Source organism: Borostomias antarcticus, assembly GCF_949987555.1.
Source record: "Borostomias antarcticus genome assembly, chromosome: 15".
In the NCBI taxonomy this organism is placed as follows: Eukaryota; Metazoa; Chordata; class Actinopteri; order Stomiiformes; family Stomiidae; genus Borostomias; species Borostomias antarcticus.
Genome location: NC_140248.1, coordinates 23,045,682 through 23,189,860, shown reverse-complemented (window position 1 = coordinate 23,189,860; position 144,179 = coordinate 23,045,682). Strand labels below are relative to the sequence as shown.

Genomic DNA, 144,179 nt, shown 5'->3' with positions numbered 1-144,179 from the left:
ATTATCTTGGTCTAAACATAACAACATGACCAAGAAGTGCTCTACTTTTATTACTCTTTCTATAATTAAATTAGTTATTCACTCATTGGTTCTATCTCACTTAGAATACTGCCTGGTAATTTGGTCCTCAGCTACAAAATCAGATTTTAAAAAGTTACAGGTTGCTCAAAATAAGGTGGCTCGACTGGCACTAGGCTGTCCATAGAACAAGCATCAGCTATATGCATGAACACCTAGCATGGCTAATGGTTGAACAGAAACTGTCTTTATGTATGCTAATGCTACTGCGGAACATCATTAGCACCAATAATTCGTCTATTTTAGCTAACCAATTACATAGGATTTACGAACATGGTTACAGCACTAGGGGAGCAGCTTCCAGGAACATAGCACTCCCATTGCCAAGAAAGTCTTTCTCAAAAGTACTTTTGTATACTGTAGGTCAGTAGAACTTTGGAATCAATTGCCCAGAAATATCTTATCTACAGTTCATAACAAATCTACTTTCAAAAGGTTAATCAAAAGACATCTTGTTAGTTGTGCATCTGTCTAACTTGCATACCCCTAATCTGATTTTAATGTCAATTTTTTATCTATTAGTCTATTTTGTCTTTTTTCTTAAATATTATAGTGTACTTTAATATGTCTTTTAATTGTATGCTTGTTTTACTTTGTATTGTATTGTATTAACTTCGTGGGACCCCAGGAAGACTAGAGGCTCATTCATGTGGGATCCTTTAATAAAAACATAAAACAATTTGAGGTTCAGTCTTGACCAAGGACACTTCTACATGTGGACAAGAGGAGCCAGGATGCGAACTGCCGACCCTACGATCACTGGACAACCTGCTCCACCTCCTGAGACACAGCCGGCCATTGCCGGTTGCATTTTTCGAAATCTGGAAATCACAAACCGCATACTGCCCTTTAACTGCCCTCATCTCTAGCTGAATATGCCTACCTCCTGTTAAGCACCACATCAGCCGCTAACTACCCCACCTCCAGCTAACTACCCCACCTCCAGATAACTACTCATATCTCGAGCGAACTATCCCTACTCCAGGTAAATGCCACATACTACAGCTAACTACCCCTGCCTCAGCTTAACTATACCCATGATCAGCTAACTACTCCTACCTCCAACTATAACAAAACGTATAATCATTATAACAATATAAACCTATTTAGAATAATTTATAACAGAGTGAACCACCTCCAAAGGCCAGATACTGGCGGCCTCTGCCATCTCCAAACAAACAACAGCTGGACCTTAGTTCTTCACACACACAGACCCCCCCACACAGACACACACACACTCAGGTCACGCACACTCATGTCACACCACCTACAGTATTACTTCCGATTCGCCACCTCTATCTGTACTGCCACTTAGTAAGACAAACACACCTAACCAGGTGGAACAATTAGATTGCCACTTAACATTCTGAACATTACTTTTCCGCTGACAGTGGCAAAGCTGACCACCAGCCCTTTCAGACCCCCCCCCCCCCCCGCCCCTCGAACCCCTAGCCTCCACCCAGGCCCCTGGTCTCAGGGGTATATATGGAAGTGAGATTCTCTGTTCTGCCTCAACCTACCCTGCTCTCAGCATCTCTTCTACATCTACAGAGCGCCTCCGTCTCCTGCACCACCACCACCATCACCACAGGTAAGAGCCCAGACACAGGGTCTGGATGTGGGACACACGGGGTACTAGGGCGGGTTAGGACCTGGAGCTACTTTGACTCAGAGTATGGGAGAATTTAAAATATAGCAGACAGTATTGAACTTTTCTGGACAAAACCATTATCCGTATGTCTCTAGTGGATAAAGTACAATTTGGTACTGTGTTGCAGAGAGCGAGATATTGTTTCCATTGATAACCCAAAGGATTGTTTTAATGCAACATTATTGATTACTCAAAGGATTGTTTTAATGTAACATTATTGCATCTCACTCATGCTTATAAAAGTGTGTTTCTGTGTGTGTGTGTGTGTGTGTGTGTGTGTGTGTGCCCCAGCTCTCTGCTACCATGGCTCTCTGGCTCCAAGCTGCGTCTCTGCTGGTGCTGCTGGCCCTGTCCCCCCCCAGCACGGATGCTGCCACGCCTCCCCAGCACCTGTGTGGATCCCACCTGGTGGACGCCCTCTACCTGGTCTGTGGGGAGAAAGGCTTCTTCTACAACCCCAAAAGAGACGTGGACCCCCTCCTAGGTGACACACTGCCTCTGGGTCCTAATGCTCTAGTCTATACTACCTTTCTACTGTTACCGTCTTCTCCTCTCCTCTACCGCCCTCACCACTCTTATGTTCTCCTTTCTTCTCTTCCCCTTCTCTCCTCCTCTCTTCCTCTCATCTCCTCCTCTCCTCCCCTCTCCTCTCCTCTAACATCGTCCTCTCCTCCTCCTCCTCTAACATCATCCTCCTATCCTCCTCCAACTCAACACCATCCTGTCCTCCTCCTCTAACACTTCCCATCCTCCTCCTCCTCCTCCTCTAACACCGTCCCATCCTCCTCCTCCTCCTCCTCTAACACCGTCCTATCATCCTCCTCCTCCTCTAACACCGTCCCATCCTCCTCCTCCTCCTCCTCCTCTAACACCGTCCTATCCTCCTCCTCCTCCTCCCCTCCTGCAGGGTTCCTGTCCCCCAAGGCTGCGACAGGAGAGAACGAGGTGGCAGAGTTCGCCTTCAAGGACCAGATGGAAATGATGGTGAAGAGAGGCATTGTGGAGCAGTGCTGCCACAAACCCTGCAACATCTTCGACCTGCAGAACTACTGTAACTGAGACCTCCCACAGATGCTTCCCTCAGCCTAGCCTAGCCTTAGCCTGCTCCAGCCCTGCCTCCATACGTCTTCTGAATATCTGTGTCCAGACATGTGCTGGAAACCTGCTTCCAGTGCTCACGGATGTGCTCAGATATGCTGAGAAACATTATATTTTTCCTAGAAAATAAAAATTCTATGAAATTAAATGAGTCTTCTGAAGTGTTGTTCTGGCCAACCTGGGGTTATGCTGAGCAGAGAACATCTGGGAAGTCATTTGGGGGTCATTTGTCTATAGTGTCAAATATTTGGGCTGCACTAACTTTCCTAGTGCAATGAAACCAGTCATTCTAACCAGTCAGTTACTTTGAAGTAATTGATCCAGATCTGCTAACTACATGGATGAGCAGGTGGGGAGGCCTAATCACATTTACTCATTAACCCCGGTGCCCACGACAGAGACTGGTAAAACAGAGCTACTAAAGTGGCCCGTATTGGTATGGAAGTGCATATCAGACTCAGCCTATAGACACACCCAGTCCTGTTTGATTCACACCACGCCCCCACAGGAAAAAGGAACAATGGTTCAACATAGGATGCTCTTTCCACATAAACCTACAAAACAAAAGTTTAATTACAACATTGCAAAAATACATATTTATCCTTATCATGAATATGTTATTAAAAGTTTGAATTAATAAAGAACATGCCATTACCGAATGCTGCTAGGTGGCTACACACACGTCCATTCAACAGCCACACTCTCTGCAACAGCCTGTTGTGCTACTAGTTCCAGCCAGTACAGTACCTCTCATGTATTCAAACACATTCACATCTGGGAGATGACACACCGAGCCCCTTTGTGCTTAGGCAGCCACAATACCTAAAGTGTCAATTAACATGATGCTCAGTAAACTGTAATCCAACATAAAATGGTAAAATAACAAGATACTTTGTGTAATCTGTATGGATGCACCGATGCATCAGCCGAACATTGGCCTCGGCGTTGGATGTGTGGATTTTTTGGAAATAAACAGTTAATTTCCCTTGCACAAAAGGGGGAATACAAATAAAATAAACATCGGCCATCGGCCATCGGCCGGATTGTTATTTTAAACATCGGCATCAGCCCAGAATTTTGCAATCGGTGCATCCCTAGTAATCTGTTTTACCAACGATTGCATGCAACACCAGCACACAAGCAACAGGGATGTCACACAAAGGTTAAGGTAGGCCTACTCTAAAATGCAATAAGCTTACAAAAATATAAAATCCATAATGAGTTTTACCACTGATTGCATTTAACAGCACTCAAGCAAAGACGCCACCAAACCGTTCCTTGCACGCCGACACCGGCAAGGCGTGTGAGGACCAGAGAGAGACGGGTGGTGTTTAATACGTCACTAATAGGTGATGCTCCCTACTCGATGCTCCTGCCTCCCTCTACTGGCTACACAAACACTGAACTATTACCTCACGCCAGTCTACTCTAGAATTATTTTGCCGTTGCTCAGCTTTGCCCAACATAAGTAGGCTATGTTCTATTGTCCACTCAATAGCAGCTAGTAGCTTGCTAGCTAGCTTGCAAACAATAGCCAAACCAAGCTATCATTCAGACAGGACTTGCCAAACACAACATGTCCGCTATGTACTTGGGGGGAGACAGGCATACTGTATACTGGACGAAGAGGCCAATTGGGTTAGGGTTTGCTCCAACGGGTATCAGAACTGGCAGATAAGTTAATTGGATGGGCTAAGCTGGAGTGATAGCTGATGTAGGCTACAGTATTTAGTTGGTGTCCACTCCATAGTGCTTCAACAGGTATCAGAACTAGTTCAGAGTGATTGATCCACTCAATGGCTAAATCTGGCACATTTACCTAATTAAGGTCTATCCCCTTTAAAATAAATACACTTTTAAACTTGTAATTCGTACCATAAGCTAGTGTGAGCAGTAAAGTGCTGGTGAATGATGTCCAGTGCCAGTACTGCCCCAACAATGCCAACCAACACCGATGTTGGATTGGTGTGTGCCATGTTTGTTGGTGACTGTTGGAGTGGGTTGGATGGATTTTACAGCTAAATTTTAAACTTCTAGCATTCTAACAACTGCCAACATTAGCCTAGAATGGTGTGTGTTGGGAGCTGGTTGGTGTTGGTTGGGGTGGTGTTGGGAGCTGGTTGGTGTTGGTTGGGGCAGTGTGCAGGCAGCTTTAACTGCAGTCTGAGGAGAGAACACAGCAAAGCAGGACTCTGTCAGTCTACTCTCAGCATGTGTTTGTGTTGACAGGACCGTCAGTAAGGGGGAGCCATCTCTGGGACCTCTACTTGAGAACTGGGCTCTAGAGAATCTAACCCGCCCTTCCCAGGGAGTACGAAGAGCTGGGCCAGACGCCCGGATAAGAGAGGAAGGAGATGTGGACCTGTCCGCTCTCACACCAGCCGTTCCTTTCTTAGACAGCCCGGCCAGCCTATATAGGCCAATCATCTACTTATTTTATAGATTTTATTTTTTGAATGTATATAGGCCTAGGCTACTGAAGCATTAATTCATGAGAGGGTGTGGTACATGACCAATATACCATGGGGTGTGCTGCGGTCACCCCGTGGTATATTGGCCATATAGGCCTACCATTACCTTTTAACCTTTAATTGCTTTTATACAACGGTTACATCATCGGGAAACATTTTCGGGATACCGATTATTTCAGCGTCTTAATATCGATTTCTCAAAGCGATGAATGAGCCCAACCAAACTAATCTACTCCTGACCAAACTAGCCGTGAAGTGTAGCCTACCTTTGCTGTTCAACAGCGAGTTGCAAAAGTGGTGACGAAACCAGGGTAGGTAGGACGGATAGAACAACTCAAAATGTAGATCTACATTGAATGTTTCCATTTTTCTTGAGGAGAAACCGTAATGTAACAAACAACCCGTTAACTAACGTTTTCACATCACATGCAGTAATAATTGGCGCAGTATTTCACGAACGGTAAAGGGGCTTTGCCAGTGGTATCGTGGCTCTTAGCCAATCAGATGGCGAGGTCGGAACTACTTGTATAATGTTTTCTATATTGCAATGAATATCCTACATTTCAATAATATACTAGCCTACACACACACACCGTATTGACATCAACCCTGACCACCTGTAGAGGTGGGACTGAGGGGGCCGTAGGTGCACAAACAAAAGATAGGGCCTACAACACAACCACATAAAAAAGAAAAAAACAGAATACAGCACCTGTAAAGTTGAATCATCACTTTTCCCTGCATGCTAGCCTCCCGGCAAACCTGTCCATGCCTACAGTTTCCACAAAACGCCCCACCCCTACCCTTCAACACGCCAGGTGAAGTGGATAGGCCCAGAGTTACAAAGGTTGTTTAATAGAGGGGCCGAAGCAAGAAAAGGGGTTTTAAACAGTAGGGCGTCTGAAATTGTATGGGAGTTCAGAAAAGATTGGACACAACCAGACAGGTTGTCCAGCAGAGAGCTCCACTGCCGCCCGGGTGTGCTGTGGATGGGTGTGACCAGCCTTCACCTCGGGCTGGGAGGAGGCTAGGAGGAGGCTGGGCAGGAGGCTGGGAGGAGGCTGAGCAGGTAGCTGCATTGTTGTAGTGCTACTGCGCGCCTCCACCCGTCGAGTTTCCCTAGACGTCTCATCAATCGGTGATCACCGCCGTGCCGTAGACTATCGGCAATTGGCCCTTCATGGATTAATAATTAATATTTCTATCTGATCGTAGCCTCGGCGAGGTTTGGATATTATCCTGCTTGTATTTCCCGTTTATCTGATAGCCTGACTGTGATCGTGATTTGTTGGATAAAAAGTCAACACGATGCAAGATGTTCAATTGTCAGAGGATACACACAGAAACGGTAGGCTAAGTCTGAACAGTCTTCAATTGTTTATTTGTATTTAGGTTACTTTTGGAATGTAGGCTAACTCTATTTAATGTTATCGTTTATTACAGAGGTAATACATGTTATATCCCAGGCCGTGTGCATGCATGGGAATGGGAAGTGATTGATTATGTCGTTTAATCTTGATTTGTTTCAAGATACAATACGGGTAAAAGAATACATTCACACTGCTGGTCTCGGATAGCAGTCCTATCTGTATCTTCATACTAAGTTTCACAGCGCTGTGCTAACAAATGTAGAAATCGAACCTGACGTGACCCAGTCCAGGTCATGTTGTGAGCCACACTCCACTTGTGTAAACAGACTAAACACTTCTGACTGGTCCTTGTGTGTTTGGGGACGCCCTTGTTGACAGTGTCAACATATCTGTTCAACTCTGCTGATCGAAGGAAACAAGGCATTGTCTCTATTCTAATGAATTATGAGAGCCTGAGTCACAACAGACATTGTTTTATTCCATCCAGTAGGATACTGGTCTTCACCTAACAGTCCTCTTTATCACATAGTGATATGGCTTTAGGCTACTAATCTTATTGAGGCACAAAATAGGCTACAATGATACAGTAGCAAACAGAAGAGTCACTGGATCACTTTTATTGGAGGTGCAGAATGATGTTTTGATGTCAATAGCCTACATCTTCATCAGGTCATAATAATACAATCCTTGTTGACAGCAAACAATCTGAAAAGCTCACAACCTGAACCTCATGAAACGCAATGTGATATTTGGTTTGATGTTGCTGGAATTGCAAGCTTTATGAATACATGGGATTTCAGCTTTCAATCTGTCTCCCACTCTGTCTCTCTCTTCCTCTCTCTCTCTCTTTCTCTCTCTCTCTCTTCCTCTCTCTCTCTTTCTCTCTCTCTCTCTCTCCCTCTCTCTCTGAAGGAACCACAAGATCAAACCTCAATGCCACCTTCTCTGACCCTCCCAACGCCACGGAGATCGTCGCTGTGCTGGTCTCCGACGACAAATGGAGCAGCTACAACTTCTGGGTGGGGCTGACCCTGGCTGTGCTGTCGGCCTTTCTGATTGGTGGAAGTGTGTTATTGAAGAAGAAAGCCCTGCTGCGATTGGCTGATACAGGACACACCCGGGCAGGTGAGTCACTCCGCTTGCAAACTGGGTGATTGTTTGGTGATTGTTGTGGTTGCTGTTGTCAGAAATATGTCCTCGCTCCTAGTAGTGCATTGTCATTATGCTGTACACATGTTAGAGAAACCAAAGCTAATACTCTCACACTTTTTAAAAGCACAAACTTCTCATGTGACACTTCAGTAAAGGCTGGGCTGTGACGCCAGCTGAACGTGCTCAACTTACACTCGTTCCGACACCCAGAAAATGCAGGCTGATATTTCAGATGCCCTTGTGATACAGGGAAACAATGGGAAGAGCAGAGCACAGCGTGTTACTCCTGTGTGTGTGTGTGTGTGTGTGTGTGTGTGTGCGTGTGCATGTGTGCATTTGTGTGCATGTGTGTGTCTATCTGTGCCCTCCTGCAGAGAAGTGGAATCAGTGGTGTCATGGCAGATTCAGCACCCCTGTCTGAGACCTGTGTTCTCCCCATATCTTTTCTGCAGGGGATGGAGGCCATGGCTACCTGAAGGACTGGCTTTGGTGGGGCGGACTTCTCACTAGTGAGTTGGTTTTACCATGGTTATGGTATGTCATTTTTGCACACCAGTTTTCCATTGACCTTGTTTGTCCCTCTCAACCTGCCGTAGTGGGCGCTGGCGAGGTGGCCAACTTCGCAGCTTACATGTTTGCCCCCGCCACCGTGGTCACTCCTCTGGGCGCTCTGAGTGTCCTCATCAGGTACCCGTAGCTCTCTGTCCACCTGCATGGATATAAACTCACACTCAACTGAGCGAGGAGTTCACCTCTCCTATTCTCTCCTTTCCTCCTCTCTCCTCTTCTCTTCTCTTCTCTACTATTCTCCTCTTTCCTACTCTCTCCTCTTCTCACTCCTCCTCCTTCTTCCCCTTCTTCTCCTCTCTTCTCTCCTCTACCCCCCTCCTCTACTACTCTCTCCTTTCCTCCTCTCTCCTCTCTTTCTATCTTCCCTCCTCCAGCTCCCTATTGTCTCCTTTCCTCTCCTCTTATCACCTCTCATATTCTCTCCTTTCCTCTTCTCTCCTCTCCTATTCTCTCCTTTCCTCCTCTCTCCTCTCCTCTCCTCTTATCTCCTCTCCTATTCTCTCCTTTCCTCCTCTCTCCTCTCTTTTTTATCTCCCCTCCTCCCCCTCCCTGTTGTCTCCTTTCCTCTCCTCTTATCACCTCTCATATTCTCTCCTTTTCTCTTCTCTTCTCTACTATTCTCCTCTTTCCTACTCTCTCCTCTTCTCACTCCTCCTCCTTCTTCCCCTTCTTCTCCTCTCTTCTCTCCTCTACCCCCCTACTCTACTACTCTCCTCTTTTCTTCTGTCTTCTTTTCTTCTCTCCTATTCTCTCTGCTCCTCTCGTCTTCTCCCCTCTCCTCTCCCCTCCGCTCCTCCTCTCTCCTCTCCTCTTCTCCTTTCCCCTCCTCTCTTCCTCTATCCTCTTCTCCTCTCCTCTCCTCTCCTCTCCTCTCCTCTCCTCTCCTCTCCTCTCCTCTCCTCTCCTCTCCTCTCCTCTCCTCCTCTCCTCTTCTCTCATCTCCTCTCCTCTCCTCTCCTCTCCTCTCCTCTCCTCTCCTCTCCTCTCCTCTCCTCCTCTCTCTCCTTTCCTCTCCTCTCCTCTCCTCTCCTCTCCCCTCCTCTCCTCTTCTCTTCTCTCCTCCTTCTCTTCTCTTCTCTTCTCTTCTCTTCTCTTCTCTCCTCTCCCCTCCTCTCTCCTCTCCTCTCCTCTTCTCTCCCCTCCTCTCCTCTTCTCTTGTCTCCTCTCTTCCTCTCTCCTCTCCTATTGTATCCTTTCAACACTTCATCTTGATCCTTATCCAGATCCAGTAGGAGTTGTTACAGTGCTGGCAATCTGAATGACTGTGAATGTGTGTATGTGTGTGTATGTGTGTGTGTGTATGTGTGTGTGTGTGTGTGCGTGCGTGCATGGGTGTGCGTGTCTTGTATTCACAGTGCAGTTCTGTCCTCCTACCTGCTGGGGGAGACGCTGAACCTGCTGGGGAAGCTGGGCTGCCTGCTGAGCCTCCTGGGCAGCACCCTCATGGTGATCCACGCCCCAGAGGAAGAGGAGGTCTCCACCCTCCAGCAGATGATTGACAAGCTGCTAGACCCAGGTAGGCTGTTAGACAGGTAGGGTTTCAGACAGGTAGGGTTTTAGACAGGTAGGCTGTTAGACAGGTAGGCTGTTAGACAGGTAGGGTGTTAGACAGGTATGTAAGCTGCTAGACAGGTAGGCTGTTAGACAGGTAGGCTGTTAGACAGGTAAGCTGTTAGACAGGTAGGCTGTTAGACAGGTAGGGTGTTAGACAGGTAGGGTGTTAGACAGGTATGTAAGCTGCTAGACAGGTAAGCTGCTAGACAGGTAGGCTGTTAGACAGGTAGGCTGTTAGACAGGTAGGCTGTTAGACAGGTAAGCTGCTAGACCCAGGTAGGCTGTTAGACAGGTAGACTGGTAGACAGGTAGGCTGTTAGACAGGTAGTATTGTTAGACAGGTAAGCTGTTAGACAGGTAAGCTGTTAGACAGGTAGACTGTTAGACAGGTAGTGTTGTTAGACAGGTAGGCTGTTAGACAGGTAAGCTGTTAGACAGGCAGGCTGTTGGACAGGTAAGCTGTTAGACAGGTAGTGTTGTTAGACAGGTAAGCTGTTAGACAGGTAGGCTGTTAGACAGGCAGGCTGTTAGACAGGCAGGCTGTTGGACAGGTAAGCTGTTAGACAGGTAGTGTTGTTAGACAGGTAGGCTGTTAGACAGGTAGGCTGTTAGACAGGTAAGCTGTTGGACAGGTAGACTATTAGACAGGTAGTGTTGTTAGACAGGTAAGCTGTTAGACAGGCAGGCTGTTGGACAGGTAAGCTGTTAGACAGGTAGTGTTGTTAGACAGGTAAGCTGTTAGACAGGTAGGCTGTTAGACAGGTAAGCTGTTGGACAGGTAGACTATTAGACAGGTAGTGTTGTTAGACAGGTAAGCTGTTAGACAGGCAGGCTGTTGGACAGGTAAGCTGTTAGACAGGTAAGCTGTTAGACAGGTAAGCTGCTAGACCCAGGTAGGCTGTTAGACAGGTAGGCTGTTAGACAGGTAGACTGTTAGACAGGTAGGCTGTTAGACAGGTAAGCTGTTAGACAGGTAGGCTGTTAGACAGGTAGACTGTTAGACAGGCAGGCTGTTAGACAGGTAAGCTGTTAGACAGGTAGGCTGTTAGACAGGTAGGGTGTTAGACAGGTAAGCTGTTAGACAGGTAGGCTGTTGGACAGGTAGTTTTCACGGACCGCCCGTCGGGGAGGGAGGGAGGGGGGGGGTGAAGCCTAGCCTTTATGTAGCGATTAGTAAAATGTCTACCACTTTTTCAGAACACTTTAATTTAAGTGGGCCTGTTAGTGTGGGGATAAAGTTTCAGGAGTCTGTATCTCAATTTTACTGCCTTTTATTTTATTTTCAATCAAATGCTCTTGTTCAAACAGAGGCATCATATCATGGCAGTCAACTTCAGAACACTTTTTTTTTTTTTATTATATCGGAACTACACAATCTATTTCATATGCGTTTCCGCTAATTGCGTATCAATCAATCAAGGATGGACAAAAAGAGTGTCGCTCTGGAATGCACTCTTAGACCTATAAGAAAAACAATAGCTCAACATTAGAAACGCATCAAACAATACAATTCCATCAAAACGAAAGGGATATTCAAAACAAACATAACTACAGGTCAGTAGGTTGTAAGTAGGGTGTGCTTCTCAAAAAAGTACAGTATAGTAACATCCTTGACCGAGTGATCTGATTGGTTGACTGTGTATTTCCCAGGTTTCCTAGTGTACGCCAGCGTGCTGCATTAGGGTATATGCAGAAGGCTTCCTTGACCGAGTGATCTGATTGGTTGACTGTGTATTTCCCAGGTTTCCTAGTGTACGCCGGCGTGCTGCTCGCCCTCTGTCTGGTGTTGATCTTCTACCTGTCTCCTCGCTATGGCAACAGCAACATCCTGGTCTACATCAGTATCTGCTCTCTGCTGGGAGCCTTCACCGTGTCGTCCGTCCAAGGCCTGGGCATCGCCATCCGCACAGGTAGAGAGGGAGGGAGGGAGGGGCATAGCCATGCACACAGGTAGGGAGAGAGGGAGGGAGGGGCATAGCCATCCGCACAGGTAGGGAGAGAGGGAGGGAGGGAGGGAGGGGCATAGCCATGCACACAGGTTGTGAGAGAGGGAGGGAGGGAGGGGCATAGCCATGCACACAGGTAGGGAGAGAGGGAGGGAGGGAGGGAGGGAGGGAGGGGCATAGCCATCCGCACAGGTAGGGAGAGAGGGAGGGAGGGGCACAGCCATGCACACAGGTAGGGAGAGAGGGAGGGAGGGGCATAGCCATGCACACAGGTACAGGAGGGAGGGAGAGATGGGTGTAGGTAGGAAGGAGGTAGGGAAAGTAGATGACGTTAGGGAGGAGGGAGGGAGAGATGAATGAAGGTGGGGAAGAAAGATGCCAGGAGCCTAAACCGAGTCCTCTGTCAAAGGCCTGGGGCCTGCCTGGCACCGGCTTGTTCTTAGCCGGTAGACAAACATACTCCTGGAGCTCCATCGCCTTGTTGAGAGGGGTCAGGGAAGAATTTTTTCAGCTCACTTATCTGGCCCCCGGGTGATTACTGTTTTTTTTGCTTCCCTCTGGAATATGTAGGGGTGGGTCGTATGCCCACCTCCCTTGTTCTCTGTAAAGCGCATTGTGTTGCCTCTGGGTATGAAATGCGCTATACAAATAAAGCTTTGATTGATTGATTGATGGGCATACATAGCTCCACATGGGTAGGGAGGAGGCCAGGGCATAGCTATATACGCAGAGGTAGGCTACCACACAGGGAAGGGTGGAGGCAAGGAGATAAGATACAACTTTATTGTCCAAATAAAGTGAGAAATGGTCTTTGGTCTCAAAACATAGTACCATAACCCCCCCTCCACACACACACACACACACACACACACACACACACACACACACATACAGTACACACAAACAGCATACTAACTGACATTTCACAATAAAAGAGGCATGGATGATTGTCATGTCTGTCAAGAGCCTAGGTAGAACCATACACACTGATATGGTATCGATTAAAGATGATCTCCCTGTCTCACTCTTTCTCTCTCTCTCTCCCTCCCTCCCTCTCTCTCCCCCCAGTCTTCTCAGACGTCTCAGTGGCGTCCAACCCGCTGACGTGGATCCTGCTCCTCAGTCTGGTCGTGTCCGTGGTGACGCAGGTCAACTACCTGAACAAGTCCCTGGACACCTTCAGCACGCTGCTGGTCTACCCCGTCTACTACGTGTGCTTCACCTCCGTGGTGCTGGCCACCTCCGTCATCCTCTTCCAGGAGTGGAGCTCCATGACCGGGGTGGATGTGGTGGGCACCCTGGGGGGCTTCCTGGTCATCGTACTGGGCGTGGCCTTGCTGCACCTGTTCAGGGACCTGGGGGTGACCCTGGAAGAGGTGGCGGGGAGGCTGTGTCAGCCCCTGGAGAGAGGGGAGGCGGAGGGGACGAGGAGGGAGGATAAACACACGCTGATAGAGAACATGGTGGTGGAGAGTCTTCCTCCTATGAGAGAGGACAGACCCCGCGTCTTCATCATCAGCTGATCGTTATCATTTATCTTTGTTACGTGTTGTTCATCATCATCATCATCATCCTCATCATCATCAGCTGATCATTATCATTTAGCTTTGTTACGTGTTGTTCATCATCATCATCCTCATCATCATCAGCTGATCGTTATCATTTAGCTTTGTTAGGTGTTGATCATCATCATCATCATCATCATCATCAGCTGATCATTATCATTTAGCTTTGTAGGTGTTCATCATCTTTTTTGTCATCATCATCATCGTCATCATCATCCTAAAGGTGTCAAAACCGGCAAAGTTTGACACCTTGAATATTATATTCCAGTTTAAGATATGTTAGACTTGAGTTAAGGATGTTATAAAACAATGAAATTCCATTTTAAAACTGATTTGAATAGAAGAGAATTCAACTTCATTGTTCAGGTTATGTCACGGTGCATAATGGGTAGAAGTTAGGTGTATTTGTGGGTACAGTTATTATTAATAGACATATTTCACAGGATTGATTAGATAGTTCTGGTTTAGGTAATTTGATAATGTTGGATAGATTTGAGGAGACTAGTGACAGTGTGAAAGCAGGTCATGTATTTGTTCAAGGGTCAGGTTATTTGCATGCCCATGGGTCTGGAGTCTGCACACCTATGGTCCTGTGCTTGGATTTTGCTTAGTCTGACTTACATAACTGACTGTGTCACACGATGAGCATCCTCCAGACATGGTTGTTGTCCTGTGACCGTTAAGTGAGAGGATTTTTCAAATGATCAAAGGCGAATGTATTATTATACATCTAGCTAATCTGTCAGTCACAGGGCAACTGTCAGCCAAGGGCTAGTTTCTCATAGCCAGACCTTTCATCACACATTATTTCTGGCTGCACCCCATTATCATTCTGAGATAGGGGGACAACTCTGTATTTCTTTAAACCAATCACAATAGTTTTGGGCAGCGCTAAGATTGTTTTTTATAGTGTCAGGGGATTGAATCTGATTGGTGCCGCTGTGATTGAGTGGCCCGAATGAGAGGCTTATCTCAAAAACCTCCATCGTGTGAGCCAGACTAGGCCAGGGGCAACATGATCTTGTTGACTTGTTGTCTAGCTAGTTAACTGATTATAATTTAAGGAGCTACAATTTAGATGCAGTTGTGCTTGGCTGTGTTAAGGGATGTGAATAGGAAATGGTTGTGGCCAACGGCAGCTTTGTCAACCCAGCTGCTCATGAACAGTAGCCATCTTGCACCGCGATCATTTCTTGTGCCTCGTTTAACTTTCTAAATGGTTTCAGCTCAGCGACATTAGGGCACCGAACTGCGAAAAAATGTTCACATAACATTGTGTGATTTTTCCTCCATGTTACACTGGCTTCAACACTTCCACACTAGCTTCCACACTTCCACACTAGCTTCCACACTTCCACACTGGCTTCCACACTTCCACACTAGCTTCCACACTTCCACACTAGCTTCCACACTTCCACACTGGCTTCCACACTTCCACACTAGCTTCCACACTTCCACCCTAGCTTCCACACTTCCACACTAGCTTCCACACTGGCTTCCACTGGTGTGTGACAGATAGTGGTGATCATCATTGGTGGAGGACATGTTCACTAAGCACTTTTGATAAAAAGAACGAACGTATGTGAATGCATTTTTAAAACTGCACTACCGTTGCTCTCCAGCAGGAGGATCACGGCTTTGCATCCTGCAGGACCGTTTCCCTCAGCTACTGATGACCCTAACCTAACCCTAACCCTACTGATGACCCTAACCCCAAACCTAACCCCAAACCTGACCCTAACCCCAAACCTAACCCTAACCCCAAACCTGACCCTAACCCCAAACCTGACCCTAACCCCACTGATGACCCTAACCCCAAACCTAACCCTAACCCTACTGATGACCCTAACCCCAAACCTGACCCTAACCCTACTGATGACCCTAACCCCAAACCTGACCCTCACCCTACTGATGACCCTAACCCCAAACCTGACCCTCACCCTACTGATGACCCTAACCCCAAACCTGACCCTCACCCTACTGATGACCCTAACCCTAACCCTACTGATGACCCTAACCCTAACCCTACTGATGACCCTAACCCCAAACCTGACCCTACTGATGACCCTAACCCTACTGATGACCCTAACCCTACTGATGACCCTAACCCTAAACCTAACCCTAACCCTACTGATGACCCTAACCCTAACCCTACTGATGACCCTAACCCTACTGATGACCCTGACCCCAAACCTGACCCTACTGATGACCCTAACCCTACTGATGACCCTAACCCCAAACCTGACCCTAACCCTACTGATGAGCCTAACCTAACCCTAACCCTACTGATGACCAGGGTCTATGAAGCTTTCTCAGGTCTACTGGAGCAGGTCACCTGAGTGTGAGGTATTGAGGGGTCTTTCTCAGGTCTACTGGAGCCGGTCACCAGAGTCTGTGAGGTATTGAGGGGTCTTTCTCAGGTCTACTGGAGCAGGTCACCTGAGTGTGAGGTATTGAGGGGTCTTTCTCAGGTCTGCTGGAGCAGGTCAGAGTCTGTGAGGTATTGAGGGGTCTTTCTCAGGTCTACTGGAGCAGGTCACCAGAGTCTGTGAGGTATTGAGGGGTCTTTCTCAGGTCTACTGGAGCAGGTCAGAGTCTGTGAGGTATTGAGGGGTCTTTCTCAGGTCTACTGGAGCAGGTCAGAGTCTGTGAGGTATTGAGGGGTCCTACAGGGGAACATCGGTCCCTCCTGGCCTTAATGTTCCTGTAGTCCTGTAGGTCTCATCAACATGAGTTAGCCATAGAGAGATTCAAACATGCAGGTTGCGATAGTGACCTATAGTTTTGGTGCTGTGGTTGTACAGTTGATGGTAGAATAGCCTTTTCTATATAAAGTTGTAGATAAACCACAAAGATATAAGGTGTTGGTTTGCTGAAGGCTCGGGTCTATGATGTGGCAGACTGTTCTGTGTAGGCTGCTATTGAAGACTGGGTCTAGCTGTGAGGTACCAATGCTTTTAAAACTGAGCTGTAAAATTGGATGTTGTATATACAGTACTTTATGTAGATATGTAGGGACCTGAAGGAACAAAACATTTCATATTTGCCCATGTCTGTATGTGGGATCATTTCGATTAAAATATTCTGACTTAAGAATGTAAAAAAAACAATCCATGCTACAGTAGGCCTGTTATGAGGGCATGGTGCACTGTATTTCAACTAAGGGCAAGTTTAACAACCTTGTCTGAGGAAGAGCGTTGTCGCTCGAGACGTCACAACATTTTTGTCCATAAAATGATCTAAATGGGAGCTACGGTGTGCAGACTCTTACTTGCTTTAAGTTTAACAACCTGCCATGTGTTGGTGTGTTTCTCTGTGACAGGGAGTGTGTAGGTATCGGTGTGTTCGAGGCATTTGGGCCGTTAGGGACCGGTTCAGCAGGTTCTCCCCTGGGAGTGGAACACTGCTCCAGACAAATCCGGTACCTGTAAGCAAACAGGTGTCGGGTGTCTGAGACTTGTTCCAACTCTCTGGAGATGTGTTGTTCCTCCCTCTCCCTCCCTCCCTCCCTTCCTCTCTCTCTCCCTCCCTTCCTTCCTCTCTCCCTCCCTCCCTCCCTCCCTCCTTCCTCCCTCCCTCCCTCCCTCCCTCCCTCCCTCCCTCCCTCCCTCCCTCCCTCTCTCCCTTCCTCCCTCCCTTCCTCTCTCTCTCCCTCCCTCTCTCTCTCCCTCCCTTCCTCTCTCTCTCCCTTCCTCCCTCCCTTCCTCTCTCTCTCCCTCCCTTCCTCTCCCTTCCTTCCTTCCTCCCTCTCTCCCTTCCTCCCTCTATCTCCCCTCCTCTCTCTCTGTCGCTCCCTCCCTTCCTCTCTCTCCCTCCCTTCCTTCCTCCCTCCCTTCCTCACTCTCTCCCTCCCTCCCTTCCTCTCTCTGTCCCTCCCTTCCTCCGTCCCTCCCTCCCTCCCTCCCTTCCCCTCCATCTCCCCTCCTCTCTCTCTGTCGCCCCTCCCTTCCTCTCTCTCCATCCTCCCTTAGAGAAACACCGATACGACTTAGGAGTCAATTCAGTTGATTCAGGAAGTGAAGGAAAGCTAAAATGTTATAAAATATTGATGCAAAAAAGCTATATGATGCATGGTTTTCCAAGCAGGCGTACTGTAGCCTATAGGTGGGAGGAGTTTGTGTTATCACTGTGGTGAGTACTTCAGAAAGCTTAAACTGCGCCCCTCTGGGTGACCCTGGTGTGGAAAACATGCATACCTACACAATAGAGACTCATTATCCTGACTGGTTATTAACTATTGAGCTGGGGGCACAGAGAGAGGGGGAGGGAGGGAGAGAGGAGGAGGAGGGGGGGAGAGAAGAGGAGGGAGAGGAGGTGAGAAGGAGAGGGGGAGGGGGGAAGGAGGCAAAAAAAAGGAGGAGGAAAGGAGAGATGGACGGAGAGAGAGAGGAAGAGAGGAGGAGGGAGGGAGGGAAGGAGGAGGGGAGAGAGAGGAAGAGACGGCCCCTAGGGAAGGGTTACTGAGCAGCTGAAAGGCAACAGGGAAGGTTAGATGGTAAACACAACCACAACTTCTGCGGCCTCTCAAATCCATCACAGACCCTCTCCTACAGAGCCAACAGGTCAGTGGACGACGCAGTAAAAATGGCCCTCTATATTCTCCAGCACCTGGACTCTGCAGGCACCTACGCCAGGATTATGTTTGCGGACTTCAGCTCTGCTTTCAACACCATCATCCTACAGCGTGGGCATTTGAATGATGTTAATATCATCAGTGTAATAACATCCTCTAATAACCACGCTGGTCAGTGTATTATATATAATACTGTAAAATATTTTGTCTTATGTGAATGTAGATAACATACTTGTACATGTCACCACAATGTCCACTAGATGGCAGTGTCCTCACAATTACTGACAATACATGTATTTCTCTCTCTCGCTCTCTCTCTCTCTCTGTCTGTCTGTTTTCCATCATGGGCATGACATGGTTAAAGATGTGTCTGAGATAGACTGCATCAGGAGTGTGAGGCTGTTGAATTAGAAATGAATCCATGATGAGGCATCTCTGTGAAGACACGGCTGCTCAGCTTGTCAGTAAAATACCATCCTGTAATAACCACTGGTCAGTATAATACCATCCTGTAATAACCACTGGTCAGTATAATACCATCCTGTAATAACCACTGGTCAGTATAACAACATCCTGTAATAGCCACTGGTCAGTATAATACCATCCTGTAATAACCACTGGTCAGTATAATACCATCCTGTAATAACCACTGGTCAGTATAATACCATCCTGTAATAACCACTGGTCAGTAAAATACCATCCTGTAATAACCACTGGTCAGTATAATACCATCCTGTAATAACCACTGGTCAGTATAATACCATCCTGTAATAACCACTGGTCAATATAATACCATCCTGTAATAACCACTGGTCAGTATAATACCATCCTGTAATAACCGCTGGTCAGTATAATACCATCCTGTAATAACCACTGGTCAGTATAATACCATCCTGTAATAACCACTGGTCAGTATAATACCATCCTGTAATAACCACTGGTCAGTATAATACCATCCTCTAATAACCACTGGTCATTATAATACCATCCTCTTATAACCACTGGTCAGTTTATTATTCATATAATACTGTCCTCTTCTTCAGGCTGTTGAGTCATTATACCAGCCTTCTAATCTCTCCCCCGGAGTCTCCCTCGACCGCTTCCTCCCTGCTTCTGATTGGTCATCTGCTTCCCTAATCCCTAATCCTGTCAAGGGGATTGGTTACGCCGCCACTCAATGCCTCACAACATCTTTTCACACCCATTTAGTGTGTTCAGCTACCAAACACACACACACACACACTCAGGCTCAAGCACACACAGACTCACAGAGACTTTGTTACACACACCTCAAGCACAGACACACACAGACACACACGCACACAGAGACACACACTGCTCCAACATTTCTCTCAGTAGGCCATGTTAGAAAGAAGTTATTACTTAAAGTAACCACATTACAGTGAGAGGATGAAATGCAGCCCTCCTACCTGCACCCCCTCCTCCCCTCCATCCATCCACCCATCCTTCTCTCCTCCATAACTCTCTTCCTACTTTTGTACTTGCTTTGTTGAATTATTGTTGTCTTAGTTCCCTGTACTTCTGTGATACCCTACCCGGGCTGCGACTGGTTTTCTCCATTCCTACATGCCAAATGGCACGACATTCCCGTGTTGTGTGTAATGGATTTTAACTGATCTAGTCAAAAAAGGATTTACCAAGATTCGCTCAAATAGGTTAAGTCTGGTTTATTGAGAAAACATACGAGCGCAAGGACTTCCGGACAACGCACATGAGTGGTTCATCCAAAGAAGTGCTGCAGCCTGATCTTGCGCTGCCTTATATTTAAGCAAAACACATGTATGGCGCTTTGAGGATGTGATTGGCTAACCCATTGTACGTCATATTAAATGGAAGGCGTGGTCGAGAATACAGACACGTGACATGAGAAAAGGCGGTAATTTCTTGAAGAGACAAAGGGACAAAGGGTGGTTATTCTGGAGTAGACAGATTTTCAGAGGTGTGTTGACCTCCTGGAGGTCATCCTGTCATGAATTAAGTTAGCACAGCTATGTGAAAGGTTGAGGGAGGTGGTGAATTACAAAAGGAGGTGATGAAACTATAATTTCTATGACGCTTCTTTTCAAACATGCCAATCCTGAGATAGAACACGCAAGGCACAGTCCAGCGACAGACACCCAGATGAACCAAGCCAGTCGAAGAAAAAATGTGTAGGCTAGTATTATACTTACTCTTGTTACTATTTAAGATCAAGACCTTAATAGGCTACATTTTGCAATGTGGAGAAATGCAGAGTGGGAGAAATGCTGAGCGCTTTTGCTATTATCTTATCGGGTACATAAATGTGTTTTTTATTTATTTGGATTATTACCTACTAGGCCCACAATAACGATGATTATGATAAAAATTAAATTTTGTACCTAATGGCAGTGCATGCAATTAAATCATCATTTGGATGGATGGATCGGCCTAAAAGGGGCTTCATTTCCAGGGTAGGCAAACTGGAACCGGCCTAATGGGCCTAGGCCTACATAAAAGTAATAAATTAATATATCCCAATAAAATACTATAACAAATAATTGATGCCAAATAATACAAAGTTTAGTTAAACAATAGCAAAAGTGAGTTACTTTGGAAATAGGCCTTAAGGGAAAAAAAGATGCCCAAAACCTTGAAAAGAATGTTAGTCGACGAACATTTTCTTTGGTTTTAGACAGCCCTAATTATTTCGCTCATGTTAAAATGATCAAAATATAAATTTTCCTTTGGGTGAATTCTGGAACTTCCAGTGGCGCCTGAAATCCCTAGTGTTTTGTATCTTTCGCACAACACTTTCGCCAGACTGACCTACTGGGTAATTTAACGGCTTCTGTTCACACCCTTCCCGACAGATTCGAGGGAATTATACTAGGTCTTGACAGGGGAAATTGGCTGTGCAGATTTCCTGTGAAATCCCATTCATACATGCTCCCTAACAGGTCAATTCCCTAGAATTGAATGGGAACCTTTCTATGTCTGAATGGGGTTTTAATTACAATGATCACTCATCATCCTGGCCCTCTCGCTTATACATCTCTGCCTGTCATCCCTCGCTCTCTCTCTCTTTCTCTCTCAGTCCTCTCTCTCTCTCTCAACCCTCTCTCTCTCTCTCTCTCAACCATCTCTCTCTATCAACCCCCTCTCTCTCTCTCTCAACCCTCTCTCTTTCTCTCTCTCTCTCTCAAACCTCTCTCTTTCTCTCTCTCTCTCTCTCTCTCTCTCTCTCAACCCTCTCTCTCTCCCCAACCTCTCTCTCTCAAACCTCTCTCTCTTTCTCAAACCTCTCTCAGGCAGTGGATACATATTAGTTATGTATTCTCTTAAACAATATAAATAAAATAGAGTGTGTGTGTGTGCGTGAGAGAGAGAGAGAGAGAGAGAGAGAGAGAGTGTGTTTGTAGTTGTGAACGAGAGAGTGTGTGTGTGTGTGTGTGTGTGTGCGTGTGTGTTTGGAAGGGGATAGGGAGAAGATGGAGTGAAATAAGAGAAAAAAATACACATTATACACAATACACACTACACAAGTATATCACAATGACCAAACTCTACTGTATGTGGCGTACATTACATTGTGCATGGTGCATGGTACATGGTACATGGTGCACACATAGCCTACTGTTTTCAAAGTAGTGGAAGATCTGTCATGTAATATTATTGCCTGGTAATGACATCATGACTCCTGAAGAAATATGAAGAGCGTTTAGTTGACTGCAGTGTCTCGCTAGAACTACTGGGCTGGTGGAATCAGCAGGTTGGCATGGCAACGCTTTTGGGATGTGCAAGATGAGTGGAGCGTTTATCGTGAGAAGTGACAAGTTCTGTTAAAGATGCAGTAAGCTTCTTTTTTTTTTATTTTAGTTTCCTTTCGGCGCCCATGTTAACCATGTGACTGTTCACACCAGTGCTGTGCAGCCAGCTCGCGCCCTGTAGCGCCAGAATCAGAGTCTGGTCTATTTTTTTCACAAGCTACAAGTGAACGCGTGTGAAAAGTGGGTTGTAAAGTGCAGAGGAGCAGGGTTGCTTAGTTACCAGAATGGAGAAATTCACTTATGGTGTGAACAGTCAGGCTCCTGCTCGTGTGACTATTAACTCTTCAGGGTGTTCTCTCGCCTCCAGTCTCAACATGGCGTCATTCTTCTGGTGCAGAACAATGAGACCTACAACCCCAAAAACATGTAATACATAGAATGGAGCATGAAAATAGTCTAAACTTGATGGGCCTTTGTGAGCGCAGACCTCTTCCCATGATGCACGTTGTTAGCATGTGCAGTGATATTAGGGTACCGATATTTAGAGGCGACAAATGTCACCCAAAAAATGAAGCCTACTGGTGGTTCATCACCATTGCAGTTTGTGAACAGCTGGGTGACTGGGGCTGGCCAAACAGGTGCTCTTCAGATGTGCTCTCAGCGATATGACTGGAGCGACACGTAGGCCTAATCTAGCTAGCTACGAGCATAACTAGCTAATTCAAAGCAGTTGATCTTTGCCATCATGCCATAATTAAATTATTTTGGTTCTAATACCCATACCCGCAAAAGGGCTAGCTAGCTGAATACATTCTTCCCAGCATGCTATAGATTACGCCGCTTACCTACAGTAGCTAGAAGCTAACAGTATCCTAACCATAGATGCTAATAGTATAACCTAGCCATAGAAGCTAACAGTATATCCTAGATAGCCTTAGATGCTAACAGTATAACCTTGCCATAGAAGCTAACAGTAAATCCTAGCCTTAGATGCTAACAGTATATCCTAGCCATATAAGCTTACAGAAGGCTATATCCTATCCTAACCATAGATGCTAACAGTAGGATATCCTAGCCATACTGTAGATACTAACAGTAGCCTATATCCTAGCAATAGAAGCTAACAGTATATCCTAGCCATAGAAGCTAACAGTATATCCTAGCCATAGATGCTAACAGTATATCCTAGCCATAGATGTATTAAATATCACGGCATGCCCACATATGCCAGTCTGGCAATGTTAATGAAAGTGAAATATAATTTGTGGATCCGCCGCCTGAGGTAAGGTACTGTCAGTCAACAGGAGAGTGTTCCCTATTAGAGTGTTCCCATTTAGACCACAACGCAGGAGGTACAAGCACACACACACACACACACACACACACACACACACACACATAATGTGCGTACCACACGCAGACAACCTGTCATGTCAGCTTATGAAGCTCTGTAAGACCTCCAGAGTCAGCACTCTCTCTCTCTCTCTCTCTCACACACACACACACACACACACACACACACACACACACACACACACACACACACACACACACACACACACACACACACACACACACACACACACACACACACACACACACACACACAGGTGTCTCATACTGATAAGAGTGAATTGAATTTATTTTATTATAAGAGCTTATATAGAGGTTGTAGAGTGGTATTCAGCAACTTACTTTCCTGTCTGAGTGCTCCATTTCCAGTCATTTTAGTCCTGGAGAGGAGAGAGGAGTGAGAGAGTGTGTGTGTGTGTGTGTTTGTGTGTGTGTGTGCTTGTGTGTGCGTGTGTGTGTGCGTGTGCTTGTGTGTGTGTGTTTAGTTGCCAGTATTTCAGAGAAAGGCAAGGTCATTTATATTCACAGCTTGTCAGAAAGAGATACAGAAGTTTTCTTGAGTTCGTTTCCACAAGGAATGAAGTCCTCCAGGTCTGGTGGGAAACAACGGTTTGATTCCTACAGGGTACAGCTGCCACTACTCAGAGCTCTCTCTCTGTGTCCCGACTCATTCACATGGTGGTTTGGTGAATAATACAGTTTGATAAATACTGCAGTTGGTACTGAAGTGACATCCATGCCCTAGTAGGTTTAGGTGTTCGATTTGTTACAGAATCAATGCTACAGACAGCTTACTGTTTCCAGTTGATAGGCATGCAATAACATCTACCCTAACCCCAACCCTAATGACTTACTGGGTTCTGCATTCTTAGGGAATGTGTTTGATAACCTGATTTCCGCATTCGTAGAGGAGGAATGCGTATTTCAGGGGATAACCCTGCAAACCTGGGCCCAACCCTGCTCCGGAGCAGGGCCAGCAAGCCCTAGACTAAAGTCGGAGTTAGCCCACTTTGGAATGTGCCAGGATTGTGCCAGTGTGAAATCGTTCTTAGCTTAGGGCTAACAGCTCCCTGAGCCTGGGCTAACAGCTGCCTTAGACTAGGGCTAACAGCTCCCTTAGACTGGGCTAACAGCTGCCTTAGACTAGGGCTAACAGCTCCCTTAGACTGGGCTAACAGCTCCCTTAGCCTGGGGCTAAGAAGATTCTGAGAATGTGTTTAGCCCTGGGCTAAGTGCAGTGTGAAAAGCCCTATGGTAACACTTTATAATAATTATACTTTATAAGCAAGTTATAAAGCAATCGTGAATGACTGAATGCTCAAACTAATTATGAACGATCAGTAAATTGACTATTTACACAGAACCACTGCACAAGGTTGAATTCAAATGCAGCAATACAGTAGATGAGGTTCAGTTATCAGGCTTGTTTGATTCCTACATTGACCTCATACGGGTTCTATGTGTAAAATTACTAATCATTTACTGACCTTTTCATTTACAACAGTTTACAAACCCATTTCTAAAAGGGTTGGTTCAGAATTTTGGACATAGAGCCTCATCTACAAATTACCCATAATGTGGTTGATTGATGTAGAACATTTTCAGCTTCTTCCATGCTGTGTCTCTTAATGCTAGTGCAATGAAGTAGAAATGGCTAGCATTCAAAGACAATTCATTTAAACTCTCCACAGTGCCCCTAAATCAAATGAGGACAGTCTGTCAGGGGCTCATTTGAGTTTTAATACCATCATTTTTGAAGCCCAACTATCTTTGAACCCATTTGTTTGATCGGACCTATATGGCTCTCTCTGTAAATCACCTGGTATTCTGCAGCTGACAGGACACACTCATGCTCTATCTGCATTAGAGACATGGGTATCTTCAGGGGTAGGCCTGTAACCCTAAGCCTACTGCAGGGGTAGGCCTGTAACCCTAAGCCTACTGCAGGGGTAGGCCTGTAACCCTAAGCCTACTGCAGGGGTAGACCTGTAACCCTAAGCCTACTGCAGGGGTAGGCCTGTAACCCTAAGCCTACTGCAGGGGTAGACCTGTAACCCTAAGCCTACTGCAGGGGTAGGCCTGTAACCCTAAGCCTACTGCAGGGGTAGACCTGTAACCCTAAGCCTACTGCAGGGGTAGGCCTGTAACCCTAAGCCTACTGCAGGGGTAGGCCTGTAACCCTAAGCCTACTGCAGGGGTAGACCTGTAACCCTAAGCCTACTGCAGGGGTAGACCTGTAACCCTAAGCCTACTGCAGGGGTAGACCTGTAACCCTAAGCCTACTGCAGGGGTAGACCTGTAACCCTAAGCCTACTGCAGGGGTAGGCCTGTAACCCTAAGTCTACTCTACTGCAGAGGTAGACTGGACAGATTGTATCCAGATAAAGATGCCATCTGACACCCGCCCAACTCTATACCACGCCCATGCCCAACACCACTCCACACCATGCCCAACACCTCCCCACACCACGCCACACCAACACCACTACACCACGCCCAACGCCACTCTACACCACGACCCAACGCCACTCCACACCATGACCCAACGCCACTCCGCACGACCCAACGCCACGACCCAATGGCACTTCACACTACGACCCAACGCCACTTCACACCACGCCCAACGCCACTCCACATCACAACCCAACACCACTCTACAACACTCCCAACACCACTCTACACCACGCCCAACGCCACACCACACCCAAAACCACTCCACACCATGCCCAACACCACGCCCAAAACCACTCTACACCACGCCCAACACCACTCCACACCACACTCCACACCACTCTACACCACACCCAACACCACTCTACACCATGCCCAACACCACTCTACACCACGCCCAACACCAGTCCCCACCACACCCAACACCAGCTTCATTCTTTGAGACTTTCTCTTATATTTGCAGTAAGGAAATCGCCCCAGATCCCTCGGTCGGTCTCTATTTCCAGGTTGGTCCCTGAGGGCATCAGCTCACTTCTGGACTGCCGTCTTATTCTTTTTAAATGGAAGTCAGTCATAATCTCATGCTTGCTGGGCTAGAGGTGTTATGGGCCAAGCTAGAATATTCCACACGTGGCTCTTCTCCACCCAAGAGGCTTATGAAGTCTGGCAGACATTTCTCCCATTCTCTGAGAAGAACCTCTCCTCTCTGTTGAGAATTTAACCAGGCCTCTCCACACCATGTAGGTGTTTGGTAATATATATTTTTTTTTAAATTGTTGATTATGTCTACTTTTACTTTGCTTTTACATTGTTGTTTATGTCTACTTTAAGGAAATCGTGTAAATATTTCTGCAGATCAATAAAATAGTTCCACAGCTGCATATTGTGTAGAGTTTGCTCATATGTGACCAGATCTAGCGTCAGTTAACTGGTTAACGCTGTGTACTGTACTCTGGCCTCCATTCAAGCTCTCTTCATTCTCTGTATCTACAGTGCTCAGGCTTTTTTGTTAATGTTGTATACTATATCTCTTTCTAGCCCCCGGCCCTTCACATACGAGCTGCTACTGAGAGTCTGAGCCTGGCCTGCACTGCGGATGGCACACCTCTCATCTGTGTGCGTGTGTGTAGAGATTTGCAGTGTGAATGATTTATCAATGTTACAATAATCTGCTTCTCATTGAGAAGAGACACACAACACACAAACACTCTGCACTCCTAATAGATGCACACCACTAGAATACTACTGTTCTCTGTACTCCTAATAGATACATACACAACACTAGAATATTACTGTTCTCTGTACTCCTAATAGATATACACACCACTAGAATACTACTGTTCTCTGTACTCCTAATAGATACATACACAACACTAGAATATTACTGTTCTCTGTACTCCTAATAGATATACACACCACTAGAATACTACTGTTCTCTGTACTCCTGATACATACTGTACACAACACTACAATACTACTCTGTACACCTAATAGAGGATGTGCAAGATGCTCGATACTACCATATACTCTATGAATCTGTTCTAGTTGATCGAGAGATTACTGGTAAGTCTCATGAACTCTGAGCATTAAGACATTAAAACAGAATAAGGAGAATATGCCCTTCAAGATTTCAAAGCCACATATGATGATGAGAATGTATTTTACATCTACAGACATATGGTGTACATGCTGTATATTTAGGCTTTGTGTACCTGGGCAAACAAGGAGTATTTCATTGTTCATGGTACCTGGTGCATATGCTTCTGTCAGGCTGCCTGCCCGTCAGGCTGTTCCTCCATGAGGTCAGAATGTTACTAAGATGGAGGTCAGAGGTTAACAGCGCCATCCCAGCATTCACTCTGCGCCTCGCATCTCTGTGGCACGACAGCAGCTCCCCAGAAAGTTTTAATGAGCTAACTATGGAAGCTAATGAGCCCATACGTCCTAATTACAGGCTTGTCGGCTAATTGCTGCTTCCTTTGTGTGCGTCTGTCTCTCTTGTCCCTGCTGCCGTGGGGGGTAATTGGGTGTCACGCCGTATGATGTCCCCGGTTCACAGTGGCGAGGGAACAGAAGGTCCTAGGCTGTGAAGCGTGGCAATTGTCATTTGTGAAGAGCAGAAAGTTCACTCAGTCACGAACATAGGGAGGGGGAAAGAAAGGGAGGGGAGAAGGAGAGGGAGCGATAAAAGAGTAATAAAGGAAGATGTAAAACAGAGACAGTAAGAGAGAATGATGGAAGAGAGAATGACAGGAGAGAAAAAAGTATGGATACAGAGAGAGAGAGAGACCGCGAGCAACATCTCTAGAGAAACAAACAAGAGATGAAAGAACTTCAAACTGTTTTTATCTGCTATTGTTGAACCCAGAGGGCATGTTGAGTTGAGTTGGCGAGTATGAGTGCCTTTATAGGCACACATGTCTTGGGGGATGTTGAAACATGAAAACATTGAGTGAAAATGCTCTCATCTCCTTAAACATCACACTTTCTCCGCTCTCCTCTCCCTCCCTCGCCCCCTCCCCTCTCTGCCCATCTATAAAGGGTAGGTCTTTAGGGGAGACTGTTGTCAGAACAGACCTAACTAGTGTTCATACTGTGATCAATATGCCTGCTGTAGTGCAGGTCCTTAGGGAGAGATACCATGGATGAGCTCTCTGTCTTTCTCTCTCTCCCTCTATGCTCAAAGGAAACACTAATAACTCCAGCTACCAATAAAGGTTGATCAATGGGTTGAGACAGCTGGGCTGAGCCTCAATATCTAGCTTTAATAATCTGCTACACTAGAGAGATTGTACGTCGTCACGGTTTGTGATAAGAGGTCCTGGGTGCTTGTGTCAGCTCGGACACTTAAAACATTTCATTTTACAGACAGCAATAACCTTACGTGTTGAATTGTAAAGGTAGTCTTTAAACAATTACCCAGCAGTCATGAGTTGTGTTCAATCATTTATTTCTCTGGATATAACTCTCACTCTCCCTCGGCTATTAATCAGTGTCCACACACATCAGACAAAGCACTGTTTCCACTCCTCCAAGCCACCCATCTCCCCTTATCCATCCATCCCTCCCTCACCCCTCTCTCCATCCCTCCCTCCCTCCATCACCTGTCTCCTCTCATCCCTCCCTCCCTCCCCCAGCTCCCTCACCAAGCTTCATGTACAACAAACGACCATCCACACTTTCCCAGACATGTGTTTACAAAAGCCTGACGTTTATTCAGAGCACTTGTTGTTGTTGTTCAACACCCCCTCCAATGGACGCTTCATCTCCCTGTGGTCCGTCTCTCGATAGTTTCATGGAACAGACGGAAACACGACGCTTGAAAGAATCAGACACAGTCAGACAGACAGACGTCGGAGTAATCCTCACTGGCGTTCAGAGGAGTAAACTAAACACAAGTACTGTCGAGGAGGCAGACGAAAAGAGTCTTTGTTAAAAGGGGACAATTCAAAACTAAGTTCCCCACCGAAAATAAGATTTAAAAGTAAACAACCGGAACAACCGATCCATCAACAGAATATAAACATCCTAATCTCAACAGGGTCTGTCAGGATCCTTCAGGGTGTGTCTGCACATGTATAGATCATACTTATCTAACAAACATCAATCTTATCTCCGTCTTTTTACAAAGTAATTAAGGTATAAAAACATTATTTTCAGTTTTGTGACACAAGGAGAAAGTCCTAGTAGTCTATCAAACATAGAGATTGTGGTGGGTCAGAACATATAACAGCTCAGTAGACTGTGTGATCCCATACCCTTTAGTTATACTCCAGTCCCCTTCCATGCAGATCTGCATGTGTTCAGAGCCCCTTTCTGGAGTGTCCTTGTGCTTTTTTTTTTTTTTGACTTTATTGCAAAAATGAAAGACACTCAAATGCGCCTCACTCAAACTCACCCACAATATGAGCCTGAAGTGTGTGCATGATTACACATACAGTACATAGGCATGTATAGCAGCCCATCACAAATTAATAGACAAAATAGCATAGACTAACACTCACTTTCCATCCACTCATCTGACCGTAGTTTGAAATCATGTAAGCATCATCGTGTTTACTTGTAAACAACAAATGATCTGTGACTTTTGTGACTTGGTGGTGGTGAGTCTCATACCACACTGGAGAACCTAGACTCTACTCATCTGTCTATGCGTACAGTGTAGAGAATGACTTATAAGACAGACAGCAAGAGTATGACAGACAGACACAGACAGACAGACAGACAGACAGACAGACAGACAGCCACCAGACAGAATGACAGGCAGACAGACAGACACACTGAATGACAGGCATACACTCAGACAGACAGGCAGGTTAGTAGTCTAACTACCAAACAAAATAAAAAAATAAAAAAACAGCATAAGAACATGTGACAGAAGAAAATCCAGGAGGCAGTGTCATGACATCATTGATTTTGGACGAAAGAAGCATATAAGAAACATATGTAACAGGGCTGTGCTGTGCAGTGGTGGACTGTTCCTCTGAGAGCAGCTAGTCTACTATGTGTGGTGTAGAGTTCACCCAGGCCGAACACTCTCTGCTCTGTTAGCTTAAAGATACAGTGTAGGGTTTTCAGTAGTTTGTGGATGGGAATTTGATTAGTTAACTGCCTACATCAAATGTTTCTCATCTCTAAAAAATGTGTTAAAGATTCAAACCTCATGAACCCTAAAGTGTCAAACCTCATGAAGTAACGTCTTGTTCAGGTTCTACTGACTCTTGGAACACTGCAGAGGTCACGTAGACGGGCAGTCATTGGTCGATGGCGGAGTAGGAGGGCGGGGTCAGAAATGCTTGAGTTTGTTCAGCATCGTAAGGCAGACAACATGGCTGTCAATGATTGTAGACAGACCGCACACTGAGGAGGACACACACAACTGGCATAGTGCAAGGAGCCTCACTGTCAGGAAGGAAGGAAGGAAGGGGGGAGGGAGGGAGGGAGAAAAAAAAGGAAGGAATGGGGAAAGGAAGAAGAATGGAAGGAATGGAGAAAGGACTTTTTTTTATTTTCATTTTACGCAAAACTTTATGTCCTCTATCAAAGTCCTCGTTATTGCAGCAGCAGAGTCTGAGACAAAATGTCTCTCTAAAAAAATGAAGTTGATGGTTCTAGGTGTCCTCAGGTGATCCAGAGTCGACCATCATCCACTCAGACAGCCAGCCAGCCAGCCAGCCAGCCAGTCAGTCAGTCAGTCAGTCAGTCAGTCAGTCAGTCAGTCAGTCAGTCAGTCAGTCAGTCAGTCAGTCAGTCAGTCAGTCAGTCAGTCAGTCAGTCATCCAGTCAGTCAGTCAGTCAGTCAGTCAGCCAGTCAGTCAGTCAGTCAGTCAATTTGGTTGTTAGTTCAGTGGCCTGTGAGCGTAATGCTGCAGTGCAACATGTTATATACCTCCTCTTTCTCTCTCTCTTTCCCTCCCTCTGTTCTTCCCCTATGTTCCTCTCCTCTCTCCCTTTCTTTTTCTCCCATCCCTCGGGTCAGTGAAGGGACCTAGACAGCCTGCCCCTGCCCAGGGCTGTCCGGTCACATGCCTGTGGTGCTGAGGCCCATGCCCGCTGCCTGGCTCATGCAGGGCAGAGTCTGGGGGCCCTTGGGGAAGTCGTGTGCAAGGACACGCCCGTTCTCCCCCACGCCGACCCCGCCTCCACCACTTGCCCCGCCCCCCGTCATGCGGCTGAGGGTGGAGCTTAGCATGGCCGCGTCAATGATCTCCTGCAAGAGACAGAACCGGGAGAGGGTGGAGGTTAAAGGTTTATTTGTGATATTCAGGGTTAACCCAGAAGACAACACACACGCTACACACATTACCTTAGACACAGAATCAAGAGAGAGATAAGAAGCACAGAGGATTGTATGGTAGGCGCTTCATGTGTTTAGCGGCAGAACCTAGATGAAGCGAGCCAAAGTGTCACACAGTATGGTGACAAGGAGAGAGGACAGAAAACGTTCTAGTTCACTTGACCCCTTCTCTGTCACACGATGAAGACACACAAAAATGCTAAGATATTCAGCTAGACTGACAGACAGACAGACAGACAGACAGACAGACAGACAGGCAGGCAGAGGCAGGCAGACGGACGGACGGACGGACGGACGGACGGACGGACGGACAGACAGGCAGACAGACAGGCAGACAGACAGACAGACAGGCAGACAAGAGGCAGGTAATAACCAGGAATTCTCGCTCCGGTGAAAACCTCTGGGAAAACAACCAATGAAAAGACTCTTGGGTTTTATTTGCGCAAGGATAATTGGCCCGAGCAGATAGTGGGCTGTCCGGGGAGGCTGATTTGGCTTCTGATTGGTCACTGACCGCAGATTTCCATTTTTTTAGTGAGCTGTCGACAGAGCTGTCGACATATTTGGCACATAAAGTGCAATTAAAGGAGTAGTAAAGGGAAAATGCATGTTTAGCCCTGTTTTAAGGTTACTTATGATCATATACAATGGTTCAGATCAAAACATTGACAAAACTAGCACTTTTGAGAAAGTCTGATAATCGCTCTACCACCGTTTAGGTCATACAATGGATGTGGGTGGGCACCTTGAAAAATCATTCAAAAACATGTTAATTGTGGTATGGTAATTGGTGTCCGTTGGTGTTCTGACATCAAATTCGCCGCAAAGTATGAATCCTGTAGGGTTTTATTGATCATTTTATGAAATCCATTGACTTGTATTGACGCGACCGTTGTAGATGTGTAGATCAATCCGCAGAGGGGATTCAGGCCAATAGGGAAGCGGAACTACTTATGGTAGCTATTGTTATTGTTTATGTTGCTAAGCTACATAGTTTGCACATATGTGCTGCGACTAAATAGTTCTATGCTAAATATTTTAAAAAGCCTTTCCAGATGAACTAGAATCTTACTTTATGGCAAATTATATGTCAGAACGCCAACTAACACCTCAGAGAGTTTCTTGTCTTTGAAATCAAGAGTTTAACATGTTTTTTGAATGATTTTTCAAGGTGCCCACCCACATCCATTGTATGACCAAAACGGTGGTAGAGCAAAATCAGACTTTCTCAAAAGTGCTAGTTTTGTCAACTTCTTGATCTGAACCATTGTATATGATCATAAGTAACCTTAAAACAGGGCTAAACATGATTTTTCCCTTTACTACTCCTTTAAGGCTACTTGGACTTTCTTCCATGTTAACTCACTTCACAGTGTTGCCTAGCTACAGTTTTCTTCTTTAATGGGGTGGATCAGTTTGTCATTTAGTCGTGACTATACGCTCCTGATGACATATCTCTCCTGATATGTTCAACTGCAGCTGGATTTGAAAGGTAGGCGTTGGCGCCGCCCCTATGCCCATGTTGTTTTTTGCATTTTGTTCCAGCGTTTTGTTCCAGACTAGGAGGCAGGGGAGCCACAGCTACTGTACAGGCAGTGGTGTATTACACCATACTGACACTATCATCACACCACCCTTAGACACAGAAAAACACTGTATCTCTCTCCCTCTCTGTTTATCACTTTATCTCAGTCCATTTATCTCACAGTAGTTGTGCTGTACAGACTCTGTAAACACAATGAGGTCTGAACCTGCAATAACATCCACTGAGAAGCTGCTGCTATAGCACACAACAGAACCACTCCTCTCCTCTACAACAGAGAGATACCTACAGCACAGAGATATCTACAGCACATAGATACCTACAGCACAGAGATACCTACAGCACAGAGAGATATCTACAGCACAGAGATATACCTACAGCACAGAGAGATACCTACAGCACAGAGATACCTACAGCACAGAGAGATACCTACAGGTCCGAGAGATATCTACAGCACAGAGAGAGATACCTACAGTACGGATAGATACCTACAGGTCTGAGAGATATCTACAGCACAGAGAGAGATACCTACAGCACAGAGATACCTACAGGTCTGAGAGATATCTACAGCACAGAGAGAGATACCTACAGCACAGAGATACCTACAGGTCTGAGAGATATCTACAGCACAGAGAGATACCTATAGTACGGAGAGATACCTACAGCACAGAGAGACACCTACAGCACAGAGAGATACCTACAGCACAGTGTTACTGTATGTCTGTGTGTGTGTATGCATGGTCTTTGTGCTGTGTCCCCCTCTCCCCAGGTGTCGGTGTGTCCTCTGTCCAGGCTGATGATCCCTCTGCTAATTGTTGTCCATCAGGTCTCCATCAAGTCCACCTGTGTTCCAGCTGTCTCGTCCAATCACCTGTCTGCCTGTCTCCTATATATTGTGGCTTGTTGCGGGGGGAAGGGGGTGATTATCTTTGGTTCTATTGTTCATTTTTCTACATTGTTACTTTTGTTTCAACCTCATTGAGTTCATTGTGTTGTGGTCCCATTGTTATTCCTTCCCTCAGGAGAAGGGCTAGGGGAAGAGACCCTGGGGTCTACACTGCATCACGTAGGAACCATCTGTCTAAACACACTAGGAAGAGTGAGCGCTGGTCCCTTTGTTATTGTAGCAGGTAGGTTAGTCTGGGCAGTTTAGTTAGCTAGCAGATAATATTCTTATAGGTAGGCTAGTTTAGAGAGCAGGGGAAGGTAGGGCTAGTTTAGAGTGCAGGGGAAGGTAGGGCTAGTTTAGAGAGCAGGGGAAGGTAGGGCTAGTTTAGAGTGCAGGGGAAGGTAGGGCTAGTTTAGAGTGCAGGGGAAGGTAGGGCTAGTTTAGAGTGCAGGGGAAGGTAGGGCTAGTTTAGAGAGCAGGGGAAGGTAGGGCTAGTTTAGAGAGCAGGGGAAGGTAGGGCTAGTTTAGAGAGCAGGGGAAGGTAGGGCTAGTTTAGAGTGCAGGGGAAGGTAGGGCTAGTTTAGAGAGCAGGGGAAGGTAGGGATAGTTTAGAGTGCAGGGGAAGGTAGGACTAGTTTAGAGAGCAGGGGAAGGTAGACTAGTTTAGAGAGCAGGGGAAGGTAGGGCTAGTTTAGAGAGCAGGGGAAGGTAGGCTAGTTTAGAGAGCAGGGGAAGGTAGGGATAGTTTAGAGAGCAGTGGAAGGTAGGGCTAGTTTAGAGTGCAGGGGAAGGTAGGCTAGTTTAGAGTGCAGGGGAAGGTAGAGCTAGTTTAGAGTGCAGGGGAAGGTAGGGCTAGTTTAGAGAGCAGGGGAAGGTAGGGCTAGTTTAGAGAGCAGAGGAAGGTAGGGCTAGTTTAGAGTGTAGGGGAAGGTAAGGCTAGTTTAGAGAGCAGGGGAAGGTAGGGCTAGTTTAGAGAGCAGGGGAAGGTAGGGCTAGTTTAGAGCAGGGGAAGGTAGGACTAGTTTAGAGTGCAGGGGAAGGTAGGACTAGTTTAGAGAGCAGGGGAAGGTAGGGCTAGTTTAGAGAGCAGGGGAAGGTAGGACTAGTTTAGAGCAGGGGCAGGTAGGGCTAGTTTAGAGAGCAGGGGAAGGTAGGACTAGTTTAGAGTGTAGGGGAAGGTAGGGCTAGTTTAGAGAGCAGGGGAAGGTAGGGCTAGTTTAGAGAGCAGGGGAAGGTAGGGCTAGTTTAGAGTGCAGGGGAAGGTAGGGCTAGTTTAGAGTGCGGGGGAAGGTAGGGCTAGTTTAGAGTGCAGGGGAAGGTAGGGCTAGTTTAGAGTGCAGGGGAAGGTAGGGCTAGTTTAGAGTGCGGGGGGAGGTAGGGCTAGTTTAGAGAGCAGGGGAAGGTAGGGCTAGTTTAGAGTGCAGGGGAAGGTAGGGCTAGTTTAGAGAGCAGGGGAAGGTAGGGCTAGTTTAGAGAGCAGGGGAAGGTAGGGCTAGTTTAGAGCAGGGGAAGGTAGGGCTAGTTTAGAGAGCAGGGGAAGGTAGGCTAGTTTAGAGTGCAGGGGAAGGTAGGGCTAGTTTAGAGTGCAGGGGAAGGTAGGACTAGTTTAGAGTGTAGGGGAAGGTAGGGCTAGTTTAGAGCAGGGGAAGGTAGGGCTAGTTTAGAGAGCAGGGGAAGGTGGGGCTAGGTTAGAGTGCAGGGGAAGGTAGGCTAGTTTAGAGTGCAGGGGAAGGTAGGCTAGTTTAGAGAGCAGGGGAAGGTAGGGCTAGTTTAGAGTGCAGGGGAAGGTAGGCTAGTTTAGAGTGCAGGGGAAGGTAGGGCTAGTTTAGAGTGCAGGGGAAGGTAGGCTAGTTTAGAGCAGGGGAAGGTAGGGCTAGTTTAGAGAGCAGGGGAAGGTAGGGCTAGTTTAGAGTGCAGGGGAAGGTAGGGCTAGTTTAGAGAGCAGGGGAAGGTAGGGCTGTGTTTAGAGTGCAGGGGAAGGTAGGCTAGTTTAGAGAGCAGGGGAAGGTAGGGCTAGTTTAGAGAGCAGGGGAAGGTAGGGCTAGTTTAGAGAGCAGGGGAAGGTAGGGCTAGTTTAGAGTGCAGGGGAAGGTAGGGCTAGTTTAGAGCAGGGGAAGGTAGGGCTAGTTTAGAGAGCAGGGGAAGGTAGGGCTAGTTTAGAGAGCAGGGGAAGGTAGGGCTAGTTTAGAGAGCAGGGGAAGGTAGGGCTAGTTTAGAGTGCAGGGGAAGGTAGGGCTAGTTTAGAGTGCAGGGGAAGGTAGGGCTAGTTTAGAGAGCAGGGGAAGGTAGGGCTAGTTTAGCGAGCAGGGGAAGGTAGGGCTAGTTTAGAGAGCAGGGGAAGGTAGGGCTAGTTTAGAGTGCAGGGGAAGGTAGGCTAGTTTAGAGAGCAGGGGAAGGTAGGGCTAGTTTAGAGAGCAGGGGAAGGTAGGGCTAGTTTAGAGAGCAGGGGAAGGGAGGGCTAGTTTAGAGAGCAGGGGAAGGTAGGGTTAGTTTAGAGAGCAGGGGAAGGTAGGGCTAGTTTAGAGTGCAGGGGAAGGTAGGGCTAGTTTAGAGCAGGGGAAGGTAGGGCTAGTTTAGAGTGCAGGGGAAGGTAGGGCTAGTTTAGAGAGCAGGGGAAGGTAGGCTAGTTTAGAGCAGGGGAAGGTAGGGCTAGTTTAGAGTGCAGGGGAAGGTAGGGCTAGTTTAGAGAGCAGGGGAAGGTAGGGCTAGTTTAGAGAGCAGGGGAAGGTAGGACTAGTTTAGAGTGCAGGGGAAGGTAGGGCTAGTTTAGAGCAGGGGGAGGTAGGGCTAGTTTAGAGTGCAGGGGAAGGTAGGGCTAGTTTAGAGAGCAGGGGAAGGTAGGGTAGTTTAGAGTGCAGGGGAAGGTAGGGCTAGTTTAGAGTGCAGGGGAAGGTAGGGCTAGTTTAGAGTGCGGGGGAAGGTAGGGCTAGTTTAGAGTGCAGGGGAAGGTAGGACTAGTTTAGAGTGCAGGGGAAGGTAGGGCTAGTTTAGAGAGCAGGGGAAGGTAGGGCTAGTTTAGAGAGCAGGGGAAGGTAGGGCTAGTTTAGAGAGCAGGGGAAGGTAGGGCTAGTTTAGAGAGCAGGAGAAGGTAGGGCTAGTTTAGAGTGCAGGGGAAGGTAGGGCTAGTTTAGATTGCAGGGGAAGGTAGGGCTAGTTTAGAGTGCAGGGGAAGGTAGGGCTAGTTTAGAGTGCAGGGGAAGGTAGGGCTAGTTTAGAGAGCAGGGGAAGGTAGGGCTAGTTTAGAGTGCAGGGGAAGGTAGGGCTAGTTTAGAGTGCAGGGGAAGGTAGGGCTAGTTTAGAGAGCAGGGGAAGGTAGGCTAGTTTAGAGAGCAGGGGAAGGTAGGCTAGTTTAGAGAGCAGGGGAAGGTAGGCTAGTTTAGAGTGCAGGGGAAGGGAGGGCTAGTTTAGAGCAGGGGAAGGTAGGGCTAGTTTAGAGAGCAGGGGAAGGTAGGGCTAGTTTAGAGTGCAGGGGAAGGTAGGGCTAGTTTAGAGTGCAGGGGAAGGTAGGACTAGTTTAGAGTGCAGGGGAAGGTAGGACTAGTTTAGAGAGCAGGGGAAGGTAGGGCTAGTTTAGAGAGCAGGGGAAGGTACGGCTAGTTTAGAGAGCAGGGGAAGGTAGGGCTAGTTTAGAGTGCAGGGGAAGGTAGGGCTAGTTTAGAGTGCAGGGGAAGGTAGGGCTAGTTTAGAGTGCAGGGGAAGGTAGGGCTAGTTTAGAGTGCGGGGGAAGGTAGGCTAGTTTAGAGTGCAGGGGAAGGTAGGGCTAGTTTAGAGAGCAGGGGAAGGTAGGGCTAGTTTAGAGAGCAGGGGAAGGTAGGGCTAGTTTAGAGAGCAGGGGAAGGTAGGGCTAGTTTAGAGTGCAGGGGAAGGTAGGGCTAGTTTAGAGTGCAGGGGAAGGTAGGGCTAGTTTAGAGTGCAGGGGAAGGTAGGGCTAGTTTAGAGTGCGGGGGAAGGTAGGGCTAGTTTAGAGTGCAGGGGAAGGTAGGACTAGTTTAGAGTGCAGGGGAAGGTAGGACTAGTTTAGAGAGCAGGGGAAGGTAGGCTAGTTTAGAGAGCAGGGGAAGGGAGGGCTAGTTTAGAGAGCAGGGGAAGGTAGGGCTAGTTTAGAGAGCAGGGGAAGGTAGGGCTAGTTTAGAGTGCAGGGGAAGGTAGGGCTAGTTTAGAGAGCAGGGGAAGGTAGGGCTAGTTTAGAGAGCAGGGGAAGGGAGGGCTAGTTTAGAGAGCAGGGGAAGGTAGGGCTAGTTTAGAGTGCAGGGGAAGGTAGGGCTAGTTTAGAGAGCAGGGGAAGGTAGGGCTAGTTTAGAGTGCAGGGGAAGGTAGGCTAGTTTAGAGATCAGGGGAAGGTAGGGCTAGTTTAGAGAGCAGGGGAAGGTAGGGCTAGTTTAGAGAGCAGGGGAAGGTAGGGCTAGTTTAGAGAGCAGGGGAAGGTAGGGCTAGTTTAGAGTGCAGGGGAAGGTAGGGCTAGTTTAGAGTGCAGGGGAAGGTAGGGCTAGTTTAGAGTGTGGGGGAAGGTAGGGCTAGTTTAGAGAGCAGGGGAAGGTAGGGCTAGTTTAGAGAGCAGGGGAAGGTAGGGCTAGTTTAGAGAGCAGGGGAAGGTAGGCTAGTTTAGAGAGCAGGGGAAGGTAGGGCTAGTTTAGAGAGCAGGGGAAGGGAGGGCTAGTTTAGAGCAGGGGAAGGTAGGGCTAGTTTAGAGAGCAGGGGAAGGGAGGGCTAGTTTAGAGCAGGGGAAGGTAGGGCTAGTTTAGAGAGCAGGGGAAGGTAGGGTAGTTTAGAGTGCAGGGGAAGGTAGGGCTAGTTTAGAGAGCAGGGGAAGGGAGGGCTAGTTTAGAGAGCAGGGGAAGGTAGGGCTAGTTTAGAGAGCAGGGGAAGGGAGGGCTAGTTTAGAGTGCAGGGGAAGGGAGGGCTAGTTTAGAGAGCAGGGGAAGGTAGGGCTAGTTTAGAGTGCAGGGGAAGGTAGGGCTAGTTTAGAGTGCAGGGGAAGGTAGGGCTAGTTTAGAGTGCAGGGGAAGGTAGGGCTAGTTTAGAGTGCGGGGGAAGGTAGGGCTGGTTTAGAGTGCAGTGGAAGGTAGGACTAGTTTAGAGAGCAGGGGAAGGGAGGGCTAGTTTAGAGATCAGGGGAAGGTAGGGCTAGTTTAGAGTGCAGGGGAAGGTAGGGCTAGTTTAGAGAGCAGGAGAAGGTAGGGCTAGTTTAGAGAGCAGGGGAAGGTTGGGCTAGTTTAGAGTGCAGGGGAAGGTAGGGCTAGTTTAGAGTGCAGGGGAAGGTAGGGTAGTTTAGAGAGCAGGGGAAGGTAGGGCTAGTTTAGAGAGCAGGGGAAGGTAGGGCTAGTTTAGAGAGCAGGGGAAGGTTGGGCTAGTTTAGAGTGCATGGGAAGGTAGGGCTAGTTTAGAGAGCAGGGGAAGGTAGGGCTAGTTTAGAGAGCAGGGGAAGGTAGGGCTAGTTAAGAGAGCAGGGGAAGGGAGGGCTAGTTTAGAGTGCAGGGGAAGGTAGGGCTAGTTTAGAGTGCAGGGGAAGGTAGGGCTAGTTTAGAGTGCAGGAGAAGGTAGGGCTAGTTTAGAGAGCAGGGGAAGGTAGGGCTAGTTTAGAGAGCAGGGGAAGGTAGGGCTAGTTTAGAGAGCAGGGGAAGGTAGGACTAGTTTAGAGAGCAGGGGAAGGTAGGGCTAGTTTAGAGTGCAGGGGAAGGTAGGGCTAGTTTAGAGTGCAGGGGAAGGTAGGCTAGTTTAGAGAGCAGGGGAAGGTAGGCTAGTTTAGAGAGCAGGGGAAGGTAGGACTAGTTTAGAGTGCAGGGGAAGGTAGGGCTAGTTTAGAGTGCAGGGGAAGGTAGGGCTAGTTTAGAGTGCGGGGGAAGGTAGGGCTAGTTTAGAGTGCAGGGGAAGGTAGGGCTAGTTTAGAGAGCAGGGGAAGGAAGGGTAGTTTAGAGTGCAGGAGAAGGTAGGCTAGTTTAGAGTGTAGGGGAAGGTAGGGCTAGTTTAGAGAGCAGGGGAAGGTAGGACTAGTTTAGAGAGCAGGGGAAGGTTGGCTAGTTTAGAGCGCAGGGGAAGGTAGGGCTAGTTTAGAGAGCAGGGGAAGGTAGGGCTAGTTTAGAGAGCAGGGGAAGGTAGGGCTAGTTTAGAGAGCAGGGGAAGGTAGAACTAGTTTAGAGTGCAGGGGCAGGTAGGGCTAGTTTAGAGCAGGGGAAGGTAGGGCTAGTTTAGAGAGCAGGGGAAGGTAGGGCTGTGTTTAGAGTGCAGGGGAAGGTAGGGCTAGTTTAGAGTGCAGGGGAAGGGAGGGCTAGTTTAGAGAGCAGGGGAAGGTAGGGCTAGTTTAGAGAGCAGGGGAAGGTAGGGCTAGTTTAGAGAGCAGGGGAAGGTAGGGCTAGTTTAGAGAGCAGGGGAAGGTAGGGCTAGTTTAGAGAGCAGGTGAAGGTAGAGCTAGTTTAGAGTGCAGGGGAAGGTAGGGTAGTTTAGAGAGCAGGGGAAGGTAGGGCTAGTTTAGAGAGCAGGGGAAGGTAGGGCTAGTTTAGAGAGCAGGGGAAGGTAGGGCTAGTTTAGAGAGCAGGGGAAGGTAGGGCTAGTTTAGCGAGCAGGGGAAGGTAGGGCTAGTTTAGAGTGCAGGGGAAGGTAGGGCTAGTTTAGAGAGCAGGGGAAGGTAGGGCTAGTTTAGCGAGCAGGGGAAGGTAGGGCTAGTTTAGAGAGCAGGGGAAGGTAGGGCTAGTTTAGAGAGCAGGGGAAGGTAGGCTAGTTTAGAGTGCAGGGGAAGGTAGGGCTAGTTTAGAGAGCAGAGGAAGGTAGGCTAGTTTAGAGAGCAGGGGAAGGTAGGGCTAGTTTAGAGAGCAGGGGAAGGTAGGGCTAGTTTAGAGAGCAGGGGAAGGTAGGGCTGTGTTTTTGTTTGACCTCCGCTCGCACGGTCCTTCTCCCTTCCATCCCTACCTCTTTCAGTCCCTGGTTTAGTTATTTGTTAAAATATTGTTCATTGTCATTGTCCACGGACAGTATCTTTGTAAATATTATATTATTTCATTATAAGTAAAGCCTTTTCTTTATATAAGGTACCTCAGTTGTCTGCCTGCTGCTTCCTTTGAGCACCACACAAGGGTTTTACATCTTTAGCTTACTCTAGACGAGCTGTATTATTGTCCTTCCTTGTACCCTAGACATTCCATCAGGGTCGGTCGTAACCTATTATTATTCTATTAATACATCCATGGTCGTAACACAGAAATGCCTATAGCACAGTACCCACTCCTCTCCTTCCCTCCACAGCACAGCAAGCTACAGCACCTACAGTAGCCTCATCTCCTCTGTGGTCTCCTCTACTCATTCGTCCTCGTCAGTGTAACATAATGACTGCCTATAGGGGTGATCCTCAGTGTACCATCATGATAGCCTGGAGGGGTAATATAACGACAGCCTGTAGGGGTAACAGAACACGACAGCCTGTAGGGGTAACATAACAACAGCCTGGAGGGGTGAAAGCAGAGGTAATGATGTCTCCCAGCGACGGATACATCCTCAGTGTGTATAAATCAACATCAGTTCACTTCAATTGCTGCTCAAGCCTGCTGTGTATGTACTGTACAGTGTGCTGCCTCTCTCTCGTTCTCCCTCCCCCTCTCCCCCTTCTCTCTCTCTTTCTTTCTCCCTCTCTCCCCCTTTTCTCGCTCCCTCTCTCCCCCTTCTCTCTCTTTCTTCCTCCCTCTCCCCCTTCTCTTGCTCTCTCTCTCTCTTCTTGCCCCTGTCCCCTTATCTCTGTCTCTGATGCAGACTAATTGGTGTGTGTTCCTCAGCCTTGTAGGGCAGTGATGGTTTTAACGCGGCGGTTAGACGGAGCTGTCTGAGTTGCATCACACAGCAGCAGCTTCTCGCTCTCCAGAGACGACTAGCAGCAGGCCGGCGGCGTTGTAGCAGAGGCAGGTCGATTACTGATGTAGGGGAAGAGGTTTGGAACCGCACTCTTGTGATGGCCTGGCCTCAGACGTATGACCCCCACAGTGTGTGGTCCTCAGACCTCAGTGATGTCATCTTGGTCTTGTGGATCATGCCTGGGCTGAGTGGGAGGCCAGGATTCGAGCCCCTTTGCCATGTTTGTCTTTTTTCAGACCAATTCTGTTGCTCAGACTGAAGGAAGATCTGTGGTTTCGTGCCTGGATAACTGATGTCCAGTGGTGTAGTGGAGGGTATACAGAGGAGTACTCACACTTCTTTATTCATGGACCCTCAGTATACCCACTTCTTTATCCATGGACCCTCAGTATACCCACTTCTTTATTCATGGACCCTCAGTATACCCACTTCTTTATCCATGGACCCTCAGTAGACCCACTTCTTTATCCATGGACCCTCAGTATACCCACTTCTTTAAACACCACTAATGTAAAACCTGCAACATTTCTGCTACAGTACACCCACGTCTTTAGTTACCACCACACCCCTGCTGTTGTTATAGTCATTATTAGTGTCAATCTCTCCTGCTAAATTAGGAGCCTCTTATTTTGGAACTGAATTAATTAACACCTGAATAAAAGTCCTAGACATGAGGTGCATATACAATAAGGGACTGTATTACTTTCAGTTGGGGAGGAGCAGGAGGAGTTACAGTAGACAGACAGACACACACACACACACACACACACATGCATGCACACACACACACACACACACACATGCACACAGACACACACGCACACGCACACACACACACACACACACACACACACACACACACACACACACACACACACACACACACACACACACACACACACACCCCTACCTTCATCCTGCGTGATTCTATCCGTGATTTGTAACAGAACTCGACCAGGGCGACCAGCATGGCCAATCCCAGGCCACCAATCAGGATGTAGAACACGCCCGCCACATTACTGAGGCTCAGCGCACTCGTCTTGTCCTATGGGAGCACAGGACCGGGGTCAGGCAGCCAATCAGCACACAGACACAGTACATGCACACATGCACACACCATCTCAGAAGTAGAGTTCACCTTGTATGTATTAACGGTTCATGCGTGAACATCTTTCAAAACAGGCAGACATGTACTGTACAGGTGTTTAACTAATGCTCTAGAAGTTAGACTTCCTGTCATCATACAGTATAGAGGCATGCAGGCTCATGCAGGAACCACAGAGTTAGTAGACTGTAGTTAACTAACCCTACCCCTAACTAAACAGTTAGTATGGCTAGTTCACTCTTTATCTCCAGGCACTTGGGGGTGAATTTACACTTTTTACAATCTCCCTCTTTCACAGTAAAATATTATAGTTCATTTTGTTTATCGTTTAGGACTAAGGTTTACAGTATATAACGGCTCAGATACTGGTGTCTTATCAAAGAGGGACAGCTTTGACCACATTAGCTTCAGACTGAGAGCTGCTTCGCGCGTGGAGGTCATTCATCATGAGGATTATAAACACTGTGGACCGCTGCAGGCCAGCGGGACAGACAGGCCGCTGCATGGTCACTTTAGTGATATGCAAATATTATCTGGGTTTAAGTGAGTGTTCTATCATCCAATAGCATGCTGGCTATCTAAAGGCAGGCTTGTATGGGGGCGGGGCATCTCTGCAGCAGGAAGTTGCATCATGGATCAGGAGTCCTATCTGGGATTTTGCCTCCAGACTGACATTCACACCCGTTTCACACAGATGCCTGACTCAGTTTCATGGTCAGCTGATCGATAACAAGGGTCGATTTGAATGTAGAAGCAATGAGGGCTCTGTATGTCCCAGTTCTAGACCCCCTGGTGGCCAGGTTAGGTAAGAGCAGGACAGCAGTGGAGTGTGAATGTAAGATTGGAGACAAAAGACTGTCCCAGCCCACAGTTGTTCACCCCTCTCCTCAAACTACTCTGTTCCTCCACCTTGAGCAGTGGTCTGCAGTGGGCATTCTGTCCTGTTTAATTCATCCGCTGGTTCGACTATTAATAAATATGGAGAAGTGCTGAAGAGCACGTTGGAGCAGAGGAGTGGAGAGTTGGGATGCAGCAGGAGACGGGGGCTGAGAGGGGAGGAGAGAGGAGAGGAGAGGATAAGAGAGGAGAGATGAGAAGAGAGGAGAGGAGAAGAGAGGAGGGGAGAGTTGGGATGCAGCAGGAGACTGAGGCTGAGAGGGGAGGAGAGAGGAGAGGAGGAGAGAAGAGAGGAGAAGAGAGGAGAGATGAGAAGAGGGGAGAGGAGAAGAGAGGAGTGGAGAGTTGGGATGCAGCAGGAGACAGGCTGAGAGGGGAGGAGAGAGGAGAGGAGAGATGGGAGATGAGAAGAGGGAGAGGAGAAGAGAGGAGGGGAGGAGATTGGAGGAGAGCAAAGAAGAGAAGAGATGAGAAGAGCGGAGAGGAGACGAGCAGAGAGGAGGGGAGGAGTGGGGAGGAGAGAAGAGGAGAGGAAAGGAGAGAAGAGGAAAGAGGACAGTAGATGAGAGGAGAAGAGGAGAGGAAAGGAGAAAAGTGAGGACAGGAGATGAAAGGAGAGGAAAGGAGGAGAAAAGAGGAAAGGAGAGGGGAGAAGACAAGAGCAGGGAAGAGCAGAAGGAGAGATGAACACGAAGAGAAGAAAAGGAAAAAGAGAGGAGAAGAGCACAGAGGGGTGTTCTAGACAGGGGCACTAGTCTGTACTGGCGGTCTGCGGGGGAGGGGTGTGTGTGTGAAACACAGGACCAACACGTGGACTGACCTTTCTTCCGGAGTCCTTGTTGCCACACTCCCCTTTATCGTACCACCACTTGTTTTTGAGTTTGTCTAAGACCGCCTGCTCATTGAGCTTCAGCACCGCTAGGTTAACGGGGATTCTTCCGGAAGAGGAGATCACATAAATAACATAGCTCCATGTTATCTTATGTCACTCATCATCATCATCATCATCATCAGCAGCAGCACAGAGCTAGCAAACATTTACCACCCGTCATCTCTACACGCTGTTCTACATGTAGGCCAGAAGAAGAGAGAGAACGCCACAGAAACACAGACATGACCACAGGTGGAAACTGTCACTGTCAAAGTGATATGCATTAATACTCCATCTAGCTGGACTATGCTGACTGCCTACTGCGAGATGTGTATTACTATATCACTTTGGGTAACCGGCAAGTTAGAAACACTCGGATATGCAGAGGTTATCTTTACTCCTGGTGATGATCTTTACTAGTGAACATTGTGAGGAAAAACTGAGATATCATCATCGATTAAAAGTCGATCGAGAGTTGAATAGCGGGTGATGTCGATAACGGGGCAGGAGATGACCATCAGCCAGCATGGGGTCAGGGGTCAAATATTAAAGAGGTCAGATTCGGGAGTGGTTGCAGCCGGAGTGTTTGCTGATTGGTTGCAGCCGGAGTGTTTGCTGATTGGTTGCATTGCCGGTTACCCCCCACGGTGGAGGTTAGGCCTTGGACTCGGGCTCTGACCTTGGAATCACCTCCCCCGGTGCCACACTCCCCTTTGTCGTACCACCATTTGTTTTTTAATTTGTCCAACAGGCCCTGCTCATTCAGCTTTAACACTGCCAGGTTCACTGGGTTTCTTCAGGGGCATTATGGGATAGGATAGACAGAACAAATAAGTCAGAACTGATGGTGAGAAATAGAAAAACTACAGTACATACACACACGCACGCACGCACGCACGCACGCACGCACGCACACACACACACACACACACACACACACACACACACACACACACAGAGTTTTTCTGTTTCTCCATTTCTGCCACAGGGTATATACAGTATATCAACAATAAGTTGTTGTTCTCTATCACGTCATCATATACACAAGTCTACAGTAGCTATGAATGTGCCTGACACTGTAAATGATGATGTTATTATGTCTAAAGCTGTGAGAGATTTTACAGGGTGAGTGAGAGTCCAGGTTAGGGGGGGGGGGGGTGGGGGGGGGGCGTGTAGGCGCTGGATATCAGTGATGTGGTGGACTAAGTCCCTCTGTTACAGTCCCTCTCCTAACCCAGGAGCACCTCAAACAGGCCGCCTCACCCGGTCTGAACTAGGAACGTTCTGATAACAAACACGTGTTATGGTTCGGGCCGGGTCCGCCCCTGCTCACCCCCTGCTCCCGGTCCAGACCCTCGTCCCTGCCCCGGACCCCTTGTTCGCCCCGGACCCCTGGTCCACTCTGCTCACCCCCTACTCCCGGTCCAGACCCTCGCCCCTGCCCCGGACCCCTGGTCCACTCTGCTCACCCCCTACTCCTGGTCCAGACCCTCGCCCCTGCCCCGGACCCCTGGTTCACCCTGCTCACCCCCTGCTCCCGGTCCAGACCCTCACCACTGCCCCGGACCCCTGGTTCGCCCTGCTCACCCCCTGCTCCCGGTCCAGACCCTCGCCCCTGCCCCGGACCCCTGGTTCACCCTGCTCACCCCCTGCTCCCGGTCCAGACCCTCACCACTGCCCCGGACCCCTGGTTCGCCCTGCTCACCCCCTGCTCCCGGTCCAGACCCTCGCCCCTGCCCCGGACCCCTGGTTCACCCTGCTCACCCCCTGCTCCCGGTCCAGACCCTCACCACTGCCCCGGACCCCTGGTTCGCCCTGCTCACCCCTGTTCTCGGCCTGGATTCCTCACCCTGAGCCCCTGCACCCCCTGGACCCTGAGCACCTCCCCTCCCAGTGACTGCCCCTGCACTACCCCCAGAGACTGTTGTACACTTTGTCCACATTGTCACTTGGTTTTGTTTTGCCTCCTTGTGTGTTTGGTCTTGTGTTCGTTGTCTTGTCTTCTATGTTGGTTTGTGTCCTCCCAGCTCTAGACACCTGTCCCCTCACTAGACACCTGTCCCCTCACTAGACACCTGTCCCCTCACTAGACACCTGTCCCCTCACTAGTCTCACGTCACTCCAGTCCCTCCTCTCCTGGCCCTCTAGTTCCCCCCTCTAGTTTTCTGCCCAGTCCCTTTCCCTGTCCCAGCCTCGTTCCCTGTTCCCTTCCCTTGTGTCCTAGTTCCTATGTCCTTGTCTGGGTGATTGTCTGCACCTGTGTCTCATTATGTCTTGTTGCACACCTGTACGTTGTTCCTTGTTTGTTCTCCCAGAGTATATATGCCCTCCTGTTTCCTTTGTTCTGTCGGTTCATTGTCAATGTTAGTGCTTGTTTCCCCTGCGTTTCCTCCTGGTGTTATTTTGGATATTAAAACCTATATTTTGAACCTGAGCTGCTTGCCTGCCGTCTGCTTTTGGGTCCTACCTCCACCAGCCTCAAACCCTCAAACAGTCTATCCCCCCTAAAACACTGCTTTAGCCAGCTACAGCCACGCCCACAAAACAGGTAAACGTGATGTCTGGAGTGGTCAGTGTTTCAACTTCAACTACTTGACGCTCGCTTCCTTTCCTCCGCTGGGGCAGGAGCCGTCTAGCCAGCAGAGAAGGAATTAAAGACATCTTTATCATTAATTGAAATCATCATTGAGGGGGAAATGAGGGGATCGTAAAGATTATAGCTCTAGGTTGTCGCTGCAAGCCAAACTGTTCATTAGCCTCTCTTAAGATTATCCTTATCGGTGTCTTCCACTGTAAACAGTGTGGTTACTATTAATGTAATCCTGCTCAGGGAAGGATAACAGAGTGGACTACTACAGGGTAACAGAGTGTGTACTGCTACAGGGTAACAGCCCCGTCCACAACACCACTGATATCCACATCAACCCTCCTTCTCCAGGAGTCTCACTCCCTCAGTAAAACCCCTGCTCTCTCTGATTCAGAGAGAGAGAGAGAGAGAGAGAGAGAGAAATTAAGGGAGGGAAAAGGACAGAGGGAGAGAATAGGAGGGAGTGAGAGCGAGAGGGAGAGGAGAGAGAAAGAAATAGAGAGAGAAAGAGAGCGGGCATAAAGAGGTCAGTTGTTTGTATGGATGAGAAACATGAATCCACATCCTGTATGTCAGATTAGTAGCATTGTCTTTGAGAGCGGCAGTTTTCTGCAGACAGACACAGACTGACAGGCACAGAGACAGACAGACAGACAGGCACAGAGACTGAGACAGACAGACAGGCACAGAGACAGCCAGACAGACAGGCACAGAGACTGAGACAGACAGCTATGGAAAGATATGCAGACAGACAGACAGGTAGACAAATTAAAAGAGAGACAGACAGGCACAGAGACAGACAGACAGACAGTGGATCAGATATTTCAAATCAACATAAACATGACAGGTACACCATGATTGGACAACATGAAACTTCCAATAACATTAAAAAAGACGTGCTAAGAGGGGATAGAGATGTAAGAAGCGTGATGGAACTTGAGTGACGGGTGTCAACATTTTAACATGGAGGGTAGAAGTACAGTATATGAACTGAATGGAGACCTTGTCCAGAAACAAGCCCTGGCGCCTATACCCCAGCTCCTACCCCCTAGATACTTAGCTATGGGTTAGGGGTTAGGGAGTAGGAACTAGGAGCTACGGGTAGAGGATAGGGATTCCATGCTTGTAGGATGCAATCCTCAGCAGGGTGGAGCATCGCAGACATGACCTCCAGGGCGCACTCGCTTTCACTCGCCAAGGAATGCAATTCGAGTCGAGAGTCAGAAGATAAAAATGGAAATTACAGAGTCATGCATTTTTGATTCTTATTCGTACATTCCTAGTCTAGTTGTAATTTGTGTTTGCAAAGATATAACTGGAATTGGGTCAGGAATCTGTGGCTACTCATTGTGTCAAATAAATATGCTGAAAGTAAATGGTTTAGTTTGGAATGCAGCCAAATATCAACTTGTTCGAAGTTAGCTCCATGGATAGTTTGTTAAACAAATAGGTATGGACCCTTAATTTAGGAGAATAAGATGAATGCAGAAATTTCAAAGAAGAATGGGACGAATCGAAGATCAATATAGACATTTGCCACACTTTTTTTTTTTATCATTCACACTCATTGCTTTCATCCATTGTGGAGGAGGTGAGGCTAGGGGATAGGAGGTGAGGCTAGGGGTAAGATTAGGGGATAGAAGTTGAGACTAGGGGCTAGGAGGTGAGGCTAGGGGCTAGGAGGTGAGGCTAGAGGCTAGGAGGTGAGGCTAGAGGCTAGGAGGTGAGGCTAGGTTGGTCTCTAGGTTGGTCTCTAAACTAACTAGTCTCTAACTACAGACGGAGGACATTCACCAGATTTTGTTGCTAAAAGTGGGTGGGAACAGCTAGGAGCTGAGGCTAGGGACTAGGCAGTAAGGCTAGGTGCTAAGAGATTAGGATAGGGACTAGGAAATAGGGCTAGGTGCTAGGAGGTGATGCTAGGGACTAGGAGATTGGGGATAGATCTTGTGTCTGGACAGGGTCATAGTGAGTGAGAGTGGACAAAGCAACAGTACATAGCATCAGGCCAGACACATCACTAGCCCTCATCTCACTATATTACATTAGACCTCAACAACCAACAACTTGACCAACAACTTTCACTGGAAAAATAAACAATGTTTGAAATTTAGCCAAGAGTGGAACACAAAGTTGGCTGACACATCAATGGAAACTCACTCACCTGGACACGGTTCCTACACACAGCATACAGCATCAGAGACGTGGTGAGTGTTCACAGTGATTACTGGCCTATCAGAGAGCTGATCGACTAATATTATCATTTACCTGAGGGGGGAGCCTTTGGGCGTGGCCACACCGTAACCCTTGGAGTCCAGGTTCCCGCCCACCTTCATGGTGTCACAGGGCTTCCTCTGCTCGATATACTCGTTCATGGTGGACTCAAGCAGGTAGGCGTAGCGACCTAAACACCCACTGGCTAGTTAATCCATTGATGTACTGATCGGCTGGTAAATTTGGTCGATTGATTGATTGATTGATTGATTTATTGATTGATTGAATCGTTAATTAGTGATACTGAGGTGCCACTGAGACTGAATTGAACGTACATGGAGAAGAAAACACATTAAAAGAGTTTGACACCTTTGGACTTGCGGACGCGGGCGACTCCCTCCACCGTGTTTTTGACGAACACGCTGGGGTCAGCTGACTTCATGTAGGACCACATCTTCTCAAACACCGCGATCTTTGACCTCTGGGGGAGGGGGGTCACATGCAGAACGAGAGATGAGAGAGAGAGAGAGAGAGAGAGAGAGAGAGTGAGAGAGAGATAAAGTGTGTGTGTGTGTGTGTGTGTGTGTGTTTCCTCACCCTGAAGAACTCCTTGGTGGATCCCCCGTCCAGCGTCCCGTAGGCGATCTCCGTCTGCTTGGCCAGGTCCTCGGCGCTCTCGATGGGCGACACCATCCTCTCCACCGTCAGGAAGGCCGCCAGGTTGGCCGTGTAGGACGAGATGATGATGAGGGTGAAGAACCACCACACCCCCCCCACAATACGCCCTGACAATGACCTGGGGGGGTGGGGGTTAAGACATGTTAACATTACATTTCAGTCATTTAGCAGGCCAAAGCGACTTAACACTTTTATCCAAAGCGACAATATTTGCAATATATATTGCAAAATATTACAATATTTGTCCTTTCTAAACAAGTAACTAAGAGCTTTATCTAGTGCAATAGTAGCAAATAAACATTAATACAAACACAAAGACACACGCAATCACACACACACACACACACACACACACACACACACACTTCTGCCTTCAGAGCACCAGAAACCACCAGAGCTGAGGTTAAGGAGGAACAGAGAGGACCTTCATTGTTGTTGTGTCCTTTGTAATAACCCACAACATTAGTATGCAATAATCCAATACATTAGTATCTAATAACCCAATACATTAGTATGCGCTGGGTGAACCAGTCCTCTGCTCAAAGAATCAGAGACCAAACAAACAAACATGAAAGTCATGTGAGCTGAAGGGGAAGACATGGGGTTGATAGATCTGTTAGTACTGTAGCACAACAGCATGCCCATCTGAGGAAGACACACACACACACACACACACACACACACACACACACACACACACACACACACACACACAGTATTGATGCAGGTTTCCTCAGAAGCAACGCTCTTTGTCAGAATAAAGAGCTAAAGCATAAAAATGGAGGGAACATGAAAATAGCCGGGCGTTGTCACGGTGTTGCTACTTCATAGAAGAGAAGATAAGCTGGTCCCACATCTCTCCTGACATATACCCTATACTCTAACCCTAACCCGTACCCTGACTAACCCTATCTAACTAATCCTATAACTAACCCTGACTAACCCTATCTACCTAAACCTATACTCTGTACCATGACTAACCCTATCTAACTAACCCTATACTCTGTACCACGACTAACCCTATCTAACTAACCCTAACCCTGACTAACCCTGACTAACCCTACACTCTGTACCATGACTAATTCTATTTCACTAACCCTATAACTAACCCTGACTAACCCTAACTACCTAACCCTATACTCTGTACCATGACTAACCCTATCTAACTAACCCTATAACTAACCTTACCTTGACTAACCCTAACCCGTACCCTGACTAACCCTATCTAACTAACCCTGACTAACCCTATCTAACTAACCCTATACTCTGTACCATGACTAACCCTATCTAACTAACCCTATAACTAACCCTGACTAACCCTATCTAACTAACCCTATACTCTGTACCATGACTAATCCTATCTAACTAACCCTAACTACTTAACCCTGACTAACCCTATCTAACTAACCCTAACTACCTAACCCTGACTAACCCTATCTAACTAACCCTATACCTAACCCTGACTAACCCTATCTAACTAACCCTAAATAGCTAACCCTAACTACCTAACCCTGATTTACCCTATCTAACTAACCCTAACTACCTAACCCTGCGGCCCTCGAAAATCTCAATATTGACGATGGCCCCTTTACAGCTGTGGAGCTCGCCAGGGTGAAATCCACTCTGAAGCAGGGAAAGAGTGCTGGGCCAGACTGCATTCCCCCAGAGGTCTTTAAGAACTGTGACCTTGATGACATCACCTTGGACATCTGCAGCCTTGCCCTAATGAACAATAACAAGCCTGATATATGGTCTCTCTCCAACATCATCCCAGTGCCTAAATCTGGGGATCTCACAAAGCCGGAAAACGACTGCAGCATCAGCCTAACCTGCATCATTGCAAAGATGTACAACTGCATGGTACAGGCTGCGGAGCGCCATCGACCCACACTTGAGAGAGAACCAGAATGGCTTTCGAAAGGGGAGGTCCACAGTACCTCAGATCTTGGCCCTAAGGATCATCGAGGAGGTGAAGAAGAACAACATGGCAGCGGTGCTGTGTTTTATTGATTTCAAAAAGGCATCTGACTCAATACACATCATGAAAATCCTTAAGGACTACGGTGTTCCTCCCAACTTACTTCGGTGCCATGTATTCGAACACCCTCGCACCCTTCCTCTTTATACTACGCAGGCAATCCAAGGAAGGGAGGAGGATCTCGGCTTCACTATATCCAGAAGGTATACCGCTGTAATCCTAACAGACCTGGATCATGCCAACAACATCAGCCTGATATCTAACCAAGTGAGGCAAGCACAAGAGCTCCTGACCAGAGTGGAAAAGGAATGTGCCAAGGTGGGTCTTGGACTGAACGCCAAGAAAACTGAGTTCATCACCTATAACATCCCGGAACATCTGCCCCCTACTGACAGCTGAAGGTACTGCTCTGAAGGAGGTTGAGGACTTCTAATAACTGGGCTCTTGGATCAACTCAACAGAGCAAGACCTCAAATTGAGGAAGGCGATCACGTGGAGAGCTCTAAACGGCCTGAGCAACGTGTGGAAATCCAACCTCCCCAGTGAAACCAAGCTCCACTTTTTTTGACGATACTGTGGAGGCCGTTCTCCTGTATGGCTGCGAGTGCTGGACCCTGAGCCACTCCCTGCAGAGATCGCTAGATGGACGCTACACCAGAATGCTACGTGCAGCACTGGACATAACATTCATGTCAGTACTGAAGATCTGTATGGAGAGAGGCCAAGGGTGAGTGGGAAGATAGCAGCAAGGAGAATGAGGCTGACTGGGCACTGCTACACACACCGTGAGCTTCCGACCAGCAAGGTGGTGTTATGGGAGCCATCTCCACGCAAGCCACGAGGACGTCCTACCAAAACATTTGTGGACATCATTAAAATGGATGCAGAAGTGGAGACAACCAATGATCGTCATGGTAGGCCCGTCTGTGGACGACCCGATGAACTCTATATACTGTACCCTATCTAAACCTGACACACACACACACACACACACACACAAACAAACTTGCATACAGTACACACACTATCCTGTACCCTGACACACACACACACACTATCCTGCCAAACAAGCTTCTAGGATGTACACAATATATACTTACCTGCACATACATACAGTACACACCCATACAGTACATATATCTTGGTGGTATAATATACATAATAATGATGTACAGTAAGTATACTGAAGATACAGAACACATACAATTTGTGTGTGACTCACTAACACCAGGGGAGTTATGGGTACAGAAAAAATCTTCTCCTACAAACGCAGCTGCTGCCAATAATGGAGGAGATTGAGCAATATTTAGCAGTCTGCTTTGCTCCACACTTGGCCAAGCCTATAATCCTTAGGTCCCTGACGTATGGACATGGATCCAGCTGCCAAATATAAACACAATTAGCTGACACTTGTAGCCTACAGTAGCTGCATAATGGCTTGTACGAGTGGCTGGTACTTTAGTTGTTTAGAGACAAAACGCTTCTGCTAAACTAGAATCAAAAGTACAACCTCACTGTGGTCCTCATCAATGACAATGACATCCGGTGAATTTGCATGTACATTTGAAAATGCATGGTGGTCACTGGGGGTCACTGCATTGGAACATTTGCGGTTTCACAGGGGAGCTGTCTTTTTACCTCTGCCGCAGAGACAGCGCAGCGCGAGTGGTTATGTTTTCGGTAGCGTGCGTGTGTGCGTTTTCGCGTTAGTGCATGGGTCTTGTGCGTGTGTTTGTTAGCAGGATTATGCAAAAACTACTGGACCAATTTTCACGAAACTCAGTGGAAGGGTGTAGCGTGGTCCAACCAGAGCGGGATTACATTTTGGAGCAGATCCGAAGCACAGGTCTGGTCCACAGGCTGCCCAAACACGGGCAGCTATTCACCTCCATTCATTTTTTGAACCAGGATTACTCAAAAACGACCTGACTGAATTTCATGAAACTCGATGGAGGTATAGGTGTAGCATGGGCCAACTCACAACAACTTCAATTTTGGAGTGGATCCGAATTACAGGTCGGGTCCACCCCAGCAAACACGCAACGTCAGGGAGACGTTCAGATCATGTCTTAATAACGTCCGTCGGTCCAGAACCCCATTTGTACGTCTGCTGGACCCCTCAATATTCAAACGTCTAGCTTGGACCCCTCTAAGACGTCTCTGGACGTGCAGAACAGGTTCAATATCTGAACGTCAAAAAAAAACTTTCATTCTGGCTCCTAATTGGATGTCTTTGGACATCCGAAAAAGACAAAAAATACATCTAAAAGACGTCTTTTAGACGTGTCTTTGCTCAGTGGGACAGGCCGCCCAAACACATGGGCCAGATCCACAAATGAAAACAAAACTTAGAATGAAGCCAGCTCCCTGTTTGGGGGTGCTAGACACATGGGGTTTGGACTGGGGTGTCAGGGCTCCAGACTAATTGAGTGAGGTGACTGCAGGACATTCAACCCAAATTTACCATTTACCATTTTACCATCAACCTATTTCACACAGGATTTCATTTCCATTTTCAAGCCATTATTGCAATTAAACAGACATTTTAAAAGACTGCATGAGGGAGTTGCTGAGACAGACTCTTGAGACTGCTGTGTAATTAAAAGCAACAATATGCCAGCTAGGTACCCGGCTCTCTGTGTCCTCCACTTCCATGGATTCAGCTCTTTAATTCTACCCTCCTCTCCTGCAGTGCGTGTGTGTGTGTGTGTGTGTGTGTGTGTGTGTGTGTGAGTGTGTGTGTGTGTGAGAGTGATCTTGGCCTTTACACAATGTCCTGGGGCCAGGATTAAACATTTGGTCTCCTTACTCTCTGTCCCTCTTCCTTCCATCTCTTCACTGACACCGAGGCATCAAACCTCTCCACATGAGAACCCTCGACTGATTCCAATCAGATCCTCCACTGTGTTGCAGATCTGATGTCCAACTTGTGGACAACCCCCTTTCACACTGCGCCGAGGACACGGGGACAAAGGACAAACATGATCCCCAGGTGAAGGATGTTCTGAAGCTAAAATCATTTAAATATCATTATCAGGATATACGTTTTCAGTCATTGTAACAGACTGAAATGCATTGATCATCCAACTAATTTGAAGCATCATATTGCATATAGCCTACCTCTAAATCTGAGCAATAGTGTTCCTTCATCAGAAGGATTTCCCATAAGCCCTTATAGCTCTTGTCTTTGAAGGAATACCGTTTGAATAGCGTTCTTTTTAAGCAGCAGCAGCAGCATGGGTTTGAATTTTAGTGAAGGCAAGCTCCTCTTTGGCAATAGTGTAGGCAGTGTTAAATTTGATGGTCAGCTCTGCTTCTTGAAATGCACGGCCAGCAGAAACATTTGTCACGGGACTTCTTGTGTTTTGCGCCGGAACATGCTTACTCTCTCGTGTTTAAAATGTGTCGACTGCGTCACAAGCAGACTTTTGCCTGCGAGGCTCGGTCCCAAAGGCTTAGCAGTGTACACAGTGCATGGCACCGCTCTCATACCTCAGACAGTCAAATTCCTTCAGCCACTCTCTACGAAAAGTATAAGCCTTCTTCTTTGCTGTTGTTGGCGTTCATTTTGCCGTCGCTATCATCGACATCCAGTGGCGTGTACAGACATTTTGGGGGGCAGGTGCTCAGGGAAACTAAATATTCACCTAAAGTATAGCCTACTGATAGCTTCACATGAGGTACAAACAACAAATTCTACCTTCCTTGGTCATGCGGTGGTCATTACATTCAATCCATTAATTGATTATGACCAGCGTCTAGCTTGTTAAGCAAATGGGCAGTCGGCTAATTGAGGCTCAGCTGTTTGGCGCTGTATGAGACTTATTTCATAACAGAGACAAATAAATGATGACTGACTCGGACACATTCACTAGCTGAATCCCAATCTGAGTGCGCAAACCGCACTTGCGGCCCCTCGCACTTGTGGCCTGAGGCCTGAGCACTTAATTGACGTCAGCTGGAAGGGCCAGAGGGTGCAGGGTAGAGGTCTTCTCGGGTCTAAAATGTGGACCCGAAACCGAGATGGACCCGAGACATTTGTTCCGAGATCCGACTAAATCTGATCATTTTTTAAAATATGTATACCGGACCCGATTTTGTCCGAGAGCAGGAGTAGGACAGAGACCCGAGACCCGAGTCGGATCGGGTATTTTACAGATCCGACAGGCAGTAGTAGCAAGTAGCAGTAGCATTAATCACTTAGGCTGTCACGGCTGTTGTCTTGCATGCTGTTGCATCACAGTTTGATGGAATTGCGATTTCCTCTCAATCTTGACAGGATCAATCGCTGTTTTGTCAGGCTGTGATGTGGCAGCATGGAAATGAAACGGCCGTAAATAAATAAGGCTACACAAAGCTGCCACTAGGTTTGACCTCTTTATATTCATTTTCTTTCAGCTTATTTTTCACAAGGTAGGCTAGGCTACTGGTGGCTGCAGTGTCTCCGCTCGCGTCGCGCCCGCGGTCTCACTGAATTCGCGTCATGCGTTTCTCTCGGGTATTACGCATAATGACACAGACCCGAGACCCGAGGTAATAGAATCGGATCCACCCGAACCCAATTGACCATAATAAAAGCGTGGAAATGTGGACCCGGACCCGTACGGGTCTCGGGTCCAGTTCGGGTCCTCTCGGATTTACCCGACCCGTGAAGACCTCTAGTGCAGGGTCATGAATTAAATGGGACAGCACTCCCAATTTCGCTCAATGCCCCTCCCACTTCGTTTTAATTGGCTGCCGCGTTCCTCAGATGCAGAGGCTGCTCTGACGCTCCCTTCAGCTCTGCAAATTGACCGATTGACGTCTGTTTTAATTTAATAATAATTAAAAAATTAGGTTGGGTGGGATATGTTTGCAGCATGTGGATTTCAAGATAAATGTAGTGTTATCTGCAAATGTCATCATTTATGTGTGATGCACTCGGATCATGACTCGGATGCACTCAAGCACTGTGTCACATGAGACGCGGTGGGCTGTGGGTATTTTCTGCTCCTAAGTCCGTGAAATTGCGGACTTTCGGTAAGTGCGGTTAAAGTGCGCAAAATGGCGTCGTGGCGCACTTGTGGACCTAGCGATTCCGTTTTGGGACTACCCTGAGCCCTTGTGGACTTAGCGGGAACGCGCATGTAAGGCCACAAGGCCGCGAGTGCTCTGCACTTTCGCCTAAGTGCGCGATTTGGGATTCAGCTATAGTCTCAGAGTTGAGACGTCTCCATTGTAGGGAGACATCAGTCCAGTTGCTTAGGTCGTTCAGATCCGGCCAGTCAGAGTTCACGCGGAAGCCAGCATGCACGCGCACACACACACATGCGCACACATGCACGCACGCACGCACGCTCACTCTCACACACACACGCACGCACGCACACACACACACACACACACACACACACACACACACACACACACACACACACACACACACACACATACATACACTTCCATATACAGTACACAGCAGCACACATGGCAGCATCTCCTCTGTAAGATTTGCTGTGCAAAACCCTCACCCCACTTCACATTGAAGCTCTCTCTCTCTCTCTCTCTCTCTCTCTCACACTCACACACACACTCACACAATGTTACAGATAAACGCACACACACAAAGTTACAGACAAACATACACACAAAGTTACAAATAAACGCACACATACACACAGTTACAGATAAACGCACACATACACAAAGTTACAGATAAACCCACACACACAAAGTAACAGATAAACCCACACACACAAAGTTACAGATAAACCCACACACAAAAAGTTACAGATAAACCCACTCACACAAAGTTACATACAAACACACACAAAGTTACAGATAAACGCACACATACACACAGTTACAGATAAACACTCACACAGTTACAGATAAACACACACACTCACACACACACACACACATACACACACACACAAAGTTACAGATAAACACACACACACAGATAGAGTACAGACAACATAATATAATTTTAAAACAGCTAGAACAGAGAATGCATAAGATGTGTATAGAATGTGTGTGTGTGTGTGTGTATTTGAATGTGCACATGCGTGCGCGTGTGTGTATGTGTGCGCATGTGTGAGTGTGTGTACGTGTGTGTGCGTCAATGTTGTCACACAAAAAAATCTTTGAAAATAAAAGCTATGACTAAATATCATCAATCATAACGGAGGTGGGATAGCTGTCGGCCACGGAGGATATCGTTAACCCATAATCGAGTCCGACCAACTCTCTCCTCTTCAGCCTCTAAATAGGCTACAGCCAGAGCAATCTTTCTACTTTTTGACATGACAGTAATAGCCAAAAAGTTGCGAAGTGCAAGTAAATAATGTAACGGTTGGTTACAAGATAAAACGTAAGGTAGCCTACAATGTATCGAACTTGGGTAGAGTCAAGAATGTTGTTATGGAAATGAAATACACTTCACGAGAGCTGCATCTCTTTTTCAACACAAAATCCTCTCTGGGTAACTTATCCGCTACATAAAAAATCAGCAGTGTGCACACAGCCTAGACGTGACTTAAATAACAGTGGTTGACTAACAGACATTCAAAATAGAATTCATTATTTTTGGGGAAATGCATCTTGGCAATGCAGTGCATCCAGATTGAATGTTGCCCGATACTATCCACCCCTGCTCCCTGAGATCAGACAGGCAAAGTTACATTATGATGGCTTCAGGCGCTCGGTACTGAAGGGGGGGGGTAAATATCTGGGCTGGCTGTTGATGGCTATGGTTAGGTCAGCTCTGTTATCTATTAAAGGAAGAATGGATGTCTGTTACTAGCTGTTAGCTGGCTAGCGTTGGCTATCGATGGCTAGCATGGCAGATGTCTGCTCTTGTTTTTCTCCCAGACAGTACCAAGTGCTTGAACTTGCGATAGCTAGCGTTAAGGTAGCTCTTCTGGCTAGCTAGTAAACTGTGTGTGTGTGTGTGTGTGTGTGTGTGTGAGTGTGTGTCTGTCAAGCCTGGTTGTCTAGAGACTGTTGGACATGCTGGGTGCCAGGGTCACCTCTATACTGGCACAGGCTTGTCACACCCACAGGGCCCGACGTGTGCCTGCGTTACTGCGTCTGTGTGTGTGCGTGTGTGTGTGTGTGTGTGTGTGTGTGTGTGTGTGCCAGGACAGGGTGTTGAAGTGGTGCGGTAGAGCTGAAGTGACAAGCTGGGCCTGAAGGAACACAACAACCGACACACACACACACACATCTTCACCGACACACACACACACACACACACACACACACAAAACCTGAAAACCATCCCCTCTTACAGCTAACAGTCATCCACCTATCACAGCCTTTCTCTTATCCTCCCATCACAGCTGTCCTCCTATCACAGCCTTCCTCTTATCCTCCAATCAGAGCCATCCTGCCAATCAGCCAGCTCCTCTCATAGCTAAACTAGTCACCAGTTGTTATATTGGACATGTTGTGCAGCTGCCATACCTGTAAGAACAGAGCTGCTCTTCAACTCCACCACTGTGGCCCTGAATGAATGAATGAATGAATGAATGAATGAATTCACAGATTAATGTAGGACTAGTTGGAGTAGCACTCCTGTGATCTGAAATAGCTAATGGGACACACACACACACACACACACACACACACACACACACACGCACACACACACACACACACACACACGCGCACACACATACACTGCTGTCCCAGAGTAGAGCTAGCTCCCATTGTGGGTTATCAGGTTGCCTGGACTCACTGATTGACAGTCATGATATTTGCAGAGCAACAACAGAGTTCAGCATAGACAAACACTGATTATTATATCCAAACACTACCGGCCATCTTCACAACAACACTCTCTCCCTCCTTCTCTCCCTCTTTTTCTCTTTCCTTCTCTCCCTCTCTCACCCCTTTTCTCTTCCTCACTCTCTCCCCGCTTCCCCCTCTTTCTCTCCCTTTTTCAATCTGCCTTTCCTTCTCCATCTCCACTCCAAACATAGCCAAGACCTCGGCAAACATGAACGCACGTGTGCACACGCACACGCACACACACACACACACGCACACACACACACACTGCTGTTTTGCTAGCTGCTGACCTTTCTGCCCACGCTGACCTTATAGAGATCTTTGATGATCAGCCCACAGTCCTGTAAATCAGCACTCACTCAGAAGTGTGTGCATGCGCGCACGCGCACACACACACACACAGCCATGCACACGCACACACACGCAGACATACACATGCACACACACACACACGCACGCGCACACACACACACACACACACACACACACACACACACAGCCATGCACACGCACACACACGCAGACACACACACACACACACACACACACACACACACATTTAAACTGCAGGCTACACCCCATCTTCAACCAGAAGATAAGCTTTAGCTTTCATTCCAGCTTTAGCTTAGTGAGTTTAATAGCCAGGTTTCACAAGCCCCTACAGAGAGCGGTACGGTCAGCTGAACGCATCAGAAAGAGCCAGGGATGGTTACGCTACACCGGGGCTAGGCGGGGCTAGAGCCCCCTCACAAATCTGCTTACCGGTTAAGCCCCCTCAAACATTTGGGTATATTTTAAGTAAAAGTTCATAATCAGCCGTTCTCTCTTCCTAATCAGGTCCCATGGTTGCGTGCTCGTGCTACAGGTACCCTGCGATTTACATGCATGTGGTGGGGTCTGGTCTGGTTACTATGCCTACGAGCCTCACAGCTCGCCTCGCCAGACGAGTCGTGCTGATGTGTGTGTGCTCGTACGTTAGCCAGTCGTTCATAATGGATCATTTTGTAATTCGAAAGAAAAGAGACTTAAGTCTGGACAAAGGGGACATGTTACATGTTCTTGTTGGCATGTTGAATATTGGCAACCAGTCAGCTGAAAACCCTGCTCGGATGTTTTCTCTGTATGTATTATTAGGTCTAGATCGAATACATATCACACGTTCGAGCAAATTCTTTGATTTAATTGATTGCATCTATAGGTGTAGGAACCGGGGGAGGGGGGGGGGGGGGGACGTGTCGGTGTGCGGGCGGGTGGAGAAAAAAAAAGAACATTTGAAACTTATTTTGAACACAACACGCGAGGGACGAGGGTAGCTCATTTTGACACTGTTTGAATATTGGCCAATCTCCACCAACTTTCACTTGTTGTGGAGCATTAATGTGATCCTTTCTCCCGCTGTGAGTTTGAGGACGATTGCATTTGGATGAGGTAATGAGGGTAAACTAGCAAACCTCATGAAATTAGACATTGGATACAATTAAATCAACAAATGAGGTTTGAATCAGAACGTTTGTTGGATTTTTAGCCTACTAGCACTTACATACTGTAAGTAACTTACTCTGACTTTAGCTAACTGGCCAGCTGGCAGACAAGCAAGTAAGGCTTATTATAGCTCTGAAAACAGCGTGTCAAAATCATTCCTACGCCCTTGTCATGAAAATCAACTTTTTTCTTAGCCCCCCAATGTATTGGTCAAGCCCCTCCTTAGCCCCTGGAGAGAAAAAAATCCTGGCGCCGTCCATGGAAAGAACCCAGGCCCCCAACACTCTGAATCACTCTCCAGTCGGTTCTGTTGGCTCCTTCTGCTTCCTGGGCACCACCATCTCCCAGAACCTCAAGTGGGAGCTGAACATCAGCTCCCTCACCAAAAAAGCACAGCAGAGAATGTACTTCCTGAGGCAGATGAAGAAATTCAACATGCCAAAGACAATGATGGTCCTCTTCTACGCCTCCATCATCGAGTCCATCCTCACCTCCTCCATCACCATCTGGTTCTCAGCCTCAACAGACAAGGACGAGGGCAGACTACAGTGCATCATCCGCTCCGCTGAGAGGATGATCAGCTGAAAACTGCCATCGCTACAGAACCTGCACAGCACCAGGACCCTGAAGCAGGCCAGAAAGATTGTGACCGACCCCTCCCATCCTGGTCATGTTCTCTTTGAACCACTCCCCCCCCCCCCCCCCCCCCCCCGCCGGCAAGAGGCTGCGGTCCATCAGGACCAAGACCTCACGCCCCTCCTCTCTGACTCTGTCTCCTCTAACACTGTGTCCTAACTGCTCGCGACGCGATCAACAGAACGCGACATCGCATGCTTGCTGTCCTAACTGAAACCGTTAATTTTCCTGTTCTGTTACGTCACTTGTCTATAATCCCAACTGACGACAGTTAAAGAACGAACGCCTGTCAACGCGAGCGACAGGAGGAAAATAGGAACAGGGCGAGCGTCAAAAGGGCAGTTAAAACGTCGCGCAGCTTCACGCTGCGTCGCTCGCCTCCAGTTAGGACATAACAATAGAAAACAAAGCAATGGAACGCATTTTGTCGCTGACGCTCGCTCGCGTCGCGTGTAGTTAGGACACGGTGTAACTCTGTCTCCTCTGACTCTCCCTTGTGGTGTGCAAGCTAAGTGAATTGACATAGGCTTACTGGATTGATGTCATAGCTAGAGAGATGGCCTGGTCGCTAACTAGCTTGCACACTGTTTAGCTAACGTTAGCTTGCTTGAATTGTTAGCCATGGTTATAACGTAAGGTCTTGTTGTAATGTTGTGAATTGAAATAGGCTACTGTTTAGGTAGGATTTTAATTGAGAAGCTGTTTATCTAATTTCAATAACATCACAAAATAGGTTGGGGACTAAAAGTGCCAAACCAGTACAGTAGTCTATGAATACCCTTCATGTATTGCTCTGCTTAATGTCGAATGATTAAGTGACAGTAGCCTATACAGGGAGAGAGGAGGCAGCAGACAAGAACAGGGAACCCAAGAGTTACAGGTAATGTAAATACTGTATCAGTCAGCTTAATGGATAGGATAGCATAAATGAAGACATTATTGGATCATGTGCTCTTTCTCTTACTCTCAGACATGTATCCAGACCAGTTCAGTGTATTCATAAGTGTATTGCTCTCCTCAATGTCGAATGATGAAGTGACAGTACACACAGATAGTGGAGGCAGCAGACATGAGCAAGGAACCCAGGAGTTACAGGTAATGGACATATCAGTCATTTTAATGGATAGGATAGCATAAATTAAGAGTCTTGTATCATGTGCTCTCTTTCTCTTACTCTCTAACCCAATTTCACATCTCACATCCATTAATAGGGCTATGCCATTAATTGTCAAAAAGCCGTAGGCCTGTATCGCAATGTCAGTGTTTGATCTAGGCCGTGGAAGAATGTTGGGCTGATTCGGTGAGAACAAAGGCAAAGGCACATCAAGTGAGTTTTGTTTTTCATTTGGTTCAACTTTTAGTAAAAGGTCAGATGTGGGTTTCCGGAGGACACCGAATCAGCCCAACATTCAGTTCCTGAAGTCAACCTTCAAATGAACTCAGAGTTCCTTCAAATATTCTTGGTTCAAAGACCATCCTTGGCTTGAGTGGGACTCTGAAGTGAACAAAGCCCTTTGCCATAGCTGCAGAATGACTGAAAAGATGAAGTTGTTTTCCTTCTCAAAATGTAGAGAAGAAGCCTTCACTTCCCAAGGTTTTGGTAACTGGAATAAGGCAAGTGCAAAATTCAAAACCCATGAGAAATAATATGCTCATAGGGAGGCAGAGCTGAAATTCACCAATTACTTGTCCTCCTCCTCTGTACTTCACAAAAATGAAACAAAAATACACAAAGAATGTGAAAAAGCTAGAACTGTACTGCTGAACATCTTGAAATCATTATATTTTTTTGCAAGACAGAACATTGCGATCAGGGGTTACACTGATGATCAGAGCACCTTACACCAGATTCTGAAAGTACATGCGACCAACTCAGAAGAGCTTGCTGAGTGGCTTACATGTAACACCGTGCTGCTTGCGACGCGAGCAACAGAACGCGACATTGCAGCTTGCTGTCCTAACTGAAACCGTTAAATTTCCTGTTCTGTTACGTCATTTGTCTATATTTCCAACTGAAGACAGTTAAAGAACGAACGCCTGTCAACGCGAGCGACAGGAGGAAAATAGGAACAGGGCGAGCGTCAAAAGGGCAGTTAAAACGTCGCGCCGCTTCGCGCTGCGTCGCTTGCGTCCAGTTAGGACATAACAATAGAAAACAAAGCAATGGAACGCATTTTGTCGCTGACGCTCGCTCGCGTCGCGTGTAGTTAGGACACGATGTAAGGAAAAATGGCTTGGACAAGATACCCAAAATTAAATGATCGAGATGTTACCTCATGCCTGCCTACGTGCGATTGCAGAAGTGAATTCCAACCAATTCTTCTCTTTGATTGTGGACAAAACCTCCGACCTTACTAACAAGGAGCAGGTCACAATCATTCTGCGTCATGTGAGTGAGCATTTTGAAGTCTCTGAAGATTTCCTTGGTCTGTACAACACAGATAAGACAGATGCTGCCACGCTGACTGAAATCATCAAGGATGTCCTGCTTCGCCTCAACATACCACTGGAGAACTGCAGAGGCCAGTGCTCACTTCCTCAATCTTGTCCTGCAGGAGGCAACATGAGATGTCCAGTTAGTACGGAACACTATCGACTTGGTCCAGGATTTGGTCAACTTTGTCTGTGACTCACCACACTGGTTGGTAGCTTTCCAGAATCTCCAACAGGGAGATCAGACTGAACTGCAGCCACTGTGCCCGACAAGATGGACGATGTGTGCTTCATCCATCAGAAGTGTCCTTGAAAATGTGGAACCTCTGCATGAAGCATTGGTTATGACCTCCGACACTGAGGTCAAAACCTCAGTGGGGGAAGGCTGGAAGCAAGGCATCTGGTCTCGCAAAACAACTCAAATCATTTGAGTTTTTATTTGGCTTGCTGATTTGTGAGAAAGTGTTCTCAAAGGCTGAGTGGATCAGCAAGGTTTTGCAGGGCAAAACTATCACAATATCTGAAGCCAGACTGCCTCAAAGCAATCATGCTACACATGCAATGAGATTCATTCTTTGCAGATCTGTGGCAGGAGTGTGCAGAATGGGCAGAAGGACTAGATATCAATATGCCTTGCCTACCAAGAACCAAAAGGCCACCAAGAAGGCTAATCAGTGAGGATGATCCAACCGTCCTCACAGTGGAACAAACATACATAGAAAAGCATTGGGAGCCTCTGCTTTCCAAAATGATCAGGGCTGCGTTTCCCAAAAGCTTCTTTCGTTAAGAGACTCTTGGGCCATTCATTTAGAGCGTTCTGATTGGTCAACTGGTCTGGGCAAGCTCTCTGATTGGTCAACTGAATGGGCTAAAGAGCCTCTTAATGAAAGAAGCTGTTGGGAAACCTGGCCAGAGCCCTGTAAGAAGGACTCCACACGTTGGACACCTCTGTGGTTTACCGTGTGGAGAGACTACTCGTCAACAGTATCAGAGCAGAAAAGGCCTCTTCCAAAGACTTCGATAATGTGGTGAAGCACTACTCCTCTGATGTTGAGCATGCACCCTGACCTAGGGTCAGTGAACTTGACATTGTCCGACGGCCTGGTGTTAAAATCGGCAATCACTGCAATCATCAAGGTAGGTGAGGCTGCCTGCCTCTTCAGTGAGGTTCAGACACTCCTGAAGATCATTGTGGTCCTGCTAAGCTCCTCTGCCTCTGCGGAAAGGTCATTTTCAAACATATAAGAAGCACAATGACCCAGGCGGGACTCAACCACCTTCTTGTCCTCCATGTCCAACAGAAACAGACCCATGACCTTGACCTGTATGCCATAGCTAAACAGTTTGTAGCTCGCTCTGCCAAGAACACAGAACACATTTGGAGAGTTCCCCCAAAAATAAGCTGCTAATAAAAAAAGACTGCTTAGGGGTGTAACGATTCGTCAAATCCTTGATTTTATTTTGTCACACACACACACACACACACACACACACACACACACACACACACACACACACACACCCACCCACACACACCCACCCACCCACCCACACACAGCGTTGATAGCAAGCGAGCGTCAGTCTTCCTCTGACAGCAGAAACTAAGGAAAAACACCCCATCACCCAGAGATGGGGAGAGAGAGAGACAGAGAGAGAGACAGGGGGAGAGAGGGAGACTGAGGGAGGGAGAGAGAAAGAGAGAGAGACAGGGGGAGAGAGAGAGACAGAGAGAGAGAGAGACAGGGGGAGAGAGAGAGACTGAGGGAGGGAGAGAGAAAGAGAGAGAGACAGGGGGAGAGAGAGAGACAGAGAGAGAGAGACAGGGGGAGAGAGAGAGACTGAGGGAGAGAGACAGGGGGAGAGAGAGAGACTGAGGGAGGGAGAGAGAAAGAGAGAGAGACAGGGGGAGAGAGAGAGACAGAGAGAGAGAGACAGGGGGAGAGAGAGAGACTGAGGGAGAGAGACAGGGGGAGAGAGAGAGACTGAGGGAGGGAGAGAGAAAGAGAGAGAGACAGGGGGAGAGAGAGAGACAGAGAGAGAGAGACAGGGGGAGAGAGAGAGACTGAGGGAGAGAGACAGGGGGAGAGAGAGAGACTGAGGGAGGGAGAGAGAAAGAGAGAGAGACAGGGGGAGAGAGAGAGACAGAGAGAGAGACAGGGGGAGAGAGAGAGAGACAGAGAGAGAGAGACAGGGGGAGAGAGAGAGAGAGAGAGACAGAGACAGGGGGAGAGAGAGAGACTGAGGGAGGGAGAGAGAAAGTGAGAGAGGCAGAGAGAGAGATAAATAAAGTGTTATGTTGGTCAGAGGTGACGATGAGAAGATCAGAGGCGATCACTGGTCAGTTTCCTTCGCCTGCCTTTCAACCTTGGTCATGAAGAGAAGAGAGGATGAGAGGGGGAGCTGAGGGAGTGAGACAGCTGGAGAGGACGGAGGTAGAGAACAGCGAGGGAGATAAGAGAGGGAGATAAGAGAGGGAGAGAACAGAGAGAAGGGGTTGGAAAGTAGAGCAGTAAAGGTAGAAGGAAGGGGCAGAGGACAAAGGGATGGAGGAAGAGTGACAGAAATAAACTCTCCTCTTCAGCCGTGTCCTTGGCTCACTTTGAACAGCCAGATACCTGCTGGAGCTGCGGCTGAAGATTTGTTTCTGGTTGTGTGTGTGTGTGTGTGTGTGTGTGTGTGTGTGTTTGTATAGCTAAATGGCCCAATCACCCAGGGAGTGAAAGCAGCATCTGCCCCTGTCTGCGGTCTGCTAATATAACCTGATTTAACCATGTTAGCTTCACTCTGAGGCGGACATGTACATCTAGCCCTAATCCTAGCCCTAATATAACCTGATTTAACCATGTTAGCTTCACTCTGAGACGGGCATGTACATCTAGCCCTAACCCTAGCCCTAATATAACCTGATTTAACCATGTTAGCTTCACTCTGAGGCGGACATGTACATCTAGCCCTAACCCTAGCCCTAATATAACCTGATTTAACCATGTTAGCTTCACTCTGAGACGGGCATGTACATCTAGCCCTAACCCTAGCCCTAATATAACCTGATTTAACCATGTTAGCTTCACTCTGAGGTGAGCATGTACATCTAGCCCTAACCCTAGCCCTAATATAACCTGATTTAACCATGTTAGCTTCACTCTGAGGCGGACATGTACATCTAGCCCTAACCCTAGCCCTAATATAACCTGATTTAACCATGTTAGCTTCACTCTGAGGCGGACATGTACATCTAGCCCTAACCCTAGCCCTAATATAACCTGATTTAACCATGTTAGCTTCACTCTGAGGCGGACATGTACATCTAGCCCTAACCCTAGCCCTAATATAACCTGATTTAACCATGTTAGCTTCACTCTGAGGCGGACATGTACATCTAGCCCTAAACCTAGCCCTAATATAACCTGATTTAACCATGTTAGCTTCACTCTGAGGCGGACATGTACATCTAGCCCTAACCCTAGCCCTAATATAACCTGATTAAACCATGTTAGCTTCACTCTGAGACAGGCATGTACATCTAGCCCTAATCCTAGCCCTAATATAACCTGATTTAACCATGTTAGCTTCACTCTGAGGCGGACATGTACATCTAGCCCTAACCCTAATATAACCTGATTTAACCATGTTAGCTTCACTCTGAGGCGGACATGTACATCCAACCTAAATGTCAGACTCAGGGCTCATCAGCTAGCAGCAGCCAGTTTACCTCAGGGATCCTGGAGAGCGGAGGGAGAGGAGGGAGTAGGGGAGGAGAGGAGGGGTAGGAGAGGAGAGGAGGGAGTAGGAGAGGAGAGGAGGGGTAGGAGAGGAGAGGAGGGGTAGGAGAGGAGAGGAGGGAGTAGGAGAGGAGAGGAGAGGAGGGAGAAGAAGAGGAGGGGTAGGAGAGGAGAGGAGGGAGTAGGGGAGGAGAGGAGGGGTAGGAGAGGAGAGGAGGGAGTAGGAGAGGAGAGGAGGGGTAGAGAGAAGAGGAGTGGGTAGGAGAGGAGGGGTAGGAGAGGAGAGGAGAGGAGAGGAGGGGTAGGAGAGGAGAGGAGGGGTAGGAGAGGAGAGGAGGGAGTAGGAGAGTAGAGGAGGGGTAGGAGAGGAGAGGAGGGAGTAGGAGAGGAGAGGAGGGGTAGGAGAGGAGAGGAGGGAGTAGGAGAGGAGAGGAGGGAGTAGGAGAGGAGAGGAGAGGAGGGGTAGAGAGAAGAGGAGTGGGTAGGAGAGGAGGGGTAGGAGAGGAGAGGAGAGGAGAGGAGGGGTAGGAGAGGAGAGGAGGGGTAGGAGAGGAGAGGAGGGAGTAGGAGAGTAGAGGAGGGGTAGGAGAGGAGAGGAGGGAGTAGGAGAGGAGAGGAGGGAGTAGGAGAGGAGAGGAGGGAGTAGGAGAGGAGAGGAGGGAGTAGGAGAGGAGATGAGGGGTAGGAGAGGAGAGGAGGGGTAGGAGAGGAGAGGAGGGAGTAGGAGAGGAGAGGAGGGAGTAGTAGAGGAGAGGAGGGGTAGAGAGAAGAGGAGCGGGTAGGAGAGGAGAGGATGGGTGTAAATCTAAAGTCTAAATGCCTGTAATGTAATGTAACATACTATTCTTCCCCCCTCAGAGACCAACGGACCGGTAACAGCATGATGGGTAAACACAGAACAGCTGTAACTAAAGACATGTCTGTAATGTTAACCTCCAGAGATGCATGGGAGGGTGTTATATATCCAAGAGACACGGAGAGATAGACGCGGGGAGAGAGAGAGAGAGAGCGAGAGAGAGAAAAAGGCTTGTCATGTGAAGTGAGCGGAAGTAGAACACGCTCTCGAAGAACCCTAAGTGAATCATTTCTCATTTCTACGATTTCTCTGTTAGCTTTGATGTGTCTATTCACTTCATCGGGAGAGAGAACTACAGTTTTAAATAAATAAATAAATAAATAAATAGGCCTTCTCTTATGTGAGCCCAAAATACACCCTTCCCGTCCTCTCCTGTCCTGTCCTCCTCCTCTGTTTCCCCTGCTCCCCTGTCTCCAGTGAGGGGGAAAGACAGGCGTGTCCCTGTCCAAACTGGTCAGGACTCAACAGCAGAAAACACCTCACAAACCTCCAGTCAGCCAGCCAGTCAGCCAGTCAGCCAACCATCCAACCAGTCAGCCAGCTCGCCCACCAGCCAACCAGCCAGCCAGCCAGTCAGCCAACCATCCAACCAGTCAGCCAGTCAGCCAACCATCCAACCAGTCAGCCAGCTCGCCCACCAGCCAACCAGCCAGCCAGCCAGTCAGCCAACCATCCAACCAGTCAGCCAGTCAGCCAACCATCCAACCAGTCAGCCAGCTCGCCCACCAGCCAACCAGCCAGCCAGCCAGCTAATCAGCCAGCCAATCAGCCAACCAGTCAGCCATCCAACCAGTCAACCAGCCAGCCAGGCTGACCCAGTAGAGTTGCTAAATGGTAAATGGACTGCACTTATATAGTGCTTTTATCCAAAGTGCTTTACAACGAAGGCCTCCCATTCACACACACAAACACACATACACACACCAATGGCGGTATATAACAGTCTACATGTATATAACAGTTATATCACCATACAGTAGCATGGATCCATGTACTGTATATAACAGTCTGCATGTATATAACAGTTATATCCCCATAGCATGGATGCATGTAAATATATATATATATAACAGTCTGCATGTATATAACAGTGTGTGTTATATCAGTGGTTCCCAACCTTTTTTGTCTTATGTACCCCTTGTATATGACCGTAGCATGAATGTAAAGTACGTATACTGTATAACAGTGTGTGTTACATGATCGTAGCATAGCTGCACGTATATAAGTGTGTTATATCACCGTAGCATGGATGTACGTATATAACAGTGTGTGTTATATGACAGTAGCATGGATGCATGTATATAACAGTGTGTGTAGTAAGATGGGCCTGCTCTCTGAAGGCCCCAGTCAGAACCACAGGCATCCAGGTGTTGTCTTGCTATGTTGTACGTACTGATATATAGGAGTGGCTATCGCTACATGTACCTACACACACTAGTGTACATGCTTAGCATCATACCGTGGTGAGATGTCGCAGCCTTGCTGCATGAAGGCACCCAGGGAGAACCACAGGCTGTTAAAGATGCCAAACTCGTTGGTGTGTTCGGCCGTCTGGCCCTGCTGCTGGTTCTGGTTCTGGCCCTGCTGCGATTGGCCCTGGCCCTGGCCCGCCTCCAAGGATGACGACTGGGCCCTCCTGGGTGGCGGCTCCTCCCCCTGCCCTTCACCTTCATCCTCAGACTCCTCCCCCTGCCACTCGTAGGGGCTGAAGCGGCTGACCAGGAAGAGGACAACGCTCACGCCGATGTAGGCGAACACGATGCACATCCAGATCTCGTAGGCCAGCGGGTCCAGGAAGGAGAACACGCCAGGCTTGGACTTGGTGGGCTTCTTGATCATGATGGAGATGCCCAGACTCATGAAGGGCTTGGTGAAGTCGATCACCTGCTCCCGCACCAGCGTGATGGTCAGGGGGGCTACCGCCACGTCAGCTATCTGGGGCGGGGGGGGGGAGGGGGAGGAAGACGAGTGGGAAAGTTTAGAATTAAGCAATAAACCACGAGAGGCCGCGTGTTATAGTGATTTTATAACAGCTAGGGGGCGTTGTGGTTTTACTCCGCTTCGCGTCGTGCCTAACAACGCCCCCTAGCTGTTATAAAATCACTATAACACACGGCCTCGAGTGGTTTATTGCTTTTATACAACGGTTACTACAGCTATTAGTGTAAAATAAACACACAGCAATGTAAAATATTAACATTTATTCAAAACGAAGCATCATTCCCTCAATTCCGCGGAGCAAAATAGTTCCCCTAACAAATGGGTTGCCAAGCAACAACAACAACTACAATGCATTGGATCAAATGGGAGGCGCATTAATACTGAACATGGAATGATATGCGGTCCCAGGTGTGTGTTACAAAGTATTTTAACACGGCTTCCAGCCAATCAGAATCAAGAACTAGAACTAACCGTTGTATAAAGAAACGTATAGAACACTAGTGAATCACAGTCCAGTTCTCTTGCTCTATGAAGAGTTTCATGTAGAGTTTGAATAGATGTAAACCTCCCCCCTCCTCTCCCTCTCTCTCTCCCCGTCTCTCCCTCACTCGCTCTCACCCTCATGCATGTGTCTAATCTGTCCTCCCAATAGACATCCTCAGCTCTCCTTACATAAACAGACATATCTCTCTCTTCTCTCTCTCCCTTTATCTCTCTCACTTTCTCTCTCTCTCTGTCTCCCTCTCTCTGTCTCCCTCTCCTTTTTTCTCTCTCTGTCAAATTCAAATTCAAATTCAAATAAGCTTTATTTACATGTCATATGAAAAACCTATGTTGCCAGAGCAGTACATGACAATATAATTGATATTGACAAATAAGAAATGACTATACAATGATAGGCAAATATCAACTATACGATCAAAACCACCCAAGAACAATTATAATATAATAACTTGAACATAACAGAAACACTTGCTACAGAATTGGTTTCTCTTAAAGCAATACATGGCGTTTTCTCCGGTTTTCTCGGAACTGCGCCCCCACAGGCTCTGCGAGTAAGTGCACTGTCGTACTATCGTAACGTTATCATATTGTCTTTTTCTGGCTTCCTCCGTGATGTTTCGCTTTGGTTTTCTCACCTCCGCCATGATACCATTGAGCTAAAAAACGCATGATATCCATAGACGCCGGAATAGTTAGCTACTACTGTGTTGTTTAAGCACAACGTTGCACATGCGCACTTCGACTGAATGCTTGCGTCCAGGGGGCGCGAGTATTAAAAGGTAATAAATGTCAATGTATTAGCTTTCTGAGTAGACTGTTTAGACGATTCAGCTTACTTTGAGTAAATCTAATTTGAGAATTAGCACCAGACATGTTTGTAAAGGTCCAAATATCGCGATGTATTGCTTTAATGTATGACAACAGTCAATGTATTTTGCAGCTAATACTGACACACTGCACACTGCCTTTTCTCTCCACAAGTATAACATTTTCTGAGAATCAGGGAGATGAATAAAATTAGGATATATATATTATTTATTTTACCAAAGAAAGTCTCTCATCTCACAGTGTAGTAAGGAGTGAGATTCATTCAGTCAGTCTGTCTGTCTCTCTCTCTCTCTCATCATCCTTCCTGGCTGTTGTACTGTACTCTCCTATGGGACAACTAGAACAGACCCCACAGTACCCAGCCAGAGGAGATATGGAAGTGTTAATGAAGGGACATGCTGTTTACTGTAAACATGCTATCTAACTTAGATGGACATACAGTATACCAGACACCAGAGCATATATATATGTATACAGATCTTCAAATGTACTGTGCATACACATTCAGATAATTTCATAGACCTATAAGCATAGTTATACCATGGCGTAGGTGAATACTCGATTCTGATTGGCTGGAGGTGTGTGCATTATTTCTCTACAAATACATGGCTAGAGCCTCATCACAGTTTTCACAAATTAATGTGTTTGTTTCCTGACTCAGCATTACAATGAAACTGCCTTTTAATCTTACAGCTCTACGACTGTAAATATGTCACTTTAGTATGTTTGCATATTTTTTCAGGCGAGAAAGTAACCATGTTGATTCCCAGTATGTCAGTCAGTTTCTGATTATATGCCGCAACTTTCTCAGAATTCACTTAAGTTCACAGAGTCTGAGCCACTTCTGCTCAGTGTGCTTGCATCAAACAGTTGACGGAGGCACATATTCTCCAGCAGGCACGCGCTCTCATAGACCTCGAGGGGGGCGAGGGACCCTGCCTTTTTCGCCTCTCATAGAGAAGTGCCTTTTTTCTGCAGGGTAAACCTTTTTATAAATAACTTCCTATTGCGCAGAACCTGCCCTGCCTAACAGATTTTGAGTGAAACAAAATATCAGGCTGGAAAATAATTTGTTACTCCCGGGCGATGCCTTCCTTCGAGGACCATGTTGGAAACAAGTGTCTAAGTATGCTTTTATCATGCTATCCTCTGGGATGTACTGTTTCTTTGTACTTTTACACAATAAATCAATCAATCAATCAATACCTCTCTCTTGTTTTCCTAGCTACTGCAGCGCACGCACTGGGAGCGAAACAAAAGCACCGCCACACAATAGGTACTCCATAGCTAGTCCATAGTCAGTTAGTCGAGTAAATGTCTTTTTGAGGCAGACACAGGCATATTACAGGTAGTCGATGTGGCCACTGGCTAACATCAGTAAACATGTTCATTTTCGTTTTATTGTGATACTGTATGTGCTTTACCCTTTGCTAATACTAGCCCTAAAGCGAGAATCAGTCTCTCTCTCTTTCTCTCTCCCTCATGAGTTTTAATGTCTTCGTGTTGGTAGCTAAGGTAGCCTTATATTAGCTAGGTAACGTCAGCTCTCTCTCTCTCTCTCTCCCCCCCCCCCTTTCTTTGTCCAATTAAAGAAAATAGAAAAATCTTTAATATCATCATTAAACAGTAACATTGCAAATTTGATTGTAGGCTTTGAACTTAACCATTCATTATTCTACTGGATTGCCGTAGGGTAATGCATCTTCATCACAGTGGCAACCTACAGCCCCTCCACCCTCTACTGTGACAGGAAAGACTAGCAGATACTGTACAGTTATCTAATATATCTAATATAAGTATATTTACTTGTTAACATCAGCTTATGTTCTATAATGAGTGGCCGTATAGGCTAATGGACTTAACCATTCACTCTACTGGATTGTTGTAAGATAATACACATCTTCACAACATTACCGTGACAACCTACATGCCGCCCATCTAGTGTGACTACTGTGACAGAAAAGCATAGCAGGTAGTTATCACCAATGAACAGCCTATCTAAGTGCTTGTTACCATCAGCTGGTTTTCTATAATGTGCGTGTGTGTGTGTGTGTGTGTGTGTGTGTGTGTGCGTGTGCGTGTGTGACACCAAGCAGTGATGATACGATTGCTGGCTTACTTTAGGGTGTTTAGTAGTAGTTGTAATAGAAGCAGTTTCGTAGTACTGACCTACATTAAAGTCACTTTGGATAAAAGCATCTGCTAAGCTAAATGACTGTAATGTAGGCTAATATCACTTGCAACATAGTATATACAGCTAGGTAGTTTGCTAGCTATTCATGGCTAGTAGTAGCCTATTTAGTTTATTAATTTACATAATATATTTTGCTAATTAAGGTAAAAATGTGCTGCGCACACCCCTGCCCCTCTAGCATCCGGTGCACGTCGCTGTTCTCCAACGATCACGCGCACAGTATTATTCTTTTGGTGATTATTATTTTTCAGAGACAGAGATAGCAAAGGACACTTCAACATGTGGTCAACAAAACTATTTAATTTAACATTTTTTGGGAGCTAGACAAATTCCTTCATATCAGTCAAGTCATCTGCATCTTTGCTTCACTGCTCTTCTGCTCCTCAACACTGTAGTAGGTCTACTGCTCATATAGTATAAACTAACAGCACACAGAGCATATACTGTAGCTCTACCCTTGATGTAGTATAGACTATCAGCACACAGAGCATATACTGTAGCTCTACCCTTGATGTAGTATAGACTATCAGCACACAGAGCATATACTGTAGCTCTACCCTTGATGTAGTATAGACTATCAGCACACAGAGCATGCTGTAGGTCTACCCTTGATGTAGTATAGACTAACAGCACACAGAGCATATACTGTGGGTCTACCCTTGATGTAGTATAGACTAACAGCACACAGAGCATATACTGTGGGTCTACCCTTGATGTAGTATAGACTAACAGCACACAGAGCATGCTGTAGGTCTACCCTTGATGTAGTATAGACTAACAGCACACAGAGCATGCTGTAGCTCTACCCTTGATGTAGTATAGACTAACAGCACACAGAGCATATACTGTGGGTCTACCCTTGATGTAGTATAGACTATCAGCACACAGAGCATATACTGTAGGTCTACCCTTGATGTAGTATAGACTAACAGCACACAGAGCATGCTGTAGCTCTACTTGTGATATAATATAAATGATCAACACACAGAACATATACTGGACATCACTGTTGATATACAGTAGTATAAACTATCAGCACACAGAGCCTATACTGTACAGCAGGTCTACTGTTGCAGAGCATATACTGTAGGTCTACCCCTGATATAGTATAAACTAACAGGATGCAGTAGACCGTGTGAAGATCAGACTGTGTGAGTGTCTTGTCCTCTCCCTGTGCCCTGAGGGTGTGTGTGTGTGTGTGTGTGTGTGTGTGTGTGTGTGTGTGTGTGTGTGTGTGTGTGTGTGAGAGAGAGAACCGCTTTGTGACAGGAGACCTTGAGAGAACTACAATATTTAAAGAGACAGTTCTATAATGGATGTCGTTGTGCATATCGCCCCCCGCCCCCCCCCCCCCTCTCTAAATACAATGTAGAGCGACTAGGAATCACCCCGAGCCTCAAATACCCTCTGAATTATAATGAAGCTCTTTCTAGGAAGATTACAGGCTGGCTTACTGTACTGCCAGGAAAATTATAACGAAAACGAACAAAACAGTAATTTATATTGTCTGTGACCAAACAGCTTTCGCATTTGGGCAGGCGTGATTGCTCCCTTTCTCAGGCATCGAGCGGTTATCAAAGCGTTAATAACGTAGATTCAACTGGAAGTAAAGACTATAGCGAAAAGAAAACTAGCAGGATATGAACAACGCACCGCCCATAAATATAAACATGGAGACAATGTGTAACAACTAGGCCTGTCCAATTGAAAAGATGAAAGGATGCTTGTTTGTCATGTAGCATGTACAGGCTACAGGTACTATTTACAATGAGATGCACTCGCTTTGTCCTGCTGTGTCCTTCTCTCTGGGTTCTCTCTATCTCCTTATCTGTACTCGATCTCACTATCTCTCTCTCTTTCTCTCCTTCTCTCCTTCTCTCTCACACTCTCTCTCCCACTCTCTCTCTCTCACTGTCTATCCCTCTGTACTGCTGAGACAGTATACTGTAAAGGACTGTGTAGAGGACAGTATAGAGGACAGTGTAGAGGACAGTGTAGAGGACAGTATAGAGGACTGTGTAGAGGACAGTATAGAGGACAGTGTAGAGGACAGTGTAGAGGACAGTATAGAGGACAGTATAGAGGACAGTGTAGAGGACAGTGTAGAGGACAGTATAGAGGACAGTGTAGAGGACAGTGTAGAGGACAGTGTAGAGGACAGTATAGAGGACAGTATAGAGGACAGTGTAGAGGACAGTATAGAGGACAGTGTAGAGGACAGTGTAGAGGACAGTATAGAGGACAGTGTAGAGGACAGTGTAGAGGACAGTATAGAGGACAGTGTAGAGGACAGTGTAGAGGACAGTGTAGAGAACAGTATAGAGGACAGTGTAGAGGACAGTGTAGAGGACAGTGTAGAGGACAGCAATGTCCTTTGGCTGCAGTAACACATACTGTATCCAGCGTGCGGCTATTACTGGCCAGGATATGCAAACCCAGGACACGCTTATCCAGGTCCCGCAAACCCAGGACACGCTAACCCAGGACATGCTGACCAAGGACACGCTAACCCAGGACACGCTAAGCCAGGGCATGCTAACCCAATCAGACAGACGGGTTCTTATCTAAGACTAATCTGTATAAATGTATGCTCACTGAGGCCCACTCACAGACCATCTCACACATGCAGAGTGTTGGGGAGCGTAAATACAGCTTTGTGGCCTTGTGTCAGTGACAGGTAGGGGTGATTTCCAGAGACACTCATTCACCCTGCACCAGGCCCAGCGTATACACAGGAGGCCATGGGGCAGATGTATTAATATTTTAGTGCTTGTTTTTGACGTTATTTCAGCGCAAAGTGCGCCTGACAACATGGCATGGTATGTAGTACACACAGACAGAACATGGGTCAAACCGCATTCTGCCCGGCCCAGGACCACAGAAGGGCAAGTTGCGCTTTCCTACTCATGCATATGCATTCAAGGTGGGTGTGAACATGCACACAACAAGGTGGAGATGTGCAAGGAGAGACCGATTCATATTCTGTTGTATGTATGAAAACTGCGGGGTAAAGCGCACGTCTTGCTGTGAAATGTTTTGAAAAGCAGGTGTAATCCAGTTGTGCATAACCCACCAGCCTACACATAATCATATCTCCTGTTAATTATGAACATACGGTTTAATGCACTGCATGCCGATATTTTTGCAACACTGATATTCACGACGTTGCATTGCCTTCTAACCGAATTGGTCTCAGATAGATTTAATACGTCCCGATGGCCGGTATTTACCTGCATTGAAGCCATCCTTCCAGAAAGTCAATTGAAGGAGCTACAATCTTCCAATCCAGACTGCTCAACGCACGTTTGTTATCATATTTTTTCTCATCATTACAGCGAGCGAGTGAGGAATTGTGGGAAGTGTGGTTTTTAAAACGCAGTGCCGATTTGATCACGACCAGAGGGGTCAGCAAAGTGCCGAGATATCTCATGTAGCTTTAATCGAACCATCATTCAAGTCTTACAGGCCCTTAATAGATTTTTTCATTGATTCATTCATCTCAATCATTTTTTCAGAAGGCTCTTCTGTTCTTACTTTTTTTTTATAACACCCTTTTCTTAATCAATAAAAAGTGACGTAGGAAGTTTGTATGGACTGACCCCGTAGACCAGCTCTCCCACCATGCCGTTCCACATTTTGGTGTCCGAGTCTCGGGCGCCGTACTTGCCGTCGCCCACCACGTCCAGACGGTAGCTGTAGCCCACGTGCTTGGCGATCTCCGCCGCCAGCTCAACGCAATAGCCCTCGTACTTGTCGTTGCCCACAAACTGATCGTGGTTCTTCTTTAGCATCACATAGGGGGCTTCCTGGGGGGGTTAAGAGAAGCAGGAAGCAAGGTGAGACAATGGGAGGAGCCAGAGAAACGAGAGGAGCGGTTGGGTGGTTTGGTTCAATCAATCAACCAATCAAAGCTTTATTTGTATAGCGCATTTCATACCCAGAGGCAACACAATGTGCTTTACAGAGAACAAGGGAGGTGGGCATACGACCCACCCCTACATATTCCAGAGGGAAGCAAAAAAACAGTAATCACCCGGGGGCCAGATAAATGATCTGTAAAAATTATTCCCTGACCCCTCTCAACAAGGCGATCGAGCAAGCTCCAGGAGTATGTTTGTCTACCGGCTAAGAACATTTATAAAGCAATACATTACATTAAATTACATTTTCAGAGTAAGAGAAGCTAAAAAACAACATATGAAAAACACGTTTGCTATGGCCCAGGCCTAAAGCCGGAAGTGGGCTGGTGTATGTCTGTGTGTATGTGTGTGTGTGTGTGTTAACTAAGTGCTACGACATCCACAGCAGACACAGGGGTATCTATCGGACTCAGGGAGGTCTGCTGGTGACAGTGGGTTGTGTTGATGGTTGTGTTGATGTTCACTTTTCTTGACGCATCACTGGGATGTCCACTGGATCAAGGTCGGTAGTGTGAGAAGAAATCATCACCACTGAAAATGTGATCTTCTCAACGATTGAATCACTGTCTATGGGTATGTACTGTACACTAATCAGCAACACAGGGCATTCTTCTAACATTTTATGGGTACCCAAACCCGCAAACAAACCGTGAGTTTGAAGCAGATGGAATTTTACTTGGTAGACATAATTTTCCCTCGTAGTTAGCTCGTAGTTAGCTCGTAGCGTAGACATTCCATACTCAATCAATCAATCAATCAAAGCTTTATTTGTAGAGCGCATTTCATACCCAGAGGCAACACAATGCGCTTTACAGAGAACAAGGGAGGTGGGCATACGACCCACCCCTATATATTCCAGAGGGATATACATATATACATACTGCGGCTGTAATGTGTTTACTTTTAAAAGATACCAGCAGTGTGACCTTGCCCAGGCAGCATTGTGTCTCCTCAGCTCTCCTGCTCCATTCACATAATCTGGCCTTCAGATGATGTTGAGGAGACGTCTGCCCAGTATATGTGTGTGTGTGTGTGTGTGTGTAATGGGGGGGGGTCTGTCTGTCTGTCTCAGATCACCCTCATGACTCACATCTGACAGCCAACCACACAGCAGCTATTTGTGTCTCGCCAGACCAGGGTGAGAGGTTGCCTGGAGGAGCTGTGTGTGTGTGAGATGGTGGAGATGGTTCGCAGACCGAACACACTCCTGTAATAGTAGCCTTGCCTGAAGCCTGACGACTAACTGGGTAGCTCTCCCTCCCTCGTCCCTCCTCTTCTCCCCTCTCTCTGTCCCTCTACTTCTCATCATCAGCCATAAGCCATGTTTCCATCCACACGTTTTATGCGAATTAAGTTATATCGAATTAAAAATGCATTATGGAAACAGTAAAATTCGATTAAAAATCATGAAAATCAACAAAAAGTTTGTACTGTCGATCTCATCGGATTTTCTCTTGTTCGATAAAAGTCTTTTGTGATAAATGCTTTATCCGATTTAAAGCTCTAGATGGAAACGCACGTTCACCGGCTTTATTCGCATTCATATTTTTAGCGATCCTCACACAATTCGATTGACAAGTGGATGGAAACATGGCTTTAGATGCACAGAGTAGCCAGTGTTGATCTCTGTGGGAAACCAGTCACTGCCTAGGAGGGCAGATCCATGTTCTGATAAGGAAACCCTGATAATGGCTAAAGAACAGTCAAACCAACCCAAATACCAGGAAGTGCAGCTCTCTGGGAATCCTGCCACCCACATCTCTCTCTGTTGGAGATCCAATTGCCCTCTACCCCCCCCCACCCCCCCCCACACACACACACACACTACCTAACCCTAACCCCCCCCCCCCCCCTTTCCACACACACACACACACACACACACACACACACACACACACACACACACACACACACACACACACACACACACACATATCTTCTCTTCCTGCCCGCTTCTCTGTGCCAGGTCTGCTAGCAGCGCCACACACAGAGCCAGGGTCTGGTTCCCCCAGTGTTGGGGAGATTTGACATGGTCCTCTCTGATGGGGTGTCATGGCACAGCTACAGTGGACGGGCAGCCAGGTAGGATATTGGTGGGATATTGCCAATGCAAACTAGAATAGCACTTTTTCTCTGGAGCAGACAATAATTAAAAATGATTGTAAATCCTACCTGATGTGGTGGTGGTAAAACGTTTTTAACAGTTCCACAATCCTAATTTTCTGATTTTATTTGACAGAGCTAAAACCCTTGTCTAGGACAGTGATTGGTCAGTGACAGAGGGAGGGACTCACCAGGATGGTGGTGACGATGTAGGTCCTGTTCTGCAGACCAAAGAACTCCACAACGGGAGTGTATACAGCCGTGTTCACGTAGGCGTCCTTCTCGTTCCAGTAACCCACCTGTACACACACACACACAACTTCACACACAATCTGATAGAGCATTATGCATGGTTATGGATGGTTATAGATGTGGGGATATGGATGTACTATATCGGGATATTAATGTACCATGTCAGGTTAAGAATGTACCATGTTGGGTAATGAATGTACCATGTCAGGTTAAGATTGTCATGTTAGGTAATGAATGTAACATGTACCATAAAGGGTAATGAATGTACTAGTGTATGTCGGGTAATGAATGTGCCATGTACCATGTCAGGTTATGAATAGACTGGAGGGTTATTTCACCTTCATGGGTCCTGTGGGGCGAAGCTCCATGACGTTTACAGTGTAGTTGGTCCGATGACCACGGTCGTCAAACTGGACATGACCTGTCAAGCCCTCGAAACGCACCTGAGGACCAAACACAGGTTAGCGAGGCTAGCACTGAGGGCTAATGGGTTCTCCAGGCTAGCAGAGAGCTAATGGTAGCTAGCCTGCTTAGCTTTGACAGCTACTGTTAGCTATCCCAACAACTGTAGCGCTAAGCTAAAGCTAGCATGTATGACTAAAAGTTTGACGTGTTTCACTTTGTTGTGAGCACCCTCTACCTGCTGGAGGGCTCTCTGTATGTCGATGCCCTGCCCCCAGGGTGCCGGCGGATTGGCCAGGCACTCCCCGGCGTTGCCACGGCGAGAGATGTCGATGCGCTGCTTACGAAGGTTCTGGAAGGCGGTTGCCATGACGCTGACCCCGTCATAGGTCAGAGCCCCGGTGTACTGGGACAGTCGATGAGGGACAACAGCATAAGAGGTAGTGGAAAGAGAGTGGAGGAGAGCAGACGGAACTAGCATTTTAGAAACGTACTGACCCCCAAGAAATGTATGAACAGACACCATGTAGTGTGAGAGCTTGTTAAAAATATGAACATATTATAGGCTCCATAAAAGCCCACTGTATTGGTATTAGTCTAGACATTAGACACTAACACCGTGTCCTAACTGCTTGCGACGCAAGCAACAGAACGCCACATCGCATGCTTGCCGTCCTAACTGAAACCGTTAAATTTCCTGTTCTGTTATGTCATTTGTCTACATTCCCAACTGAAGACAGTTAAAGAACGAACGCCTGTCAACGCGAGCGACAGGAGGAAAATAGGAACAGGGCGAGCGTCAAAAGGGCAGTTAAAACGTTGCGCCGCTTCGCGCTGCGTCGCTCGCGTCCAGTTAGGACATAACAATAGAAAACAAAGCAATGGAACGCATTTTGTCACTGACGCTCGCTCGCGTTGCGTGTAGTTAGGACACGGTGTAAGGTACCTTGAGCCTCTTCTTGGGCAGTTTGAGGTCCTTGCTGTCAAACTCTAGCCACTCCTGGATGGCAGCGCTGACCCCAGGGTCGGTGTAGTTCATCAGCTGGAAGCCCGTCACGTTGGCCCCACCTTTCTGAAAGTCTGTGAGGTTCAGATCCAGGAAGCCCTGCGTTGGAATCCCAAAAATATGACCAATCACAGGAGCCAACATAACTAAAATCGCATCAGCCAATCGCGGGTCACAGGAGAGGTGATTAGGCAGTGGTAGACTGATCTTTTCAAAGTGTTGGAAGTTCTGCTTCCTCCAAACTGCTGCTTAACTGTTGGACTAGGCTCACTGAGAAGCCAATGAGCTGAGGTAATCATTATGTAGAGAATTTACCCACCATTGGAAAAGCAATATTAGAATTACCTTGTGTAGCTCATTTGCATTTTCTCAGGTACAGTATTGATTTGTATGACTCATAATGGTTCTCAAATAGGCAAAGCATAATCAGGCAAAGAATGTAGGACAATACTGTATAATCTGCAGTCTAAGCCATTGAATAATTCCTAAACTATTCACTGGGCATACTGTAGCAATATGATGCATATATATTACAGTATATTCCCACTCCCAGACATAAAAACAACAAGTTATTGTGCCGTCTGACTGACTGTAACATCAGATTGTCTACCAGGTAGGAGAGTCATTCTGGTTTTATTTTAATTTAATGACCTGATTCTCCAGAGTCTGAGAGCTTCTGTGTGTGTGTGTGTGTGTGTGTGTGTGTGTGTGTGTGCTTTCCTCAGGCTACCCCCTTACACATGATGGCACAGAACCCCGGGGATCCGAAACACTCCCTCCGAATTGCATCCTTTAATGATCGTCATTATTCAAGGCTGGCGGCGACCCCCCCCCCCTCCCCCAGCACACCCCTTCATTACAACATCCAATTATACACCAAGAACCCCTACTTGTACAATTGCTTTTTTATTTTTATGAATCCAATTAGATATGAAACAATCCTCTGACTTCTCACAGCATAATGATGAGTGGTGGAGATAGTTTCTACGGTCACTAGGACTGTGGACAACTTTTAATACTGTTGCCTGCATTACTGACTTTCCACCTCCAGCTAACTCTACCAATCAGCTTCCTTCTGTGCTCAGGGTTATGAAGAACCCTGCAAACAAGGCCCTCTTCATTCAGACGATAACTAAATTAATGAGAAAGGTCCAGGCTAACGGAGCCAGACACAAACCTCTAGGGACTGAGGCTAATGTTAGGCTAACGTTATGGCTAGGATGCCAGATACAAACCTTTGGGGGAATGCTAGGCTAACCGTACAATCCACCAGAGACCGAGGTTAGCGGCAGTACGCTAACTTCACCAGATACAAATCTCTGGGGAGCGAGGCTAATGCTAGGTTGCCACCTCAGGGGTGAGGGATAACTTCAGGCCTCTGTCGGAGTTCCCTTTGACAGCTTCTGCTGAGCTCACAAAATCACTACTGAACCTGACTTGGCTTCATAGCATTTATAATTTCAATTAAAGAAACCAGGCGTGATAAAGCACACGTAGTGGAGGTCAATGAATAAAAACATGAGGAGATGAATGGAGTCCATTAATAATAGAATAGTAAGTCCTGCTTCACAGAACACTAACATCAACAGAACATAAATAGAAGCCTATAAGACTCTCTCTCTCTCTCTCTCTCTCTCTCTTTCTCTCTCTCTCTCTCAGGCTCTGAAGCAGGAAGGCCAGCTATGCCTTGAGGGGAAGAGATTCTAATTCACTTGCTCAGCGGGTAATCAGTATAGACAAGCAGGCACACACACACACATACATACTGTACAGAGAACACTCACTCACTCACTCACTCTCACACACACACACACACACACACGCACGCACGCACGCACGCACGCACGCACACACACACACCTACACACACACACACACACACACACACACACACCCCTACACACACGCACGCACACACACACACACACACACACACACACACACACACACACGCACACACACCTACACACACACACACACACACACACACACACACACACACACACACAGCCAGAGAAGATAAAGAGGTGCCAGTAGATGGAACAATGCCAGTATTGATTAGTCCAAACAATCGGCCCCCTATGTTGTGGAAGATCAAAGGACTGCGCTCTGGCCCGTCTGGGGGGGTGAGGAGGTCGTTGGTGTTCACACCAGCTCTTTCTACTGGGGAAAACTACATGCCATTCATATATCTCTAACTCTTGTTGTTTTGCACGTCATTGCCTTGCAGGAATGCAATTCCAAAAGGCTAAAAGGAAAATAAAATACAAAAAAGCCGTTACACAATTAATGTGACATCATACTGCATGTGGCGCCACAGGTTAGAAGAACCCCCCCCCCCCTCCCCCCCCCCCCCCCCACACACACACACATACACTCACCAGATTAGCCAGTATGTAGTGATAGTTTTTGAGGTTCTTCTTCTGGGCAGCGATCTGGAGGAAGAGAGACACAGAGAAGGGGAAATGGTGTTCCTATTATGAGTCCCGCCTCACGTTTTCATAATGATAAAGTCATTTTTCATTCCAGATGTGGTCGGATGCAGCACACTAATCCCCTCCTTCCTGATACACACTAATTGGTCACCCCTTTGAGGAATTAATTGCTCATCTTCTGTCGTCTCAGCTGGACTAGAATATCTGGGCTCAGCAGAAAGACATCTGGAGGAGAGGGAAGAGAGGAGGAGGAGGGAGAGGAGGGGGCAAGGAGTAAAGGAGAAGAAGAGCAGGAGGAGGAGGAGGAGGAGAGGATCTGGCATCTGTCAGCACCAGCGTTGTAATGGGAGCTCTAATGACTACATGTGCAGCACTCTGCATCAGAGCGGCTAGTTAACACACACCTGCCTCCCGACAGCCCTGAACGCAGCCCGCTGAGGAGGCGGAGCCAGACACGGGGTTAATAGACCTGACTCATCATCATCATTAACTCGATCATCATCATCATCATCTACATCATCATTTACCAGGTTGCTTAATGTGCTGTTCCTTCATCTCTAAACATCATCATCCTCATCCTTACCCTAGTCCTCCTCCTCACCCTCCACACCATCATCATCATCACCAACATCATCTCCACCATCATCATCGTCATCATCATCAACACCACCACCACCATCATCATCACCATCATCGTCATCATCTCAACCATCATCATCATCATCACCATCATCACCATCATCATCATCATCGCCATCATCGTCATCATCTCCACCATCATCACCATCACCATCATCGTCATCATCTCCACCATCATCACCATCATCTCCACCATCATCACCATCGTCATCATCTCCACCATCATCACCATCATCATCATCATCGTCATCATCACCCCCATCACCATCATTATCACCATCTCCATTACCAACATAATTTTTTTTTTTTACCAAGTTGAGTATGAATTTGAGTCTCTCCAGCTCACAGTCCGATATGATGTGGTACTCCATCATCATCATCATCAGTATTAGTAATAGTACAGTAATAGTGTTTACCAGGTTGAGTATGGAGTTGAGTCTCTCCAGCTCACAGTCCAGTATGATGTGGTACTCCTTCTTCTTGTCCAGGTCCTGGATGATGCTGAGGAAGGCCGACTCCGTCAGGGTGTCCAGGTTCACCGACATCACCTGCCACGTCTTCTCCGCCGCTGTGTCCAGGATCCTCTGCAGCACTGTCAGACCTGCGCCGCACGCACACACACACACACACGGACACGCCCACACACACACGGACGGACACGCCCACACACACACGGACACGCCCACACACACACGGACACGCCCACACAGACTCAAACACACATACTCACACACACACACAGACTCGCACACACACACACACACACACACACACGCCCACACACACACACGGACACGCCCACACAGACTCACACACACACACACACACAGACTCGCACACACACGGACACGCCCACACACACACAGACTCGCACACACACACGGACACACCCACACACACACAGACTCGCGCACACACACACACACACGGACACGCCCACACACACACAGACTCGCGCACACACACACACACACACACGGACACGCCCACACACAGACTCGCACACACACACACACACGCACGCACACACACACACACACGCCCACACAGACTCGCACACACACACACACACACACACACACGGACACGCCCACACACACAGACTCACGCACGCACACACACACACACACACACACACACACACACACACACACACACACACACAGAGGAGGTGGTCATTGTTGTCAGATGAACTGGTCTACCACACACATACACGAGCAGTAGCACATGAAGCAGGTGTGTTACACTGGTGCGTTACACCATCGCCTCACAGCAAGAAGGTCCTGTGTTCGATTCCCGCCGGGCCTTTGTGTGGAGTCTGCATGTTCTCCCCGTGCTCACTCAGGTTCCCTCCACATAGAACCCCAATATAAAAAACATGCAGAACAACAGATGCTCTCCAATCCTGTCCCTGACCAGAACCTGGACTTCCCACTGCTCCTGGCTACCCCTGGAGGAGGATAGCTTGGATGGGAAAAATGCGGAGGACAAATTTAATCGCCGACCGCTTCAGCATGTGTGTGTGTGTGTGCTCTGTGTCGCCACCCATTGCATGTGTGCTGTGTGTCAGTGTATAACAAACCTAGAAATAAACGATTGTGAAAAGTCACCATGTTAGCTTCTTATCTCAGAGCTTTACCACCACGAGTGTGTTTCCGGACCACCTCTGTTACACAGACATGGGTTCAACTCCCCACAGTCAGGCCCTTGTACTGTATGTAGGACAGTCTGAAGACCTACGTAGCTATTTAGTCAACAGCCAGTAGGTAGGTATGTGTGTGTGTCCTGAACAGCCAGTAGGTAGGTAAGTGTGTGTGTGTCCTGAAGTATTTATTTTTCCAGTCAGTAGGTATATGTTGCAAGTCTGTAGGTAGGTGTGTGTCCAGTTCTCCATAAAGTCGGTCTTTGTGTGTGTGTGTGTGTGTGTGTATGTGCTTGTGTGTGTGTTTGTGCATGTTTGAGTGTGTGGTTGTTTGTGTGTGTGTGTATTTTTTTTTGGTGTGTGTGTGTGTACTTTTCTCCTCAGCCAAAGGAGTCAATGTGCTGCTTCATAGCTCATCTCCCAAAGGACCTCCGGGAGTGAAAGACCCCAGAACTTAGCATTTCAAATGGCTCCTCTCCTTTTCAACGCTGCAACATTCTACAGCGGAAGAAGGGAGAGAAGGAGAGAGAGAGAGAGAGAGAGAGAGAGAGAAAGAGAGAGGGAGAGAGAGAGAGAGAAAGAGAGAGGGAGAGAGAAAGAGAGAAAGAGAGAGAGAGACGCGTTTGAAGTCTTTCAATCTCCAGACGTTCTGCAAACTCTGTGGTGATCACAGGGTGTGTGAAGTGGAGAACTTTTTCAGTGACACACACACACACTTCCCTTTGATAAACTGTACTTGGTGCCGAGTTGAGCCTGTGATTGATCCGTGTGCATTAATGTCACTTCTGCAATCCATGACTGACACAGGCTCTCAACAGTAAACCAATACTCCCACACACACACACACACACACACACACACACACACAGTCACACACTCAGACATATAGTCAAAGAGCATGAACGCCCTCGCACACACAGACCAACACGTACACACACACACACACGCATACAGACCTACACATTCTCTTATGAACATCAACAGTTCTCGCTCTTGTATACCTCGGCGTACCCCCCCCCCCTCTCTCTCTCTCTCACACACACACACACACACACACTCTCTCTGTCTCCCTTTGTCTCTTTCTTTTTATCTGTCTTTATCTCTCTTTGTCTCTCTCTTTGTCCCCGTCTAGCTCTGTCTCTTTCTCTCTCGGTCTCTCTGGTCAGCCTTTAGTAGAAACAAGGATGACAGTCAACAGTCTTTATGATCCGGTTTGTCCAAGTGTGTCTGTGTGTGTGTGTGTGTGTATGTTTCTGTGGTTGTAAGAATGAGTGTGTGCACAGCAGCAGTCAGCGAAATACTGACATCAAAGGCTTCATCATTCTAACTAAACTTCCAGGCCCTGGACCAACAACCATCAAAGCTTCTTTTCTGATCAGTACAGCTGAACACACACACACTCCACACTCCACACACACACACACACACACACACACACACACACACACACACACACACACACACACACACACACACACACACACACACACACTCTCTCTCTATCAGCAGTAGGCACTCCTGTCAGTGCTTCGATGCAGCAGCACTACAACAGGCTGTGACCCAGACAGGGTTTGTATTGAAGCTGCCACTGCTTCCACTGCACACAACCACTCATCATCCTGGGCACAGCTTTTAAGTCAGCAATTCTTTCTATTCTGTTATTTCAGAGTCAAACATACTGAGAGAGAGAGCGAGAGAGAGAGACAGCAACAGAGGTAGAGAGAGAGAGAAGGACAGAGAGAGAGAAACAGAAAGTTTACTGTATGACACGTATCCTCTACGCCTGTAACTGATAACATGATAAGGTAACAGCTGTTGTGATTTCTTCAGTTTTGGTATGGCCTCTCTCTCCTCCCCATCCCTCTCTCTCTCTCTCTCTCCCCCACTCTCTCTCTTTCTCTGACCCAGTGTGTCAGTGTTGACTGTGGATCAACCAGCAGCTGAGGCAGGCAGCACAGGAACTCATTATAATCTCCTCACAGAGCAGCAGCACCTCACAGAGCTGCAGCCTCATCCTGAGCAGGCGAGGGAAGTGACACCTGGTCTGCACAGACTGAGGAGAAATTATAAATATAGGCACACTAATCTCTCTCCCTCTTTCCTCTAATTTGCATAAACATTAGTGATGCATATTGTTGCTAAAAATACTCGTGTCGCACTGAGGAAAAAAAAGGCTTCTTAAGAGGCTTCTTAGTATATACAGGTCCGGTACAGCTCGGATAGATACAGGTAGGATGAGAACCCAAACCCTCCTGGTTTTGTAATACAGGATGAGACCCCACACCCCCCTGGTTATGTAATCCAAGTAGGATGAGAACCCACAACCTACTGGCTATCTTACACAAGTAGGACAAGAACCCAAACCCTCCTGGTTATGTAATACAGGATGAGAACCCACACCCTCCTGGTTATGTAAAATACAAGTAGGACGAGAACCCAAACCCTCCTGGTCACGTAATACAGGATGAGAACCAATACCCTCCTGGTTATGTAATACAGGATGAGAACCCAAGCCCAAAACGGCCAGAGCAGGGCTGTGAGGAGTTTGCGCCCCACAGCCCTTAACCAGCAGAAAAACCCTGATGGAAGAACACCAAAGAGAGAGAGATACCCAGCCTGGTGGAAGCCCGGCACCCCCGTCTGGAGCCAGGCCCGGACGGAGGGCCCATATGCGAGCGCCTGGTGGCCGGACTTTTCACGGAGCCTGGCCGGGCCCAGCTCAAAAGAGCAATGTGGGAACAATGTCTCCATCTCGTCCGTCCCGTGGACCCACCACCCGCGGGAGGAACTGTCGGTGTCGGGTGCGCTGCCAACTAGGTGGCAGTGAAAGCGTTGGGCACTGACGGACTGGACCCGGGCGGCAAAGGCTGGCTCTGGGGACATGGAACGTGACATCGCTGGGGGGCAAGGAGCCGGAGCTTGTGAGGGAGGTGGAGTGATGCCAATTAAACCTGGTGGGGCTAACCTACACGCACAGCACCGGCGCCGGAACCAAACTCCTGGATAGGGGTTGGACTCTGTTCTTCTCCGTAGTTGCTCATGGTATGAGGCGTAAGGCAGGTGTGGCTATACTAGCTAGCCCCCAGCTGAGTGCCTCTGTGCTGGAGTTCACCCCAGTGGACAAGAGGGTCGCCTCCCTGCGCCTTAGGACTGTGGGGGGGGGGGGGGGTGCACCGAACAGCAGTTTGGAGTACTCGGCCTTCCTGCAGACCCTAAGTGAAGTCCTATTTGGAGCTCCTGCAGGGAACTCCACTGTCCTATTGGGGGACTTCAATGCACACGTGGGCAATGATGGAGAAACTTGGAGGGGCGTGATTGGGAGGCATGGCCACCACGATCTGAACCCGAGTGTTTTGTTGTTGGACTTCTGTGCTAGTCACGGTTTGTCCATAACCAACACCATGTTCGAACACAAGGATGCCCACAAGTACACCTGGCATCAGAACACTTCAGGCCGAAGGTTGATGATCGATTTTGTTATCGTATCATCTGATCTGAGGCCATGTGTTTTGGACACTCGGGTAAAGAGAGGGGCAGAGCTGTCCACTGATCACCATCTGGTGGTTAGCTGGTTTCGATGGCGGGGGAAGCTTCTGGACAGACCTGGAAAACCCATGCGTGTAGTGAGGGTGAACTGGGAACGTCTGGTGGAACAGCCTGTCCGGAGAGATTTCAATTGCCACCTCCGGCGGAGCTTCTCAGGCATCCCTGTCGAGGTTGGGTACATCAAGCATGAGTGGTCAGTGTTCAAATCCTCCATTGCTGAAGCTGCGGCCGTTACCAAGGCAAAGCAGTGGGTGTGGGAGGAGTTCAGAGAAACCATGGAGAAGGACTTTCGGTCGGCACCAAAGTATTTCTGGAAGACCATCAGACACCTCAGGAAGGGAAACTTAGAGGAACTCCTGAACCCGACTAATCCACCCTCTACGATCGAGGCAGAGCCGGAAGATGATGGGGGGTTATCGTCAATTTCCCTGGAGGAGGTCACTGAGGTAGTCAAACAACTCCACAGTGGCAAAGCCCCAGGGACTGATGAGATCCGTCCAGAAATGCTGAAGGCGCTGGGTGTTGAGGGGCTGTCTTGGTTCTCAAGATCTCAAGACGTACCTTTTCGACCTAGCCTACAATCACTAGCCAGGACCTGAGTGCTGTAAGACAGTTTGTCATCCAACCAAATCCCAAGATATGTATAGGAGGAGACTTGTTCAATGTGCTTGCCGTCAGATGTAAGGATGCTAAACTCTGGGTGGGAACGAGCCCTGGAGAAGGTCATGAATTTAGTCTTTTTGGCATTTAAGACCAATTTCAATTCATGTAGGGATGATTGCAGTGACTGAAAGGCGGTCTGAAGTTCTTTCATAGCCTGCACCAGAGAGGGAACACAAGAACACACCACTGTATTATCAGTGTAAAGATGCAGTTTGACAGACTGTATCCAAACTCCCAGATCATTTATAAATAATGAAAAAAGCACCGGCGCTAAAACTGAACCTTGAGGCACACCTCTGACACACTCAAGGGAGCTTGACTTAATGCTTTCAATATATACACACTGAGTTCTCTCAGCAAGATAACTTCTGAACCAATCAACAGCCCTTTCACTGAGGCCAATGTTACGGAGTTTGGTTAGCAACAACTGGTGATCAACAGAATCAAATGCTTTTGATAGATCAATACACAAGGCTGCACTGCTTTGCTTTTTGTCTAATGCAGAGATATCATTTGATACTGCCATGGCTGCCGTAATCGTACTATGCCCTGATCTGAATCCAGACTGAATCGTACTCAAGATGTTATTGTTAGTCAGGAATACCTTCAACTGAGAATTCACAAGGGATTCAAGGACTTTGGCCAGGACAGGGAGCTTGGAAATTGGGCAATAGTTGTTAACATCTGCGGGGTCTCCACCCTTAAATAGAGGGAGATTTCCACAATTTGGGTACAGTGTTCGAAAGAAGACTTAAGTTAAAAGTGCTCAGTTCGATTTTTTCCGGCCACTAGATGGGGCAGTGGGGCAGCGTATCAGATATAAACAAGTGGGCGTTTTCACTCCATATATGGATATGCACCCTCACACCCCCACCCCCCCAGCCGCATATTCACTAGTCAGTTGAAACAGAAAGGGCCCTCTCTGTAGCTGTAAAAAGGAAAACAGCTTGAAACAGGCTTTCTATCATGACTGCAATGGGCCCAGCATTGCAACTACGGTTGAAAAACAGGTCCGACATCGATCAATTACCCATTGTTCCTGATTTATCAGCTAAATACATGGCTTATGTTACGCAAACACATGGCTAAATCAGCCAATTACATTTAGACATTCAACATTTGGTATCTAGTTAGCTTGCTGGAACTGTATCCATGTATGTTAGTGTATGCCTACACCATGTTAGTCGGTATAATACAGAAATACATGGTAGCTAACATTTTAGGGGGACTAGGCTGGCTGCTTATGAACCTGAATTTAGCTACTTATGCGTCGAGGAGAAGAAAGGCAAGGCAAGGCAAGTTTATTTGTATAGCACATTTCAGCCACAGGGCAGTTCAAGGTGCTTTACATGAGACATTAAAAGCATTAATACAAAAAGCAAGACATTATAGACATTTAAAACAAAAAGCAGGACAAATTAAAAGCATTAAAACAAAAAGCAAGTCATTATAGACATTTAAAACAAAAGCAGGACAAATAGAATACAGGAATAAAAGTTACAGTGCAGTATACAGATAAACATAACTCCTCTTAGAAAGCAGTGGCAAAAAGAAAAGTCTTCAGGCTTGTTTTAAAAGAACCAAGAGTTGCAGCAGACCTGCAGTTTTCTGGAAGTTTGTTCCAGATATGTGGGGCATAAAAACTGAACGCTGCTTCTCCATGTTTTGTTTTAACTCTGGGGACAGAAACAGACCTGTGCCAGACGACCTGAGGGGTCTGGATGGTTCATAGCATATGAGCAGATCAGAAATATATTTTGGCCCTAGACCATTCAGTGCTTTGTAAACCAACAGCAGTATTTTAAAGTCAATTATTTGACAGACAGGAAGCCAGTGTAAAGACCTTGGAACTGGTGTGATATGCTCCACTTTCTTAGTCTTAGTGAGGACTCGAGCAGCAGCGTTCTGAATCAGCTGCAGCTGTCTGGTCGATTTTTTAGAGAGACCTGTATACATGCCGTTACAGTAGTCGAGTCTGCTGAAGATAAATGCATGGACACGTTTTTCCAAAAAGAAAGGCGAGATCCAAGTCGCTTTTGATGCCTAAAGTAACTCCAACCAAAGTAACTCCAACCTCTCTCCAGATAGTAAAAGCCAGTCCAATATTTATTTGTGTACGTGATCTTCTTTTGTCTGACTCTTTTTTAGCCGAAGACCGTGGTGTCTTTGCTCCCGGAGTATAAGTTCTCTCAGCCATATTTAGCAACGGACGTCTCAAACGTCAATCAAGATGACGCTGCCCCTCTCTTAGATACTGTACGGAGCCGTCAGGGGGTTGAGCTCAGCGCCGGGCCGGCTTCGCTCATAATAAAAAGAAATTCTGCATTTCCTCCACAGGCACTACACTGTTGGCTATATTTTCTGTATAGATAGTTATGACTCCCCTGGACCTATGTATTGCATATATAGGATTTTTTATTTTTATTTTATTTTTTTACAAAAAGTGCAGTAAATCGAACAGAGCACCTTTAAAGATGTGTTATAATAGTTATAACATAATAGTTATAATACTAGCTCCAGTCTTAAAAGGACAAGGATCTAGATTGTCTGGTCCAGCTGACTTTTTTGGATCAATGCTTCTAAGAGCTAGAAGAACATCTTCATTAGAAATCAGCTCAAAGTTAAAAGAATTAGGCCTACTATGAGGGGCAGCTGTAGAGCAGTTTGTAGCACATACAGTTATAGGCTAGGGTTAGGCTAGAGCTAGGCTAGGGTTAAGGCTAGTCTCACAGCGTAGGGGAGTGGGGGTCTCACTCATTCTCCAGAGGGAAAACTTGAAGTTCAAGTTCATTGTTCATACCAGCATTGAATCATGTTGTTTGCTATAATGCAACAATGACAACAACTGGAGTGTGCTTAGTGCGCCCCGTAGACCACACCCCACCACCCTGGAGAGGATAGCGCCATACAAGCATGATAGGATCTGATCATTGTGGTTGGGGACTGGATTTCTACTCCAGTCTTGTGTGTAACGTTATATGTCACAGGTGGAATTTTACCAACAAACGGACTTCCCAAAATATCTACCATCAAAGTATCTACCATCAGGCCAAATTCCTGGAGTTTTGAGAATAATATTAGTGCTTTTTGTGTCCCTGGCACGGCTGTCAATTCCCAGAACTTCCATGGAATTCTTCATGTTGGGAGTGCATTGCATGTAATGCATTTTGCTTTTTTATTTAATTTTAATTTAATGAGCACACACACACATTAACACAACTATAAATGCACCATGCATGTGTGTAGTGCACAAACATGGCACACAGTGTTGCACTAATAAATCCATAGCCCGCATCATTCCAGCCTGGAGTAGAGAGACCTTAGGGGAGAAGCTATGGCCATTCCACTGGGCCTCGTCTACAGCCAGCGCTGGCTTGAATGGAAACCAACACTACCGCTGCTGCTTGGTGTTCTCCTCTTTAATTAACATGTGGTCACCTCCCATTCTGGAATGCCTCTGAAGCCACAGCGATAAGACACCCTTCCTCTCCTGGTCTCAGGCCAGATAGACAGGCATAGACAGAAAGACAGACCTGGAAAAACAGGCAGACAGACAGGCAGGCTTAACGGACAGACATAAAGAAAGGCATAGACAGACAGACAGACAGACAGACAGACAATAAAAAGACAGACACGGACAGAAAGACAATAAAAAGACAGACAGACACAGACAGAAAGACAGACAGGCATGCTGGTGTTAAGTCTTAGAAGCAGTGAAAGTCTCATGAGAGAGCCGACCAGCTTTATCACTCAGCAAGCAGCCCTAATATGGAGATAAACTAGGACAATTTATCAAGATTTAGCTCTGATGTTTTCGGAGCTAACTAGCCATCAAGATGATTGGGCGGTCAGCGCTCATGGTACACTGCCGATAACAGCCTTATCTCAGCAAGTTGTGAAGAAATTTGCCGCTGGCTCTAATGTCTGTGTTGTGGTCCATTTTGGGTAGGCTCATAAAGTATTAATAAAGTATTTATCTATCTATCTATCTATCTATCTATCTATCTATCTACATGTATCTATCTAATGTTAGGTGGACAATCGGTCTCAGAGCAAAAGAAAAGCACAAATGTAGCCTAATATTTTCTTTGTTAATAAAGAATCAAAAACTATGATAACCATCATATTATTTTTGTTTAATGCCATTTCAATTACAGACCTTAGCATAGCGAAGCATAACGAGAAATCGCTATGGCATCCTGATGTCTCTAGTTAGCTAACAACATTGTTTTAAGGCTGATTTGTGGACAGTCACACATTTTGAGACATTTCCATGTCACATTTCCCCCCTTTAATAGCATATGAGTGACACTCAAAATGTAACTTAAGTCCAGACCGCTCTGTGAAGACTGGCAGATTAGACGACCTACTGATGACGTATCGGTCTTGAAGGGGAAGTTTTCAACCCACTAGCCCTTGACACTTTGTTACGAGGGGCAAGCTGTAGGGGCAAGGGGTAAGGGTAAAATGAGAAATGGGATTGGCTCAGAGACAGAGAGAGCAGCCCTAACCTGGAGATAAAGGGAGAGAGAGAGAGTGTGAGGGGGAAGAGAGGGAGAGAAGAGGGGGGTAGAGAGAGTCACAAATTGCTGCAGCAGAGTTAAGCTGGTGAGACTGACGAGATGAGCAACGGGATTGGCCTAGAGGACCATATCCCAGGATTCTCTCTGCTGTTGCTCTCTCCGACCTGCCCGTCACGCCTGCTCCATCATGTCTCTCTCTCACACACGCACGCACGCACACACCTTCCAGAGTGTTCCCTTGCTGTGCTACAAAGACTTCAGAGTTCAACTGTACACGCGCACACAGACACACAAACACAGACACAAACACGCACACGCACACACACAGACACAAATACCCACACATACCCACGCACGCACGCACACACACACACACACACACATACCAACCGCATACACAAGAGTGCAGTTTGCTAAATGGCTTAGAGTGAATAACCGTTCCATTGTGCCGTATCCAAGGCAACAAGCCTGAGCCAACCTGAAGGAGGTGTGATGATGATGATGAGGTCATCAACCTGAACTTCCTGGTTCCCAAATGAACGAAGGGACATTACGTCACTTGTCATTTTAAAGGGTTATAACCCCGGATGGCAGAATCATCAGTAATTTGTTGTATAGTTAACAAGCTAGCGTTTGATACAGTATATGAGCTGATGTATATTTCCTCAGATTACTTGTGTAGTAGGGTTAGCGTTGTGTAGTAGTGGATGTCAAACAGCTGTTTATGTTGGCTAATCTATGAAGTGCTGTACAGTCCATAATTCATATTTGCCTCACACATACACATACATTGGCTCTCACATGCACACAGTCGCATCACGACATGTATTATTCGGTAAAAATGTTCGTTTTTTTCACTGTTTCGGCCAAACACCGAAAATGCATTTTTTGCTATTTTCGGCCGAATAATTTCTGTTACTGAAATTTCGGTGCATCCCTAAATGTTAACTGCTCAAAATCACAATTTTATGAACAGCAGCTGGGTTTAACCCAAAACACAAGTCGTTGGAGTCAGTAGCACCAGAATGTTACTAATGCCGCGTTGCAGATAGGATTTTGAGCCCGTAAGTTACGACTTACGTTATATAGCGTTCCAGGCAAACTGTCTGAATGCGTGGCATTCTGGATAAATGTAAACAAGCCGATATGGTAAAAGCTTGAGATTTGGCACATTGTCAGAGCTGGCAAGCTAAACATTGTATGCCTAATTTCGCTATGCTAAGAAATCGTACGTTACATTTTATTTATTGACATCGACTTTTCGCCGTTTGCATGGTCACGTTCAGGTTTACCTTAATGTTAGCTAGCTAGCACTAGCTATCTCTTGTCAACATATTTGGGCATCATTACATACACATAGCAGATTGTAGTGCATAATCGTTTGTATTATTTTGATTACAACGTACACATTTACTTTACGTTGACCTAAAATTATCTTTATCGCCATACCCATGGGGGCTGCCATCTTGCTTAGAGGGCTGTGTGACGTCAGAGAGCGTAACTGGGAGTACATCGATCCGGTACGAGTTCACGGGTGGGAAGTTACGGGTTTGACTGCCATTCCAATGCATTTTCACGCGTAGAAGGTCGGAAAAACACGAGTTGCGGGTTGCCTGGAACGCGCCATAACTTAGTAAGCTAACGTTCGCTACATCCAATAATGTGGAACATGGCTAGATACTAGCAGCTGACATAAATTAAGCTAACTTTATCTAGCTAACAATGTAGCTAGCTAGTGTTAGCCTACATAGCGAGTTAACGCTAGGTAGCTAGGTCTTACCTTTTTCTGGATCTTGTAGCCCAGCTCCTAAAATGTTGATGAGTCTGGTAACGTGGAGAGGGAGACTGTCGTGGAAACATCATTCCTGCTCCCCCCGATGTTGATGGACGATGTTGTTCTTCTTGTGCAGTTCACACACCTCCAACGTTAACAGCAGCATCTGCTGTAGCCCCAGTCCCCACCATTCCTCAAGGTCGAAATAAACAATTTACTTCAGCGCTAATTTGGTTTACAGAAGAAGCCTGTGCCTGCCCGACTTGAGAAATATATGACAATAATACTGTTATGACCCCAGGGGTTGACAGAATATTACCAAGCAAGCCAATGGCTTCACTAAGTCATTCCCTATCTTGTGCAGTTGTTCAAAATGACAACAGGCAACAAAGCTAGGTAGTAGAGTGTGGACGGGAGATTTTTTTCCTCTCACAATTAGGGCTGAGCCAATCAGGATTTGAAATTTTTGATGCCTTCCGTTTCAACTGAAATGCTTCCGTTTCTACTGAAATCTCTATCACACACACTAGTTTTCACACTTCACCACTGTCTGCACACATACACAGGAAATAGAGTTCATTAGTAGTCAACCTGAAAATGATTTATATTTGTGTGTGAATATGTCTGTCATGTGAAAGAAAAGTGATTGTGTGTGAGCATTTACGAAGTATGTATGAGCTTTTACAGTATATATGTATGTGAGAGGCAATACATGTGTATGTGAGAGGAAATGTGTGTGTATGTGAGAGACAGCTGTGGGTATGTGAGAGCCAATGGATGTGTATGTGAGAGCCAATGTATGTGTATGCATGGGCGGAGCCAGTGGGTGTGCTGGGTGTGCAGCTGCACCAGGGCCCAGGACTCAAATGGGCCCGGGCTCAGTGCGGCTTTTAGAGTGGCTTTGAGATGTGAGGGGCTTTTCTAAAAGGAGAGTCATGGAATCATAGCTTAACCCTGGACCGGCCAATGGAATGAATTGAAATGGAATGGTTACAGCCACAACAGCACAATAGAAGCCCTGGCTGGAACTTGCTAACGTTAGTAGCACCCCCTCCCCCACAATCCATTAACCCATTGATCATGGTTTTCGTGGGGCTAGGAAACACATCCATCTAGTTTATTTGAATATGAATGAACTTGCAGGAAAGGGGGGGGCACCTGTCTGCTGCTATTGAAATAACGCATGAGTGTAGTCCAAATTTCGCCAACCAATACCAGCGATTACGGAGAAATACCTTCACACTAATCAATATAGTCTCTCGGCTACAACTGAACAAATTATCCAAATTTGTGCTTTGTGACACGTTTATGTTGTAACCGAATTTTAGCTGTTTCAAAATACGGTGTTCTAACCGAATATCATATGATCGTTAATGTATCAGATTATGACTCCCTTCAGATTGTGAGGTCTAACTACCCGTCACTATAGTCCTAATATAACAGCAAATGTTCTGAAATGAACTGTTTTAGTGGTGGATAAGAAGTGGGTATACTGTGTGTCCGTGGATAAAGGACTCGGAGTGGAGCAGAGTGGAGTAGACTAACTCCCTGAATACAGGGGACAGGTACAGGGTAGAGGATTGTGAAATATGAGTGACACATTTATCAGATCATATTGCAGTTTACATCACAGTAAACTTGAGCAGCAGGAGGAAGAATACAATATGGCGAATAAATGTGGCAATATCAAATGACAAGGAATTGACGGAGAGGATAAAAAAAGTAAATAATTACATATAGAGAAGATAATGACAATGGAGAAGTGGACCCAACCATCCTATGGGATGCTATGAAGAAGTTATTAGAGGAAAATTAATAGCTCAGCACTCCTTAAAAAAACAGACTAGAAATATACCAGAAACAAATTGGAAAACTAAAAGACTTGGAACAACAACAAAAACACAAATTGCCCAGTGATACTTCAGATGAAAGAGGTAAGGAAAAAAATAGATGATATTCTTCTGGATGAAGTAGAAATGAAGAGCATATTCTTAAAACAGACATATTATGAAGGAGGTTTTAGGGCAATTAGAGCATTGGCTAGACAAATGAAAAAGCAACAAACACTGAATACAATCCATAAAACAAGAGACCCTGAAACCAATAAATAATTGTACGCCCCAGGATAAAGAAAGAGTATTTGTTGACTACTATAGAGAATTATATACACAACCAATCTCTGCAAATGAAGAACGTATGAGTGCTTTTCTAGATATATTAGATCTGCCAAGAATAGGTGAAACACAGAATAGTATGTTAAATTCACAGAAGAGGAGATGGAGGACAATTAATAGAGTAAAGAATAATAAATCACCTGGTGGTGATGGATTTCCATCTGAGTTTTATAAAATCTTCAGAGAAGAGTTGAAGCCTCTGCTCCTAGCCTCACTACACACTTAGGGATGGAAAAATACCTCCCTCATGGAAGGAGGCTATGATTTCAACCATCCCAAAGGAGGGCAAAGATAGTGAAAGCTGTAGCAACAGGAGAGGAGGAGGGGAGGAGACAAGAAGAGCTGTAGACCAGTGTCAATATTAAATATACATTATAAGATATACACTTCCATTATAACCAAAAGATTTTAAACACGATTCATCAAGGGGCGTCAGACACAGGATAACATTAGGAGGACACTACATATAGTTGAGGAAACACAGAAGAAGGGGACGAGTGCTATCTTAGTATAGATGCGAAAAAAGCTTTTGATAGTGTAAATTGGATATTTCTATATAAATTATAAGAAAGATTTGGCTTTAATCAAGATTCAGTTCAGTGCAATAGGACATTATACCAAGAACCAGTAGCAAGAATAAAAATAAATCGTAATCTGACAAGTTGCTTCAAGTTAGAGAGGTGAACCAGACAAGGTTGCTGCTTATCGCTGATCCTTTTCGCCCTCTTTAGTGAGCCTTTAGCTCAGGCAATTGGACAGAATGTAGATATCAAAGGGGTGATGGTAGGAGTTCAGGAACACAAAATTGGAATATTTGCTGATGATGCATTGATCTATTTGGAACAACCCATTGTGTGCCTCCCTAAGTTAATGTGCCTACTAGAATCATTTGGACATTATCAGGTTACAAAGTCAATGTCATGAAAATGCAGATATTGTCTTAAACTTCTTTCCAAGAAATTCAAGAAACATAAACCCAAATGGAATTAGAAAACAATCAACTATTTAGGAGTGGCCATCACAAAAGGAGTGAATGCAGGGGAAGCTCAACTTTATACATACAAGAAAAATGGGAAAAAGAGCTTAAAATGGATAGAACTAATGAGAATTGGCATGATATCTGTAAGACACAGTCAACCTAACCTGCTCGCTAGCAGGTTTTCTCTAAAAACCCAGACTGTCTCCCCGTCTCTCCCGACCAGATGAGGAAGCACATTACTTCATGAAGTTCAAATGCATGCATGTTTCACCGGGAGAGGATTTTAAGACTGCGATGGGATGTCCTATCATTCCCCGAGGATTATCTACTAATTTAGATTTTCATCGCAGCAAGGAACCAAAAAGAGGTAGAGATAAATAAGGCTATAATAAGATTCATAGATAGATACAATAAGGTACGAGACGTCACAGTATACTGAAATACTGCGCTACGCTGGGCCTAGGCTACTAGAGTTCACGTTGCAGCACTCATGAAGGTAGCACAAATACACAACATAGCCTACACAAGGCATCACAGTGTTCTAAGATTATATAAGTAGAATACCAATACTAAAATAGGCCTACTAAATACAACACTAACCTTAGAAGTGACAGCAAAAGAAAGAGGAAGTGATTTGCTAACTCTGGATCTTGTTAAAGGTCGAAAATTCATGAGAATATGTCAGAGTAGCAACTTCAATAGTAATGTGTTGCCTTCATTTTTCTTATAGACTATGTCAATATACACAATATACGATGTACAATATGCACAATATAATACAAAGAATACTAGTTTAAACTATAGGCAGTTATGGCCTAGACTACTTGAGTTTGCTTGCTCAACGACGCCACCTGGTGGCTATTGTGCAACACTGAATAAGGAGGTGGTCTGGAGTGGTCTGGACGCTCCGCTCAAACTTTGCTGCCATAGTCATTGTTGCTCACACCATGTGGTGGGACAAAGTATTGCAGTTTGGCTGATTATGTGAGAGGCAACTATGTGTATGTATATGAGAGCCAATGTATGTGCATGTGAGAGGCAAGTATGAATTATGGCCTATACAGCACCTTATAGTATGGTCCTCCACGCACAGCTGAGTACATAATGGCCACACTCACACACAAACACAAACACACACACACACACACACACACACACACACACACACACACACACACACACAGGGGAATTTAGAGATGGAGTGGAGCCAAAGGGCAGAACATCAACAGCACTACCTCTAACAAACACACACAAAAAGTATGTAATGTGTGTGTGTGTGTTCGGTATCGTCTCACCTGCGTTGGAGCTGTACATGTAGATGAATCTGTGTGTGTGCATTCGTGTGTGTGTTTGGTGCCGGAGTTGGAGTTGTATGTAGACGAAGCGGGTCCACTGGTAGTGCTGGACCATGGCGATTTGGTGTGTGTGTGTGTGTGTGTGTGTATGCCTGTGCGTTCAGTACCGGAGTTGGAGCTGTACATGTAGACGAAGCGTGTCCACTGGTAGTGCTGGACCAGGGCGAGGAGAGGCTCCTGCAGCTCCGGTCTCAGCTGGATCAGGAACTGGTTGTTGGTGTCGATGGGGAAGGACGGCGTGACGAAACACACATGCAGCGCACCGCAGAACGACATCAGCATGTTCATGGTCTTCCTGTCGTATAGACCGATGATGGCGTACACTCCCTTGGAGAACTGGGAACAGACTGGAGGGGAGGAGAGGAGAGGGAAGGAGGAGAGGAGGGGAGAGGAAAGGAGAGATGGAGATGAGAGGGATAAGAGGAGAGGAAGGGGAAAGAGAGGAGAAGAGAGAGGAGGAGGGGGAAGGAGAAGAGTAGGGGAGTGGAGAGAAGGAGAGGAGGGGGAAGAAAGGGAGGAGGAGAGGAGAAGAAGTTGATGAGAAGAGGATGGGAGCGGAGAGAAGGAGAGGAGGGGGGAGGGGAGGAGAAGAGGGGGAAGGAGGAGATGAGAGGGGGCAGGGGAGGAGGTGGAAGAGAGGAGAGGAGGAGAGACGAGAGGTTAGTGAGTTTCAAAGCATCTGGAAATGGAGTGTGCACACAATCCCACAGTATATGCATAACAATAAAGACAGAAGGAATGGAGATCTCCTGGGGAGAGAGAGCTGTGATTCCAGACAGCTGAAAGAATACAGTATGCTTTCCTCCTTTATCTGATTCATCCCACCATCATTCCTCCAGGGGATGTCTATCATCGCTGCTCTGTCTTTCACTGTTCTATTTCTCTGCAGGTCACTTTTATTTGCTTGCGATCCTTCATGAGCTCCTGCTGAAGCTAGAACAGCAGCCAGCAGCCTATAGGTTAACTGGGGAGAGGAGAGGAGGAGAAGAGAGGAGAGGAGATGAGAAGAGGTGACGCGACATGACAGGAGTAGAAGGAGAAGAGAGGGAGGAGAGGAGGAGGGGAGGAGACAAGAAGAGACAAGAGGAGAAGAGCTGATATGACAGGACAGGGGGGGGGGGTTGAGGAGATCAAAGGAGGAGGAGGGTCTGTCATAACTGCTAGATTGCTCCTCCAGGGGATGTCTATCAGCGCTGCCCTGTCTTTCACTGTTGCATTTCTCTGCAGGTCACTTTTGTTTGCTTGTTATACATTCCTGCTGGAGTTCCTACTGGAGCTAGAATAACTGAGGAGAGGAGGAGGGGAGAGGATGAGGAGGAGAAGAGAGGAGAGATGAGGAGAAGAGAGGAGAACAAAGGAGGAGAGCAGGAGAGGCTCTCTGCTGTCATAACCATGATAGATTAAAGAAGAGCAACAGTAGAGAGTAGAGACCATCACCAGTAGTGCTGCATATCAACTGTTACTAGCGTTGGAGGAGCCTCCCTGGTTCTCTGTGGAGCGGCAGGCAGCAGGAGGCCATCTTAGCCTGAGCCCAGAACAATAACAACACAATCCACTTCTTGGACCAGGATCAGCACACATGCATATGGCTGCAAATCCTGTTGGTATGCTGTTAGTAGCTCTGGAACAATCAAGCTGGCCTCGGAGAATGCTCTCCAATCAGCAGGAGGAGCTGGCCTCAGAGGCTGCTGTCCAATCAGCAGCAGACACAGCTACAACAAGAGAGGCAGATCTCAGGTTTAGCACGTGGTAGCACGAGGGTCTCGTAGGCTAATTTGTTTTGGCTTGATACAAAAATTCACAGGCTTGTCATATTTGATTGACATGTAGCCTGCCCTCTCCTGTCACACAAGCTCTGGTGTAGAGCTACAATACATTACATTGTTCTTGGCCATTTGGTCTTTTTCACTGCAGGAACTAGGAACCTTTTGAGGAACTCACTGCGTTTTCTCTGCAGGGACTGGGGTCTAACTTAATCTTTCTTCCTGACCAGCCTAGCCCTACAAAGGTTTGAGAGGAACTTAACCACATTTTAAGTGTCTACTGTTGAAATATTTGATCACAACAGATTCAATCAAGGACAAAAAGGTACAACAGGTCTATACAAAACAAAAATGTATTTTACAGCCACAATAGAGTAGTTTATCATCAATTCAGCTATTGTAGTCCAAATCGATAAACTGTTTACAATGCATACAATTTTTCGGAAATAGTAATCAGAAGTTTAGAAAATACTTTGGTAAGTGACATCTTCTGCACGGTAAGCAGTAATCTGACAAGAGGAAGACCGCATGTTAGCAGACTAATCTGCATAATCCTTAGATCTTTAGACTTCTGTGGAATCGCAGACTGCAGGCTGAAGAAACATTTTAGATCTGTGAGAAAAGTCAATTTAAGTCCTTAAATGTTCTGGGGGCTTTTCAGTGAAAAGCGCTATAAGTACTTAGATAATGTTGGGGCAGTTTAGTTGTAATGTACTATAATGGCGAGGTTGTGTACATGATAAATATACACACACACACAAGCAGGACTACGTGTATCACCAAACTATTTTCTTGATGAATAGGTGTTATATGTATGTGTGTATGTGTGTGTGTATATATATATATATATGCCCTGATTTAACATTATTGAAGCAACAAACTTAATTTGGACGTGAATGACCCCGTAGCCCACATCGTATCTTTGCCTTCAAACAAACTCATGGAGGCGGTTAATCAGACTTTGCTTGGCCCTTGGCTTTTACTTAAAAAAAAAACTCCCAGATGGGACAGTTAATACGAGCGTGGTCCTGTGCAATATCTGCAAGAAATAATTACCATCGGAGCAGTTCTAGCCTCACTTATCATCTCAAAGCTAAACATGTTAACAGCTGTCAGCTAATACAGTAGCTGCGGGTTTCACCAACCACTGAGAGCAGGTTCCCAATGAGCAAGTCTACCTCTGAAAAATTGACTAACTCCATTGCAAAGTAGATTTCTGTGGACTGCAGGCCAATTTCAATGGTAGAGGACAAGGGCTTAATAAAGGCGTTTCAAATTTCTTCTTCTGATGCAACTTAGGCTACAAGCGGCCTTCAAGAGGCACCGTAGTTACAAAAATCCACCAGCTGTACGACATGGAAAATACGACAATATATATATTAGGGCTATCAATTTAACGTGTTAATTAGATTAATTATGCAAACATTAACATGTTAATAAAAATGTATGCAAATTAATCACATTCATCGATTTCGTCAAGCTGTAGGTGGCACAATTGCCGCATCATTGCTGATTTAACATTATTGAGGCAAGAAAATTAATTTGAACCTGAGTAGGCTACATCACACAAAAGCATCTTTGCCTTCAAACAAACTCGAGGAAGCAGATAATCAATTCTAAATGGAAAGTTTACTCAAAAAACTCCCAGATGGGACAGTTAATAAGATTGTGGTCATTTGCATACCATCTAAGCAGTTTTAGCCTAACTTATCATCTCAATGCTAAACATGTTAACGGCTGTCAGCCCCAGTAGCAAAGGCCTGAACAAGAATTTTACACAAGGATATCTATCCATGAGATTAGGATTTGGGACAAACACCATCTTGAAATTCATCAGGAAAAAATTGTGGAGTCTAACTGCACACAAAAGCAGGGTGAGTAAGTTAGAGGCATCCATTCTTAGAAAATAAGCCTGTGAGAATGATCTGGTAACTACTAGCTACGGGCTAATTACTGTAGCTACTGTACATCAAGCACCTAACGTTATTAGCTTTGTAGCTTTCTGTGTCAGCGCTGCTGTAAACTGATGTGGAGGGAGGTGTGGAGTATCATGCAGCTTGTTTTCTTACAACACTATGGAACAGCAGCCTGCAGGCCGGTTTTCTGTATGTTTTAAGAACGATTTTCTTCAAACTAATGTCTGATCTATGAACACAACGGGAAAAGCTTTGTTTGTGGGACATCAGAGGCGTGGTCTTATTAAATCAAGCAACCTTATTGGTTATTATTCTCCGTGTGATTGACAGATTGGAAAGGTCTATTGAAATATCTTCATTTGGGGGCTTTTGCCAGCAAAAAAATGATAGGATAAATTTGTGATTAATTAATTGTAATTAATGTAATGTAATGAATTCGATTTTTTAAAATCATTTGACATCCCTCATAGCTATACAGCTATTCATAAAGAAGGAAAAAAAAGAAAAATGATATATCTTTATTAATATATGCCCTACAAAACAAACATGACAAACACTGTGATGGCTGCTGGACACCACCGTCTGACTCTTGACTTATTTATAAATGCTAGCTATGTCTATAGGGAGTACAGCTGATCTCCCAACCAGGACAACCCTCTCTCTCTCTCTTGGTGCATCTGTCTTCTCTCTCTACCTCTGCTCTCTCTCATGTCTCTGTCCCTTGTGTTTCTCTCCACTCCCCCTAATGTTCCTGTCGTCCTCCCCCTGATGTTCCTGTCTTCGTCTCCCTAGGTCTCCCCCTGAGGTCTTGACATCTAACTTCTGCAGCAGAGTTGAGAGATGAGGACATGAGAGAGGGTTAGGGACGCGTCCTGAAAAGACCCGAGGAAGATGCAGAGAAGGAAATAGAAAGTTAATTTTACTCTGGGATTGTGAATGAAATTCAAGTCTCACCAAAGTGTTTTGTTTTCCTACTTGACTGTTGTTCTAACTTTGTAGTTCGTTCTCATAGATCAGTCTGTTAAAACTACAAATTCTTCCTGTGTGACATCACTTCCCTGTCCTCTTCATCCTGAAACTATGTCACTTCCTTTTTCACGTTATAACCTATCTACCTCGTCCTCAAGTGAACCACTCGTGCCCGTATTCACTTCCTGTGCTAGAGTCCGAATCTGCAGAATCGTACCAGAATAAAACTATTGTCTTTGTTTAAAACCAGCTTGACCAACCACTCAGCGTGTTCTTTGAAATCTAAACTAAACCAAGTAAGATTTTTCCTTTACAGGACAGCTGGGCTGGTCTTCATGATACCAGGCTGAGGAGGATGAAGTTTTTGTGACATGTGTTGGGAAGAAGGGCCTCAGATGCCAGGACAGATTCATCCACCTTGACAAGAGTATGATATTACTGGCATGAGAGTGCAATACCAGCCAATCAGTGTGTCGATTCTATCTATGTAACTTGTAGCTATCAGTTGATGCTTGCTGGCATTGCATATCAGTGAATTTCAAAACAAATAATGTAGATTTTTCCGTGCCGCCATCATGTTCTGCCTTTGTCGTATCGAAGTGAATGACAGCTGATTATGGGGTGCTGGGAACGGGCGCGTCAGTGTTTCTGTGTCTGGGATGAATTGAGCGGTAAAAACGCACAGTGTGTGTTTGAACAATTACGAACAACCTTGACTAGTTCAACATCAAAAGAGCGAGAACAGACAGAGAGGGTGATTATGCTGGCATCTCTGAGAGTCTGAGAGCCAAGGTAATCTGTTCTCTTCTTGTTCTTGTCTCAATCCAGATGTTCTCCTCGCACGGAGAAGAGACAATAAACACACCCCTAATTTGACAACATGTCCACTTTCCCTTGGAACAGACTCATGTTTACTCATGGCTGGGAGAGAGGAGAGAAACGGATGCAAAGAATCTTTCAAAGCAGATTTGATTTGCAAACAGCGTAAAATGGAGCTGCACAGCTTCACCAATTATAACTACGGAAGAAAGTAGACACTAACCGCAAACTGTTCTTTATGCTGGCAACAGCCTTATAACATCCCTTCACACACTGGTCTATAGCAGACAGAGAGAGATATGTAGGAGAACACACAGACAGACAGAGACAGACAGACAGACAGACAGACAGACAGACAGACAGACAGACAGACAGACAGACAGACAGACAGACAGACAGACAGACAGACAGACAGACAGACAGTGATAGTGAGAGAGATACAGGCAGGTTGATAAGCCTTCAGGTCAATTCAAACAGTGTCTCCATATGCAGGCATATCACACAAATGTTCAGCCATGTTCATCACCTTCAACATAAATTTGATGAAATTCCCACTAAACTCTCAATTCTAAAGCGTGGTATTGTAGTGACCCAGGGTAGAGACGGGAGACCTGATTGGCGCCAACCAGATGCTGGCTTGGAGAGTGAAAGAGTAGCTTGTGTGTGCGTGGGTGTGTGTTCTGGTTTGTGTAATACAAGCGGCATATGTGAAGTTGCATTTGCCCCTTCCTTAACCCTACAGTACAGCACTGTGAGTGTTTAGAGAACATATCTGTTCTACACAGACACCGTTTGACCTTGACCTATCACCTCTCTCATCAGAGGAGTCGTATCCTTGACATGCCAATCTGAGGCCTCAGGAGATCACCCGTCCTCCTGCAGCACACACACACTCACACTCACACACAGATACACACACACATCACCCCTATACACATACTCTCTCTCACACACACACACACTCATCACATATACACACTCACACACAGATACACACACACATCACCCCTATACACATACTCTCTCACACACACACACACACACACACACACACACACACACACACACACACACACACACACACTCATCACATATACACAGACACACACACACATCACACCTATACACATACTCTCTCTCACACACTCATCACATATACACACTCACACAGACACACACACACATCACACCTATACACATACTCTCTCTCACACACACACACTCATCACATATACACACTTACACACAGACACACACACATCACACCTATACACATACTCTCTCTCACACACACACACACACACACACACACACACACACACACACTCATCACATATACACATTCACACAGATACACACACACATCACCCCTATACACATACTCTCTCACACACACACACACACACACACACACACACACACACACACACACACACACACACACACACACTCATCACATATACACAGACACACACACACATCACACCTATACACATACTCTCTCTCACACACTCATCACATATACACTCACACAGACACACACACACACATCACACCTATACACATACTCTCTCTCACACACACACACACACACACACACACACTCATCACATATACACACTTACACACAGACACACACACATCACACCTATACACATACTCTCTCTCACACACACACACACACACACACACACACACACACACACACACACTCATCACATATACACACTCACACACAGACACACACACATCACACCTATACACATACTCTCTCTCACACACACACACACACACACACACACACACACACACACACACACACACACACACACAAACACACTCATCACATATACACACTCACACACAGACACACACACACATCACACCTATACACATACTCTCTCACACACACACACACACACACACACACACTCATCACATATACACAGACACACACACACATCACACCTATACACATACTCTCTCTCACACACACACACTCATCACATATACACACTCACACACAGACACACACACATCACACCTATACACATACTCTCTCTTTCTCACACACACACACACACACACACACACACACACACACACACTCATCACATATACACACTCACACACAGACACACACACATCACACCTATACACATACTCTCTCACACACACACACACACACACACACAGAGGGCGGCTGCGGCTGAGGAGGTAGAGCGGGTCATCCAATGATAGTAGGGTCGGTGGTTCGAATCCCGGCTTCTCCTGTCCACACGTCGAAGTGTCCTTGGGCAAGACACTGAACCCCAAATTGCCCAGCTGCCAACATTGGCGTGTATGTATGTGTGTGTGAATTAGAGGCCTTCATTGTAAAGTGCTTTGGATAAAAAATCACCAGTGATAATAATCTGATCATAGTTAGTGTGGATCATAGACAGGAGTTCTGAAAAATCAGCTACTGTACAAGGGTAGGGAATTTCTTGGGTGGTCTGTAGACAGTTACTGCTAGAAATGGGGAGTGGCACATTAAACCTACAGTGTGATATTAAAATAAGGTAAAATCATCAAAGGAAATGCTCCTGCAGCTCAGGGCATCAGTTGCTATGATGGCTGTTCCTCCCCCTTTTTCCCAATTCTGGTAGACTGTGAGAAACTGTAGTTGGGGGGAGAGGCTACTAATATGAGAAACGTCTTGTCAGCAAGGTACCTGATATTAAGAATTGCCATTGACATGTTCTCTGGGTGGGGGGACTGGCTCAAGCTACACTTTGCATGAGGCACAGATATCAAATAGTCTGTGGATACTCCTTTAGGTCTGTGGATGGCTCTGAAGGTCCTTGGAGAGAGAGACATGTGTTTATAGGCCTACACTAGAAATATTAGAATCACTAAAAACTGTCAGATCGGAGTTAGTTACTTTGTTAAAACCAGGCCAGGTCAAACCTGGCTTATGTGCATGGCTGGCTTGTTTCTGTTCAGGACTGGTCGAACGGAAGCTAGTCACGTCACTAAAATAGCTGTGAATTGAAATGACATGAAATAATGTCTGATAAATTAAGATAGGTCTTGTCGCCTGGACACATCAGTTCCAATGCTTCCAATTCTAATCCAGCACTATAAGAGCGGGATAGCCAGTTAGCTCATGAGCTCACAACAACTAGCAGCAGCTTCCATAAAATTAATGGTAGCGGTCACTGGCTAAAGCAGTTACACTGATGATTCCTGTAATGTTAGCTATTTTGCTGGTTCAACTTCTGTTTCTGGACAGAGGTAAGGGATAAAAAGATTGGGGTGAAAGGATGAACGTGTGGAGGTTTGGGGTAGTCCCATAAAGTCATCCCCACCAGGGCCTTGAACCCCCGTCTCCCTGGTGGGAGTCCTATGCTCTCACCACTACTCTACTTGTGCAGCGGAGATCAACAGGTTGGTTTTGGTGTCCTTATTTATTTTGGTGTGCTGGGACTACTGCCTCATGTGGTACCAACAGAGAAATGCAGGTCAACATTGACCAGAGGGAGGGAGTGATAACCGGACAAACGCTATTCTAGGTGCGCTGGCCTACAGCCATGCACATAAAAAACACTGCCTCTTGTGGTAGCAACATAGAACTGCAGGTGAACAACCCAAATGAAGAAGGGAGGAAGTGACAGTGAGGGCTCCCTATCCGATGCCATGACCGTACAGCACTTCTAATCTGACAACTGACAAGTGGAGCGAAAGTGAAGAGTACCCAGGCCAGCGAAAGTGATGACGCAACAACATTTTAAACTTGAAAAAACAGTAACTAAAATGAATTGTGATTTATTTTATTTGTGTACATTAAATGGCTGCATTCTTTAAACAATAAAGACAAAGAAAGATTTTTTTTTTTTTTGATAATAGATGTGCTGGGGTTGAGCTCCGGCTGATGACATTTGGTAACCTATGTGCCGGGGCTGAGCCCCGGATAGCCCCGGCCCAATTTAACCCCTGGATAGGCCAGATAGCATCACACTGTGAAGGGGTCTAGCTACGAATGAGACTTACCGGCAAAGGCCCAACGAGTGGGCCTGCTGAGGTGGAACGACCTCCGGTAAGCATGTTTAAAGCAGAGATGGGACAGGACCGCAGTGAAAGCGTTCTGTTTCTGTTTCGCAGACTAGGCCGCCAGCGTCATCGTAGCCAAGTCTTGTTAGCAGCATCTCCGTAGCCAAAGCGCTAGCACTAGCTAGCAGTGTCCATTCCCGAACGAGAATCAAAACAAGCCTACTCAAGAAATCTGAGTGTCGGATTGATAAAATGATTACTATGCTTAAATAAGTACATAGAAACCACCAATATCTAAAAGCGATCACGAAGATATCGTGTAAAACTGGATGAAAACAAACTTTCAGCAGAGCAACTCACAGCCAACCAGGAAGTGCCCAGCCAACCAGGAAGTGCAGTATGCACACCAAGGGGCCACGAAGCGATTTACTTCCTGAAACATTCTGATCAGCGCCATCTTAACGAATCGACCCCTTTTGACATGCGCAGTTGTGCTTTTCTCAGACCCCGCCGCGTTCACAAAGTTTGCACGTTCCTGTGGATTTCCAATGCGCGTTCACAACTCTCCCCCGCTCTGTTAGTGTGTGTGAATTAGCATTAAGAACTAGCTTGCGTAGAATACTGATTCTGTCAAATATATTGTTTCGAAAAATTATTTCTTTATCCAGGCATCATAGTTTTAACAGTTTCATTATAGCGGAGGTTATATTTGCTCGTATGTGGTATTTTTCAGTTCACAACTTCGCGATTTTACAGCCAGGCTATGCAGAGTTCCAGAACCCCCTATGCCAAGCCGAGCTGCATCCGGCCGGCCCAGAGAGCTCTGTTGCGGGTACAAGCACAGGGCTAATAGCTCAGTTTGTGGTGCTATTTTCCATTCACCCTTGATCAATCCTAACAGATCCATATCTATAACATCTTCATTCTAATTTAAGATCATTCAAGTCATTTGACAATCTCATTATTAGCTTATTATTATTATTATCATAACCGTACTCAGCCAGCCAGTCATTCAACAGGATGTTTCATAAAATGGTAGCCTACCTTAGACATTTGATTCTGCCTCCTATCGACTTGCTGGCTGAGTACGGTTATGATAATAATAATAATAATAAGAATCAGAATGAATGTGTTACAGATATGGATTTGTGTTACGATTCATCAAGGGCGAATGGAAAATATTACCACAAACTCCGCTATTAGCCGCATTCTGGTACCGCAACAGGAGCATTCTGTTCCGGCCGCTCCTCTGCTATTGCTACGGTTTCTGGAGCTCTGTAGCCTGGCTGTACGATCGCGAAGTTGTGAACAGAATAAATACCACATACGAGCAAATATAACCTGCTCCGCTATAATGAAACTGTTAAAACTAAGATGCCTGGATAAAGAAAGAATTTTTTCAAACGATATATTTGACAGAATCGTGATTTGATGGCAGGTACTTAACAATGCTAATGCAGGGACAAGCAATACAGCGGAGAGAGTGGTGAACGCGCATTAAACATCCACATGAATGTGTAAACTTCGTGGACGCGGCCGGGTCAACAAATCACGTGGTTAAAAAGCACAACTGCGTATGCCTGTGACACGAGAAAACACAACTGCGCATGTCAAAAGGGGTCGGTGGACCCTTCAAAAAGCTTCACTCTCAATAACGAGGCGTCAACGTAGTCACCGCATCCAGTTCTAAAATACATCCATGGCACACACACACAAACATTCACTCACTCTCTCACACACACACATACACACATATGGTACTGTACACACACACAAACATTCTGTTAATCTCCACTCACACAAATGGTCTTTTAACATCTCCTTACACACACTCTACCCCACAGTCACCACCATGGCCTCGCTATTCTCTACCGCAGAATCTAATCATTCTAGTAATGATGTGATGAATAATAGATTAACTGGGTTTTCAGAGGCGGCGCCTGACTCTAAACGATTCATGGAAACACACATACAAGCTCCGTAGAGACTCGGGCGACGCTTAGGCAGAGTGGGGCTGACTTATCAAGGCAATTGCACATGCTTAGCTGGGAATTTCACACACATACTTACACCCGCCTCTGCCACACACACATGCACACGCACAAACACATACCGTACATTATATATATATACAGTATCTTTACCATATGCACATTGACAGTGAAACATAAACACACACACTGCCTCACAGTGCTCCAGCTTTGAAACAGTGTTATACTGTTCCCATACACAGACACACACACACATACACTACTTCACACACATCCATCCATCCAATTAGGCTTAGTCAGCCCGGATTGGCTGCTGGGATAACCGTGTGTGTGCTCGCCAGCTTCACGCCACGCAGTAGCCCCTACCCAAGCCCGCTCTCTGGTCAGCCAGACGTCCTGCTTAACGGAATGCTGTTTTCATGCCAATAAAAAAATGACAAGAAAGTGCACAATTTCCCTCCATTCTCCACCCTCTACTCTGCCAATCGCTGATAAGGTGTGTTTTGGCGCTGACAACGAGAATTCCATGTTGGCGTGTGAACGAAACATGCATGGCGATGAAATGCACATTATAAATGTATGACTTTGTATCCTTTACTGTATTTTAATCATCCCCAATGGCAGATTACAATAGACCTTTCCTATTCAGGCAGCAAGTTCGCTGCCGTTTTGTATGTTTTAAGAACCATTTTCTTCAAACTAATGTCTAATCTATGAACACAACGCGGGACAAGCTTTGTTTGTGGGACATCAGAGGCGTGGTCTTAAGAAATCAAGCAACCTTACTGGTTATTATTCTCTGCGTGATTGACAGGTCAGAGAGGTCTATTATGTGTTTTTTCCTGTTTTTTAAATTACTATTGTTTTATCTGTTGGTTGTTTACTGGCCGGTTGTTTCCCCAACTAATTTTCTACTGGCCGATTGTTTAACAGGTGACTGAATAGCAGCTGGTTGTTGGGCTGATGTTCAGACCCAGATACAGTTCACAGGGCAATGAAAGGAACAGCTCCCTCCAACCTCCAGGCCATGGTCAAACCCTACACCCCCTCCCGACCACTACCATCTCCAACCTCCAGGCCACGGTCAAACCCTACACCCCCTCCCGACCACTACGCTCTGCTACCTCCAGGCCATGGTCAAACCCTACACCCCCTCCCAACCACTACGTTCTGCTACCTCCAGGCCATGGTCAAACCCTACACCCCCTCCCAACCACTACGCTCTGCTACCTAGAGGCCACGGTCAAACCCTACACCCCCCCGACCACTACGCTCTGCTACCTCCAGGCCATGGTCAAACCCTACACCCCCTCCCGACCACTACGCTCTGCTACCTCCAGGCCATGGTCAAACCCTACACCCCCTCCCGACCACTACGCTCTGCTACCTCAGGGCGACTGGTTGCCCTGTTACTCCGAGGCCCCTGTGGTCGATCGACAGTCACAACTCTTCTCTGTCCTGGCCCTGCAGTGGTGGAATGAACTGCCCACTGAAAACAGGACAGTCAGGACAGTCGAGCCTCTTTCGACTTATTTTGCACTTTGCCTTCAGCACTAGTCACTTGTTCTAAAGGAGATGCACTTGTGAGCTGTGGCGATTAGTAGTACACTGACAACCTACATTAAATGCAATTTTTTTAAGTCATTTTCGATAAAAATGTCTGCTAAATGACTGTAATGTAATTCAATGTACTGTACACAGTTACACCTAACAGTGTACATGCTCTCTCAGTAGCATCACTGACACAAAGATTCATTCTGAGGACGTCAAACAGTTGAATGACCCTGTCTCTATTCTCTCTTCCTCTTTCTCTCTCATTCCCTCTCTCTTCATCTTCTCTGTCTTTCTATTTCAGTCTCTCCCTCAATGTTTGGCTGCGTCCCATTAGTCCAAAAGTACCACCTCTACTCCATCACTACTGACTCGTTCACTCCGTGGATATGAATATGCATAAGGGTCGTCAAGCATATTCATAGCACCTGCAGTCCTATATGGAGGACGAATCCTGTCATAATGAAAAATAAATATATGAACATTTCAACATTACCCGGCCCCAAAGTTCTGAGGTGAATTGTGTCCCAGCTGCTCTCTGCAAGCACCCCCCAGAATTCACCCTTACTGGAGTCAGTGTGGCATGGTGGAGGCCTCAGCATGGGCCGAGCTATCTCCAACGGTTGGACAGCGACTCCATGTCCACAGAGCACTGCTGAAGGGGAAGGATCTGTCGGCCTCCTCAGCCAGGGCGCGGCAGTCGGTAATGGTAGTATAGAACCTGGGAGAATAGCTGGATGAGCAGGAAATCGGTTGCGTTGTTGTCACCCAGTAGGTCTAGCATCCTGTCCGTGAGCTCGGATTTGCTGTCCCCCAGGCCCCAAGTGAGAAAGCTGGAAGGTCTTAAGGACCGTGACCAGGGCCTTCAGTACCACAGAGCACCCGAGGGCAGATACTACATAGTAGTATCGCATTCTGTCCTCCATAGACCGCCGTTGTACCACCAACTGCATAAAAAGTTGCAAATGCCTCCTAGAATACTAACAGTTTTAGCTCGGGATGCACCGATGCATCAGCCAATCATCAGAATCGGCCGATGTTTGTGTTGACTGCCATCGGCCAATAAGTCATACAAAAATACATTCACCAATGGCGATGAGCAATGTTTAACCTATTGTGTTGCATATATTTTGGGTAAATTATTTGCGGTGTGACTTGGACAACAGTAGCCTAGCTAACTGCAGATTAGGTGATACGGCATGATGTAAGAGGGCAACACGTGCCGTGCCACACAGCTAAACGTGTAATAGATGAGTAGAGTCACTTGTGTGAAACGGTTCAGTATCGAACAACAACGACAAGCCCTGGTTCACAGCCAGCCTCAGGAAGCTAAGGCTGGAGAAAGAGGAAGCACGTAGGAGTGGGGATAAGGACCAGTAAAATTGGCCAAGTACAGGTTTAGCAAAGGCAGTTAAGGAGGGTAAACAACGCTACTCTGAGAAACTCCAACATCAATTCTCAGATGGGACTGCGTCCTCTGTCTGGAAAGGCCTCAGACAATTCACAAACTACAAACCAATATCTCCCCCACACCACTGACTCATGCCTAGCCAATGACCTGAACAAGTTCTACCGCAGGTTTGAAAAACAAAAGGTCCCCCCCTCCACCCACACTCAACAGCTGCATCAACAAAAAGTGAAAGCCAGCGCGCACGCCAGATGGACTTAACAAGCATTGTTAAGGACTTCGCACAGACTAATGCAAGTAGGAGAGAACGTGTGGTAACTGTTAAGGTAAGAATACATTATTTATTAATATAATTATGGTTGAAGTCTGTCCTCTGCTCGTTTGTGTGTTGATTATTATGTGCCTATGTGTACAGGCCTTACAGCGTTATACTAGTGCTAGTATTAAGAGGTGGATTAATTAAGGTAGGACTGTGTGTATAGGTCTAGTAGCCTACCTATTTTTATGGTGTGCGTATGAGGTGGTCTCCAACAATTCTTGATTATTAATAGTGGTCCACATACACAAAAAGTTTGAAAACCCCTGGTCTAGGACTAGGGCTCGAAATACTGTTTCATTGCAAAAGGCCCCCACCTAATCCTTGCGGGGGGGACCCGAGATTTTGCGTTACGCCACTGGTGACCACTGTTGACTCTTTCCGCTTCCTGGGCATCACCATCTCCCAGGACCTCATGTGGGAGCTGTACGGCTGTACACTGCCATCCCTACAGGACCTGACACATCTCCAGGACCCTAAAATGGGCCAGTAAGATCGTGGCAGACCCCTCCCATCCCAGTCACGGTCTCTTTGACCCACTCCCCTCCGGCAGGAAACTGCGAGCCATCTGGACCGGGTCCTCATGCCACAAAAACAGCTTCTTTCCCACAGCCATCAGACTCATTAACAAGACTCGTGTCCCCCCGTTACGACCCCCCCCCACCCCACACACTCAACACACTCCATTCTGTATAGTACGTATATTGCATTTGTGCTCCCTCTCTCTCTGTATGTTAAGGTTGACCATGGGTCCAGCACATAAACTACCGTAAATCCTCTAATAGTGGCCTGTATTCAATTAAAGGCCGGGTCTCTTATAATGGCCGGGGGGCGTCTACGTGTTTCGCAACCCAGTTTAGCGATAACACCATTGAGTTTAGGGTTAAGGAAGACCCTAACCCCTAACCTTAACCCTAACCCTGACCTTAACCCTGACCTTAACCCTAACCCTAACCCCAACCCTACACCTGACCCTCATCCTAACCCTAACCTTAACCCTTAACTCTATGGTGTTCTTGCTAAACTGCGAGTTGCGAAAAGTAATCTTGCGGCCGGGGGCACGGTCAACACGGACAAATACAGGTGAGGGGGAAAAAAGCTCTGGGCTTTACGGTAGTTTTGGTTGCTAGGCACGTTGTTTGAGGTGGTAACAAACGTGGCGCCGACCAAAAGAAAGTTTGATGTGAAATTTAAAGAGAGAGCTTTGCAGTATGCTGCAGAACATTTGGGAGAGCAAGCTGCAAAGCCCTCTGGCATCGACCCGAAGATAATCAGATACTGGAGAAAGCAGAAGGATGAACTGCATCTAGCTGACAAGAAAAGAACACGCCTAGCTGGTGGTGGGCGGAAGAAAGTTAGCTTGGAGCTAGAAGCTAAACTTTCAGACTGGATCTACTCAATGCGGGACAAACACAACCGAGTCTCGAGGAAAATGCTAGCGTATAAAGTGGTTTTAACGCCCGCACTCGGGAGAGGCGGTCGTAACGCCCAAACGCAGTGACAAGACTGATTTCTGGGCTTGTGCTTGCAACATTTTAAACTGCAACACAAAAGTAAACAATGCTCCTACAATTACATATCATAGACAGTCTACCTTCCTATTTTCTGCTTGTTATGTGCATATTTAGTTATATAAAAACTACCACAAATTATCACTATGGATTCTATGAAGTTTTGCCCTGAAAATATTGCTTATGGGAATTCCATATTACTGTAGCAATGTTAGAGTAGAGGACCCAAAGATGCCCCCCCTAAGGACAATGTCAATTTGTGGCTTATTAAATACATATTTATAACTGAATTTACATGTTAGTTATGTTGAAGACTTTACACTTTTATAGCATTTAAGTAAAAAAAAAAAAAAAAAAAAACTTTGATGATATAATAAAAAAATAATGTGTAAAGGGGGCATCTTCCACCACCTGGAGTACAAGATGCCCCCCCATGGAATATTGCCTCACTTGTCATTTTAATCTTAAATAATTAATCATAGAGTGTAAAATGAGTCTCAATCTTATAAAAGTAGTTATTCATATTTTAAAGTTAATTAATTCTTGAAATATATGCATAGGCTACATCCATTTTGGCATAATATTAGGCATTAGAAATGTGGTTTATTCATACATTTTAATGCAATTTAATGACATTTATAATTAATGTGTTGATTATTATGTGCCTATGTGTACAGGCCTTACAGCGTTATACTAGTGCTAGTATTAAGAGGTGGATTAATTAAGGTAGGACTGTGTGTATAGGTCTAGTAGCCTACCTATTTTTATGGTGTGCGTATGAGGTGGTCTCCAACAATTCTTGATTATTAATAGTGGTCCACATACACAAAAAGTTTGAAAACCCCTGGTCTAGGACTAGGGCTCGAAATACTGTTTCATTGCAAAAGGCCCCCACCTAATCCTTGCGGGGGGGACCCGAGATTTACCACAAATTATCACTATGGATTCTATGAAGTTTTGCCCTGAAAATATTGCTTATGGGAATTCCATATTACTGTAGCAATGTTAGAGTAGAGGACCCAAAGATGCCCCCCCTAAGGACAATGTCAATTTGTGGCTTATTAAATACATATTTATAACTGAATTTACATGTTAGTTATGTTGAAGACTTTACACTTTTATAGCATTTAAGTAAAAAAAAAAAAAACTTTGATGATATAATAAAAAAATAATGTGTAAAGGGGGCATCTTCCACCACCTGGAGTACAAGATGCCCCCCCATGGAATATTGCCTCACTTGTCATTTTAATCTTAAATAATTAATCATAGAGTGTAAAATGAGTCTCAATCTTATAAAAGTAGTTATTCATATTTTAAAGTTAATTAATTCTTGAAATATATGCATAGGCTACATCCATTTTGGCATAATATTAGGCATTAGAAATGTGGTTTATTCATACATTTTAATGCAATTTAATGACATTTATAATTAATTTTTTTTGATGTAACATACATAATACAATAAATATATACATAAATTATTAATAATATCATTATTAATAATTATAATCTTAAAAGGCTAGAGGCCTATTAATTAGATTGGCCTTAGAGGGGGGGCGTCTTGCACTCCTGTGCTACATTTGACATTTTCATTCATACTAACCTACCAAAATTAGATCAATTCACCAAACGAATGGATTGCATACCTAGAATACCCTTGATAACATGTACAACACGACTTGTATATACAACTTTCTAAAATCTGATATATGCTTATTTTCTAACAGCAGAAAATTAGATCAACTTACCTCAAAAACGTTTTTGCTGAATAACTCTGTCAACTGCTATGTGACAGGTCAAATATTTGATGTGGTGGCCTGGTGCCATCTGAGAAATGTTTTCGGTTGGAAAATAGCCCCCCCCTAGTATTCACAGGGGGAATTACAGGGGGGGGGGCGTCTTACCCTCGGCGGGCGTCTTTGGGTCCTCTACCCTACTGTACATAGGAGTTGGTGGAATGGGAGTTAACGCAGCCCCCCCCTCCAGGATTCAAAATTGCAGCGCTAGCATCAAAATTAGCAACCCAGTTTAAAACCGACACAACACCGCTAGATTTGCAAAAAACGGAATTGTTTAGAGGACACTTTGAGCTACAAAGTAAGGTAAATTGTTATCACCAAATGTTGTCTGGTTATAAACATTTACAGTTTTTGTGACGTTGTCGCCTCAGAGTGGGCGTTAACGTAGCCCCTTCCACTACAAAACAAAGCGAAGGAGATCTATGCTTCAGTAGTTATGGAGTGTGTGAATGTGAATGAATGTGCTGTGAATGTGATGATGTTATATTGTTAATAGGTCATCTGGCTGTTTACATACCGGTAGGTCTCTTTGATTTGTTTCGTTAGATGACACAGGGCATATTTTTTGGTTTGTTCAATGTTTTTGCAATAAAAGTCCTGAAATTAAGGGATTATGTCCACGAGAGTTTAATTTTAAGAAATAAAAGTCTGCCTCTAAAATAGGCCTGCCTCCAATAAAGGCCTGGGGCTCTCTGCAGCTCAGTAAATAAAGGCCCCGGACACTATTAGAGGATTTACGGTAATTTATTTTGTTTTAAAAACAAGAAACTACCTTTTATATGGCAAGGAGTTTTAAAGCCTCAAAGGTGACGGGTGATGAAGGTTGACTTCATGAGCTTATTAGAGGTCACAGACGGGACCCACAGACAGTCCCTCCCTAACGCAGCTGTCTCTGAGCGTCAGTCAGACAGCCATCAGCCGCTCAGGGACTCAGCTGTGTCCGCACTTCAGGAGGTCCTGATGGACACCAGAGTGACTGGCTCCATGACACAGACCAAGGGACAGACAGACAGGATGACAAGCAAGCACAGACAGACAGGCAGACACACACACGCGCACACACACACACACACACACACACGTGATAGGGATACTATGTGGTAATATTATGCTTATATTTCGGCCAATAGGCTATACTGATAATTATCTACTTCTCTGGTCAATACTGATAAGAAAACCAATAATTACCCTTTTTCGTATTTTAAAAATAAGTTAATAACCTGTAGTTTATGCACACCTAAGAGTAAGAAAGACTAATGTATTGAGCAAAGATGGATGATTGAATATTCCATAGCTCTGACCTAAACTAACATGTATAACTTGTATGGTAAGTGAAAAAAGAACAGTTCTCAATTCAAATTTTCATTTAGTTTTTCTTGTATCAAAAAAATCTTGACAAAATACTTTGCGCATTTTGCCTACAACTTCAAATTAATATGCTTTGACATATTCTGTCAAGTCATACATATCAATGTTGTAAATATATAGGAATGCACGATATATTGGCTGGCTATAATTTCATCATAATTAATACATATAAATGTCAATTTATCTGCAGATCATTTATCACTACGATATATATATATATATATATATATATATATATATATATATATATATATATATGTGTGTGTGTGTGTGTGTGTCTCAGAATTGGTCCACAGGAAGAGTTGCTGGAGCAATAGACTGTGTTTTTTTAACCACCATTGTGTCTAATAACTTACTCATTGCATTTCAGTGTTCAGTCTGCTTTTAGGTGTCTGAGTTGATAGAGTAGCCTATATGCAGGTTGTTCACAATCTTTACATGAACGTCCACCTCAATATATGAAATATATTAGTTTCCACTGCTGTGCTCTCAACACGCGTGGATTGACCCAACTATCACATCTGCGCTCTCTGTTGCATTATTGTAAACTATAGAGCAATAAGGTAAATCGGATCAAATAATGCCCCGAATATGTTTGCTTGTGGGACAATGCCTAGTTTAATTTAAATGAATGTATCTCAGAGAGAGATCTCAGGACGCAGTGTGTGTTATCGCAAAGCAACAGAGTGGTGTTTGGTGCCCGCAGCGATTGAACACCACCGCCGCTTCTCCACCAGCACGTTTCCCTGGCACCGCTGCAAGGGAGCCACGCTGCTGCAGGGGAGCGGCGCGCCAGGACGGCTGCGAGGCTACAGGTGACGGCTAAACTTACATGCGTATGTCATGGCGAAGCTACTGCCCGTATCCACCATGTCCACCTGCGGAACCAGCTTGGGGAGCTCCTGTTGTTGCGAGAGCGCGAACCGGAACACCTCATATTCATGAGAACCCGTTGGGAACAACCCCCCTGCGAAGAAGATGAAGGTATTAGTTCCCACCTCTCAAAGATAGGGTTCGAATAAATTGTGGATTCAAACAACGCGTACCCAACACCTTGTGTTTTAAGACACTCGCGCATCCTATAGCCTACCGTATACGAAGAGAGTCGTGCAACTTGGGTGCACTTCAGTTCATTGTCATTACGCAGCAGTCTATCGAGAGGAAACGGTGCGCAAACAACAACCTATGATACAGACTAGTAGCGTAATAACAAAGAACGTTCCGTGCTGTTACTCACCTATATTGATATTACTTGGAAAACTAGTACCACTGCAAAATCCGGCCAAAAAACTGACAAAGACCAAGTTAAAGCTTCGCTGCATATTTCCTTTATCATTGGCGACAAAATAACGAAATAAAGTCCACACACAGGGCTGCTCCTGTCTCAGTTCACTCAAAATGTATCCATAGTTGCAATGGGGGAAACACTGATTTTTCAGTCAGAGCCGTCTCTTCAATTGCTCTCTCTCTCCCGCGCTCTCTCTCACTGTCCCCGCTTTGCGCGCAGAGCTGTAATCACCATGCCACTCCAAGCGCCGTCTGCGACTGCCAGAGTTCCACCTACGAGCTCCGCTTATGTCAGCGTGAATAGGAGGTCATCACGGCTCTGTCTCCTGTCAGCGTGAATAGGAGGTCATCACGGCTCTGTCTCCTGTCAGCGTGAATAGGAGGTCATCACGGCTCTGTCTCCTGTCAGCGTGAATAGGAGGTCATCACGGCTCTGTCTCCTGTCATCGCAGTCATTGACTGTCAGGAAGCTCGGCGCTTTGACAAATCGCGGTGTTGATTGGAGAACTGGAAATGCTCTTCCTCTGTTTTAGACTGTACCACTTTCATACACCCAACTAAAAACAGTGTCTCTATAGGGGGATCATGGCATTATTTATCATGGATTATTTATTAGTGGTCTCCTCTGTCCTAAAAAGTGTAGGCCTAGGCCTATATCAAAAACAAAACTACTGTAACTACTGTACTATTTTTGTTATCATAATTTATAGCCACGTGTGTATCACAGTCTCTACTACATTAAGACGCTGCTACAATTAGTGGGGTTTAATATTTTGCTACTGTGGCAGAAATCTGACATTCTGGATAATCTGACAATTTTAACCGAGCTGGCACGCGAGATCAAGCCTCTCCCGCACGCTCTAATCCGGGCGTACCGGGACTCCTCGCGCGCAGCGAGTTAACGGGTCGTGCTCGATGACTGCCTGATGGGGCTGATAATGGGCTCATTACGAGCGCATTTGGCCTCATCATCCCTCTCCTCCGGTCTCCGGTCTGTGGCAACTCGCTCTGTGATTTTGGATCACGGATTGAAACAGTAGGTTATTTCATTCCTGTTTAGTACGGTGGCCCTGAAGTGTCACAACACAACACATCAAAAAAAAGTGACAACGCATCAAAAAAAGTGACAACGCATCAAAAAGGTGACAACGCAAATCGGCCGCAACAAAAATTGGCCACAACACAACACAAACTGGCCACAACACAACACAAATTGGCCACAACACAACACATAGCAACGCAACACAAATGTCTCTAGCCCACTCAGGGGCCGAGTTCTGGGGTTCGTGGCGTGGTGGCGAGACTCCGACCCCTCAGGGCAAAACCATTCAGGGACAGTGTACTACTCACCGGGCCACCCACTGGCAAAGACCGTGTGTCTCTAGCCCACTCTGAGGCCGAGTTGTGGGGTTTGTGGCGTGCATAGTGGCGTGATGGCGAGACTCCGCCCCCTCGGGTCAGAGCCAGTCAGGAAAAGTGTAGCTCTCTCTGGTCCACCTTCCTGCACCCACCAGGGAAGACTGTGTGTCTCTAGCCCACTCGGCCTGAGTTGTGGGGTTCGTGGCGTGGATAGTGGCGTGATGGCGAGACTCCGCCCCCCCAGTTGTGGCTCACTTCCGTTGTGGCCGGTTTGTGTTGTAGCCGATTTGTGTTGTGTTGTGGACAATTTGTGTTGTGTTGTGGCCAGTTATCCCGGGTCTTTCGAGGCTATTGGAAGAAGCTGCTCATCTTGTCGTTCCCCTCCCAGAGGTTGTGGCTGCGACAGGGCTGCCTCTAGGTTGTCGCTAACCGGTCTGCGTGAAGAGAACAAGAACGTCCTCTTCGACCCTCCGGTAAGTGAATCTGGTTGTTTGTTGCGGCTGTTACATGTCTAAATAGAACGTAACATGCCCTAACAACCGACTAAGTGGGTGTGGCTCGAGCCACGGAAGTCTTCCCTGCGGAAACAGCAGACCGTAGGTCTCGCCAGTAATGTACTAACTTGTCCGATTAGTGAGTACGACAGGACCGGGCCGGCCAAAAGGGCTCCGGTCCAATCGAAAAACTGTGATGAGCTCGGGTCGAGCCGTGATGTCTTTTCCTGCTAAAATAGCAGACGTGACAACCAAATAGCTGGCGGAGACTGTAGACTACTGACCCAGTTGGTAGTGAGTACGACAAGACCGTTGCTATCTGGGCGCCGGTCCCATCAGAAAACTCTGAGGGGTACGGCTCGAAGTCTTCCCCTGCGTAAACAGCAGACATGACGACCGCAGGTCTCGCTGGTAATGTACTAACTTGTCTGTTGTATCAACGCGTACGTTAGTGAGTATGATGGGACCGAGTGAGAGAGCTCCAGTCCCAGTTCTGTCAAGGTTGACAATGTGAAATATGTGATAGAAGTGCTCAACCACATTACTGGTGTAGTTAGAGGTATTCTAAACTCTTTGGTGTACATACTGAGGCGGGGGGTATAGCTTCACATCAACGTTTGCTAGCTAGCAATATAGTGAAATGAGACATTGAGATATTTTCCTCAGCGCTGTTGTCAATAAACGTCACAAAAGGAATGTAGGAGCTCACAGAAACAAGTTGCAACACAAAGTTGTGTAGCTAGCTTCAGTCAGTAGCACAGCACATGTGTTACGTTAGCAAGAGTTTGATGATGAAGTGTTTCTCGGCAGGAATGCCATTCACCCTCATACTGAATCAGGACATGGAACTTCCTATGGGGATTTTTCATGTCCCTTTCGAGGATGGCCCGCCTTGGACCAGGACAAGCAGAGTTTCTCCGTTGTCGATGACGGTCAGGGCCAAGTTGAATTATGGCATATTCCTTGATATGGTGCCACGATCTCTGGCACAGCCTTTTTCAAACCGCTTAACAATCTGGCAGGAGATGTGCCTCCAGGACAGCTGGTTACAGTGTGTTCTGATGGAGGGGTAGTCCATAAAATTTCCGCCCTTCACGGGCGTTGTGGAGACGGTGATACCACATCCTGATCAAGCCGCAGCTCTGTCAGCAGAGATTGCAGAACTTTTATCAAAGGGAGCGATAACTGTGGTCCCGCTGGAGCAGAGGAACGAGGGGTACTATTCCCACTACTTCCTCATGCCCAAGAAGACGGGAGGCGTGAGACCAATTTTGGAACTCCATATTTTTAACAAGATGGTGGAAAAATTGAAGTGTCACGTGCTTACGGTGCAGCAAATGTTGGAAGTGTTCCTTCCCAGCGATTTTTTGCACGAGTAAGACGGAATACTTACTTCCACGTGCCAATAACTCCTCGGGATAGGATGTGTTTGCGTTTTGCCTTCCAGGGAGTGGCGTATGAATATACCAGACTCCTGTTTGGATATGTGCTCGCCCCCAGGACTTTCTCCATTATGTGTAAAGACGGCGTTGAAACCACTGCGCCTGCAGGGCATCAGGATCCTCGTGTACCTGAATGACCTGCTGGTTCTGGCTCCGTCGCCTATTCTGGCTTGACGCACACCGCCACGGTGGTGAGACATCTCACCGACCTGAGGTTTGCGGTCAATTGGGACAAGAGCGCTCTGTGGCCGGCCCGTCAGATTGTTTACTTGGGTATCAATCTGGACATGGGCACTATGAGAGCACGTCTGTCCAACCCTAGGAGGGAAACGCTGGAGAGGAGTCTCAGCATTTTCCGTCCATTTCTGAAGGTCTCGGTTCTATCGATCATGTGCCTGCTGCCCGAGGCACACCCGGAGGTGGTTCACACGGCTCCGTCTGGATCCTGTGAGACACAGTCGCCGCCTTGTGCGGATACCGAGGTCGTTGGGAGCGGACCTTGACTATTGGAGGGACGGGCGCGTAATAGCGCACGCCGTTCCAATAGGCAGAGTGTGTGCTCGCGTTGCTGTTCGCGCATGCCCCCTGGCCAAAGGTGTTGTTGTATGCCTTCCCGCCGGTGGGGTTGATCTTACCATTATTGGCCAGGGTACAGTCGGACGGCCTTTCAGTGATACTGATAGCACCGGACCGTCACTGGGCGAGATGGTATGCGGAAGTCATGTCCATGACGTCTTTGGAACCATGCTTCATACCTCATTAGCCAAACATGCTGTCCCAGAGTGTGTGCGCAGCTTCCACTGCCACGGTTTATTCAGGGCAAATGGGACGCTTTTGCAAGCTGGTGTAAAGAAAGAGTTATCACTCCCGAGTCCTGCTCAGTTAAGACGATTTTGGACTTTCTTCAACACCTGATGGGTCATAGTGACGGCTTAGCGGCATCCACTATCAAAGTTTATGCATGCGCTATTTACGCGTGTCTTGAGGGCTTCCCCTGGTTAAATGTTTCCTGACCGGCGGGCGCCGTCTTCGCCCATGTGCGTAAAGCTGCAGCGCCCCCTTGGGATTTGCTCTTGGTTCTGAACACACTATGTTAAGCGTCGTTTGAACCAATGGAGCAAGTCTCTTTCAAGTGGCTCTCTGTGCTGACTGCACTGCTCCTTGCGCTGACATGGGGCAAGCGGGTCAGTGATTTGAGAGCGCTGACGGGTGATGGGAGCAAAGCTGTTTTGCACACGGATCCATCTTTCGTTCCGAAAGTGGTCCAGGGCGCATTCAGTGTACAGGATTTGGAGCTGAGAGCCTTCTATCCTCCGCCTCATGCAAGCGAGGAAGAAGCCTCCTTACATAATTATTTTTTATCCATGTCCTTGTCCACGTCCACTGTCCACGTCAGTGCTAGGCAAAGCCGCCAGCGCGGGTCAGATTTAGACATGGTGTCCCAGGGCGGGACAGTCTAGTGAGTGACGGTCCGCTCCCGTCTGTGTGTGAGGCTAGGACGGGCTATGTTACGGTGTAACCGCTTCCGGTCCGGCTCTCCCCTCACGTACCTCTCCTTGCCCTCAGTTGTGATAACCAGAGTGTGGCGGGGTGGGGCCAGAGCTTGGGTGGGCCAACTTTTGGTATGATCTCACCTTGGAGCACTGGCTTCTGTCCTGGCTGGTCGGTCCTTTGTTACAAAGGGGCCAGCAAGTGTGTATGGTGCTGTCGTGTCACTCACTTATGCTAATAGGAGCTAGCCCTATGAGGCAGAGCTCCACAAAATAGAACGATGGTTGCACATTGTAACTCTAGTGGAGCATAGCCCCACAGGGAACAGACTTGCTGACCCCGCAGTTTGCTCACTGAAAATTTCACTTAGGAGCAGCTGTGCAGGTGAAGCCCACTTATACAGTGGTGCACCATACTTGGTTGAACACAGGTGCGTGTATTGTTTTTTTTCTTCAGTCAATTGTAGCTAGCTAGGTTTCACTAGCCAATAGGAGCTAGCCTTGTGGGGCTCCGCTCCACTCATAGAACTAGGGTTACAATGCTTAACCATCGTTGATATTATGATTATGATTATTATTGTTTTTGTTATTATTATTGTTATTATCATTATTATAATTATTACTATTACATGTAAACGGACAGTGTACAATCACAGTGAAATGTTGTTAGTGATCAAATTACAATATAAGATAAAAGATAAGGCATCGGTATGGATGAATTATGTACATGCTATACGTATGGATATAAATAGCATACCGTAGATATCACAAGCATTCAATAAAGAGTATGAACAGTAGGCTACACTGTAGCATTCTATTGTACCTACACTTGTACTTGTTGCATAATGGCAAAATAAAATCTCTTGAACATGAACATAAATTCAGCCAGCCTACAGCTCTGTTTCATGTTGACACTAAACGATCTTTGTTTTCTTCATCTCAGTGTTGATCATAATCATGTGCAGTATCCATGCTCTGGCATTTGTGTGTGTGTGTGTGGGGAGGGGCAGTTTCCATGCTCTGGCATGTGGGGAAGCTCATAAATGAGTGATGCTTCATCCCTACTGTGCCCCCCGCTTTCCATGAGGCCTGAAGGCAAGCGAGGCCGGCTGGTTAATAAGTGATGAGAGCAGCATTGTGCACACGCAGCATCTCTACCTGGCAGAGCAACATGCTGTAGACTGGTATAGGCCTAATGCATCTCTACCTGGCAGAGCAACATGCTGTAGACTGGTATAGTATTGTATATCAATCAATCAATCAAAGCTTTATTTGTATAGCGCATTTCATACCCAGAGGCAACACAATGCGCTTTACAGAGAACAAGGGAGGTGGGCATACGTCCCACTCTCTACATATTCCAGAGGGAAGCAAAAAAACAGTAATCACCCGGGGGCCAGATAAGTGAGCTGTAAAAATTCTTCCCTGACCCCTCTCAACAAGGCGATCGAGCAAGCTCCAGGAGTAGGTTTTTCTACCGGCTAAGAACATAGGCCTAATGCACCTCTACCTGACAAAGCAACATGCTGTAGACTGGTATAGGCCTAATGCATCTCTACCTGGCAGAGCACCATGCTGTAGACTGGTATAGTATAGGCCTAATTCACCTCTACCTGACAAAGCACCATGCTGTAGACTGGTATAGGCCTAATTCACCTCTACCTGGCAGAGCAACATGCTGTAGACTGGTACAGTATAGGCCTAATGCATCTCTACCTGGCAGAGCAATATGCTGTAGACTGGTAGAGTATTGTATAGGCCTAATGCACCTCTACCTGACAGAGCACCATGCTGTAGACTGGTATAGTATAGGCCTAATGCACCTCTACCTGACAGAGCACCATGCTGTAGACTGGTATAGTATAGGCCTAATTCACCTCTACCTGACAGAGCACCATGCTGTAGACTGGTATAGTATAGGCCTAATTCACCTCTACCTGACAGAGCACCATGCTGTAGACTGGTATAGTATAGGCCTTATTCACCTCTACCTGACAGAGCACCATGCTGTAGGCTGGTACAGTATAGGCCTAATGCATCTCTACCAGAGAGAGCAATATGCTGTAGGCTGGTACAGTAGTAGGTGCTTACAGCAATACAACAATGGACAAGTGCAAGGACAGGACAGGATAGTGCATAACAGGACTCGTAAAGTGCAGTGATACAATTATAGTGCCAAAAATAGCAGTGCAATTTGGACTACTAGAGAGTCAGTGCAGTAGCTAGTAGTTTAGTGCGGAGATTGCAAGGCAATGCAACTTTATTTGTATAGCACATTTCAGCAACAAGGCAATTCAAAGTGCTTTACATGAGACATTAAAAGCATCAGGACAAAGTGCAACACATAAAAGGTCATATAAAACGAAACGCAAGAAAGGACACTTTTCTTTATCACATACTGAAACCTTCTCTCTCTCCACTCACTTACGTACAATGTCCTTCTGTATAGTTGCTCGCTGGCTGTTATGGCCACAGGGGTGACCATAGTAATGTTCTGTGTTTGTTGCATTGTGTGTGTTGCTGTCCCTTTTGTGTTGTGGTTTGGTTGTCCCTTCTGTTCTCCCATTCATTCATTCAGGTGTCCTGCTTGCAGATTCCCTCCTTCCATTCGTCCCGCCTCCTTGCTGGTTCCCTCCTCCCCTTCGTCATCTCTCCATTTCGTGCAGCTGTGTCCAATTAACTGGTGTCCCTGGCGTCCAATCATCTGTGTCCTCTCTGTTATATATACCCCAACCTGTCCTTTGTTCTGGAGCTGACTCCTTTTCGCTAGGTTGTGAAGTGTGTTTTGTTTGTCAGCTGTGTTTGTTTGCTTAGTCTTATGTGTTTGTTTTGGCCTGGTCAGTTAGTGTTGTGTTAAGTACCCTATGTTGTTCAGTATCGCCATTTTGTTGTAGTTCTATTACGTTATCATTTGACATACTTTATTCATACGTTGTTTCATTCATATGTTATTTCAGTTATCAACGCACAGGGGAAAGGGGACAGGTAAGCCGCCCATGGGCATATATCTCATCACGCAGGCGGTCCTATTGTTATGCACACTAGGTTTAGGGGCAGGTGCCACCCATGTACTTTTTGTTAGATAGTTTAGTTGTCATGGGATAGGTAGACTAGTCAGGAGTTTTACTAAGTTCTTTCCTTTGGCACTGCTCATTGTTCCCTTGTCTCCTGTGTTGTTGCATTATAGGAATAAATCCTGAAATTCCTATTTTATCCTTGGTTTCAGTGTCACTTTGTGTTCCTCCTTCACCACTGCCAACACACCTAGTTATAGGTCCCGTTGCCTAGACCAACGGGGTCATAACACTGGCTTTTCACCAGTGCCTCAAACATCCTTTCTGAGCAAGGGACAACATCAGCTGTCAGTGGCCTACTACAAAATCCAACTTCTCCATTTCCAACATACATTTCCTTCTTTCTCTTCCTCCCTCAAGTCGTTCTACTAACATTTAGAACATTTAAAACAAAATGCAGGAAAAATAAAATACAGGAATAAAAGTTGCAGTGTATGAATAAATAATTATTTGATTTAATAAAAAGTAGCGGTAAAAAGAAAAGTCTTCAGTCTTGATTTAAAAGAACTGAGAGTTGCAGCAGACCTGCAGTTTTCTGGAAGTTTTTTCCAGATATGTGGAGCATAAAAACTGAATTCTGCTTCTCCATGTTTTGTTTTAACTCTGGGGACAGAAAGCAGGCCTGTGCCAGACGACCTGAGAGGTCTGGAAGGTTCATAACGTAGCAGCAGATCAGAAATATATTTTGGCCCTAAACCATTGTGCTTTATGAACCAACAGCAGTATTTTAAAGTCAATTATTTGACAGACAGGAAGCCAGTGTAAGGACCTCAGAACTGGAATGATGTGATCCACTTTCTTGGTCTTAGTGGGGACTCGAGCAGCAGCGGTATGCCTGCCGTGGATCGGTTGCATAGCAACATTGCATTGCATACAACATTGCATTGCATACAACGCAACTTGAAGCTGCCTACGAGTTTGCCAGTCTTCTGAACTGATGGTAACGTTAAGGTCACGTTATACGTTATAACGCTATAAAATCAATTATTTAAAATAGCCTGCATTTTCATCAGAAAACAATTTAACAGGTGTCTGGCCACTGGTGGAAATTGTTCCCTGCATTTCTCCCATCCAAGCCATCCTCCTACAGGGGCAGCCAGGAGCTGTGGGAAGCCATCGTTCATGGCGCCAGGGGACAAAGTCCAAGTGCTCAGTCCAGGTCTTGGTCAGGGACTGGACTGAAGAGCCTTAGTTCTTCTGCATGTATTTCATGTAGTTCTTTGGGAGGAAACCCTTGCCAACATGAGGAGAACATGCAATCTCTTTTCAAGACCTTCTTGCTGAGAGGCAGCGGTACTAGGTACTGCGCCACCGTGCCACACGTGAGACATTTTGGGGTTCAGTGTCTTGCTCAAGGACACTTTGGCACACTGCCGGGAGCTGGGATCGAACCGGGGACCTAGCGATCCCCAGCCAGCTGCCCAAGCTATGTGCCGCATAGGCCTAATGCATTACAACTGCAGATGTATGTTCCTGATACAGGCCTAATACTGTGGGTATATATGCAGTTGGCCTAATACATTACAACTGTGGGTATACGTTCCTGCTATACAGCAGACCTAATGCATCAGCATTGTACGTTCCTGCTTTAGGCCTGATATGGTAAATGGACTGCACTTACATAGTGCTTTTATCCAAAGTGCTTTACAATGAAGGCCTCTCCTTCACCCATACAGTAGGACCCCACTTATCCGAACCCAACGGGACCGAAGGTCGTTCGTATCTCTGAAATGTCCGGATGACTGAAACATATGTTAAAATGCACCAAATTCAATAAGTGGTACTTGTTTCATATAGACTCATAATACACCGATTAATACCCTTAATTACTTGTGAAAATGCATCAAATTGCAATCAAATAGCCAACTAAACTCATACAGCCTAGCCTATAATAGGCCTACAGTATCCTAGAATAAAATAAACAAATTTCCACTTGAGTGCATGCTTTGATCAAATACAGTACTTTATTCTCATGAGGCCTACACTGCATCTATAGGCTACTGTATTCGCAGAACAAAATGTTATAGCCTAAAAACAACCCAACATTAGAACAATTAGAGCAAATGATAATACATAAATTAATAAATGAAATGACAGACAAGTTATAGTAGTCTATTGCAGCCTAAACAACCGATGTAGACTAACGTGGCCTAGGCTGTAGGCTATTATTTAACAAATACAGTAGGCCTAGTAGGCTAATCTACATGCTCACAACACGTCTGTGTTCCTGAAGTCCATTAACTGGGAACGAAAAATGACTCGATGCTCCTCTGCTTCAGGTTGCTGACGCGCTTTCTGGTTACCAAGGAATGCAGCTCTCGCAGCAGACTCGTTTGCATTTTGCGCTCGACATTAAAGTATCAAAGAAATGAAACGTGACAGTAGGCTACAGCCTACAGGCAACATAGGTCTACATACAGTTGTTTTTATTCACAGTAGGATACAGTACGTGTTTATTATGACAGATTTAAATGCAAGTAGGCCTACAGTACTGTAATGAAAATCCCACCGGTAACCAGATAGCAGGCTCAGAAAAAAGGACGTTTTTTAAGCCTGTCCGGTAGACCAGGAGGTTCGGATCTCTGAAGTTCGGATGAATGGGGTCCTACTGTACATTCAGACACCAATGGCGGCAGCTGCCATGTTAGCCAGCTCATTAGGAGCTATTTGGGGTTCAGTGTCTTGCCTAAGGACATTTCGACATATCGTCAGGTATGGCCGGGATTTGAACCGCTGATCCTACGATCATTGGACGACCTGCTCTACCTCCTGAGCTACAGCCACCCATAATACTGTGGGTATGTAAGTACCTGGTATAGGCCTAATGCATTGCAACTGTGGTGTATGTTCTGTTCTGTAATCAGGTCAGATGGAGGCGGGGCTGCAGACATACAACCAACCGCCGACGAGGAGCACCTGATGGACCGTAACGCATGCTAGAGATTCTGGCTCTGGATTAGACCTGGTCAAATACAAAAGATGAAGTACTTGAAAGTATTTGAAAGTGATTGAGGCCTAAAGAACCATCTCCATTACATGTGTCATTATGAAATCTGTGTAAATGCCGGCTCAGCAAGTTAACATCATCTTAATCACAGACATCCAGTGAAAGAAAAACGGCAACTGCTAACATGTCCTAACTGGACAATTTGTTTCTAGAGGGCAGTGTATTTACAGGAAGACAGGCAGACAACCAGATAGTCAGTTAAGCCTGAGAGCTAAGCAGATTGCCAGACAGCAAGACAGCTAGTGAGCCATCCAGACAGGCAGACTGACAGACAGATGAGAAGGCAGACAGGCAGATAGTGAGCCATCCAGACAAGATAAGCAGGCAGACAGGCTGCTGGCTGGTGTTTGAGTAATAAGTCAGAGCAGCAGGGCAGCCCCTCCTCTGGGGTGTAGTTAGCCTGCTGAGGGTGAGGCTCTGCTCTGGGAGGGGCTCTGCTGAGGAGAGCTGCTAGACAACAGCTTATTAGTGTGCCAGCCTGGGTGCAGCCCAGTGCAGTCCAGTGAGTGGTAACACTTTGCCATAGTGAACATGGACATCTCTCAAATTATTCCCCTCCCCCCACCCTCTCTCTCTCTTTCTTTTAATGTAATATGTGGTTTGTGGTCTAGGGACAGCAAATGGAGTACTGTATGGTGTGTGTGGTCTGTATGGGCCACAGAATGGGGTTTGGTGTGTGGTCTATAGGGGCCAGACTGGGTTGCGGTGTGTGGTTGTAAAATATTTTTAACTGTTCTAGTCAAAAAGGATTTGCCAAGATTCGCTCAAAGAGGTTAAGTCTGGTTTATTGAGAAAACATACGAGCGCAAGGACTTCAGGATAACGCACGTGAGTGGTTCATCCAACAGAAGTGCCGCAGTCTGGTCTTGCGCGGCCTTATATTCAAGCAATACACAGGTATGGAGCTTCCAGGATGTGATTGGCTAACCCATTCTACACGTCATATTAAATGGCAGGCATCATCAACAGTGGTTGAGAATACAGACACGTGACATGAGAAAAGGCGGTAATTCTTGCAGGGACAATGGGACAAAGGATGGTTATTCTGGAGCAGACAACGTCTAGGTGTGTTGACCTCCTGGAGGTCATCCTGTCATAAATTAGATTAGCACAGCTATGTGAAAGGTTGAGGGAGGTGGTGAGGTGGTGAAACTACAATTTCTATGACATGGTCTATAGGGGCCACAAACGTGGGTGTGGTGCGTGGTTCATGGGGACAGAGGCTGGGGTGGGGTGTGTGTTTTATGGAAACAGACAGAGACTGGCGTATGGTGTACAACCCAGTATCACATTTTGTAGTTATAAGTGGCAACCAGTTCCACGCTGTTTCATCTTATTCGGTGAAATGTGGTGACGTATTCAACGGGACGCTACCGAGAGGTGTCCGTGTGAATGCCAGAATATATGCCAAAAAAGAAACGGGACCCTGGTTTACACTGATGGAAAATTCACCAAAAAGGCATTTGTTTGGGGAGAAGAAGAAGAAGGTAGGAGAAGGTACAGGAGAATAATAATCCTTACAATTTCAATAGGGCCTCACACCGCCAGTGCTCGGGCCCTAATAACAGGACAGTTAAAGCATAAAATAAGCTTGTTTTCAGGAGTACTTAAACTAAGAGTCATTAGCCATCACCCTCTCAGGTCAATGGAGTCCCTAGAGGTGCTGTATTGTCTGATGGCAAAGGGGATAAAGGACCTCCTGAAACGCTCGGAGGAGCACCGTGGCAGGATCAGTCTGCTGCTAAAGGTGCTCCTCTGCCTGACCACTGTGTCATGGAAGAAGTAGTAACAGGACAGGTCCGGGCCTATTCACACCATCCTGTGCAGTAATCTGTCAGGTCCCTGGGCACTACACGTTTCAACGTAAAGAGGCCCATTTCTGTAAAGAGGCCGACTAGGGGGATGAAATATTAAACGGATGAATAATAAAACAAAGCCAGCCGACCAGCTGACAGCCATTATTCTCAAACCATGCGTCGCCTTGTGATTGTGCCCCTTTTCCCTCGCTGCGCAAACCAAAGTAGCGCACAGCTCCGCTTGGCTACTACTCTATCTCCAGCAGCTCCAGCCCCATGCCTGACTTCCTCCCGACCATGCCCTGTCCAGCCCTCCTCCCCCCTGACCAGCCCTCCTCCCCCCTGACCAGCCCTCCACCCCCTGACCAGCCCTCTACCCCCCTGACCAGCCCTCCACCCCCCTGTCCAGCCTTCCTCTCCCCTGTCCAGCCCTCCACCCCCCTGACCAGCCCTCCACCCCCCTGACCAGCCCTCCTCCCCCCTGACCAGCCCTCCACCCCCCTGACCAGCCCTCCACCCCCCTGACCAGCCCTCCTCCCCCCTGACCAGCCCTCCACCCCCCTGACCAGCCCTCCACCCCCCTGACCAGCCCTCCTCCCCCCTGACCAGCCCTCCACCCCCCTGACCAGCCCTCCTCCCCCGTGACCAGCCCTCCACCCCCCTGACCAGCCCTCCTCCCCCCTGACCAGCCCTCCACCCCCCTGACCAGCCCTCCTCCCCCCTGACCAGCCCTCCTCATCCCTGACCAGCCCTCCACCTCCTGACCAGCCCTCCACCCCCCTGACCAGCCCTCCACCCCCCTGACCAGCCCTCCACCTCCTGTCCAGCCCTCCTCCCCCCTGACCAGCCCTCTACCCCCCTGACCAGCCCTCCACCCCCCTGACCAGCCCTCCTCCCCCCTGACCAGCCCTCCTCATCCCTGACCAGCCCTCCACCTCCTGACCAGCCCTCCACCCCCCTGACCAGCCCTCCACCCCCCTGACCAGCCCTCCTCCCCCCTGACCAGCCCTCCACCCCCCTGACCAGCCCTCCACCCCCCTGACCAGCCCTCCACCCCCCTGACCAGCCCTCCTCCCCCCTGTCCAGCCTTCCTCCCCCCTGACCAGCCCTCCACCCCCCTGACCAGCCCTCCACCCCCCTGACCAGCCCTCCACCCCCCTAACCAGCCCTCCACCCCCCTGACCAGCCCTCCACCCCTCTGTCCAGCCCTCCTCCCCCCTGACCAGCTCTCCACCTCCTGTCCAGCCTTCCTCCCCCCTGACCAGCCCTCCACCCCCCTGACCAGCCCTCCACCCCCCTGACCAGCCCTCCTCCCCCCTGACCAGCCCTCCACCCCCCTGACCAGCCCTCCACCCCCCTGACCAAGCTCTCCTCATCCCTGACCAGCCCTCCACCCCCCTAACCAGCCCTCCACCCCCCTGACCAGCCCTCCTCCCCCCTGTCCAGCCTTCCTCCCCCCTGACCAGCCCTCCTCCCCCCTGACCAGCCCTCCACCCCCCTGACCAGCCCTCCACCCCCCTGACCAGCCCTCCTCCCCCCTGACCAGCCCTCCACCCCCCTGACCAGCCCTCCACCCCCCTGTCCAGCCCTCCTCATCCCTGACCAGCCCTCCTCCCCCGTGACCAGCCCTCCTCCCCCCTTACCATACGCAATAAGAATATGGACAATGCGATCGCGCACCATTATCTCAGTGACCAACCACAGTTCTCCGTCCTCCCTGAAATTCTGGGGCATTGAGAAGATCACACCCTTGCCCCGAGGTGGTGACATCATTAAGAGACTTCTCAAAAGAGAGCTTCTGGATACACAAACTAAACTCAGTGGAGCCCCTAGGATTGAATACGGTTGTTTTCCTCTTTATTGTTCTTTATTAAGTTATTCCCTGCGCTTAGGAGGTTTTATTGTTGTTCAATCTTGATACATTATTGGTGTTTAATAATATTGCTTATGTGACTTTCTCTGTATATTGTGATATGATTGGGTGCATATTGGTATTGATATTTTCTATCTTCTTATTTTATAGAGGTGACCAGATTGATGTAGCCGATTTTTGTATTTGTATGTATTGTATAATGGCGTAGTCTTATGTGTAGTAGACTATTGGATGGCCAATCACACTCATTCCTCCCTCCTGTCATTGAGCCTATGAGCGACATTTCAATCAAGGGAAAAGCATAATGAGCTGTCAAACCCATCCTTTTTATTCACTCTGACGAAGACACTCTGCATGTCGAAACGTTTGTGAACCTGATACATCAAGTTTCCTAAAAGATGACCCGTGAGCTCCAGCCTCTCCTCCTTGATATATAATAATTTTATAGTTTTCATATCTTTATATGTCATTTTATTCATTTGTTTGCTAGATATGTTACTTCAGTAAAATCTTGTTTTTCATGCCTAAAGAGCCCTAAAACACTTGACTGAGGTTGTCATAATTCATGCATGAAAGGGTTGGATCAAAGTGTTTGTGACATATATTTTTAGGATATTTCGCGGGACCCATCGGGAAAGAGTCTGACTGTCTAATTTTTCACTAGCAGCCCCCTGGGTGCCATTAGTCCTTAAACGCTTTTCAGAGAGGAGAGGGAGGCAGTTATGAGAGTGGAGAGGAGAGGGGAAGATATTGGTTCAGGAGGAGAGGACAGGGCAGGAGAGGATGGGAGAGGTTAGGAGGAGGGAGAACATGGTGCAGGAGAGGGCAGGTCAGGAAAGGAAAGAGGATGTTGGTTTAGGAGAGCCCGGGATAGGAGAAGAGGGAGATGTTGGCTTAGGAGAGGAGAGATGTATGCATCCTTGTCGAGGCAGAGAGGCCATTACTGTCATTACCAAACAAAGGGGTCTGCGTTGCTAGTGCTAGGCCTTGCTCCTTTCAGATTAATTTAGCCTTATCTTCTCAGCTGTCAGCTCCTGTCATTGCTGCAGGCTAGTGTCTCTCCGAATGTGGAGAAGAGAGGAGCAGAGTATTTTTCTCGTCTAAAACAGGTTGATGAGGAGTAAGAATCATTCCATCAATTCTCCCTGTGAAAGAACGGCTAATTGGCTACATCAGCCTTTCTTGTTCCAAAGTGCTTGTAGTAAGGAAAAGAGAAAGAGGCTAGGAAAAATGCAGCAAACGTGAGGGAGAAGATAGGGGAGAGAGAGAGAGATGTGGAGAGGAAGAGAGAGGGGGAGTGAGAAAGGGAGACAAATATAGACGAGACAGAAAGACAGGAGTGGGAGGGAGAGAGAAAGAGAGACAAGGAGAGGGAGATGGAGAGAGAGGGGGGGAGTGAGAAAGGGACACAGAGAGAGAGAGTCTATGACTGGGCATCTTTGATTTGAAAGACAAAGCCTCTCTATGTGGTCTCCAAGCTGACTGGATCTAGTAATCGAGGGCAGAAAACTCAAGCTGTGTTCGGAATCGCTCCCTATTCACTATATAGTGCACTATATAGGGCGTCAGCCATTTTGTTTGTAGTGTCCGAATTCTCCACGGAATTTTCGTTCCCTATATAGTCCACTATTTATTACCCACAATTCACCTTGATTTGCAGGGAACAGTGCATGTACCCTACATTTTCTTTGTTCCCTAGGTAGTTCACTACATGGTGAACCCTATATAGGGAATAAGGAGTGAGGGAACGAGGGAGCGATTCCGAACACAGCTTCAGACTCAGTCTGCTGCCTCTAATCCCCCAATAAAGATTCTCTGTGCCGATGATTAGTATGTTAATCTGATAGCACCTCAGGACGTCTCTAGGGACCACAAGTATCTACAGCACTCTGGAATGTCTTGGAACTATTTTCTTGCCGAACCACTGCTGCCTTGTTGATGGAAGATGCAATGGGGATTTTGAGGTGCTGCGTGATATCACAGCGCCCAGGCAGCGGTGGTTCAACAAGAAGAAAATAGCTCCAATTATGTATCTGCTCATGCATCTCATTTAACATTGTTATTTCAACACGTAGTAAATACACAAGTCACAACATGTAAATCTGAAGGTTTTGGAGTTGTTGGACAGTGTATTTCATCACTTTTGAGGGAGCTAGGCTACCATTGTGGCTAAGCTAGGCTAACGGCGCGGGTCTTAATGTTTCCTACTGCATGCACAGAGAAGAGAAGGGTATGTATCGTCTTTTCTGACTCTGAGGAAGATGGCAAATAAGCTAATTTCCCCCAAAGTTGGCGTGTGCCTTTAAGACTGTACTGGTCTGGAGGACTTGCGAATCCATCGCTGACCCCCACGCTAAAAGCGTGAAGTGTCAATGCCTAGCATTAGTGAGTGTTAGAGAGGGGTGCAGAGACTCCTGGGAGGCCTCAGCCTATCCACATGGTGTCAGATCAGTCAGACTTGAGTAGCAGGTTGTCAACAAAGGTCAAACAAAAAGCTAAAACTCAGAGCAGACCATCCAAGGCATCAAGCCATCCGAGGCAGCAACCCTAACCCTACCCCTAACCCTGTATGAGCGCGGAGGCAGCACCCCTGTCAATCCATGTTTGTTAAGAGTGATGCTAAATGCTGACACCGTTTCCATGACATAGAGATCCGCCACAGACACCCACTGTCTCTCTCCACTTCATCCCTTTTTCATCTCTCCACGCTCGAGAAACAAGAGGATGATTCATGTCCTCCTCCAGGAGGAAACCTGATGAAATAAAAGCCGATTTGAGGCTTAAAAAACAGCTGAAGCGAGAGAAGAGGAACAGAGTGGAAAGTGGAGGAGGAGAGAGGAAAGGAGCAGAGTGGAGAGTGGAGGAGCAGAGTGGAATGGAGAGGAGAAGGAGAGGAGCAGATGGGAAGGGAGAGTGTATGGACTTTGTAAAGCCCAGGTGTGTGTGTGCGTGTGTGTGTGTGCAAGCAGAATCAAATTACATTAGCTGATGCTGGGATGGAGAGGACTCTCCCACGTCTCTATGGGGTTATCTCTGGGAAGAAAGCCTGGCTCATCAGCTTCATCCTGTTTTCTCTCTCCCTCTCTCTCTCTCTTTCCCACTCGATTTTTTATTCTTTAATTTAAAGTTAATGTATATAAAAGCTTTTTTTTACATCCATGGTTGTCATGAAAACCTCATAACTCTTTGAAGACGCACCATCGAGGACACATTTGACAGTTTATCGTTCTTTTGGGGTGGAGGGGAGGGGGCGGTGGGCGGTGGGGGATTCCCATGATGATAAGCCGCCTACATAAGGTTATCCACACACAACAGGGACGGGGAGTGGAGGGGGATACTGGGTGAAGGGGACCTGGGTTCGATCCTCGACCAGTGTTGCGGACCACAGCTACTGTACCATATGGTGTTGCCATGTGTTGACTCAGTCATCAGCAATACAGAGCCAGGACAGCCTGACATGCAGAGCAGAGATCATCACGTCACCGTCACCGTCACCCGGGGCCTAATTAATACTGCTGGAACACAAGTCAGCAGTTGAACAGTGAAGTTAAGATAGCACACGTCCACAAACTCAATTACTGGAACTCAAAAGGACGGACCGACAATGATGGATCACAAATTGGAATGACAACAGATGGAGAACGTGTTAAAAGTGTGTGTGTGTGTGTGTGTGTGTTTGAGGGTGTGTGGTACTCAGACCCTTTACTTTGTTAAGGTACCTTTGGCAGCAATTACAGCCTCAAGTCTTGTTCGGGATGATGCTACAAGCTTGTACCTGCACCTGCATTTGGGGTATTTTTCCCATTGTTCTCTGCAGATCCTGGATCAATGGATACCACTAACTTACTCACCCTGCTTTACATGTGCAGTAAGACTCCACGGTTTTGTTCTGATGAGTTTCAATCTGGAGTTTGTGAGGTGTCTGTGCCTTCCGCACCTAGGATCGACTCGTATGTTGTCAACAGCTCCGTCCGAAATACAAATCTCATAGTTTTGTGGCATTTGGTAAATAACATACAGCAATACTGTCAGGAATCCTTGAGATAATTATCATGTATGTGCTGTTCAGTAGCCAGTGTTTCCTGTGGAATTGATCACTTGGTGTGGTGGTGCAAAGCTGAAGACAGACAAAATAAGGAGGATTTCTATACCAAAGCGGGGGTCTGGGCGTCCTCCCCCCAAAAAAGTTTCAGAGACCTAGTTTCCTGTATTCTGGTGACTTTTAAATAATGTAAATAACAAAATCGTGAGACATATATAATTGAAAAGTATACTGAAACAGCATGTTTAGCCTACATGAAATATGCTTTCTTTAATTTTGAGTTATGGGGTGAGAATAATAGATAGAATGTTTTATTTAATAAAAAGGTTATGTTTGATGCCCATTGATGCTTGCATACTCATTCCTTCTAAATCATCTAATATCATTATATTATATATTATATTTCTAATCTCTCATCCTGCCCTGTCCCCTTCCTTCTCCTCTCTCTTCTCCTGCTCTCCTCTCAACAACCTCTATCCTCTCCTCTCTCACCTGTCCCTCCACTCTGTGTTGGTCCCGTCTTCTCCTACCACAATCACTGCCTTTTTTACATAGCTTACATAAATAATAATAGGCTAGATTAGGCTACGCTTAACTGATATTTCGTTGCATTTCGTTGCAAAGCTGTTGCTTTGACTGGCATCTTTAGGTGGCTGGAGGAACATTAACGCAATCTAGCGTCGTTTCAGTTCAGCCAGCCAAAAAGACGGTCGCTCAATCAGTCAGTCAGGGCAGCGCCTCTGATTCGCATGTTGTAGGCTCCTCGCTCTTGTGGTGTGGGCCGTCTCCACGACAAATTATGCTTGCTGAATGACAGACATCAGTGTGTAAGCTACATAGATCGAGGCTTCGCTTCGGCTCAAACATAGGCTAGGCTACTGGGTGCATGTGTAGCTCCACGTCGTGTTTCTAGACTGTATTTTTTAGATAACGTTACATATTTATCACACTTCAACTATATTTTTTACTTGTCCGATCAGACAACTGCATGAGGCACTTGCCCGAACAGAGTTTACTGATCCGGGGGAAGCTATAGGCTAGCCTACCCGACTGCTCTCACTTCATTTCACCTCAGAGAAAAAATAGAACCACTTCCTATTTTAGAGTACGCGTACGCGGGGTCCGCGCTGTCCACGTTCTCGGTGTAGCTGGTATCGTTGACAATCAATCAATTGAATCTTTCCAAACGCGAAGTACGCGTGCGCGAGTTCCACGCACGAGACGCGCGTGAAAAGGCTTGGTGCAGGGGCCCATCCCCACTGGTCAGCGGGAATTAACGCGTGTCCGCGTACCCTCCGCGTTTTCATCTGCTTGGGTGGGCGTGTTCGGGCTTCAAGCTAACGAGCGTTATAATCTTGCGCAGAATATTGATTCTGTCAAATATATCGGACAGAATCGTGATATGATGGCAGGTACTTCTCAATGCTAATGCAGGGACATGCAATACAGCTGGGAGAGCAAAAATCCACACGAACGTGTAATACCCTCTCCTGATTGGACACTGCTCGCGTAAATTAACATAAAATAGGATGGATGTCTATTTTAGGCTAATTAGCTTGCGACTCCGGGACGCGCCGCCAGTGCGTTTTCCCCGCGACCGGAAGATCATTCGACGCAAACGCTCTCCATTGGTTTTGAATTGGACGCGGAAATTGACGTGAGTGACAGTTGACCAGTGGGGACGGGCCCTAGCTCGGCCGTCAGTCCCGGCTTCAACACGGAAAAAACGCTAACGTTACATACAAGCGGCTCGCTGTCTGTCGCACGCGTGCTACAGGGCAAATAAATTAATCGCATACATTTTTTTTCATAGCACGTGTGACATTTATGTGGCAATGTACAGCCCTGTTTCCTGCATTTTGTTTTAAATGTCCCTTTTTTGCATTTCGTTTGATATGACCTTTTATGTGTTTCTTGCACTTTGTCCTGATGCTTTTCATGTCTCATGTAAAAGCAATTTGAATTGGCTTGTTGCTGAAATGTGCTATACAAATAAACTTGCCTTGCCTAGAAAAAATATCTGTTTCCAAGGCATTATCTGTGCCTTTTCGAATAACGTATCTGTATTCGGGCGCACTCTTATTGAGGCATTATTCTAAAAGCTCCTGGTGTTGCATCACCACACCTTAGAATCAACCTGATGTGGCTCTCAACCTCACAATACCACACCACACCACTCACCGCTGAGGCCGGAACAAACATATGAATAATGAATTCAATAATGTGATGAATAATTTGTAATATGACAATTGATAATGTGTTGGGGGTTTCCCGCTGGAAGCTAGAGCGAGGGCCATGATTATTTCATAACGTCTTACATTTAGGGGCTAAAAAGCAAAGCTAGCAGAAACAACTGTAGAATAAAGTGGAACTCTTTAATGAGGGAACTAAACAAATTACTAACTAGTACCTAGCAGGGGGGAAACTTCACAAAGTGCTGTGGAGTATGAAACATTAAAGGTGCTGTTATAAAGTTGGCATTTTAACACTGTTGGCTGAACAACAAACTGCTGTATTCTGATTTCACAGTTGGCACAACAGCTCTCTCTCAGGAGAGACCACTTGGCTTGGGATGAAAACCAGGTTCAAGTTCCAATACTGACTGTGTTCCAACTCCATATACCTCCAAGCTAAGAATTGAAAACTTGTGGGGGGCCCTCTTCACCAAGAGCCGGCCCTGGATGTATCATAGACAGATTACTGTAGGTCCGGCCATGGATGTATCATAGACTGATAAACAATTTAGATCCCGTTTCCATTTCTGGGTGATTTGTTTGCAGTAATAAAGACAAACAGCATTCATGCATTTATATCTATTTATATATTTATCGCCATGTCAGCTAATTGTGGGAACTAAGAGGATTCTGCCAAACGTCTATAGATAAATTAATCCCCACCCGCTCTCTTTCACCTTAATCAAACACACACACACGCCCACCTGGAGGGAGAGAAGGAGATCAACAACTCTTTCAATCAATCAATCAATCAAAGCTTTATTTGTATAGCGCATTTCATACCCAGAGACAACACAATGCGCTTTACAGAGAACAAGGGAGGTGGGCATACGACCCACTCTCTACATCCAGAGGGAAGCAAAAAAAACAGTAATCA

The 144,179-nt window shown here is 46.5% G+C and overlaps 3 protein-coding genes across 3 annotated transcripts; 2 read left to right on the top strand and 1 right to left on the bottom strand.

Annotated features, from left to right (window-relative positions):
* Positions 1-2,032: 2,032 nt before the first annotated feature.
* ins (preproinsulin) lies at positions 2,033-2,788 on the top strand (the record flags this gene model as incomplete). The annotated part of the gene is made up of 2 exons (XM_084450495.1): positions 2,033-2,213; positions 2,637-2,788. The coding sequence occupies 2 exons, from the start codon at positions 2,033-2,035 to the stop codon at positions 2,786-2,788; spliced, it is 333 nt and encodes a 110-aa protein (XP_084306621.1).
* A 3,741-nt stretch (positions 2,789-6,529) lies between these two features.
* On the top strand, positions 6,530-13,413 carry nipal4 (NIPA like domain containing 4; the record flags this gene model as incomplete). The annotated part of the gene is made up of 7 exons (XM_084449415.1): positions 6,530-6,646; positions 7,581-7,793; positions 8,273-8,329; positions 8,417-8,507; positions 9,746-9,906; positions 11,687-11,854; positions 12,959-13,413. Exons 1-7 carry the CDS (start codon positions 6,607-6,609, stop codon positions 13,411-13,413), a joined length of 1,185 nt encoding a protein of 394 aa, XP_084305541.1. The 5' UTR covers positions 6,530-6,606.
* Positions 13,414-31,102: 17,689 nt separating this feature from the next.
* Positions 31,103-122,526, bottom strand: LOC311318660 (glutamate receptor 1-like; the record flags this gene model as incomplete). Its single annotated transcript, XM_084450053.1, has 17 exons — positions 31,103-31,291; positions 42,557-42,691; positions 45,199-45,313; positions 49,375-49,510; positions 49,690-49,801; positions 49,918-50,116; positions 70,341-70,816; positions 77,948-78,154; positions 80,563-80,670; positions 80,962-81,066; positions 81,264-81,431; positions 81,972-82,130; positions 84,413-84,466; positions 85,522-85,706; positions 101,869-102,108; positions 122,037-122,171; positions 122,442-122,526. 17 exons carry the CDS (start codon positions 122,524-122,526, stop codon positions 31,103-31,105), a joined length of 2,808 nt encoding a protein of 935 aa, XP_084306179.1.
* Positions 122,527-144,179: the final 21,653 nt, after the last annotated feature.